The sequence below is a fragment of the Pseudonaja textilis genome, chromosome 8 (genome assembly GCF_049901715.1).
Source record: "Pseudonaja textilis isolate UNSWEBS1 chromosome 8, rPseTex1.2, whole genome shotgun sequence".
Taxonomy (NCBI): Eukaryota; Metazoa; Chordata; class Lepidosauria; order Squamata; family Elapidae; genus Pseudonaja; species Pseudonaja textilis.
Window position 1 is genome coordinate 22,394,281 of NC_141997.1, and position 144,179 is coordinate 22,538,459.

At 38.5% G+C, this 144,179-nt stretch overlaps 1 protein-coding gene and 1 long non-coding RNA gene across 7 annotated transcripts; one reads left to right on the forward strand and one right to left on the reverse strand.

Annotated features, from left to right (window-relative positions):
- Positions 1 to 3,813: 3,813 nt before the first annotated feature.
- LOC148125142 (uncharacterized) lies at positions 3,814 to 79,088 on the reverse strand. Of its 6 annotated transcripts, none has more exons than XR_015744498.1 (4): positions 70,039 to 70,097; positions 23,274 to 23,433; positions 22,521 to 22,601; positions 3,814 to 4,322 (listed from the first exon to the last, which is right to left on the reverse strand). It is a non-coding gene; the product is annotated as an uncharacterized LOC148125142 (long non-coding RNA). The 6 variants fall into 6 exon arrangements; XR_015744494.1 differs by having other exon boundaries at positions 70,013 to 70,097; XR_015744496.1 differs by lacking the exon at positions 70,039 to 70,097 and adding an exon at positions 69,609 to 69,679.
- A 2,491-nt stretch (positions 79,089 to 81,579) lies between these two features.
- On the forward strand, positions 81,580 to 88,150 carry POU3F3 (POU class 3 homeobox 3). Its single transcript, XM_087938500.1, has one exon. The coding sequence runs from the start codon at positions 82,835 to 82,837 to the stop codon at positions 84,167 to 84,169; it is 1,335 nt and encodes a 444-aa protein (XP_087794626.1). The 5' UTR covers positions 81,580 to 82,834; the 3' UTR covers positions 84,170 to 88,150.
- Positions 88,151 to 144,179: the final 56,029 nt, after the last annotated feature.

Here is a 144,179-nt window from a genome sequence, read left to right on the forward strand (position 1 = left end):
TTGGTAACCACAGTGTAAAGAAGATGTTGAGACTCCAGAAAGAGTGCAGAGAAGAGCAACAAAGATGATAAGGGGAATGGAAGCTAATTAGAATTCAGTAGCTTGCAGTTCCAGTTTTAGCAATAATTAAAAGCAACACAACAAATTTGTTGAAATATATATTCCAGTCTATTACTTTGAACATATTTTTTAAAATAATCCATTTCTATCTCTTAGTGGCATTAAACATTAAAAGACTGTGTTAAATGTACGTCAAAATTTCCAAATATATTTCAAAATCTCTTTCCTCCCTTCCTCTAAAGATATTTATTTCATTGCTTCAAAATGTCTGGAAATTGTACATCTCTAATTTATTTCCATCTTTAATTTCCTTTAAGTAAATTTTTTGTCATTTCTTGTCTTACTTTAAAAGATAACTACTAGCTTCATATCTGTACTTTGAAATAGCTTCATTTGGTTTTATCTTATGATCTTTCAATTCTTAGATAAAGGTCTTTTGGTCCCATTTTATAATTAAAAACATAAATAGCTTTAATGTTTTATTGTGAAAGAATAATGTTGCTTTTGTCTAACAAACCAGTGTAAGAACTTGGGGTATAAATTGACTACAAAGCAAAAGTACAGTTGTAAGAAGAGGAGATGGCTGTAATGACAAGCGTATTTTGCAAACTTGGGACAGATCTTTTGATAGATGGTAGAAAGACAGTGCTACAATACACTCAAGGAATGGTTGACACATCCAACAGGGAGTTGCAGCCAGCCATCTCAATTTGCATGACTAATCTTAACAAGCTTGGGGTTTTTTATTTCTAAATGTTACTTATATTTTTGTAGTGTGTTAGGGATCTCCTTGTGACAATATTTCTGCTTATCTATTACTATAATAGTGGGGAAAAGCACAATGTTTTTGAAATGTATGTGTGTGTCTGTTTCTGGGACTGGGACTATCGCCTTGCAAGTCTCAAGGGAGTTTCCAGCTGAACAGACCAAACCAAACACAGCAAGATAATATCTAACTATTTGGACATATCATGATCAATAACTAATGCTCTATGAAAAACACATATGCCCCAATATGATTTTGAAAGCTTGATGCTATGGAGTATTCCACATCTCAACAAATATTTCAGCAAAGAATACCTTTCCATACCTCAGTTAAATGTATATATGTTCTCTTCTTTTAGAGTGTTCCCTACCTCAGCAAAGAAGTGTCCCATAATATGACACAAATAACATAGCATACTACTCAGTGGGTGTGGAGGGCATTTCCATTTGTCCTCCAGCTATCGCTCTTTCAAATAAACCAAAAAGCAGGGCTTATATTGGAGGATCAAATTTAGCAAGATGAAGAAAGGGTATCAGGATGTGGAATGTATGTGGAGCCTTGGCCCACATATGAAACTAATTGGGCTTGCATTGTGATGCTCTGTCCATCATCTTACTAATTTGAACCCGCCCTCCCCTTCCATCCTGACAAGGCAGTCCTGTAGCTATTCAGATGTTGAGTCTGTCAAATTTAAAGACAATGACCAGGCCTGCTCTTTATGCAATCCTTACTGCTGAATGGCAAGGGTATTTTTAAAAAAAGAAAGGATAAAGATAATTAATGAATTTGCCATTTTATTAAAAGGTTAAAATTACAAATTATCCGACTGGTTGTTGCTTAAATCAAGTAATATATACTGAGCAATCCTAAATTAAGTCAAACATATTGCTGAATTACCCAACTTTGTTGTCAGATGGAAAGGCGGGTTATGATTATTTTGGTTTGTCACACAGTCAGCCAGATGTTCAGACTGGATTTGGCATTTTTGTCTACTGATCAAGTCCTTCCCAAGGACTGAAGATAGGTAGATATGGATGTTTGATGAGGTTAAAGATATTTACACAAGATATCTTCCAAATAAAGTTGTCTTTTGCAATTGACTGATGGTCATTTTTATCAATGCCATTGGTGTTCCAGTATTAGTACTATCTTTGCTTTCTCTTGGCATCGTCATTCTATTTCTGTTTGCAGGTCTTTGTATTGTTTTATCTTCTCCAGTTCTTTCTATTCTATTCTCCTGTTTCCAGATACTGCCAGTTCTGCCATACTGACTTTTTAAATTTTTCTTACCAACAGTTGTTATATCTGGGGTGCTATGTGGCAGGTGCTGTCAGTTTGAATTGAAGTACCAGACCATTTTAGCTTCTTACTTTTCTATTTATTATTATCGTTATTATGGTTTGTCATACAGTCAGCCAGATGTTTAGTCTGGATTTGGCATTTTTACCAATTTATTGAGTCCTTCCCAAGGTAACTGGGATAGCAGGTGTGGATGTTTTATGACGTTAAAGGTATTGTCGCAAAATATAAGCTGTTCCAAGTAAAGTTGCTAATTATTATTACCTTTTTTTTTCAGGGCGATCAAAGCAGAGGATCAATATTGTTAGAAGAAATAAGACATTGGATTTTCATTTCATTTTTCTGAAATGTATTTTTCTGTATTAGAAACTACATTGATATTCTAGGTTCAGCTGGGTTCAACAGTCCTTCAGGACTGTTAATTGTGTTGGGATATTTATACAAATTCCTAAGCACTCTGAATTAAAGGCATGTAAACTATCTATTTGCAGATATGGATCAAAATCATGTGTCAGGAAGCAAGTTTCATCTACTAGAGAGGAAACCACAATCTTGTTATATTTAGTAAACTCAGTATTTGGTAACATAAGGATTATTGGATGTAGTAAATTATACTGATTGCATGAAATTTAAATATTTGTTCTGACTTGTACTGTCACAAAGTGATTTATGAATGGATGACAGAATCACATCTTAAAACCTTACTATGTAATTTACTGCAGTAATGAAGAACTTCATTCATTAGTCACATATTTTATTCCAATTTTTAAATATTGCATGTTTTATTATTCTACCACTAGTTTGTTTTTGTTTTCTCCATTTTATTTCAATTGATTTATTAATTCATCTGTGTGCGTGCGTGCGTGTGTGTGTGTGTGTGTGTGTGTGTCTTCTCACATAACCAAGTAAAATACTGGTCAGTAATCTTATAAGAAATGTTTGTTGATTAAATATCCATTTCTGGTTTCTTGTGTAGATTATTGGCATGTTTCCACCAGTCATCACACACATCAAGATTTGGCAATGACATAATCACTCTAGTTCTCTACCCTGTTATCTTATCTACATTTGGAAGCAAATGAATTCCAGCTAGCCATCTTAGAGATTCCTCTGATATTTCACATCTCATCCGATCAGAGAAAATCAGCCATATATATCTATCTGTCTGGAAAAACAGGTAGGATACAGATTTTTAATCTCTTTTAAGAGTGTTTTTTTTATTAATAAACTAGTGGAGTTTCTTCTCAAACTGAAAAGAAACTCTACCAGTTTATTAGTACCAGTCTAGACTTAAATACATATAATGCAATTAAGAAAACGTAAAAAGTCAAACTATGTTAGGTTTTTTTGTGGAAATGTATTAGCTAGCCATGGCATCATGGTAACTGGAATTTTATTGCAACACTATAAAAATAGCATGTCAGTGTAGAGATATTTGGAACAGGGAAAGCTCTTCTGTTTTGATTGAAAATTATAATTATAAATTATCTTTCTATAAACACTGCATTTCACAAGTGTCATCACATTTTCCCATTGCTATTTTGCTCTAGCCCTAAGTATTGAATAACAACTTTTGCGTCCTTCAATACCCAATTTTTTTAAGCTACTGAAAAGCCAGTTTACTGTAGTTTTGTAGCTTCCTTCCTTTTTTCCCCTTTCTTATATTTTAACCATTGTGAGGGAGGATGTTTTGTTTTGCAGAGAGATTGTCATGTTGTTGCTGCTGCAAAACAATCTGTGTTGTCAAAAACAAGATAAAAAGAATTTCCGTATTTCTCAAGGAGAAGTTCAAAGGTTTGAAACCATTTCTTTTTTAAAATATGGTTGCTTTATTTTGACATGACTTATAGAGTTTGACATGCATTTGTACCCTCACTATTATGACAACTGTATTTAATGAGTTGAAAACACAGTAAAATATTCTACAAGCCAGTTCACCAATGCCAACTGAAGACAAAAGGGAAGACAACATGAAGTAGAGTGGGGGAAACCCCAAGCTGAATAGTTGATGTATCTGAAATATAATGAGAAACTGCTCTCTTCCATTGCACGTGGGCTCTTTCAAAGTACCATTTTGGTCACACAGGATCCAAGTCTTTTCTTGAGTCAAGGCTGAATGTGAGCTTATTAAACTATGTTTACTTAGCTTCATGTCATAATAATGAGTGACTTTTACAGATGGTTTATAGCAGTTCCCCTGGAATTAAAAAAGAAAAGGGAAAGAGAAATCAGACTCTGTCTTTTCTATTACACTAAACACCAAGACATTTTTGGATATTTATTTATTTATTTGATAGGTTGTTCATTAGATCGCAATCTCAGCTTGAGGCAATGTATGATTTTTATAGCCTTTTATCTCACAATAAGTTGGGAAGGCAGGGAAGTTCATCTTAGGAAATTCTGATCATCCCAAGAGATCACATAATGAAATGGGGTCATCCCTACCATGAAGCTTCAACCAAATTTTCTGGACTTGATGTTTTCCTCTAGTCCGCATAGTCTTTGCAAGATATAGTCCAGCAAATTCTGAAGTTGGGAGGAGTTTTCTTTAGCCAGTTCCCCATGGTAGTTTCATTTTTTTCATTCTCATGGTTAAGGATGCAGGGAATTAAAAAAAATCAAGATGGCAGCTGTACCCGCACAGTGAACCTGCACTAACCTTCCTTTTTGTGTTGCACCCACAAGTCACATTTATTTATTTATTAAATTTATATGTCCCCATATCTCACTCTGCAAAGTAACTTTTGAATACAGTTTATATTCAAAATAATAAATATAAAAACACTAAAAATATTCTCCTATAAAACTACAATTTTAAATTTCATTAACTTTTAACTTGTATTAATATTTAACTTTCATTATTTTTTAAATGGGAAGTTGGCATAGCAATGAGATTGATCTGCCCTATCCATGCCGTCAGAAGAGTGGTCATGCAGGTCCCATTCAACCAGGGTACTCTGGCTGGCAGGATCTACAAAAGGAGTGTCAAACTCAAAGCCCACAAGCCAGTTCCGGTCCACGATGTGGTGGATCTGGCCCATGGGGCTGCCCTGGACTACCCAATGTGAAGATGAAGGAGCAGGTCAATGTGGCTTTGGTCCAGTCTACCAAATGCAAAAAGAAAAGATCGGGCCAGCCAGGCTTCTACCCAATGTGAAGAGGAAAAGATCAGGCCAGCGTGGCTTTGGCCTGGTCTACCCAGTGCAAAGAGGAAAGATCAGGCAAGCGTGGCTTTGGCCTGGTCTACCCAATGCAATGAGGAAACATGCCAGCAGTTTGGGAGTGATGTCAAGGTGGCCAGGCCCACCCAGTTAGCCATACCCAGTCAGTCATTCCCACCTGGCTCCCCAAGGTCAACCAGAGCACTGATGTGGCCCTCAATGAAATTCAGTTTGACACCCCTGATCTAGAAGAATAACCTTCTCTACCATATATCCTACCCTTTGGAACATCTTGCCCCTGGAGTGAGGTTGGCTCTAGCTAACCTTCCACAAGAGCTTAAAGACCTGGCTCTGGCTATTGGCTTGGGGCTCTAATGGAGAGGCTTCACACTGGGGCTATTTGATAGATTAATAACAAATCTCACTTTCGCCCCTGCTTATCCTACTTCCTCCCCTCTCATCTTTTAGTTAGGATTGAATATTTGTATTTTTATAGTATTTTATTTGTATTGTGCATAGTTTTGTACAGTACCTTTTTAACATTGCAATCTAGAGGTAGAAAATGACCAAGCTGAACCCAAGGGAGGACTCAAATGCAGCATCAGTTTCAAGTACCTCCATGCCCACAAGAGATCCAAGTCCAACCCACTTTGAATTCCACTGACTCTTATCTACCACCGATTAACTTTGATTGTAAGTAATTCAGATTCTTGTAGAGAGCATAAGCTTGGAATAAACCTTCATATTCATTTGAACTGCCTGGATTTCCTGATTTTCCCATGCTTGACACCAGAATTGCCTTGTGTAAGATGGTCATCCAATAAATTTAATACGTAATACTAATAAATAATCATATTACAAAGTAAAGCATCATCCTCGTTTTCAACAATTTCCATATAGGCCTTGTCAAGTTTTATGGAAAGTATACATCATAGGAATCTGCCATCCAATATGTTGTTTGGAAGTGTGCTTTTCTACTTGGACAAACTTAAGGAAGAATGTAAGGCAGTGTTCCTTATGGTATGGTAGTCATTTTGTGAATGAGTTTCTAGCCATTTTATAAGATCATTCATGCATTATCAGAATGTCAAATGAGCTCCTCAGTCTCTCTTCCCATCACCGAGAGCAATGCTTCTCAATTTTTGCAACTTGAAAATGTGTGGACTTCAACTCCTAGAATTCCCCAGCCAGCTATGCCAGCTATACTGTCTGGGGAATTGTGGAAGTTGAAGTCCACATATCTTCAAGTTGCCAAGGTTGAGAAACACTGACCTAGAAAGACTGAAACTTTGTTGTTGTTACTTGTGAAGTCATGTCCAACCCATCATGACCACATGGCCAACATTCCTCCAGGCCTTCCAGTCCTCTACCATTTTCTGGAGTCCATTTAAGCTCATGCCTACTGCTTCAGTGACTCCATCCAGCCACCTCATTCTCTGTCATCCCCTTCTTCTATTGCCTTCAATCTTTCTCAGCATTAGGCTCTTCTCCAGTGAGTCCTTCCTTCTCATTAGGTGGCCAAAGTATTTGAGTTTCAACTTCAGGATCTGGCCTACAAGCAGATCTTCTTGTTCCATGTGTAGATCTTTGACCATTTCCAAGAGGTGGTATGAGTTTTGTACATGTGAAGCTACTGCTTCAGCATGGGGCTGTAGCTGCTTTGCTAGGTATTTGGCTAGGTTTTGTAGTGGTGCAATACAAGCAAATTGAAGGAGCCCCATGGGATCACCACTGTCACCCGTCATTGCAAACCTGTTCATGGAAGAATTCGAATCCAGAGCCCTAGCCAATGCCACCCACAAACCCAAACTTTGGTTAAAATACATCAATGACACATTTGTTATTTGGCCCCATGGAAAAGAAAACCTAAACAATTTCCTAATACACCTAAACAGGACACATCCCAAAATCAAATTCACCATGGAAATGGAAACAAACAAACAACTACCATTCCTAGATGTACTAATCTACAAAAAAACACATGGCACACTAGGACACACCATATACCAGAAGAAAACACACACCAACCGCTACCTCAACGCCCAATCCCACCACCACCCAGCACAGATAAATTCCGTGGTCAAAACACTAATTGCCAGAACCAAACGCCTGGCAGACAAGACACATATAAAGACTGAACTATGCACCCCGACTAAAGTACTGACAGCCAACAGCTTCGACAAAAGCAAAATCACAGGCTTGATCCACAAAAACACACTGAGACATAATGGAGACCTAGAAGATGAACAGACCTATGGAACAGCTGTCCTGCCCTACATAAGAGGTACTACAGACAAAATCAGTAAGATACTACACAGGCATCACATCAAGACTGCCTTCAAAACAGACAGAAAAATAGCAGCCATCCTAAGAAGCCCCGAAGACAAAATTTACCTGGAAAACCAAGGCATATACGAAGTCCCCTGTGCATCATGCCCTGCCACATATATTGGACAGACCAATAGAAGAATAAGTACCCACCTAGATGAACACAAAAATGCAGTAAAAAAGCTGGAACACACTTCCTCACTAGTCCAACACATGAAAGCAACAGGTCATAGCATCGACTTCAATGGCACCAAAACCCTAGCCACTATAGAAAACCCCAGCTATAGAATTATCAGAGAAGCCATAGAGATTGAAAAAAGACCTGAAAGCATGAATAGAAGAGATGACTCCACCAGACTGTCAATTATCTGGAAACCTGCACTCTCAAACAAAAAAATCTCCACACCACAAACCAGGCAAACACCTGGGCATAAACAGACTCCCCCTGATACCTCCAGCTCAAACACACCCCAACCAGGCACCCAAATGAAACCTAGCTTTCTAATAAATGATAGTCGTCCATTTACTCGGAGCCAAGCTGCACTAAAAGCCTCAAATACAGGAAACACAATGTTGCCAGCCAATCAAGACAAAAAAAGCCACAAAACAGACAGAAGATATTAGAAACACCAATCAAGCAGAACACAGCAAACTCCAAGACCAATAAACACAGACCAAGACTCCCAACCAATCAGGATGAAGAAAAAACCATTCTGGCACAACAGTAGGCTAGCACCAAATTTAAAACAGAAATGGCTGTGAAGCCTGACTCACAGACGAACACAATATAGAAGCCTGATGATGGCAGATGAGATTCTGCTGAAACGTTGCTACAACTTTAAAAGCACTCGGGTTTTCTCCCGCATAAAATTTTCCAATTTTGCATGGGAGAAAACCCGAATAACCAAAGATCCACATACAAATACCCATGAAAACCTCAGAAAACAAATATTTTTTATATATAGATATAGATATAGATATAGATATAGATATAGATATAGATATAGATATAGATATAGATATGGCATTCAGCTTTGTTCGGGTATTTTCCCACGTCATTGTAGTTGTGCTTTTACAACTACAATGATGTGGGAAAATACCCAAACAAAGCTGAATGCCACACATGTAAGTACCGCAAAAACTTAAGAAAACATACATATATATATATATATATATATATATATGTGTGTGTGTGTGTGTGTGTGTGTGTGTGTGTGTGTGTGTGTATATATATATATATATATATATATATATATATATATATATATATATATATATATATATATATATATAATGTATGTTAGGTATTGGGGAGTAACACAGCTGAGGAACAGTAATCCACTTTGCCACGCGAATCAGCTGAGAGGATACAGCGCTAAGGTGGGTGGGCGGGTCTACATGATCGTTGGAGCGAACCAGTTCACTGTCAGCTGATCATTGGAGCTAGGGGTTCACCCGAACCAGGAGAATCCCACCCCTGGTCTTGAATGAAAACAATGCACTTCAAAAAACAATGCACTTCTGTTGGGAATCAGAGGCCCATTCATTGGTTTTACCTGGAAGCTACCAATCCACACTGTTTGGTTGCTTTATTAGTCTTTATCCAGCCTGTCACAATGCTCTTATGTAAGACTAGCCCTGGAGAGAAATCCAGTTGTGACAAGAAAAAAAAACACACACCCAAGTGCCATTAGCATATTAGTGTCCTCTATTATTCAAACACCAATTAACATCACTCAGTGGCTTCAAATACATGCTAAAGAATGATTACGTGAAATATTTCAGAACTCTAAAGTCAGAAAGGGTAGATCTGAACTCAAATGCAATGGATCTAGGTAGTCTATATTATGTAACAACAGATAGCAATAGGACTTAGACTCGTATAGAGCTTCATAGCGCTTTACAATAATCTGGATCCTCATTTTACTGACCTCGGAAGGATAGAAGGCTGAGTCAACCTTGGGCTGGGTGAGAATCAATCTGTTAAACTGCAAGCAGCTGGCAGTCAGCAGTACTGCATGCTAACCACTGCACCACCCCAGCAAATGAAGCTGATTATCTACTATCCTGTCACAATGGAGAGACAGTTAATTCTATCTGCTTCTACAAGCTAGTCTACTTCAGGGACACTGATTTTGATGATGAATATTGTTTTTTATTGTTATTGGCTCTTAGTGAACACATAGAGAGCAAGGCAGGGTGCACAACTATTCTCATAATTCCTGGCCTGCATGGAAAATAACTTTTATTTAGGGGGTATGAATAGTTAATTAATCAATTCCTCTGAAGCATACAGGTTATGTAAGAGCTCATCAGTGCATTTTCATCAGCATTATAAATTCCATCTAAGTAGGCATGGGAAGCATATCCTCCTTTTTCTAAAATCAAAGCTACGCCTTCAGATGTTCTCTGGTGACTTCCAGTTTCTCATCCCTTTGTACAAGAGATCTAAGTCTATCATTCCCTCTCATGTCTCCATATGGTACAGTTTCCCAGAAATTTTTCCTTCGGTCATGAAATGACAGCAAAAATAGATTGTCACACTGGACAATTACAATTTACTCTGGGGGAGTCGAACTCCTCTGGGTGTTTTGAAGCCTTACTGTAAGTTATATTTACTTAATTTATGCCTCTACTGACAAATAATTAGGTCAGCAATTAATTTTAAAATGCAAATGGACTGCATTCTTTCATCTTTTGAGAAGCATGTACCCTTTGTCTTTCATTCATTCTTGCATTAAAGTCTTAATGGGTTTAGTTTAGTCAAGGAAGAAAATTATACTTTCTAAGGCTTTGTTTACTTGATTGAGTTGGACTTTTTAAAATTAAATATTGACAGCAAATGTTTGTTCAGATCATGTGAACAAGAATTTAATGAAATAAAAGAACATAATCCTGTGGTACTGTTAAATTTGATTTTTTTAAAGAAACATTTTTTGCTTATAATACATTTATTGACCTTGATTGTCCAGATACATGTACACAACACAGTCCTGACAGCAGAATGACAATTTTTGAACAGTTTTTCTGAAAATCAAATGAGAAATGTTCAGTATAAAAAAATCCCATTAGATAGAACTAATGCCTACCATCATTTTTGTGGCTTTATAATATCCCACACTCTAATGTGACAATGTAACACCCACACATATGGAATGGAATGTGATAAAATTAAATAGACGTGGAGTAAAATTATTTAAATTATTATGAAATCATTGTGGGGTATTCTCTTCCCTTCTACAGCAATAGCAATTGCTGGTTTGCAGAAGTGACAACTCTGCCTTGCTAGGACCCAGTTCAAGGCTTCAGATCAGCCCTAAAATTGGCCTTTTGAGTTGGCATAATGATGCTCTTACCAGCAACAGTTTCATCATTCCAGACTGGGAATTGGGTGACACATAAATTTAATAAATAATCTATTCACAACAATGTGAAGCCACAGCTATCAGTTCTTTATCTAGTGATGACCTTCATATGCATAAAGTTTTTTCCCAAGAACCTACTATTATTATAGTTCAGGGATCTCTCATGCTGGCTGGGGAATTCTGGGAGTTGAAGTCCATAAGTCTCAAGTTGCCAAGTTTGGACCTCTGTTATAGTTGTTCACATAGTCAGCCAGATGTTTATATTGGATTTGGCATTTTTATTCACGTATCAAGTCCTTCCCAAGGACCTGCGATAGGCAGATGTGGTTGTCTGATGGTATTAAAGATTTAGTTACAAGATGTAAGCTGTTCCAAGTAAAGCTGCCTTTTGCAATTGACTGGTGATGATTTGTCAATGCCAATGGTGTTCAATTGATACTCCAGGTGTTTTGGAATTGTATCCAAGGAGCTTATTACTTTTGGTACCATCTTTGCTTCTTGGGAAAGACTTGATAGGCGGCTAAAATGCCAGATTCAGTTGAAATATCAGGCTGACTATGCAACCAACCATGTAATTTGCAACTGTTCATTTAGGGAGAAAACTGGTGTTTGGCTGAAACTGACTCAAAGAAACATTAGGATCTGCAATCTCAGTAGCACAGTGCAAATCTGAAATGAAAAAGTCCCACTACCATTGGTAAAGTAAACCAAAATATTTCCATTCAGCCCTGGTAGTCAGGGGCTAAGCCTTGAATGAAACCTGAATAGAAAGTACAAATGCAGTAAATCTGTATTCAATGTAACACTGTACATGACTGGCTGGTTCCACACTATTGCTATCTCAGAAAATAGGGCCAACCATTCTGAGCTGAAAAAAATCTGGTGGATCATGACAGTGGGATAATACAGAGAGAGCCCTAACTCTCTGCTACCACCTTAGTGGCGTTCTAAATATTTGCTTCCCAGATCTTGTCTCCCTTTACCCAGGGGTGGGATTCAAATTTCTTAACAACTGGTTATGTGGTCTAATTTGTGGGTGTGGCTTGGTGGTCATGTGACTGGCTGGGCATGGCTTGTATGGAAATATTATAAATATTTATGTAAATATTCAATTTTTTATTTTAAAAAAGAGCAACTTTTACCCCAAATCAGGCAAAGCAGGCAGGCAGATTGAGTTGCTCACAGAATCACAGATTCATTCAGAGATCTATCTTTCTGCAGTTGGCTACCTGAGTCTGTCACATAAAATTTGCTTGCAAGCAAACACATAAAATTTGTTAGCAAGCAAACTCACAAAATTAACTCACAACACACCATGTATGTAAATATTGATTTTTTTTTATTTAAAAAAGAGTAACTTTTACCCCTTTCTCTGCTACCTACAGAAATGGCGAAATGGGAATAAAGTTGATTTCTTCCTTCTTTAAGTCAAAGCAGCATTCAAATATCCAGAATTGGATCAGCTGGGGACACCAAAGAAAGATATGTTCTCAAGTCCATCTACTTCTTGGGTCGTCTTTGGATTCATTTTATTTGCTTCAAGACACAGAAAGAAAGGAATACAAAGCTTACAAAAATATGCAAAAGGGGGAACCAACAGAAAAAAAGAAAATGTTGCATTATAGGTTTAGAAATGTCTTGGGGGGGAGGTTTAAGCACAGCCTTAAAGCTTGAGTCTACAGAATAATATTGATCCATCTTTCCATTCCAGCAGCAGTCAGTTCAAAAGCAGAGAGTGAACATATACAATATCTTAAAGCTAAGTTATAAGTTCAAGGTGGCATTTTCTTTTCACTGTCATAAGAATAACTTCTTTTGCTATGCCTGATAGATCCATAGTTCCTGATTCAATGGTAGATACCAATATTTTGGTACATAATTCAGGATTGTATTCACATAAACTATAGCCTTTTCCCAAATAACAGGGCCTTTGGCCAAATTTGAATCATCCCTGAATATAATTGCAGAAAATAGGCAGCTTGGAATGTGATAAAACAGGAAGTTTTGGAAGAGCACTTGGTTTTCCATTTAAGGTCCCAGAAGAAAAAGCTGATGACAACAAACAAACAGGGGAAACTGCAGCATCTTGGCTTCATATTTTTGCTTTGGAATTTCTCTGTAGGCTTTAGTAGTGAAGAGATCACAAAATGATTCCATAATTAAGCTTGCTTATTTGTTTGTTTGGTTATTTATTTATTATTTGCCTTCAAATAAGCATTAACTCCTGTTAACTGCCTTGGACTGTAGTTTTCTTGCAAAAAAAATTATAAGTTGTTTGCTATTGCCTGCTTCCTAAGGCTGAGAGAGTAACTGGCCCAAAGTCATAACGAGGGAATGAAACTCATCCCTTCTCCCAAAGCATAGTAAAAGTTTACAGTCCCAGAAACTTGAAGGGAGATGGCTTCATTCATTCATTTATTCATTCCCCACCCAGTTTACTCATAGCTCTCTAAGCTGACATTTGAAGTATCATGCTAATTGACCACTCATTGGTGTTTTTAAGAAAGTGCCAATGTCCATAGGCAATCTCACTCTACCTAGGCCCTTAGTCTACAAAAGTGTAGATTTATAGGGTAGGAATCAGGAAGCAACATTTGGGATGTACAAGCATTGCAAGCAAACAAGAGGGCTATCAATCAATTGCCAGACCCCCATGCTACACTAAGCAGTCCATTGAAGTGTGATTCCTGCCTGGAGCTTGGTTAGAGCTTGACCTGACTTTGGTAGGAACCAGAAGAACAACTACTCTGAGGTAGTGCAGGAGCTTTTGAAGGGATACAAAGATTGGGTACCACTTTACAAATTTTAAGAGTTTTATTTATTATTATTTTATTTATTTATTATAATAGCAACACCAATAACACTTAGACTTATATATAACTTCACAGTGCTTTACAGCCCTCTCTAAGTGGTTTACAATGGCAGCATATTGGCCTCAACAATCGGGGTCCCCATTTTATCCACCTCGGAAGGATGGAAGGCTGAGTCAACCTTGAGCCGGTGAGAATCCTAGCATTCTAACCACTACACCTCCACGACTTTTATAAGGACTAAGTTCTTATATGGATGTAGACACACAATCTTAGGTGGGTAGAGTTAACAGGACAATAAAGTATTTTGTACAGTTATCTGCTACATCATGATATATCCAGTCTTTGGAAAATAAAGAACCCTCATAGTCACCCAGACAACTTTGTGCCTGAGTTGTCTCTCAGTTTCTAGCACAGGTCCCTAACCATCAGTGGTGGGATTCAAAAAAATTTATGACCAATTCTGTGAGCATGGCCAGGTGGGCGTGGATAAGTAGGCATGGCCATGTGATTGGGTGGGCATAGCTTTTTTTTAGCAGCACCCCCCACCCCATTTTGGGGCCTACCTGGCCTCGGGGGAGCCTCTGGGCGGGCGTTTTTGCTCCCAGAAGGCTCTCCTGGGGCTCAGGAAGGAAAAAATGACAGCATAGAAGGGGCATGTAGCACCCTTCCACACTCTATTTTGAGGACCTCCTAGCCTCAGAGGAGCCTTGGGGAGGGGGCGTCTTTGCTCCCAGAAGGCTCCCCTGGGGCTCAGGAAGAAAAACAAATGGAGCATAGGAGGGGCACACAGCACCCCTCTACACTCCATTTTGAGGCCTTCCTGGCTTCAGAGGAGCCTCTGGGGGGCTGTTTTTGCTCCCAGGAAGCTTCCCTGGGGCCCAGGAAGGCAAAAAAGGGAGGGGGAGGGCCCTCTCCCTCCCTTTTTTGCCTTCCTGAGCCTCAGGGAAGCCTCCTGGGGGAAGCAGTAAGAAGCAAGGGGAGTCACGGCACAGCTGTTTGTACGAACCGCTGATTGTCAGGAAGTAAAAATACCTTAAGGAGTGACTGGGCAGGCGAGCATTGGGCAGATGCATCGGGCAGGCAGGGCAAGCAAGCAAGCAGCAACTGAGTGACTGGGTTGGAGCTGTGGCCAGCCAGAAGTTCAGCAACCCAAACCAAATCCTTGCTACCAGGTCGCATGAACCGGTGCGAACCGGCTGAATACCACCACTGCTAACCATGATATTAAATTGGCTGCATAGCACCATATGGACTTTTTTCATTTCCATTCCTTCTATTGCTTTTGAATATGATTTTATTGTTAAGAATCTTTTGAAAATGTATTTCACGAGGCTTACAGCAGAATCAAAATAAGGAGTAATGAACTAGATGTGACATTAATTGCATTACTGTAATTACTGTGCTTAGTTTTAAAAATGTTCCCATAACAGATAATGGGAGTTTTAGGCCAGGATCAGGATAGAGACCCTAGAAGCAGAGCTAACCCTTTCCTCTTGTGGTTTGATCTAATTAACAAAATTCCAACGCTGTTTCTCTTTGAAAGGAAAGTTTCTATTTGCACCCAAGGCTTTATAGTGAGATTTTGCTTTTGGTTTCACATTCAGAAGGCATGGTTTTTCTACTGCTAAAACCACAGAAAGTGGAAACTAGACCGAACTAGAATTCAGTCAGTTAAACCAACATGAAATATCTATAGATGGGAAGCAAGAGAGTGCAGTTTTTAACCACCGGGATGTCCTCAGAATTAAATCTCCAGAACCATAAAGCCTACAAACTTGAAATTTGGCATGTATATTCCTCTTGGCTTCTAGGTGCTCACCAAGAAAGGATTTTTTGAAATGAACATCAGAGTATTAGTATTTTGTATATTATTATTAACACACTCTGATGCTAAGGAGTTCTAGTCTCCCTCCCCACCTGAAAACAAATCTGTTCCAAATGCAAAACCCAAGCAGAGAAGAGGAATTTCAGTTTCAATTTTAGTTTCACCAGGCAGCTTTAGTAAAGAACAGCTGAGCTAAGTCATGCCCAGGCTCCTTTCTGTCTCCTTGCTCACACAGCAAATACTCTTTTAGTTTCCAAAGAGCCCTCAACTCTCTCACACACTGACAGGATACTAGCCAGATAAATACCGATGGAGGCTGGTAGGCAGAGGCAGAATTTTTTTTTCCTTATTTTCCTCCCCCAAAACTAAGCTCAACTACATAGTTTTATAGCAAAGCAGGTATCGAGCTAGTACAGTATATTTGAAAGATGTTTGGGTAGAGAAGGCTATTATATTAGATAACACAACATCTATTGTACTCTTGTTACTTTGTGTCACGTTTAAGTATTACTATTTATAATTGGAATAATGGTGAGGATAAATACTTGCTCCTTACTTTTCGTCTATCCATTTCAGACTTTTAACAATGAAATTAAGAAGCCAGCTAAAATCAATAAGAATGAATCTAATATATTTACAAAATGAAATCTTTGTGTGTTTCTCAGGTATATCTCTCCACTGTTGTTCAGTTTAATCAGATCAGGAATGAGTAGAATTGGTGGTTTCCTAAAGAAAATCTGGATAGATTTTCTAAAGACCATGATACTGTTGTTCTGAAAATACATTCATAGAAAGAGCTAACAAAGGGAGCAATAAATATTTTCTGTCACATGAATTATTCAAAACGGTGTCACTGAAAAGTCAGAGTTATGTTTTTAATTCTTTTTTTTTTCAAAACAGAACCACTTAGTGCTTTTGAAATCAAAACTTCATATATTCATTGCTGTTTTAAGCGGGTTCTGCCATGACCATTTTGACAGTCTGGGCTCTTTTCATATTTTTAGGGATATAATCGAATCAATTCAGTCAGGTTCCTAATATGTCTTCTATTTCTGTAAGGAAGAGACAGAGACCTAGCAAATTCAGGCCGAGTAGAGAGCTCATGATTTCCAACAGTAGTCCCAGACAGCATGCTCATGCTGTCCCTTATCTGCATTCTCATAATATGATATTTGATTCCACCACCCTCATTCTCTAGGCCAGCTGCTTTCTCTATAACTGTTCTGACCCAAACCCTTTTCCAATAAAACAAACACAAACCAAAAGGAACAGGAACCTTTTAATGATTCTTACGAATCCCCGGTTAAAAGGCTGCTGCAAACTAATTAAGTTTGATAAGCACGAGCCTTGCCAAAACTGTGCAAGGCTGACAAGAATAACAGATAAGGTTACTTAGAAATATTTTACAACACAAGAGTCTTCAAATACCAACTAAGATACTGCAATGTCCATGAGGCTCGAGTTTCAAAACGTCTTTGCTTCCTACAAAGAACATCTGATTCACAGCTGGCTTTTATCTTCTTGAAAGAAGGGCCTTGCAGCCTTACTCCCGAATCGCCCATGCTTCTACAGCTGCTCTTTCCTGCGAGCAGCCCTGTATGCACATGCATTTGGCACAGGGTCCTCGGGAACCTCCTCATCGCTGCTGCCAGCCCCCACAATCTCTGAGGCAGCAGTCCACTCCCTAATGGTCCTGGCCCCTCATCTGAGTCCTTGCTCTCCTCAGCCATCCACACCTGCTGCCAGCTAACCATAACAATAACCATGTCTATTGTTGGCACAGACAGTGCTATTGCAACTTGGGAACAAATCTCATCCAGTTTCCCACTAGGCAAAATCCAGGCTAAAAATCAGTCAAGCTGGAGAAGGATTACCCAGTATGGAACAATACTCTTGCATAAACTCTAGCATGTGTTTCTATGGCTTGCCGATGCTCAAAACGCAACTAGATTCTACCATAATTTTCTCCAAAGTGTCAAAATTTAGAGTACCACTTTGAGAATTCTTTTTTCTTGCCATGTTGGCTTGGACTTCTGGTTGATCCAAAACATCCAGAAGGTTGAAGAAAGGCCCTTCTAGTAAAAAGATCCTGGGATACCTTCAGTTGGAAAATGGAACGGAGGTGACCACAATGTAATGAATTGTACAAATCTCTGTGATGTCTCACCATGACATACATCATTATCTCAGGAAATGTTCTTCACAATACATAGATATGGGGAACACAAGTTGGTCACCATATCATCTATCAGGTTCATCTGCCTTCAACTTCAACTATATTGTTGGGATTATAATTTTCAACATGCCAAACAGATACTTAGTCCTTCATATATGGGATGGGCTTGGCTGAAAAAGCCCATTCTGCAGTGTATTAGATATGAACTAGTCTTCTACCTGAAAGATTGCCTCTCTGGGTTTTGCCACATAAGTCTCCACTAGGATCAATGCTATGAGGTAGCATTAGTTTAGCAGCTGTTTGATTCTTCAGTAATAGAAGCTTGTGCAGTTGCGGATTAGCTACTCAGTCTAGTGGCAATAGCTTTCCAATAGACATGTACGGAATCATTGATTAGTTTGTCCTCTCCTTGTTTGCATTGGAACGCTGTTCAATTTACACCAATTAAAGAATGCTTGGTTTGTGTATTGAAGAATAATTAAGGGACTGAATTCCCTATAGGCTGCTAAAATGACATCTGACTGGAATGGTGATTACAGCATGAAGGCAACATTAGTATTTAAATAGTTTGACTGCTATATAAAATCGTTACAGCAGCTCACCATGAAAAAGAGCATTAGTTAATTTTGCCTATAACTGAATTATTTCTATGTATTTCCCTAACCCATTTAAGCATATTTGACAAGGTTAATCTTAAAACAATTCCACAGTGATCAGTTTCAGATCCAGCTAAAAGCACCATTTTTAATAATTAGAAATATTTCACAGCCTATACACTATACCGCTGTGTTAAATCTAAATACAGAAAATGCCAAAGCACACTCAGATGTGTGTTTCCTACCAACTCATCATTATTTTTGAATATGAGTGACTATATATCATTATATAAAGTATCCCATGGCAATATAATAGGTGTTGGTTTTTATCTTGTAAGAAATAGTTCAAATCCATGCTGAGCTGAGACATTCATTGGATGGATAGTTATGTTGTGATAATGAAATGAATAATCTTTTCTTACTACGAGTACTATTAGGATAAGATTTCAAGAAAGAGTTCTGGTGGCTCCATCAGCAGAATGAGGAAGAAGGTCCAGATCAGGTCTATAATGCTTGTTCATATTTAAAATGAGAGTTGGGAGAGAAAGAAACAGAGGTTAAGTGTAGTTAAAAAAATATCAAACTAAACTACTGAATAAAAACATGGAGAAACACAAAAGATATGGATGTGACAAGTATGGAGCAGAAAAGATTCCAAATTTTATTTTTATTTTACTTGTAGGTCATTCCAGTTGTAAACAACTCTGAATGTCCTGCTTTTCATACCAGCACAAGCAAATGGGTGGTCAACCATATGACAAGCAACAATGCCTGAATGGTAGATCAAAGCTAATTTAGTGGATCACAAATTGTGTGGATCAGATCCAAATGTTTAAGAAACTGAAGGTTTTCCACCATTGCTTAGAACTGCTGCTCACAGAGATCAATCATACAAAGTGTCCCAAGAAACACACGGCAAGTGATTAGTACATTGGCAGCAAAACAGTTTGGCAGCCTGGTCTTATAAATTGGCTTTAGCTGTTGTAATGTAAACAGTAGTTCATCTTGCACCACTTTCTTGGCGCCAGCACTAATGAAATACCCCATTTTATTCAAATTCAGATTCCATTCCTAGTCTGGCCTGAAAAATTGAACATCACTTGTCTTATGGCAGAGCTTGAGGCTAGAAATTTCTACAATTTTGCACAAGATTAAATCTTTACCACACTGGTCCAATTATATGTGAATTGCTGCTGGTTGACATGTCTGGCCAAGTCCAAAGATGATACAATGAAATTCCAATTGAGTCCAATCCTTTATTTGCTGACCCCTAATGGACAGACTCAAGCTACAACTTTCTAACCTACTAGACCTATCCTGAGAGATTCTCGGGTGTGGCTACCCTGAACCACTTCCTCCCTCCCCCATCCAAGTTCAGAACTGCGTAATTTCTTATTTGGGGTCTCTTTTTGAAATATACTACCTCCTCCCTAGGAATCTTTGGTGGTCTTGCCGAGATTCCCTCCCACTCCCTCTCCAACTGCACATTCTATAACAAGTAGTTCCCCATCCTTAGGAAATCATTATTAATACTCAGCCATATTACAAGTCCTGGAGAACCAACATTCCTAGACTCTAAGAGATAGCATGACAATTAGTAAAGTGCTGTCATTCTTTGTAACTTAAAATCTTACTGACAGCACAATTCTTTTTGTTTTGTGGTTTTTAAGATTTAAAACACACTAAGATGCATGTTCACTCACTGCTTAATTTTTCATCTTTGCTACCTCCTTGCCTACACAAAATAACATGGTTATTCTATGTTTTGTTATTTCAGCCTATTATACTAATCATGGACCATTTCAAGACCTTATGGAAACATCTTCATTGAAATATTTCTAGGAATTCTTTGAAACATGCTCTTATTTCCAGTATACTCTTTAACTGATAGAAAGCTTTACTGTTATAAAACAGAATAAGCTTCAGTATAGGCCCCTAGAGGGCATTAAACCAAAGTCACAATTTTTCCCAAATGCTCTTACAGTCATATACCAACCATTGTATATAGCAGTAATTTATTTATTTTATCTTATTTATTTATTGGTTCTGAATGCTTCTTTTAAACTCCCTTTACTCATTTGGGCTCTTCACATCACAGTACCCATTTGTATTTTATCTGCTGACTTTCTCAAAGAAATGCAGCATCTTTCTGCTTTAATGTATTTTTTTTTAAATCTAGATTATAGCAGACACAAATAAAATTGTACCTTACTTCCAGGGGGAAAAAATTTAAATAATAAAAATACCCAAAGGGTTAGAGTAAAACTGATACAGGGGCACTGGTCAACTCACAAACTGGGAAGTGCTGTGTGAATACTCTATTTTAAAAAGAGAAAAATAACCCCCAATGGAAAAGTCACCACCCACACAAATAAAGCTGGACAAGCATTCATTTTTTAAAGTCATGCCAATTTGAAGGATGGCTTTGAAAAAGTCTTGGCTATTTCAGTACAGTTTAACATATAACAGCTTGCTGAAGATATGAATAGAAACCAAACAGTAACTCTATTTTTCACGCTTGTTTTCAGAGTTCCAACTGGCAGGAAGGGCTTAGTGTTTAATTCTTATACTTTATATGAAGTATGAGAGCTTTACACCTTAAAAAGAAATAGCTTTTCAACCTCTCGTCATTTCTTTTTATTACACATGTGCTCTTAAGTGGATAACAGATGGACACAACCTACATAATAATAAATATTCACACTCACAAGCTCCATTCTCAGATTATCTGTAAACTAATAGGGCAATAGAAGGGGCTATGTTTACCACCATTGTTAAAAGGGTGAAATTAAAGGTGCTCCTTAACCCCTTGAATTCCTCAAGACCAACTTTGTATAAAGTATAAAGTGACTGGACTTCCAGTGAGAAAATGCATGTGGGATACACTTGTCAGTCAGTACCAGAGTTCAAAGAAGTCTAGAAGATGGTCGTGACAATGTGTTCAAAGCCCTTTCTTTTTTCAAATGCGTCACACAATAAAACTTGGGCAGGACTACATTCACACAAGTTGTGGCCCTCACCCTGTCACTTTTTATATTTCTACAAATGTCCCTGCCTCACACTGTGCCTGTGTTAGTTAGATTTTGTCAGGATACAAACAGGAGAGACAATTTGATGTACTGGAACTAGGAGTTCCAATCCTGTTTTAGACATGAAAGCCAGCTGAGTGACTTTGAGCCAGTCACTGTCTCTTGGTTTACCTCATCTTGTAGGATTAATGTTGTGGGAAAAATAGAAAATTCCCTTTCATTGTACACATGTTGTATATTGACAATATACATTTGATTTGAAAGAGGAACTAATATTAGGTATGTTCACCATTTGAGTAATTTATAAAAATAATATTGGAATGTAAAAAGCTAAATAAATAATAAATTTAACAGATTTAACAGATAATCAGAGTGGGAAGGGATCTTGTAGGTCATCTAGTCCAACCCCCTGTCCAAGCAGGAGACCCTACACCATTTCTGACAAATGTCAGTCCAATCTCTTCTTGAAAGTCTCAAGTGATGGCGCTCCCACAACTTCCGAGGGCAAGCTGTTCCATTGGTTGATTGTTCTCACTGTCAGAAAGTTTCTCCTTATTTCCAGGTTAAATCTCTCCTTGTTCAGTTTCCATCCATTATTCCTTGTCTGGCCTACAGCCGCTTTAGAAAATAGCTTGACCCCCTCCTCCCTGTGGCAGCCCCTCAAATATTGGAAGACCGCTATCATGTCTCCCCTGGTCCTTCTCTTTACTAGACTAGCCAAGCCCAGTTCCTGCAACCATTCATTGTATGTTTTAGCCTCCAGTCCCCTAATCATCCTGGTTGCTCTTCTCTGTACTTTTTCTAGAGTCTCAACATCTTTTTATAATGTGGTGAACAAAACTGGATGCAGTACTCTAGGTGTGGTCTTACTAAGGCTTTATAGAGTGGTATTAGTACTAGGCGCTGAACACCAGCGCCTAGGTACATAGACAGAGCTCATATATTTTCATGTTAGTGACCTGACAAATCTAGTCAGGATACTATTGGAAAAACATAGATAAATATGCTTCTTGTAAAACTAGAATTGATCCATTTGTCCTTAGAATGAAATGTTCACCCAGCCAGAAGATAATTATTGTGATATAAGGAAGGCTTACCTTACCTTACCATGCTCAGTAATCCACATTTCCAGCAATGGATTCTAGTCTTTAGAGTGATCTCTTGATAGCTGTTTCCATAATAGCTGCACGTATAAACAGGTAACATTAAAAAGAGAAGAGCTTTAAATCAGGAAGCCAGAGTCATTCAACAGTGAGATGGTAGCATATAAATTTAACAAATAAATAAATTTAAAATTTAACAAATAAATAAATTTAAAAGAGCAACAGAGCCTTTCAACCACAGGGAACAGCTGGATATTCCAGAACTAAAGGGGGGGGGATCACAGTTACTAAAAGGCTTCACTTTTTTATCTACTTTACTCTGATTGGTTATGTTATATCCTTCATTAGGCTTGTTCACAATAATCAGTTGGATCTCTTAAATTTATAAATTATATTAGCACACTTTATGTATATATTGGTGTTTCTCAAATTTAGCAACTTTAAAGATGTGTGGAGTCAATTCTCAGACTTCTAAGAGTTGAAGTTCACAGGTCTTAAAGTTGTCAGGGTTGAGAAACATCCGTTTCTATATTATAGTTTATAAACTATATAATATACAATTATTGAACTGCATAATACAGCTGTAAAAAAAAGTTTAGTTATGAATTTAGATCCACGCATCCCCTTTCTGGCACCCTCTGCTTAATCCTGTGTCTATTTCTCTACCCATTTAAACACATGAACAGTGGAATGTCTGATCAGTTCCGCAGCACAATGAATTAGCTTTAACACAGGAAAGATTGTGCTTGTACCTCTTGGGACTGCAGGCACTTTTCTCAACAGAGGAATCCAAAAGTACTGAATACATTTCCAGCTCCGTGGCTCAGTTCAAACATATACAGTATTTTGCTTGGGAAATTCTTTCTTGAGTTTTCATACATGTTCTTCCTCTGATGGTTGCAGTCATACTGCCTGCCAAGGTATAAAGTTGAAAGTTGGCAAGCAATGTGGCTTTTCCCCTTTCCCCCACAAAATATCCCTCCCCAATCCATATGCCCATAAAATTACAATTCCCACAACACTTAGTTTGCTTTCCTTTTATCACAAATGCTCAAGGATAGAAGCTTAAGGAGTGTTATTCTCTCAGTTATCTTCTAACAGCTAAACAAACCAAAGATGAAAGACAAAATGATGAGTTATAAAATATATCTGAGAATGAATTGCCTTGATTCTTGTATTATTATTATTGTTATTATTATTATATCATCATCATTATGATCATCATCATTTCCTGAACGCTGGTGCAAGGTTTTTTTTTTTCCCTTTGGTAACATTGAGGCTTAAACAAAAATTGCCTGGCCATAGGTTTATAACATTTGCGATCTGATTCATTACTAGTTTTAAAAAGCAAAGATAAATGGGAAAGCCGGTCTCTTATTTTCTACCTGCCAGATATTTTTCATTTTATCTGCAGTACTGCCAAATACTAGCATCTAAGAAAATTCCCACATTCCATCATATGGAGCTAATAGTCTGAATGTCTTTCTTTATCAATATGTCATGCATGAATAACTTGGATGCTCTCCAGGCATATCAATTTTCAAACTTGGTTGCTTCTGATAAATGTCAGTGAAAAGTTCGGGACTATTTTGTTTAGGATTAAGACATTTAAAACTAAAATGCTGAAAAAATCCTATAATTATTAGAAATACACATACGGACTCCAAGGATGTTTGCAGTGGTGCTGGTGGGGGCATCATCACAGGGGTCAGAGTTTGGTTCATGTGGTTATGACCACTATATTGACTTCTTTACTCGCTCTCTGTGGACACCTTGGAACTCCAGTTATATTGGCAGCCGCCAAATTAGATACTTTCAAAGCAAATTAGACAAATGCATTGGGGACATATGTTAGTTCAGATGGCTGTACATTACAGGCTACATGACTAAATGATGCTTCTAGCTTCTTCTTGCCTACTGTAGGAGAAATTATCTTCCACAGATTTCCTTATGCCTTGTATGGGTTTATGGATCCAACTTTTCATAGGGACATCCATATTTGAGGTTATTGGTATCTTTGCCATTGGAAAAAAGCATGGTCATGCATGAGGTACTGTGAGCCAGGATATCTTCTTCAGTACCAGATTTTAGATAAATTCTACTGTGGAGCACACACATAGGCAAGTGAGAGTACATTATGTACTTCTCTCTTTATAAACCATTACTTTGTCTTTAAGCATTCCATGGTTCCTATACGTATCTCCCATTCTCCAATGTTCTACTTTCTAACAGCACATGGCATATCTCAGAATGCTTTTATTTTATTCTTATGCTGATCTTTCCTTACAAGAGTCGTTTACTTGATTTATATCCCATCTTTCTACTCAAACACTCAAGACAGCTGACGCAATCAACAAAATTCAGAGTACCCCAAAATCAAAATTCAAATACATCAATTTAACATCAACACCAACATTGCTTGGCAATTGAACTCCTTGTGAAAAAGTTGCATCTTAGTGAATGTTCTATAGGAAAAGCGAGTGTTGAGAGGACTGCTGTAACTCTCAAGGGAAGGCAGACCAAGAGAAGATCCTCTACCATATCCTAGACAGTTGAGGTTATGACACCAAGGGTACCTTCCAAAATGCTTCTTCTGCAACTCTGAATGTCTGAACAAGGAAAAAGGAGATCCTTAAGTAATTGTTTAGGGAAGCCTAATCTTTCAGTGATATTGTATCATTCCTGTGTCTTCCTCCGGTGAACAATCTAGCCACAGTATTTTGCATCAATTGGAACTTCTAGACATTTTTATTGTAATAAGATTTACACTGGAGTTACATGGCCAGTAAAATTAAAATATCAATAACAATCACTTGAATACCATTGGCAATTGACAAAATCATCATTGGTCAATTGCAAAAGGTAGCTTTATTGGAACAGTTTACATCCTTTGATGATTCCTTTAATACCATCAAAGTTTTATCTGCTTATCCCAGGTCCTTCAAAAGGTCTCAATAGTTGGATAAAAATGACAATTCTAGCCTAAAGATCTGATTGGCTATGTAACCAACAATAATAAAAAGCAAGGATCAGATAATGATCACATTAAAAGGTTGCAAGGTGAGATACTGATATAGCAGCCTGTGGTAGGTAATTTTATTTTTTCCAATCACACTGAAAGTGGATGGTCTGTGATGACCTCAAAGTCCTCAAATATATTTTAAAGGTTTCTACTGCCTGTTTTAGAGAATAAGTTTATTTAGAATGATATTATTCATATGACTGCAAGAGGCCTGCCTCAGACATCTCTTTTACATACACATGAATTATAAATTAAATTGGGTTTCTTTAGCACTAGAGTGCATACAATTGTCCCTCAAAATCATGCTACTGTCTCACTCACTTTTATTTATTGTTTTTAGTTTGAGAGCTTGTACTTGTGACAAGTGGGGAATAAAAGGTCCATAATGTCCCACAGGTTCCTAAAATGATCTATTCTCCTGCTTGATTACATGAGGCTTCACTGCTTGCATTACTGTCTCTGACCTGGGAAAACCAGGCTCTATGACAATTTGCCATGAGCAACTCGCCATAGCCAACTTTCCATGGCCAACTTTCCATGGCCATCTTGTTGCAGGACAAAAGTTACACTAATATCAAAGAAATAGTGGAATAGAATCATTAAAGAAAGGGGGCAAAATGGAGGGACAGAATGAAATGTTAATGGCAAAAATTAAAATAGTTTTAATTTCTGTTAAATAATCAAATTAAATAGTTAAACTGTCCTGCAGCAAGTTGTCCCATGGTGAGTTGGCCATGGCAAGTTGTTCTCTAGCAAGTTGGCTGTGGTCAGTTTTCCTGCAGCAAGTTGGTTGTGGCAAGTTGGTCTATTCCAGAAAACCAAATCCCTTAAAGGCTTCAAGAGTGGCACACACAAACTGGCACAGAGATGTTTCAGATCTTTGTTTCTAGAATGCCCGTGATGTACTTTGGCAGACCTTGATTTGTATTTGTCAATAGTGATGTTCCACCGAGCTGATACTGTAGCATCTGGTCTATTGGTGAGCATCTATTTACACGCTTCTAAAATTCACTCCAGATTGTGACTTCTGCTCAGGTTTGAATATCTAGACTTTACAGACCTTTGCTAATGTTTCTGGGTAGTTGCAATCTTTTCTTCCTAGATAGTCTTTCCTATTGTGTATAATCTGTAAGTTCTATAATTCACTGTTTCAATGCCGTATTTCTTGTTATAGCTTTCTCTTGACCAACTTCAAGATTTGTTTTAAAATTTCATTTTACCTTGATTCTTCAGAGAGCCCTTTTATCTTTACTTCACTAATTCCTACTTTTTAATGCTTAGATTTGATTCTGTAGCTTTTGCCTACTTATTGTACTAGTCAGTTACCTATTTTACCCTCAGGCAATCTTTGTAATATCTCTGATATTTCAGTCACTACTTTATTATTTTCATTCACTGAATATTCTGATCTTTACTTCTTTTATTTCTTCTACTTTCTTGTTGTTTGTCAGATGACAACTTTCGCTATTCTCTATGCTTACCCTCCTTGCCCCCACCTTTCCCTCAATGTTCATCTTCTGACTTCAACTCAACAGGGGCCAACTTCTGAACTTCTGTGGAATGGCAGTCATCACACTTGTCTCCCTTTTAACTCTGGGGCTTTTGTACATACATCCCTTTGCTGTTACTGGGTTTTTTTTCAGGGGTGGGATTCTACTGGTTCAGCCCAGTTCTATAGAACCGGTAGCTCTGAAGAGCAGCTGACACCGAACTGGTTCACTTCTGGTCTTCTGTTTGGCCCACCCACCCACCTGGGCTCTAGGCTATGCTTTATTCCCTGTTTTTTTTCCACGTCAGCTGCTTTGCACAGCACAACTGAGTGCCGAGCGACAGCAGGAGAAAGTAAATGCTTGCCAGAGCTGGTGATTTGTAAATACCATGCACATGCACAAAGCACACGCTTACCAAACTGGTTGTTATACTGGTAGGATCCCACCCATTTTTCTTCCAACACACATGCATGTGTGCCAAATGTGCACTGCGCACACATGCGCAGTTTTTACAAATCACAGCTTTGGCAAGCATTCATCTTTTCCTGCTGTCGCACGGCACTCCGCTGAGTGCCATGCAAAGCAGCTGAGGTGGAAAAAGCAGGGATTAAAGCACAGTCTAGGAGAGACTGGTAGATGGGTCCAGCATAATAGAACAAGTTTGGTATAAATTTGGTCTAGTAGTTAAGCCAATGTGATTTAGTGATTAAGGCACCAGGCTAAACATTGAGTTCTAGTCCCATCTTAACCATAAAAGCTAACTGGATTACCTTGGGCCAGTCACTCTCTTTCAGACCAACTCATTTCACAGGGTTGTTTGGGGGGGAATATAGGAGGAGGAAGGTGTGTTGGATATGTTCATTTGCCTTGAGTAAAATAATAGAAGTTAGTTATTAAATAAATAAGTATTGAAATAGAAAGAGAGTAGAAATAAATATGATCAAATAAAGCTAAAATTGAAACGTATACATAAAAATAATATGAATGAGTAGGTTAGAAGAGAAGATTTAAAATTAGGATAGGGAAGAGAACACAGTTGCTGCCAGATAAAAATGATTCTCCAGAACACAATACAGAAGGACAAAGTCAAGAGAAAATGTAGTGGCTGGAGCTAGTTGGAACTGAAATAGCAAATAAAGGTGTGGACTTCAAGGCAAAAACATCACAGCACTCAATAGAAAGTTAGTTTACAGAAAGTAGCTTTAAAAGAAGATAAATGCAAGTAAAGGTAAAGAAGCAAAAGACACCAATCAAATAAAAAGGCCTTTTCTCTTCACTTCATAAGCAAAGTTTATTTTCCTGGCTCACATTGTTTAAAAACACTACTGCTCCATGTGAATCACTATCCCTAGATCCTAACAGATTTGCCAGGTTTGTCTTTTGTTTTGTTTTTCTGATAATGTTCATGTAATTCTTAGTTTTGATTAGCCCACAGCAGTAATGGGCACTTCATTAAGATAGCTCTTAATGACCAAGGTCCCTGGTTTTTTTAAGGTTTAGTTGAACATTTATCTTAATGTGATTTATGCTAAGAATATCTCTGGTGGGTATGCTGGGTTTTGGCTTCTTGTTTTAACAATACTCCAAATTATCTTTTTAGTAGATGGTCAATGATTAGCTGCTTTCTGGGCAATGGATGATTAGCTGCTCAGTCATGATCTTGTGAGCAAGCAAGCTACCACAGCAGCCACTTATTAGTACATCTAAGACACATTCTCAACATTCCTTAGGTACCACCTATTAAAAATACAGTAGGTTGGAATATTTGTATTTCATAAACAATGTGTTCTCATTTATCCTTTCCTGTTACTCTAATATTGGTCAGCAATTTCTAATGAAGTGAACAGATGTTTTTGTTCTCCAGTACTTTTATTTAAATATGATATTAAATACAAGTAATCTATTATATTCAAGCTCAGCAGAATATAACATTTTTAAAACATTTTAATTTTTATTGGTAAAGTATAACAATTAGACAATATGATCTACAACTAAAAATATAACATTGCTAATATAATCATGAGTAATTAATTGAGTGACATTTGAAGAAATCATGTATACACATAAAATATTACTATAAAAGTAGATCAACTTTAACATATTATTAAATCTAGCTATATAAACTACTACACCATTTTCTCAGTTTTAATACAGTATATTATTGCCGTGCAATATATAATAAACTCTTAATATTCTATTATTCAAATGTGTTAGTATAATAATGTTACAGGCATTATGATTATTTAACCTTGTCTTAAATTGTAACTATAACATTAGGAATTAATTATAAAGGAACAACATACATCAAGATATTTGTTTTATAATAAGGGTTTCAATGTTAAATTGCCTTTACGTGTATATACAGGTCTGTATTTCTGTGCATGCTGATAAAGGAAAATAAATGAACAAAATAGAACAAGGATAAAACATTTTAACGTGTAATGTTGAAATGATTATTTGTCAATGTAAAAAAAGGCACGATAGAAAAAAAATAAAAGAAATATAGTTAAATAAGATTTCAGACTCAGATAAAAGTGTTATGAATTTAGAATCATAATAGCTCCTTCAACATTTGGCTCTTAGAGTGACCAAGCAGTAGTCTCTGGAAAGTTCACAATAGGCCCTAAGCTCTTTGGTTCTCATATATTGCCCTAATGCTCAAAGTAATCAAAACTGGAAGCCATTTGCAGTCTTATCTTACAGAAAGCCATGGTTGTTGTAAGAATTGGAAATGCTCGTTATGGCTTCTTTTTCCAGGAACCTTTGATTCAATATAAATCGCATTTAGCATCTAAAAGGTGCTCCAAATATGAAAATTGCCCTTGTGCATTTCATTTTCCAGCAGCTAAGATGAAGACTTTGGGACTTTAACTATATGTACTATTTTCCTTCTTCCCTCAAGTCCTTCATTTTATGTAATAAGCAACTTTCAAGAAAAGCCAAACGCTTGGCCTGAAGCATTATAATAATGTGATTAATCTAATAAAAGCTTTATACCATTGTGGTTTTTATTTACACCATGCTACATGCTTTGAACTTTCCTGAATGAATGCTTCTACCTTTCACTTTTATCTATTTTTAAAAGAAATTATGAAGATATAATGGTTGATGTTTTGTATTGCTCTTGAATACATACATATATTTCTTGTACTATGAATAACAAACTTATTTTCTTCTACTACTGTTTTATAACCCTGTACTTTACTGCTGAAGTGAAACTGTTTAAACAGATTGGTTGAAGATTTTAACTTTTGTATTTTAACCAGAGATTGTACAGAGATAGGGAACATTCTCATATGTACATATCTAATATTTTTTCTAATAGAAATAAAGAATGCAGAAATAGCTTTTGCTATAGTTAAACAAGCTACTACATCTTGTTTTTACATACAATAAATCATTGAATAGAGAAGTGTTGTCCATTTAGCACAATGTGTGTTAAACAATGAATTAATTTCACACATGCATAAAATGGTGTTCTGTTCTATAAAATAGGAAATCAATTTTATCTGCTTCCATTTTATTCATGCATAAACCAAGCTTTACTGTATTATTAGAATGGTTAACCTTATAGTTTTACAGCTTCCCAAAAGATTTTTCTGTCTTTTCTTCATGAAAAGAGGAGATTCTTCCATTTCCTAAGGTGAATGCCACACTTTTCTGGAAATACTGCACACTCGTGTCAGTAGCTCCAGTTTTTCACACTTTATTTCCTTCAAAAGTCTTGAGGGGAAGCACCATGCAGAGATTTATGGGGCTTGAGTTTTCAAATTACTGTATTGCTTCTTCCAAAGAAACTTCATGCTATAGAAAGGCCATGCACCAGTTCCTATGCCAGGAGCATTTGGTAAAGACATTCCTGGGTCATTCTCAATGATGAGGTTGAAAGAAAATTTCCATTTCAACTATATAGTATATAAACATGACGTCCATATGATCTGCACCGTGTTAAATGTGCTACTCTCTGCAATAAACTGCATCTGTAATTAATAATTTGCCTAGCCTAGAAGATGGGAACACTGATTAAATCAAGATTTTTCAAAGAAAGGGAAAGAGATTACTTCCCCCCATTTATATAGAAAATGCTCCTAAAATGTTCACTGATGCTTTGGGGACCCTCCATTCTCTATCATAAATTTTATTTATTTATTTATTTGGTTTGTCAATTGCTTACAAGATAATTGGTATAAGTAAAAACATAGCTATGAATACATGGATACATATAAGAAAAATAAATAAATAAATAAATAAATAAAAAAAGAAACAATAGGACAGGGATGGTAGGCATGTTGGTGCGCTTATGCAGGCCCCCTACAGACCTCTTAGGAAAGGGGTGAGGTCAATAATAGACAGTCTAAGGTTAAAGTTTGTGGGGTTTGGGGAAGAAACCAGAGTCAGGGAGAGTATTCCAGACATTGACCACCCTGTTGCTGAAGTCGTATTTCCTGCAATCAAGTTTGGTGCAATTAACCTTGAGTTTGTATCTATTGTTTGCTCTTGTATTGTTATGGTTGAAGCTGAAATATTATAGTATGAAGGGAGTTGGTCCTAGAACACTGCCTTGGGGGACACCACTGTTGACAGGTACAGAATTTGATAGGACGTTCCCAATTTTGACTATTTGATGTCTGTTTGACAGGAATGCTTCTATCCAGTTATGCAGGTGTCCAGAGATACCATAAGATTTTAGTTTTAGGAGTAGTTTGTTGTGTACCACTGAATCAAAGGCTTTACAGAAGTCTATGTAGATTGTGTCTATTGCTTTGCCCTGATCAAATTGTGTAGTCCATATGTTTTTGTAGTGTAAGAGTTTCAGATTACAGGAGTTTTTTTCTGAAACCAAATTGTTTATTAGAGAGTAAGTTTTCTGTTTCTAAGTGGAAGATGATGGATTGGTTAATAATTGATTCCATGACTTTACAGGTGACGCAGCATAAAGAGATTGGTCTGTAATTTTCAACTAGGTTGGGGTCTTCCTTTTTGAAGATGCGGATGACCGTGGCTTGTGACCATAGTTTTGAATTATATCTGAATATAGGAATATAGGAAAATATTTCAATATCCATATCCTAAAGACAGGTTGAGAACTTCATGCCCTTTTCCAACAACTATCTACTTTTGCCACACACTTTCATTTCTATATTGTGTTTAAGAATGTCTGGAATTGGTTTCCTGTATCTCTTTCTCATGATGGTAATGCCGCCCTTATACAGTCAGCCCATTGGAGTTGAGTGGCTAATAAACTTAAATAACCAGTAGTAACAAATTGGTATGTAACACAAATAAAATGGTTCTACGCAGTGGTGGACTGCAAATTTTTTAACAACTGGTTCTCTGGCTGGGTAGGCATGGCCAGTTTGTCATGTGACTGTGTGGGTGATATCACTCATCGCACTCAGCCCTGCCTCCTGGCCACTCACTTCAAAGGAACAGGTAGGATTCAGCCAGTTGGGGCTAATCCCACCACTGGCTGGCCCTGCCCTGCCCAGTTTTCGGCCTGCTTTTGGGTGTTTCAGGCCATTTGGGGGCCATTTTAAGGCCATTTCTTTTGCTGTTTTGGGAGCTGTTTTGGGGCCACTTTCAGGATGTTTTTGAGGGCATTTGGGGGGCTTTTACAGGCCATTTTGGGGCCAGAAATGTCCAAAAATGGATTGAAAACAGCCCCAAAACCAGGCCAAAAAACGGGCAGGGTGGGGCCAGCCAGTGTTAGGATTTATCTATTTGCTGAACTGTGCCTAATCTTAACTACTGGGTTGCCAGAACGGGTGTGAACTGGTAGCAATCCATCTCTGGCTTTACATATGCAGCCAACTTTTAAGCTCCTCCTTGTTCTCCACATAACCATCTTAGCCATCTTCAAGATACAATCACAATGTCCTGTTAATTCATTTGTTCAATTTATTGTGTGTGTTTGTATAATGACCTTTCAAGATATTTCACTATTACTATCCTTTATCAGGCTTGGAGAGTTGCCAGGCTGATATCTCTGATGCCACACTGTAGCAGACAACAATTGGCAAGAATGCAGGAACAGATCTTCAGCCAAATGAATTGTCTCCTGCAAAACCCCACTCCCCTTTTGCTTTTTCATTCCCTATGGGAGGGGCCATTCACCATCCACCTGTGACTTTACTCCCAAGTTGACCCTTGTTCCTTAGCTGTTCTCTGCTTCCAACGCAAAGCACTTGTCAGACTCAAGGACTGACCCGTGTTCCTCCCAACCTCTTCACTGTTTGAATCTGCTGCCAGCTCTGCTGGCTGCTGACGGGCCACAACATACACACACATATATGTACACACACACACACTTACACATACACACTGTTGGGACCTGCCAGCGGCCAGCGGAGCTGGTGGCAGACTTGGACAGTGAGGAGGTTGGGGAGGAACTTGGGCCAGTCCTGGAGTCTGGGGAAGGCTCTGATTGATGCTCTGTGTCAGAAGCAGAGATAGGGGCCAGGGCTGTCTGACATTTCCCAACTACCTTTAGAGTCCGAGATAAGTGTGGAAGAACAGCTGGGGCCTGTTCCAGATGCACATATGCACAGAGCTGTCAGGAGAGGAGAACAACTGAGGAACAGGGGCCGACTCAGGAAGAAAGGCACACAGGGATGCTGAATGGCCCCTTCCTAGGGAATAAATAGAAGCAAAAAAGTAGTGGTTGCAGGAGACACTAGTTCATATTTCTTTCAGAAGATTTGCTTTTCATGGTTCCTGCCTCAGAGACCACTTGCCAGGAATTAATTTACAACTTTGCGACTGGAAGCTCTCGGTTTAGCAATTATCCAAGGACTGATAAGGTCTGTTCTTGGAAGTATTGCAGGGACTTTTTGTGTGTGAATGCCATGAATTCACAGCAACTAAATAAAGAGGAGTTTTTCAGGACAAGGAGTCTGTTTCTTGGTTCTGCTAATATATCCCATGCTTCTCCGAAAACATGACCCACCCCAATAAGCCCAACCCTAACTTTTGGGGGGTGGGCCTAATATTACCCCTGCCCCGAAAATAAGCCTAGGTTGACGGGCATGGACAGCATGAGTGGCAGCAGGGGGGCAACTGTCTGGCTGCAGCTGCAGCCCACTGGCCCCTTGGAACAGCACAAATACCACTTTTGCCCTTCTTTCTGGGTGCAGCACTTCTGCTTGTTGGACCGCTTCCCTGATAGCCAGCAGCTCTGCAGTCAGCTGCTTGCTTTCTCCCTCTTTTTGGGAGGCTCACAGGAGGCTTTTTGGTGAACGGGAAGAAAATGAGAGGTGGTATTTCCTACCTGTCATCTATTCTTCAATCTCAGCACAGATTGAGGGAAGGATGGCAGGTAGGAAAATTCCCCCTCCTCCAGTTCACCAAAAAGCTTCTATTCTTCTGAAGGTTTGGAATGGAGGTGCCGGTGCATCCATGGCGCATCCTGCTCACAGAGTCTGGCCTGCTGCACCTCAAAAAAAGTAAGACCGCCTCGAAAATAAGCCCAAGTGCTTATTTCCCAGTCTAAAAGAAAATAAGACTTGGTTTTATTTTCTGAGAAACTTGTGTGTGTGTTTGTGTGTATGTATATGTGTGTGTGTGTATGCATGTTTGTTAAATTAATTTTTAAAAAACACACAGAACTCTGCTTTTTCAGTTGTAAAATGCTTTATGAATAATTCTGCTTTCCCCATCATTCAGTCACTATCAATATAGTGATCAAAATTTCTCACAAATACTGGTATTTTATTGCAAAAAAGGGGAAAAAAAGAAAAAAAAAGAAATCTCATTTTGTGTTAATTACTACAAATACAATTCATTATCATTTACATGTATGAAAGAAATCTTCGCAAATTTTACAAACATGGCTTTTTCTATAATGAAGAAAAATGTATTGTTACAGTATTAAAATACCTATCATTATTACAGTCAAGGGGGGAAAAGGATACCAGAAGACTGAGGAAATCTACTCTATACAATCATGTGTGTATTTTTTATAGATATCACAGCCAATTCCCAATAAGCCTCCCTAAAAGTGATTTTGGGAAAAACATATTATAATGTCCCCATTACATTCACTCTGATATAGATAACCATCTTTTGAACCTGACATTTATTTGTTTGTTTGTTTGCTGCCCATCTCGTTAACAAAATGACTGTAGTCCTTGTTAGAATGCTTAAAATAAATTAATAAATATGTTCTGAGGGAAGGGAAGGAATATTGTGTCATTTTACATCACTATTTTTTACACTAATTTCAAGTGTCTTAAACTCATGAAAGTAATGTTCTGCCCACTTGATCAATTTAAAGATACTCCTGCTGATACAAAGGAGAAGTTCAAAAAGATCATTAAACGTAACTAAGAGAGGGAGCAGGTCGCTATGGCTTTTCTTAATGAAAATTTGAAAAGAGCTCATGAAATTGATATTCTTCTAATCCGAGAGAATACTGAGTGAGGGACATTCAGATCCGAGTGATATCCAATTTAGCACTAAAAAAACTATTGTTTGTTGATGAGGATTTATTGCCTGAAGTAAACTGTTAGACTGCTGACTAGCAATATAATTACTTTTGCAGCTCACTATGGCAGCACTGGTTACATTTACTTAATAAATAAGACAATATGCTGTGTGGATATTTTATTAAGCCATAAAGCATCAAAAGAGAGAATTTTAATCATATGAATATCCTATACTGTTGCCCTGCCAGTGTACAAAAAGTAAAATATCAAAGGAAGAGATTCTTTAACACAGACATAATAGGCAAAATTATGTTAACAAAGCAGTTGCCAAAAAAATGAAAAACCACAACATACAAAAATGCTTTGTTTTTTCTAACTATTATACATACCAGGATATTTGAGGTTTTTAAAAAGATTGTGAAAGTGGAACTTTTAGAGATTAGTGGATCAAATACTACATTAGCTTGCTAAAGAACAGTAAGCTTATACTGTAGCTGCAAAATATTATGGCTGCAGATCACCATAATTTGTTGCAGCAGAAAAAAACAGACTACAGAGAATAAATTTAGGCTGGGGGTGAGGGGAATTGTTAGTTCACACTAGATGATAACTTAGTGTGGGATCGTGTGATGAAGAGGGGGATTCTGGACACATATCTTGCCTCACCAATCCCATTCCAGTATATTTGTTTACAGATACTAGTTAGCATTGCTGGGAAATGTCTTCAGTAAAGAATCTGGGCTAGATACCAGCATGTATAAAATAACTTACTCAGTAATGAAAATCTGCACCAGTGTTTCAGAGTAGAGTGTTTTGCTTCAGCTTATCAACCAATTAGACATTTCGAGATGATTAGCAATTTTATCTTTCTTTCTCAATTTTCCATTATTTTCTCTGGAAACTTTGGATGGAGCCTAAGAGCCCTTCGATGGATTAGAAGGAGAAAACTCTATTGTATTCAGATTACATTTGAGTCACATGAAATGTAATTGTTTTCTTGGTGCCATAAACTTGTTTGTCTTAGTTCTGCTCATTTTATTGAAGTGCAAATCCCAGCATTTCATTCGATAATCAAATACAACTGAAAGGTAGCACTATTAAAATATCAGATATGATATCACATGGTGCATTGTTTTATGATTTTGTGGCCTTAGCTGAAAAATACACAGATTGATCTTGCAGAGTTAAATCAGTGGTCTGTCAACATCACTCTCAATATTTGTTGCTTCAGAGAAACAGTATGAATAACAGCAAACTTAGAAAGTGATAATTTTTCAATGATCAGTTTTCTAGCAAAGAGAAAGCTAAGATGCATTTACCGAACCTTGCAAAATCCTTTATTTGTCTTATTCCTGTAGATACAAGGCATAAGTGGTCATGCTGTTCATAATTTTGAGGCATAAAAGAATGGTGTTCAGTAACTTGTTTAAGCAAATATTCCATCTTTAATTTTCCAGGTTACCTTAAGCATTCTAATCCTTATGCCCAGTGAATACAGTAAATCTCATAGAAACCATTTTCCAAATCTTATAAAATGAAATTTAAGGCTTAGAATATCTAATATCCTATGGACAAGAAATGGATTTTACTCCTGGAATGTGTGCAGAAACAACCATCCTTTATGTGTCACATTGTACAATTATTCTAACCACATCTAATCTTTTTATTGCTTATATTATATTGACTGAAAACCATTTTACTATTTAAAAATGCCTTTGCTTGAAATTGTTACAAACATCCAGCATTGTGGGAAACCAATAAACCTTTTTTCCAGATTACTGGTATTTGTCTTTTGATATCACTTAATTGAACCTTTTATAAATGTACTCTAGATTCCACTTCAAGTATTCCATTTTTCTGGACTAAGGCCAGAAAAACACAACTGATTGGCCATACTGCAACATGAGACCTTTTCATACAACAGCAAATCCCTATATGATTCATGAATTACCCACACAGAGAAGTAATCTATGCCCCCTCCCCCCAAAAACCTAAAGAACTAGTGATATTTTCCCAAAAGTCAATAAAGAGTTTCCAAATGAAAGGATGTTCAAACTGCTCATCTGTTTTTGCTTCTGAAGACTTGTTCCAATAAAAAGTGAACATTTAAAACTAACAAATGCCTTTTTCACATGCTTGTGTCTGATTTGGGTCCATAATAAAGTATCTTACCCATCTTTATGAGAAAACCTTGGCCAAAATTCCTGTGTACTTCTATTAAGTTTCCACACACTTTAGATAGAAAAATACATTGAAAACCATATTAGGAATTATAATGAAGATATTTGAAAATATTTCCAATAAATAGATAAAGCTAAGGATGTATTTCTTGCGGGTGAATGTATTTATTATTGTATTTTATTTAGTCATCTAATTAAGCACCCCTGTATTTGGTAACTGGAATTACTGGTGAAGAGAAACATTATTCCAAACTGCTTTGACTTTAAATGTACATTTCTACTCTGAAAATGGTTGCCTCAAAATTATATGAATGCATTTTAAATCATTTTCACCATACACTTTATAATACATACTCACCGTGACTGTGCTTAAAAGCAGAGTATAGTAGTTAGAGATTATACTCATCGATTTTGTTTCAACCAAACTTTCAAAAGATTTAGATATATGTGGGGATAAAGATGCATAAAAAAACTGAGTCCAAGAGGAAGTCACCTTTCTTGGCATCAGAGCTCAAGCATGTATTTTTTTAGTGGTTTGGCTTTATGCAGGGGAAGGCAAAGGAAGAAGTGAAATGCATTCTGCCTATGTGAAAAAATGTAATATGAATTGGATTCCTTTTCCTTAAATAAATTTTGTACTGAACTGTGACCGAAGAATAAAGTTTCTGCCAGGCTGGAGTACTGTGGTATAGGGCATGACAACATATTTAGACTGTATATTCCTTATACTTTTTTACAGAATAATTTAACAGTATACGTACATAAATTGTTTATGGACATTCTAGTGATAGCAAACACAGATTAGTTTAGATTATGAACTATTGCTTTATAAATCAGAAGGCACAGTGAAAATGCAGGATACATTTTGAACTTTATTCTTTAACCACTTTTTTTTCAAAGATATCTAGTATCTCAGATATTATTTTTAAAATATAACCAGTTATTCACATGTCCGTTCTCAAGAGAATTTTAGTGTGTTTTCAGAAATTTTAACTAAGATTATTAACACATATTGCTAACCTACTGCAACTGTATATTTTCTTTCTGAATTACTTTTAACTTTAGAGTTGTTTAAAAAAAGACACAGAATGGTTTAATTTAGTCAACCTGCCTACAAATTGTTGCATTAAGTAATAGTGTCTGTTTTTGTCACAAAAAGTATAGATGGCTAGTGCTAATAGAAATGACTTTCTCAATGAGACTACATCATGTTAAAGCGCTGAGGATATTAACAGGATTAATATTTACCTTATTAATGGTGTCTTCATTTAGTTGATGTCTAAGAATTCAATCCACATATTACTTTAACAAATAAATGCAACAACAATTTATACTTACATAAATGCTAATCATGTTTTGGGACTTAGTTTCTCAAACACATTTTAATAAATATAAATATTTTAAAAGTGATAATTGCCATCAGAATTTTATTTTTCTATGTATAGTATAAGAAATAGTATCATGTTAACTATTGATCAAGTTAGGAAATTTTTGATAAAAAGGGTAGTCTATCAAGTAACCAGTTATCTCTTGAACAACTTCTGCCTATTGAGAATTCTATGTCTAGTTGATTTGATTGGCAACAAATTGCAGATTTGTGCCATGTTCTTTTTTTATCTGTTTCTTTTTCTAAAAAGAGCTGAGAATGGGAAAAAGGCAAGGACAGCTAGACTAATGTAAATAGGTTTTTAAAGTTGAGTCCTTAAGGACTCTGGCAATGCGTTCTCCACCGTTTCAGACAATACATTCTAGCCACTACAGTCCTGGAGGAGGTGCTAAACCTATCTGCCATTTCCTTCAAAAACAAAACAAAAGGTAACAATCACAAAGAAAATAAGATGATTTGCTATTGTCTTCATGTTTTCCTTCCTGACTCAATTCAAGTAACCTAAAAGCACAAATAGAACTGTATAAATTCAGAATAAATGCAGATTTAATGCAGAGACAGAAGGCTATATGGGAAGTCACAAATTATCTTATATTGAAATGCTTAATATGGAATCTCTACTATGCTCATCATCTGAGCCATAGTTCAGCTCAACAGATACAAAGGTGAGCCCCCTGGACACAATTTATTAAAATTTGTATGAAGATTTAAGCAGTGCAGAGCTGAGGTTAGGACACTAAATAGGATGACTACAACAGATATGGCAGTTCTGTTCCTCTTGAATTCACTGGTTCTTCCTTCAACTATAAATGCCATTCGATTGCACTGGGCATCTTATATTTCTTCCCTCACCAAAACTGAAATAGGATTCAATTGCTATTTGAACTGACAGTTCTACAGAGTGAAATGGAGACATCATTGTTTTTCACTTTAGAAAGTCATGATCCCACTGCAATAGCTATACAGTACTATATTCCAAATGAGAAAGCAATGGCTTTTTTTTATTCCAAGTCTTCTTTTTCCTCATTCCCAAGAATATTGTGTGAAATATGACAAAGCTAAAACAATGGTTCGCAAATAAAGTTCACTTTTCTCATTTTTATGCTCTCACTCACACACATAGAAGCATAATTGCCATTAAAATCAGTGCTTATATCATCATAATCCTATCTTTCACTGTGTGCTGTTATGATTATTCATAAATCAAGCATATGTAAGGGGAACAGAAGCAGAAATAATCCTGCATTCTAATACAGTTACATAGTTAGAGTGTGTTGCAATTTAGAATTATAATTTATTATTTTGGTAAGCAGCAACAGCGCACATGGGTCTTACGATTCAGTTCCACTGAGCCAAGTTCAACTAATTAGATTTTGTGAACAACATAGTGTATTACAAAGCCAATAACTGACAGCTGTCAAGGTTCTCACTTTCAAGGTTTATTTTGCAACCTTGTTATGCACCACTTGTGCCCATCTTAATTAAGAATGTTAAATTGCATATATTGATACATATCGTGTTGCTGGCATTGCTTGAATTCCCATGGCGACGTATTGAGCAACTATGTTCTCTTAAGCTTCTTTACAGAAGAATGACTGGACTGCCCCCTTTTCTGTACACTTTTATTGACATTTGTCATATTCACACAGGGTTTGAAATATTTACATCATAATTCATTGCATTCAGTTCCCTCTCATGTTGCCTGAAGACCACAACTTTGGGACCAGCAGAAACTGCTGTGTAAAATCAAAGCTATTTTTCTCAAAATGTAAGGATGCTCCCTATCCTTTTAATTTAGTGCAATAGCACTAATCTAGCAATGAAGTTCCCATAAGACAGGCTATCAATGTTAATTTAATGAGTATCTAATCGGCATTATGCACAGCTGGGAATTAATACAGCTCTAGCTTTCATGCTTAAAGGCAGTGAGTGAATCATATTGTTTCATTGTGCAACTGGACAAATTGTGTGCATGTACATTCACATACTGTAGCAAGCTTGATTTCTTTTCTGTCACGTTTACTGTGAGTAGCTACAATCATTTCATCTCTATCTCTGCTTGCTTCTAACACATGATTTTGTCTACTATACAAGGTATTAAAAATGGTTCTTGACCTGAACTTTTTTAAACTTTTATTTAATTGTGGAATTCTTCAAATGCTTATGTGCAAAAATACCACCCTTGAAACACCTAAAAATAAAACACATTTAGGCTATTGAAATAGTCTAAAAATAAAACAGTGAAATATTATTTAATATCAAAATAAATGAGTACATTGCACTTATCAGATTAAGCTATAATCTTAGACACACTTATTACGGTGAAGACACTTTGAATACAGCAAAAGTTACTCTGCCTAGCATGCTTAAGAGTCTATTGCATAAATCTCGGAGGTTATGTAATTTGTCAGTGGTGTCATTGAGGAACACCAGGTGATAAATGGAACCATGAACACTAGTCATTTCCAAACACTAATACCCTCTCGTAATTTAGTGACCAGACCATGCTGTGAATGAAAATGATCCTTGTGGCTCACATAGGTATTTCCCTACAACTTTCCAAAATAATTTTGGGATGTTAAAATAAACAGAAATATATTTTAATCTGGTATCAAAAATATCGAAATATTGCCAGATGGAAATCCTAAATGTGAAGAAGGAAGACAAAAGTTAGGTAGGAGTTCAAACTCTTGGCTAAAATTCAGGATTGGCCAATTATTTCCTCTTAATTCTACATGCCAAAAAAACTCAGGACATAGCCAAGAATGATGCAGCTTTATGACAATGAAGAGACGACTCATCACACAAGTGTGCCTGTGAAAGGCCTTCTGGCTTCCGGCATCTAGCTTCACGCAAACATTTTTTGGCTACACTTAAGACAGATAGTTGGAATCAGCCCTAAGTTTCCCAGAAGGCACAGCTCTTTTTAAGAACGAATCATACATATAATAGTGCAATTTAAGAATAAATTATCCAATTCCAGTTAGACTGAAACTATATTTTCCTCATTCTTAATGTTTTAATATTGCTTAAGTAGAAATCAAATTTAATCTTCATATGGACAGATAATAATTATTACTAATTCCACTGCAAGCACCCTTAGTTTTTTCTGTTTCTATTTTTGATTCTCATAAAGCACATTAGCACAGGGAATCTAAATGTTTAACAAGATTTAAGGTTTAGCTTATATATTCTCCACAAGTATGTAAACCAAACTTTGGATGATATATGTCATTGATATTCATTCCAAAATGTATTTATTCATATTTATGTAAGTGTGTGTGTGTGTGTGTGTGTGTGTGTGTGTATCCCACCTTTATTATTTTTATAAATAATTCAAGAGAGCAAATATGGTATTCCTTCCTCCTCCTATTTTCCTCACAACTGCCCTGCAAAGTGAGTTGGGCTGAGAGAGAATACTTTACTCCTGCAGTCTGTTTCCACATGTTGCTTTTGCCATGTGACTTGTTAAGCACTGTTACCACTAAATGCAATGAGGATTTCTGTATCTGATTATTTCTGCTTACAAAAAATATACCTTGTTAGGCTTCAGGCTACAAATATAAGGACAGACAGAGGATAAAGAATTACAATTTATCATCCTCCATTCTATAATTATAGTTTTAGGCTGCATTCATATACAGAAGCTATATACAGGCAACCAGTAGATGGTAGGAAAAATACAGGTAATCCTTGACTTATCCCCACAATTGGAACTGTAACTTTTGTGGCTAAGCAATTTATCCTTTTGCTAAGGTTTTTAAGTAAATCACCATGGTTAAGTAAATCTCATAACAATTAGGTGTTGGTATAACTACCTGAGAACGCCCTATCTATGCTGCTAGAGACCCCAGGAAGGGTTAGACTCATCTAACAGATGACCCCTCCAGAGTGCTGGAGAAAGCCACCGCTTGAAGGAACGCCGGGTCTGAGGAGAAAGCTGTACTCTGATCGATTTGTGGCTGGTTCCTGCCTGTTGAAAAGGGAGCAGGAACCATTGAAGAGATCGGGAGTGAAGCCATGCCCACGGGACAATCCCGATGCATGATATCATCTTCCCCAGTAGTGTGGACAACTGCAACAGGGGAACAGTGTGTTAAAAAAAAAAGAGAGAGAAAGTATATATAAGAAAAAAGAAAAAAGAACTAAAGGGAGCCTCTATCCTAAAATGTTACAAAATCGAAAAAGAGAGGAAAAAATAGATGTAAATAAGAAAGGAGCCAGTCCAGTTAGCAAATGTTAAATCGCGATAGAAGTCCAGTAATAAAAAGAAAAAGAAAAAAGAACCAAGCCTTACTTTGATGCTTCCATTTAAAAACCGCTGCTTATTCAGTTCTGTCAAAACTTTTACAGATTTTTTCTTTTCCTTAGGGTGTCCTTTTAAGTCTTAGAATAATGATAGAAAAAAAGTTCTCACCAAACCGACACACTTTCTCTTTCCAGTCTCTTCCGTTCCGGAGCTGTCCCAACTTCAGCAGTTTGAATGGCTGCCTCTCTGCTGCCGGCAAGAAGGGCTTCTCCTGGATCAACCAGGGACTTTGCAGTATCCCTGGGATCTACAGGATACGCCCTTCACTATCACCATCTCTTCGGGATGGTTTAGGTCCATTTGGACCGTCCAGAGGCAAAGATATTGGCTGCAATCTCAGACCTCCGCTATTGCATGCCGTATCGTTGCGATGTCAGCTCCGCCCTCCTCAGGGGAACAGTGTGTTGATGTTGAACCTGATGGATGATGTCAGTAAGGCTTTTCCCTCAGGCTGGAGATAGAAAGACTTAGCACAGGGATGTGTCGATGACCACTCCCAAGTGAAGTATTCTGGTTGTGGGAGATAGGTGGCTCTTTTTGGTGTTGATGAAAAAGCCATAGTTCTGGAGACAGCACAGTGTAGCTTTTAAGTCTCAATGGGCAGATTGGATGGACAATGACTGTATTAAGATGTCATCCAGGTAGCATTGGATTCTCACTGGAACTGACTGGAGTGAAGCCACCAATGCTGCTAGGACCTTTGTGTTGGCGCCAACAAGAGCCTGAAGGAAAGGGCCCGATATTGGAAGTGGAAGTTCTGGTAACAGAAATGGAGAAACTGGCGATGATGAAGCCAGGTGGGAATATGGAGGTAAGCCTCCGTGAGGCCAATGGAGGAGAGGAGGTCACCCTCCCAAACGCTCTCTAGAATAGAATGCAGGGTCTGCATCTTGAAACGCCTGTATGGGATAAACTCATTCAAAAATTTTAGATCAAGAATGGCACTCCACCCCTCCGAGATCTTAGGGACCACGAAAAAACAAGAATAAAAACCACATCCCCATTGATGTTTGGGGACTGGATGAATAGCCCTTATGTCCACTAGGTGTTGTATGACCGAATTCATAAGAGCTCTCTTTGAACTGTCCCATGAGACTGGACAGAATACAAAATTTTCAGGGGGTGGTGAGAGAAATTCCAGTTGTAAACCAGCAATGTATCTAATGACTGGAACTGTCCAGGTGTTAATTGCTTTGATGGCATTTCCTTCGCTGATTTTGAACTTTTAGATCTTATTTACTCTTATTCACTCCTAACTTTCTTCTTGACTTCATTACACTTGATGTCAGCTTGAAGGATGCCCAGATATTTGTAGTGATTGTCTTCATCCAGCTTCCTGATGTTGCTTCCGTAGGTCACTTTATTTCTTTCAGTTTTCACAATTTTTCCCCTGTTGATGGTGAGGGTGGAACATTTCTCCATTCCAAATTTCATTATAATATTTCAGCTGCATATACAATCAGTGCTGAGCAGCAATTCTATTATGTTTCGTTGCACAGTCAGCCAGATGTTGATGGGGTTAAAGGTATCATTTCAGGATGTAAGCTGTTCCAAGTAAAGCTGTTTTTTGCAATTGACTGATTGTGATTTTGTCAATGGCATTCAAGTGGTGCGCCAGATGTTTTCAGATCATATCCAAGGCACTTATTACTACTATCTTTACTTTCTTTGCCACAGTCATTCTATAATACTTCTATTTGCAGATTATTGTATTTTGTTATTTTGTCCAGTTCTTTCTCTTCTTCTCTTCTGTTGTCTCCAGGTACTTCAACATCCTCTGTCCAGTTGTCTTTCTTATTGGCAATTGTTAAGTCAGGGATGTTATATTGCAGATACTTGTGTATTTGAATTTTAAAGTCCCAGAGCACTTTCTATTGCTTTGTCTATTTTGTGGTCGTACTAGTTCTTCCTTGAGGGCAAATGGCATTTCTTCCATTGCATCATTGTTGCTACTTTGTCATGTTGCTGTTTGTAGTCAGCCTGTGCAATATTATTATTATTATTATTATTATTATTATTATTATTATTATTATTATTATTATTATTATTATTTTGCAAAAGCACCCAAATTTGTTTTCAGGTGTCAATGTGAGGTGAATAGCCCAAAGGAAGCAAAAGGAACTCTATGTTATTTGCATCCACTGAAATGCAAATAGCTACATACAAGAGGCAGTGGAACAATACCATATCTGGTCTTCAAGAACAATAATTTGGAAGAAGTCAACCTGGCAATGCTGGCATACACACAAAGCACAACAAACACACTTTACATCTAACTGCAAATGTATTTTACTGAAGTACATGAAGCTTGATATGAAGCGTAACAAAAGAATAATCCTGTTAGATACAGTGCAAGTCTATGGGTACAATTTACTGAGTTGTAGTTTGCAATACCTTGTGGGATTCAGGGAATATTTTCCCCCCAAAGGAGTACATTACACCAGTCCCAAACAGACTCTAACAAAAATTGATTGTAGGTGATTTCTAAATGTTTTTCTACACTATTAATTGAATTTTCTGGTAATCACTCTGGTAATAGTGGATCAAGAAATAATGTCATTAATGGCATATTAATGATAACATGAAAGAGTATAGTATCTATGGACAAATTGACATTGTTATATGTTATACTGTTCATTCATATTACATTGTACACTGGTCAAAAAAAATAAAGGGAACACTTAAACAACACAATGTAACTTCAAGTCAATCACACTTCTGTGAAATCAAACTGTCCACTTAGGTAGCAACACTGATTGACAATCAATTGTGCAAACGGAATAGACAATAGGTGGAAAGCAAAGGCAGTTAGCAAGACATCCCCGATAAAGGAGTGGTTCTGCAGGTGGTGAGCACAGACCACTTCTCAGTTCCTATGCTTTGTGGCTGATGGTTTGGTCACTTTTGAATGCTGGCGGTGCTTTCACTCTAGTGGTAGCATGAGACGGAGTCTGCAACCCACACAAGTTGCTCAGGTAGTGCAGCTCATCCAGGATGGCACGTCAATGTGAGCTGTGGCAAGAAGATTTGCTGTGTCTGTCAGCTTGGTGTCCAGAGCATGGAGGCGCTACCAGGAGACAGGCCAGTACATCAGGAGACATGGAGGAGGCCATAGGAGGGCAACAACCCAGCATCAGGACTGTTACCTCCGCCTTTGTGCAAGGGGGGGCAGGAGCACTGCCAGAGCCCTGCAAAATGACCTCCAGTGGGCCAAAATGTGCATGTGGCTGCTCAAACTGTCAGAAACAGACTCCATGAAGGTGGTATGAGGGCCCGACGTCCACAGGTGGGGGTTGTGCTTACAGCCCAACACTGTGCAGGACGTTTGGCATTTGCCAGAGAACACCAAGATTGGCAAATTCACCACTAGCGTCCTGTGTTCTTCACAGATGAAAGCAGGTTCACACTGAGCACATGTGACAGATGTGACACTGCCTGGAGATGCTGTGGAGAACGTTCTGCTGCCTGCAACATCCTCCAGCATGACCGTTTTGGCAGTGGGTCAGCAATGGTGTGGGGTGGCATTTCTTTAGGGGGCCGCACAGCCCTCCATGTGCTCGCCAGAGGTAGCCTGACTGCCATTAGGTACCGAGATGAGATCCTCAGACCCCTTGTGAGACCATGCACTTGTGTGGTTGGCCCTGGGTTCCTCCTAATGCACAATGCTAGACCTCATGTGGCTGGAGTGTGTCAGCAGTTCCTGCAAGACAAAGGCATTGATGCTATGGACTGGCCCGCCCGTTCATCAGATCTGAATCCAATTGAGCACATCTGGGACATCATGTCTCGCTCCATCCACCAATGCCATGTTGCACCACAGACTGTCCAGGAGTTGGGGGATCCTTTAGTCCAGGTGTGGGAGGAGATCCCTCAGGAGACCATCCACCACCTCATCAGGAGCATGCCGAGGCATTGTAGGGAGGTCATACAGGCACATGGAGGCCACACATACTACTGAGCCTCATTTTGACTTGTTTTAAGGACATTACATCAAAGTTGGATCACCCTGTAGTGTTTCCCATCAGGCTCATTCTATTTATTTACTTACTTATTTGTTTATCATATATCTGCACTACTGATCCCAGTGACTCTGGGCAGTGTATGATAAAAACATAAAAAGTGATATAAAAGCATAAATAAAAAAAAACAAAGATGAAAACAGAATTAAGAACCAAGTTAAAATATTACAAATTTAAAAGGCAGGGGGAGTTATCCTCATATCCCCACCACCCTAGGATCTGATATCACTCTCTTACTCCTATGTCAATTGGCAGAGTCAGATCAGAAGGCCAAATAGGAGCTGGCCTTACCTCTGAGGGTAAGTTGTTACAAAGGATGGGGGCAGCAACAGAGACGGCTTCTACCAATCAAACTTTTTAATTGAGAGGATCTGAAACATACCCTCCTGCCTGACCAAGAGGTACTGGTCAGTGTCATTGGGATGAGATGGTTCTTCAGATATCACTGGTCCCAAGCCATGAAGTGTTTTAAACCTGATAACAAAGATCTTGAATTGGACCTGGAAACAATGTGGCACCTAGTACAGCCTGGGTAGCAGAGAAAGTTACAACCTGAGAGATGCTTAAAACTACTCAGTGCCACATTCTACACCAGCTATAGCTTCTGAATACTCTTCAAGAGTAGCCCGATATAGAGCGCATTGCATTAGTCCATTAGTGATTGAAAGAAAGGGTACTATTGCAGCGAAGGCTGAAACTATACATAACCTGAACTTGAGCAAAGGCAGTGTCCTGGGATCATGTGATCACCTTCTGAGATCTTCTGACAATCAAAGTCAATGGAGAAACCAGACTCACTTAACAACCACAATGACTTATTTAACAACTGTGGCAAGAAAGGTCATTAAATGGGGCAAAGCTCACTTAAAATGCCTCACTTAGCAACAGAAATTTGAATTGGTTGTAAGTGGAAGACTACCAGTACTTACTGATACATGTTTGGATATTTACAGATTGTTATAATATGAAGGTTAATTCAACTCATTTATCTGCAATATAATACAACTCCTGCAAATAAAGCTGTCTTAGCGCACTGAAGAGCTTTCTGTTAAAGAAAATAATGCAAAATAATGCTTTAAAAGCAAGAGCCAAGGAAACTGTTGTTGTATAACTTAGGAATGCTGGACTTTGCAGTTCTAATGTCTGCAAGACATTTTTTTTTATTTTTTTTTTATGGTATAGCCTGCAAGAAAATTGTACTTAATTAACAGCTTTGAATAAAAATCTGATTATTATTGGCGAAACTATCAATTTTGCAGTTCAAATGTCAATCTGAAATTGATTTTATTTCCAGTGAAGCCTCATTACCATGTTTATCAAGGGACGCCTTTTCCACTATATTTTCCTTAACCATTTAAAGGTGAGAAGAATGTTCATCTACGAAAACTATAACATCCTGAAGTGAAGCTGTATTTCTGTTTAGAAAGCAATAGCTAACTGAGGGAGACATTCAAATGCAATCAAAGGGGATCTCAGCTTCACTGAGTTCTCACATGACAGCTTGGATCGTTTCAGATCTCTTCCAGCAGAGACAAAATAGCATCAAAAGCAGGAAGCATTTTCCCACCCGCTTCTTTCCAAGGATGAAAACACAACATCATTAGTCAAATTTACCCTGAACCTCTGCCTCCTCATGTTGATTTGCACTCAGGTTGAGTAAACATATCTTTCCATCATGGTAAATAATGTAAAAAGCTTATCAGTAACTTAATTGCTCAATGAATGACGCAGTATAAAATATAACAACGTTTTTTTACTGTACTACTTTTTTAAAGTAGTAAATAGCATTTTTTAAAAAGCTCTCATTATATCTTCAAAGAAAATATATTTTTTCCTGAATTTTAGTTATGAAGAACCTAGTCTAGGTTTTTCTTTTAACTTCTAAAAAGCTACCAAAACAAAAATATGTAATGGTTCCACAAAAAGAAAAGAAACTATAAACTTGTTTTTTTTCTTCTATGCTAATATTTTATATAACATTTAGCCTGACAAACAATAGCCTTAGAAAAGCCAACCATAGAAATTAGAGACAGTAAACTAAAGAACATTTATTCATCTCTCCTATGGGAGAATTTGTTTCAGGTTTATACTGACCACCAAAGTTTGCAAGTATTACAACAGGCTTACAGAAAACTTTCCTCTTTTCTTGAACATTGATCCTTATCTTTATTAGTGAAAAACAGGACTGTGTGTTAGCAATTCTTTGTTTTATGCGCTATTGGGGGGAAACGGTAGCAGATATTTGTAAATAGACAAAGAAATCATAATCAATAGTGTGCAAAATATTTTAAATTCTATTCCTGAAATGTCCAATTTAGAAAGGCATCTGATGAGTATAAATATCCGAGACCTTGAAGTATTTCAGCTACTCTGAAAGCATGTGATTAGACTAACTACACTAACTAGTGGTCTTACAATTCTAAAAATTTATGGATAAAAGTATTTGTCTTTAAATTCTGTGTATGGACAACAGTATTTTTAAAAAAGATTGGTAAATTATATGTCATTGACAGAACAGATGCTAGCAAGGTAGATTTGCAGAGTATTGGTTATCATTATGGTTCTTTGACAAGTTTATAGTCTGACACTGGCATTATCAAAATAGTTGTGACCTATTTTATCTTTTCACAAAAGCTAAAATAAAATATTAGACAAATTGGAATTTCAGTTAAACCCCATATTTCACTTTTTCTTTTATTTATTTACAAAGGAACTATTACAATCCGCCCCCGCAAAATAGAACATTAATACAAAAGCAAGTTTGAAAGTATATAGAAAAATAAGTTACAAAATAATGATTATTGCTTTTTTAAGCAATGAAATAAGAGTAAACATTCAATAAATCTCCAATACACCAGTATGAGATTATTTTCATAGAGTACTATGCAACTTTGTATGTCCAATTTCTAGTCAAAACCAGAGGTGGTATTCAGCAGGTTCTGACCAGTTCTGAAGAACTGGTAGTGGAAATTTTCAGTAATTCGGAGATCCGGTAAATACCACCTCTGGTTGGCCCCACCCCCATCTATTCTCTGCCTCCCAAGTACCAGCTGATTGACTGGGTCTTCTTTTGTTGCCCTGCACAGGAGAACAGAGTTGGAAAGCAGGTTAGTAGGGAGGTGAGGGAATGGGGATTTTGCAGTATCCTTCCCCTGGAGAGGGATGGGAATGAAGATTTTACAGTATCCTTCCCCTGCCATGTCCACCAAGCCATGCCCACAGAACCGGTAGTAAAAAAAAAAATCCCACCACTGGTCAAAACATCTCCATAGTAAACTTTTAAAACATTGGTTAAATGCAATTAGAATCAATAAAAGAACGAGAATGTGTAACTAGTGAACCCTAAATTAAGACAACATGTAGATAACATAGACTGTTAGTAATGAACTTTAAAAGTTGAAGTTGATATGGCACAATTCCATATGTAGAAACAGAGCCTAAAACAGATCCTTTGCATAGTTTTCTTTTTGTTTGATGCTACCGTGTTTCTCCAACAATACGGCCCCCACCAATAGGAAGACCCAGCATGTTTTCTAGGCATAAAATGAAATTAAGACCCTCCCCCCAAATTTAGGCCTATTTTAAAACATGCGAAATTGGGGGGGAAGGTGGGGGGAACTTGCCATTAGGAGTGCCCCACGGGAACCTACGCTTCACCATCAGCTGCTCCTAACAGCCAATCATGGTGGAGCACAGAGGGCTCCCTTACCCGGGTCAGCAGGTGGGCGGTGTCGGCGTGGATGTCCAGCAGCATTTCAGCTGCTTCTCAGGCCTCCGTAGCTTCCACAGTTCTCACCGGTGCTGGTGCCTCTCTCGCCAGCGCTGTGTACAACAACAGCATCTGAGTCGCTCCCACTTTTCCACCGTCCCCGTAACAACAGGAAAAAAAATTTTTTTGAGGTACCTGGGAACGCCGTGTGCTGCGTTTTGGTTTAATCCCGAGCAGCTGCGTGAGCATGAGAAGAGCCGAGCGAGCATCTCTGCTGCTGCTACCCTTGGTGCTCCAGCCTCAGGCTCTGCAAGTTTGCAAAAGTCCCAGTGCGCAGCCCGTTCCTGCATTCCAAGAGCCCAGGCCGAGCTGCAGCTATCCCTCTCTCGCTAGCGCCATCTCCAATAACAGTGGCAGCAGCAGCGGGAACCATGGAAGTTATAGAGGCAGCTCCCCCACTCAAGAAGTGGCTGAAATGCTTCCATGGTTCCCGCCGCTGCTGCCACTGTTATTGGACATGGCTCTGGCCATCGATACCATGTGATTCATTTAAGAACCATGTTGATTAGCTTGACAACCATGGTAAAATGGCTTTAAAATTGGGTCTGGTTATGTGATGATTCATTTTATAACCACACCAAATTACCACAGAAATTCCAGTCTCAAATGTAAGTCATAAATCAAGGATTACCTGTAATTAAAAGATAAGAAAAAAGGGAGAAAGATCTAAAGGATAGTTCCTACAATAAAAAGAAAAGCAATCAGACTGTTCAAGGGGCTTCGTGCTATTTTAACTAAAACAACAATACCTGATGACTCCAAATCATTCACTTATAAAAGTAAAAGGGGATTGCAATTAGGTAGCTGGAGCAATGGACATTAAAATGGCAAATTCAATTCAGTCATGGAGTAAATTAAAGCATATTAGAACAATATATGCTAGTAGTGTTTCAGTTGTTTGTGAATAACAAGAAAAAATATTGGGTGATTGTAGTTCATGGCTTGATTATTTTTTTAAAAAGTCAAGTTTTTATGTAGCTACCAAGTAGGCGGCAAACTCCACATTGGGAATCATTAGGAGCCAAAAATTGCATTCCCAATATTTTAAAGCTTTATACATATCAATGGTTTGACCTCAATTGAATTACAAGAAACTTTCCGTCAGTGTCTCATAAAAAATAATAATAATTGGGAAAGGTACATTAAAGCAATCCAAATGATCATGATGGTAGCAAACCTTCCAAAAGTATTTAAATGTTTGAAACTTTTTAATTTAAAAAAATAGTGAGGAAGAAAAAACATGACAAGAGTTTATAAATTTATACAAGGTAGGGAAAATGTGGGGCAGGAGAATTTTTCCTGTTATTTGGTAGGCTAAGGAAAACTAATGAGTTATGCTGGAATATGAACATTCAAGACAATAGAAAGTGAAATGTTATGGCACTGGTACCATAAAATGTAGAAATCAATGACAGCTAATGTGGATTGCTTTAAAAAGCCTCCCTTCCTATTAATATTCAGAAAGATGTTTGAAGCACCAATCTTCCAAAGAACTTGCAGGAATAATAAATGTAATGCTGTGGTTGAATCAGTCTATAGTTGGTTATATGGGATTGTTTTTTTACTGTAGCGGGTTTTTTCGTGATTAATTTGTTTTTTAAATTATTTTGCTTATAATGAGTTTCTTTGTACTGCAGTGGGATGCAACCCACATAACCTTGTGGACATATACAATCTGAGTAAGTAAATAAAAATAAACAAAAATGGGATTAGATAAATTCCTGGAGGAAATAGCTATTATTTATAATGGTGTACATGGTGTTCATATTCCAAAGGCGATAGCTGCATTCATACCGTTTGTAGGCTTCCCATAAAAATCAAATTGCCACAGCGGGAATAAAAAATGTATTCAAAAGGATGGGGTCTAATCCAGAAGATTCTTCCATTATCAATTTTGTTTAAATAAATCCTATTATCTTTTTCTGTTTCCTGCAACCTAGCCTGCACTTGAGTGGCCTAGTTAAAACATAGTCATTTACATCTGTTTCTTATCTGATTTTTGTAAGATGGCTTCTTCCAGGAAATATTGATCTTAGTGGCTTCAGCAAGAGATTTATTATTTCTCCTGTCACCAATGGAATGCATAAATTAAATGTTCATGATCAGATGACTAGCTAATGACTCTAACCTTTGGGCAGAGTTACAGAGCTATAAAGGCCTGCCAATGGAATTGGTAGGCTCAACCTGAAATTCTCTTGTTCAAAGATACAGATTACTATCCAGACATATTATTCACCTCCATAATATATCTATTTGAGCAACATATACACAGTCCCAACTATTTTTTTCTATGTCCACTCTAAATCTAGATGTACGCATATGCATTTAACAAAGAGACGCTCTTTGTGTGCCATGCTGTATGTGTATGAATTGGATGTGTATCTTTTGTAAGCTTCTAATGGAAGCATTGAACATAAAATGAAAAGTCTTTGGCAACTATTCCCTGGAGATGAAGCACAGAAATAAATTATTAAAAATCTATCCAATGCTTTAGGCTGATTTTTGCTTTCATTATTTCAATGCCCAGAGGATGGGTGGTTTTTTTTTAAAGTATATGGACTAGATCTCATTAGATATTAAATCAGATTTATTTGGGTATCTACGGAGCCAAATAAATTTTACTATATTATTCTTAATTTAGATGTGGGGCAACAAAATACATTTTAAATGCGATTTTATTTTGTATTTACAGTTAAAATATGTTTTCCCCAAGAACTTGATATTTTAGGAAAGTGTTGAGATTGAAGCTGTATTTCAAAACTAAATGTTATTTCAAACATAATTAAATACATAATATAATTGTGTTCATCCTGCCCTGCTGCTAAATTTAAATGTATCACAATTCTTATTTGTGTTAATTTTTTCAGTGAAAAAGTAATGCAAATATTATCATATGTAACAAATATTGCAAAAAAATGACTTAGCCCATACCCAATTTTAAAATTGTAATCCATTCCAAGTATATCAATAGATGTTCCTCATACCTAAAAAATTAAATGTTGCACTAAATCCTTTTTCCATTCTTCTGACAGGATGGTCCATCCTTTTGTAAAAACCATGAAGCTAAATGTGTTCTACCCTCTACACAAATAATTACATCCAATACAAGGACTCTACAATATCTTAGTCTTTTTTTAATTTAAAAAAACCCTTTATCATGTTCACCCACAAAGTCTCCTGGATTTAAGCTAAGATAAAGATTAAATATGGGCTTGGAAAATCAAAGCTTTCATTATTCCTTGAAATTCATGGAAGACTATTCAGATATTTATGTCTGAACTTCAACTTCCTAAGAATTCACAGATGCATCATCCACAGTTAGAACAGTAAAGGCATACAATTAAACTCCTTTATAAATGGTTGTAAGAGCAATAACCATTTACCATTTACACTTATCCCTGGTAATGGCATTTATCTGTTTCATCAAATAAATGCCAAAGCTCCACAACATATTACCATCTAGGTAGTTTGGCACTGACCTAAACATTCTTGAAAATCTGCTTCTAGAGAGGCACTTGAAATAATTCTTATGAGCAGAAACAGGCAGGAAACAATTGTGGATAGAATTTAAGCTTTTGCCAAAACCCTATAAACTGAACATTGTATTTACCCTCCCTAAAACAGAATTTGCCAATTGGAAAGGATTCCACAAATCATTATTCCAGCCAATCTAATCCTCATATATCTTATATGTCATATTATTTTATCAAGATTGTTTGTCCCGACTTTCTAAGTTAACTTTTTTTTTAATCCTAAAGTTACACTTAAATCATCTTTATATACTAAAAGCATTGAGAGCAAACAGAAATAGTTGAAGAAGCACGTAAAGTCTAGAATGAGAAATTAGAAATGCTGCATCTAGTTACATTATTGTTCCTAATAAATGAGTATTAGCAAGATGACTCAAAGCCTATAAATTCAACACTTACTCAGAAAAACCCTCAAAACACATTATAAGAAAATGCTTTATCCTATCTGAAATGTTTCATATAAATATGTCTTTAGCAATTTAAACCTAATTATTTTTGTCCTGCTCCCCATAGTGACTTACCTCTTCTTATAGAATCACATAATCATAGTCTTCACTTATTATTTGTGTGCCTGTGTGTATTTGCAAATATGTCATTTTGTCTCATTTTTCCCATTACTATTCCTCAAAGCACTTCATAGGATTACCTTTAATAGAAATTGATCAATAAATAATCCATTTCAAGTTAAAAGAAGGCTCCAAAAAGAATTATGAACAACAAACATATAAGGCAAAACAACTTAGCTCTAATCCTGTTTTTAACGATTACACTGTAGCTGAAAAACCAATAAAAATAGATAACATAGCCTTTAGAGGGGTAAAAGATGTTTTTAAATTGAAGAACCAACGTCCCCCCCAAAAATGTGCTGCAATCTGCATGATTGAGATAGAAAGGAAACAATAGTGGACCCGGGAAATTTAGTTCATATTAAAAGATACAAAAACATTAAAATATCCAGGCTTCATTGTGACAGAAACACCATGACCACTCTGAAATGAGGGGTGGGGGGGTAGGGGGGAAATCACTCTGCCTCTATTTTCCTAAGTTTTTGGATTGGTTAAAGAAAAAGAAAGTGACACTAGTTCTCTTCAAAACAAATCAGTCTAGTGTAGGTGCAGTAGATTCCCATCCCATTCATTGCGTAACTTCTCCATAGATAAAATAAAAATTGGAGAACAGCAATAATAGTGTGTGAAGTTGAATTTCATACTTTCTGAGAAAGTGATCTTTTGAAAATCTCCATATCCATTTTCATTTTTCAAAGTTAGAAAAGGCTTGGGAGAAAAGATGGGAGGGAAGTAAGAAAGTAGCTAGATAAAGATGCAATATGTTATGAAGAAAAGTGTGATGAAAAGAATCTAAAGTGCTTAGATTACAAGTACCCATTTTTTAAAATAAAAAAAATACTTTTCTTACAATTAACATTGATTTTCTTCACTCAAACTACTCCACATTTGTTACACCAACTGGAAGAATTCTGCCTGTTTAAACAGCAAAGCAATGAATCATGTTTTCTCCTCAATTTGCTTATTTTAGTGTTTTAGAGAAAAGTAGCTGATATCACAACACCATAAATTATCAGAGGTATCCCATTTTGTATTTTTCAAAAATTATTTTTTTAATTTTGTGTTAGCAGGTTTCTTAGGTATATAGACTTATCTAATTACTGCTAAATAAGTCTGTATCTAGAGTTAATAGTTTTCACATAAATCAATCCTATAAAGTCTTCCAACCTAATGCTTTGGTTTCTTCCGTATATACAGGTATAAATTTACTGTTATTTCAGAACATTCATCAGAAGCCTAGAATTACTTTTTAGCTCCACTAAGCATTCAAGAGCTTTGAAAAGAACTCATCTGGGGAGAAAATAAATCCATAAATGTTGGCACTTTGTTATTTCCTAAAAAGTTACGCGTGCACAACATATGACAAGAGTACGACATATGTACGGACATATTTGAACTGACATGATAGACAATAGTAGTTGCAGCCTGTCATGTCATCCATCTGCATATTAAACAGTCCCCAAGTACACATTGACACAGAAGACCTTAATAGCTTGGAAGCCGTAACAATATATTGAGTTAATAATTGGCATGTTAAAGAGCATCTCCCACTCTCTATCAGTCTTTTAGCTAATTTGCTTATCTATTGTCTTGTCTATCTAACTATGGATAATTTAGGTAACTTAGAATTGTTGGTTTCCCTTTCAACATTTCCAAAGTGCAGTTTCTGTTTTCATGAAATATTTCTTTATAAATCAGATCCAAAGAGAATGTGTTTTTTTTTAAGTTTGGATCCAACCTAAGTCACCTACCATTCCTAGTTAATAGCAGATTTGAGATTTATAACTTCACTACTTTCCTCATGGTTGGCCTAATCTAAAGCCTTCTGAAATCTGTAAGAAATATTGTTCAGAAAAAGTTGGTATGCGACAGTGGCTAAAAAGATGGATTATAAGTAGAGTAATATTATCAAATCCCCAATTCAACTATGAACTTTTTGGTTGTATCATGAAAGCCATTTTTACTGAAAAAAAACTTAACCTACATTATTTGTTAATTATCATAATCATATAATACAGTTAAGCCATAATTAAATGTATATCCCTATACATACATTTTATCTTTATCATCATTATATATATTTTAATTTTTGCACTTCTATCCAAAGAGTGTTCAAAAGTTTACACAAACTAGGCTGTTTTAAATAAATTTTAAATACATACAAAATTACTAGCATAATTTTAAAAGTAAAATATATTAAATAAGTAGTGTACATACACACAAATTTCCAGTTTCACCAATAAACCTATACAATACAGTACAGAAACTCCAAAGTTCACTATGGTATATAATCATTTTTCATAGTATACTCCAGGTGCATTTTCAGGTTTATAGTCATTTTTTTCTCAATTAAAAATAATAATCCCAGATATATTGTATACAATGTTGAGCAGTTATATGCCTTCTTCACATTCTGTTTTTCCTGATACGTACATTTTTATACAAAGAATTAAATCTATTTAATTCTTTGCCTTTAAAAAAACCCCTCTTAAACTTGTAGGCTAAGACAATTGAAAGTAAAATCATCCACCTTCCCCCCCTCAAAAAAAGAAAGAAAAATTTCATCTGTCTCTTTTTTCCTTGTCTAAAGTTGCCCACTCTAACTTCCATAATGTAATTTCACATATTTTGACTCAATTACATTTATCTCATAACATCTATGCCAAATCTTAGTATTCCTTACTCCATTGCACTTCTCTCCCTTAACAGTTTAACACCATAAAGATTTGCTGCCTCAAACTAAATCTCTACTAATCCAGCTTCCTTTTCCCGTAACAGCTATGATAAATTCACCAATCAGATGTGAGTGCAATAGCTTGCATTTGACACTGCAGAACAACACTATTCAGAATTAGCTTCCTGATGCAACCCTTATGACTGTATCTTCCATTAGTCTGATTTCCTTTACTTAACAGCAGAGATGCTAGAAGTTGTGGGCTACTATATCCAAAAGAAATCATATAAAACTTCTTGTTGAATTAAAACTTCTGGAATTGATGTGTTAATGCCTCATCTGAAATCAAAATATGAATGTCCAGGATTACCCTACAAAATTCCCAGTCTATATAGATACTACATATTTACACATACAGAATGCATACTGTTTGTGTACGTGTACATACATACAATAGTCTGTACACATACTATACTGATAATAAGCTGTTTTGCAAGGGCAGAGTAGCACAGGAGCAAGAAATTGTCTAGCTTCTGAACTAGAGACTCATTGTAGTTCTTGGTCTCATATTTAAAATTATCTTCAGGAATTCAGCCTCCTCTGCTAAGGCACGGATTTCACAACATGGAATGTGAAAGTGAAATAGGCACAACCGGACATATTTTGGCAGCTATATCTTCTTTGCAGAGATATAAAATTACAATTAATTCAAGAAAATATATATTTAATATCTATTGAACATCTATGTACATTATTAGGAAGGATGTTCATATCATCCAAGGATGAGAGGTGATGCTCAAAATATGGTAATGAATTTTAGTGGACAAATTCACTCATGAATATATTTTGTTCTGGACAATTCATTGGGTTTTGTAAAGTTTTAAAAATATATGCAAGTGGTAAATGAATAGGAAGTCAACAAAATAGTTATGGAATGCTTTCATAACAGATAAAATGTTATAGTACAAAGATGGATTGACCTCTATTATTTGTCAATTATGCAACTATCTGAATAATTTTCCTCTTTCTATACTTGAATAATAATTTACCAAAAAGCATTTCATTAGAATTGAGAATTAGTCAGATATTTAGAATGTCTACATCATGTTATATGTTTAATTTACCTATTTTCAAGTAAGTGAAATGATTTAGATATTGATAATTTAACTATATAATATTGCATGTATATGTGAAATTAACTTTGAATATCTTTGTGGGATTTTAAGAATCCCCCTTTTCGTACTAGACCTGGTGATTGTAAAGCTCTTTATCTCATGCCAAAACAAAACCACCTAAAATATCATCATTGGCTATTATATCATAAGCCCCACAAGCTACTGAAGAGCAGAGGTTTTATCTTTCCTCCTTAGCAACTTAATTTAAGTTTTAAAGTGGCTCAGATGTTACGATTCTAAATGTTACTAGTTCATAAGATGTTTACTTGGTCTTTGCCAAATAGAAATTAATATGAAAACAGTGAGAAAGCAAGCTCAGTGAAGGTACAGATATATTATAAACACACACACACATATATATATATACACACACACACATGCACACATACACATGGGGGAGTGGGGATGTATCCAATCCACTTTAAGTTTTATTAGGCTGAACTTCCTTATCTGTTTGCTGGGACCTGCACTATCTGCTAAATATACCAATCAAAAGATGCAACTTTTCTTAAATCAAAAGCTGTAGGTCCTTCATTCTCTAAATCAAGCTCTTTCATTGTCATGTGCACTTTAAACAACCAGGAGTTTAAGTCAGCTGCAAAGTAAAGCATCAAATGATGGGGAGGGGTCTGTTTTCAAAATAAAAAGAGTTTGGTTCAATAAATGGGGAAATAAGCATAATTCTGGAGATAAGACATTAGGCAACTTGTGACCAAGAACTTGTTTAGTCTTCAAAAGAACTCTGTAGAAAGTCCTATCAGAAATTCTGGCTACTCTACTTCCTGAATAGGCTATGCAAGCTTGATGGATTAGTACCTTGATTTTGTAGTGGTTTGTAGAAATGAATAGAACTTCTAGAAGGAAGGAAGACTATGGCCTAGACTGGAGTTTAGCGTTAGATCCTCTCCCAGTTAAAAATCTATCTGTCTCACAAAGCTCTTATTCTTATGAGAACACAGAAATGACCTTAACAGTTTTTTAAAATTAAAATATCACATCCACTGTTTTGTTTTTAATTTGTCCCATGCCATTTCTCCTACTAACTGAAAATTTGTATTAAAAAATAAAAGTCTAATTTCAAATATTAATCAGTTATTCAATAAATTTCTACCATCCAAATTAAAGGAAGACTATAATTAATGACATTTTTTACTGATGTTCTTAAGATTGCCTATGGCAGACATCAAAAGTCAACTTTTCCAGCCTTTAATGTGGGAATCGATTTAGGAAATGCAATGATAAAAAGCAGAAATATCAACAAATATTAAACAGTTTCTAAGAATAAAGACAAATAGTTTCGGTGATGATTTCAATGCAAGCAGTATCTGTTTATCATTATATCCTAATGCTATATGCATTGCTTTCAAATGCTTTCATTTTTTTCACAAGCATTAAACTATTATTAGAGAAAACATGCATGCAGACCATTTTCAAAGTATAGGATCTTATTTCATGCAAAGAAAACATACTTTGCAATGTAACAGTTTCAGAAAATATTGTTATGGGCAAATACTGTAAAAAATGGTACATATTTTGCATACTAGCTTGAATCCACACAGAAGAGCTATAAGCTTTAAGAATAATTGCAATAGTCTTCACTGAAAATACCTACTAGAAAATCAGAGAAAATACAGGATGGATAGTTGTAAAGAATGTGGTTTAATTTTCCTTATTATAGGAAGCTAATATATTCTATTTACTACCTCTCTTTTCTGAAAGGTAAAGAGTTCATTTTGTACACATATATCCATCCATGCACCATTCATATTTCAACCGCCCATTTTGTACTAATAATCATGGTGATTGGATATCCACTGCTTCAGTGGATGAAAATGGCTTCTTTGGTGTTACAGTGTAAAACTTACATTTTTAACTAGGTTAATAAGGGCCAGGAGACAGTTTCAACAGCAGGTTATTTGCCTTCAATAAATTGATTCCTTCTTCCTTTACACACTCTGTGCATTGGGCAAGTGTAATTGAAGCAGACCCGGCTGGCTGACATCTGTTTTGTTACAAAATATGCATCTGCCAAGTAGCTGGACAGCAACAGCCATTTGGTATTCACTGAAAGTACTTGCAGAACAATAATGACAATAATTGCTTCTGATTCTTATGTTTACAACATTGCCAAAGAACCATTAGGACTTTATTTATAGATAATGCTTATTAATCACATGGATTTGAATTTTCAAATGTATTAGATTAATATTCTTTTGTAGACTCGCTCTGAACTAATACTGTGATAAGCACAGTAAAACTTGTTTGAAAAAGATTAATATACAATTTATAAACTGCAGGTGATACATGCTGTATACAGGTTATGTCTCAAAATGGTGTTTCAGATCTTCTGCATAAGAGTTGCTTGTGCCTCTAAAAAAGGTTTACAGTAGTGGATAAAGTATATCCAGACTGCTGCCAGAATCACACAATATGGATTATGTCAGGTAATTCTACTGTTGTTTAAGTCACAGTAGGTTCCTATTTTTTTAAATTAATCATCACCTTTAAAAATCTGGATGATCTAAATTCTAGACATCTAAAAGTCCATCTTCTGCCATATCAGCCTACCCACGCCCATCAAGATCAACAATGGGTGTTTTATGTCCCACTATTATTGGGAACAGTACTTCAAATGATAATAAACACCCAAATCTTGTTTTAGCCATGCTATGGTTACCCTTCTGACTTTCAAACATTTTAAGTGATATGAAGAAGCCCACTCTTTTGTGCTCTGAAATCTGAGCATTATTTAAAGATATATTTCTTGTCAGAGGTGCAAGTTTATTCTTCTTTAGAAAATCTATGTGTTTTCTTTAGACTGGATTTTGATCTGGAGCAACTTTCTCCTACATTGTACCTTTTATTTTGATTTGTTTGTCTTTGCTTCATTTATGCATATGTATATTGCATATTATTTATTATTTATTTGTTTGCCACCCATCTGGCCATGAGTAGCAAAATAATATCCAGTATGTCTAATTTACATTCTATTGATGTCCAGGGTTTAACGTTGAATAAGTATGAAACCTCTGTATATTATTTCTACTATAAATCTTGGTTTGCCTTCTATTTTCAGGTTGGAAAGCCTTAACTGGAAAAAATACAGAAAACCTACTAACGCTAACATTAATTAATAAGTGCCATACTTCCTATCAAAATAAATGTGTATTTGTCATATTTGAAGTTTGCTGCTTGTATAACAATTGCAGTGCTCTTGATAAAACAACAAAATAAAGTACTATTCTTCACTTCATATTATATATATATTTTTCTAGATCACATTGATACATGTGTTTTTAAAGTATCACATTTAAAGTGTCTCTTAATATATACAAATAGGCCTACTGTGTTACATGGGACTTATTCACATCTGTGATGATCACTCTGTTCAGTGGGGATTTTTTTACCAGGCACATCTATGCTTGGGAGAAAGAATTAACCATCACTATGTCTTTCTTCAACATAAACACACCCAGTTTCTTTTTCTGAAAACAGCAGGCAAATTAGTATATTTGTAGCTATTATACTAAATATATTTTGTTATTATTCTAAGAACAACTTAATCTGTCTAGATTTTTCATAATCATATTATCACATTTTATTTTAAATAATGTCTCTTGGGAATTCTTCAGAAGTTTTGAAACATAAAAGCCTTCAATAATAATGGCTTTTAGGGTTTTGATGTTTAAATTCTAAACATCATTATGGTATGTTAGTTGTTTTCCATATGCACAATATTAGATTTGAAAATGAAATCCAGAGTAGGTAGGTCAAGATTCCTCAACCTTGATTTCTCTTCTGTAAAATGGGCATAACGAGGTTTTTTTTCACAAGTAAACTGTTGGAAAGAAAGAAATAATAGCTGAAAGGTTCTTAATGTCAAAAACTCAATTGCTAAACTGAGAGAAAAGGAGTAAATAGGAATAATGTAACTGTATGAAGTATTAGCAGCTTAAATTTAAATTTATCATCAAACTTTAACAGGATGAGATGAAAAGATGAAAAGACCAAAGCTGCTACAGAACTTTTGATAAGAAAATCTTCATTTAAACAAACAATATATAAAATGCATAATGACTTAATTGCTCTTCAAGAATAAAACAAGGAAATACCAACTTTAAAATTTATTTTTGTTTTATTTTTTTATCTCATTTTTTGATGTATAGTAACATATTTAGCAAAAATTTAGAGAAAAAATATTTCTAAATGTAATTCAATTTGTCTATACTGAGAGCTTCATTAGTAACATTGCACCTCGATAATTAGTCATTTTTCTCTTTTTTAATATATTTTTTCAGAATAAAAAACCACTGAATATTTTTCGCTCCTTTTTTTAACTGCATGAAGTTTTCATGATTAATGATATATTAATATGCTTATTAATAAGATCTACAGCAAATTTTACTTATAGCCTAATAGATTTATTTGAATTATTAGTGTATTAGTTAAACAAAACTCACTTTCAAGAAACACAGTTCTATGCATATTTGCATGAAAACAACCACTACTTAAAGGGACTAACTCCCAGGCATTGATGCAATCATAATTTTAGGGGATAAAGCTAATTAAGGCTACAATTCTACACCCATTTACCTGGGAGTAAATCTTATTAAAATGAATGGGAGTTCATTGTAATATTTTTTAGAGTTATGCTGCTGGTGGTTAATAAAATTTAGTTTCGATTATCAATATATTAAAACAATGTAGTTTTCATAAACTCCAAAGATCTGTAGCATATTGTGTCTCAAATAATAAAAGATGTCAAACTACTTTCAGAAAAAAATTGGAATATCTATAAGAAAAATTTAATTGGGGCAGAACTCATAGATCCATGTAGTTCAGGGGTATCCAACCCTGGCAACTTTAAGACCTGTGGACTTCAACTCCCAGAATTCCCCAGACAGCCATGCAGCCTTAAAGTTGCCAAGATTGGATACCCCTGATCTAGTGAAATATAATATTTACCACAGTATTTAGCAATAAGAATTTCTAGGCAGAACATAATGGCAAGTTCTACGTGTTGTTTGCTTCCCTCACATAAAGACATAGCGCCTTTAGACATGGAGGTTTATTTACCTGTATCAGCTGTTATCCACTTACAAAACTATTACCTATGGCACGTGGTATGACAAATTGTTATTCAAAGAAAATTATCAACCCCACTGGGGAAACAGAAGGCCACAGGTTTGCCCAAAGTATTGCTGATCTCACCATTGTCATGGAAACATCCGTTTTTTCTCTCACAGCAATAAAGAATAAATAATAAGCTACTGTTGTTTTGTCTTGTAAACAATATATATATATAGATGACTAGAATACAAAACTTAAAATTGCAGAAAAATAATGTGGAAAATATGTTTACTTTCATATCTTGCTTATTTTGTTTTGTTTATTTTATATGTAATTGGCTTAACAAAATTCTATAAAAGTGTGGAGTAGTATTTTTTATTTAAAAAAGGTTTTGTATTTGTTTGTTACCTGCTCTTTTGTGGCTTATTTTATCAAAGTCAACTATTTAAAAAAACAATTCTACCATTAAGAGAAGCAATTTTTGTTGGTATCTTCAACCTATAGTACAATCCTAAGCACATCTGAAATATTCTTATCAAATTTGGTGGAGCTTGTTTCTCATTAACTGAAAAGAAGACTGAATCTAAGTTTCAGTTTAAATATATTATTAAATAAATCCTTTCCAACATGAAAACACCCAGAATCTTAGGGTGGTGGCATATATATATAGCTGTCATTTCAAATCACAGCCAATGGTCTTCCATTTCCTTTCTTCTGGTTACCACTTTTATTTAGATTTAACATGTGTGTGTGTTTTGAAAAGTACCTTGAGCTGATAGTGTTAAACAGACCATTTTTAAGGTAACTCTTCCCAATGAAAATGAAACTAAACTTGTAACAAATGTAGATTTATTACTGACAACATAAGATTTAACCTTGTGATTAAGACACATGCTCAGTATTTGATAGGGTGGCCTTAACTTGACTCATTCATTATTTATATACATGTATATTTTAATTTTGATTATTGGCCTAACCAAAATGGTACTCCTAAACGCATTTTCTCAAATATAATTTTTATGGACATCCAGATAGAATTGTATAAAACGTCTACTTTTGTAGCTGCTTTACTGTCTTAAACAACACTTATTGAGGATCTCCACTGAGATAATTAAAAGAGCAAATCCTCTGTGCTATTTCAGAAGTAAATCCTATTGAGTAAATAGGCAATGGGACTTCCTTTAAAATAGGTGCATCAGGCTGCAGCCTAAAATATACTTCCAATTAAATATTTTCTCGAACAAAATAAAAGTTCAGACTAGCTATGTTAGCTTTGTACTATAACTTAAGATATGTAATATTAGGTTACAAAAGCCACATTTCAGCCTATTTATTTTTTGAAAATGTTAAACTGCACTGGTGAAACCTACAAAGTAATATGCGCATATGAAATTTCTGTGATAGTTTACTATTAATAAAAGGATTCTAGAAACATTGTTTCTGTTAAGCTTGTATTATTCAATGTAATCTTTGCATGTTATATATATAATCTCACTATCTAACCCCAAATCCCAAATGGGATAAGACAATATTTTTTTAAAAAAACTGAATAGTGGTAATATAATCAGAAATATAAATCACAATTAGAGCATACATTAAATATTTATACAAAATTCAATATGAATGTCTTTTTGTGTAAGACTTGTTTAAAAATATTAAGCTCTAAAGCTTCAAGTATGGTGTTCCATAGAGTTGGTCCATAAGGACAGAACAGATCAAGGGGTTATCTAGTTTAGTGCTTTGTCCCCACTATGGTCAGTCATACACCTATGGAAATCCACAAGCAGGGCATGACATGAGGGTGTCAACACAGTGCCCTCACTAATTACCAGTGCAGATTTATGGATCTTCAAGAAATTATCTGAATCCTCCAAGAGGCACATATGGAAGAAAGGAGTCCTACGGGATACAGGTTCCAAACCACTGTAGATTAAAATCGGTACCTTCAAATGCAGCTGAAACTTGATGTGTATCTGTGCGTCTGTTTTGGAAACTAGCACCAAATAGAATTGATTTCAGATAAATAATTCCTAACTTGGTACTTTATATTTTTAACCTCTGTAAAAACAAGATTAAATTCAAGTTACTGATTTTTTTTTTCAAGACGATGTTTTTCTAAAAAAATTTAAGCAAGCATTAAGGTATATTTTCTGCTGTCAGAAAAATTGTACATTTCAAGTGATATCAAACAGCTTCATTTAATTGTATTTATATTTATCCAGAAGCTAATTTGTTAATATTTTATTTTTTTAATTAATGGATTAAATTATTTATTTATTCCTTAGTGGCTTTTTTCTTTTATACATTACATATAATGCTACAGGTTTAAAAACTTTTTAGGATTTAAGAAAAAAAATCAAATTCAACTGAAAAATATTCTTGTTTGCAAACAGGTGTAAAAAGTGATAGATGTTGTTTTGTCTCTCACAATATATAGATATCTATTCATAGTACATAGATGAATGATATTGCAAACTGCTTGGTTTTTGTTATAGTTCAGTTCCATATCGCTATTTCATAAATTTTGCACGAATATTCTTCAGTAAGATAAAAAGAATATGCTTATACTATACATGCATCCATGCAAAAAGTCAAAGATTTTTTCAGACTTTTTGAGTTTTTGTATGGATGCATAATGTAATTGTATGGATGCATTAACAAGTCTGCGCAGGAAAAAATACTTTAATAATGTGAAAAGAAACTTTCTAATATTCTAATCCACAACTTTCTGAAGTCAAATCTCATTCAAATTAATAGATTTAAATTAGTTTAAATACACTTAACTCTTTTACAGCGCTGTGAAACAAATTATTATAGTTTGATACAAACACCCCGAAGAATTAAGTCAAAACCAAAACCAAAAGGTTTTAAAGGAGCACATATTTCATACATTCTATTTGGTTCTTCATTATTTTTGCATATAAAAGCTGCATACTTTGTTAAACCTTTGTGCTTCTCATTTCCATTTTCTTTTGTTAAGCAAGTACCAGTAACATAACTACATGAAATGGATTGGTTTATAAATAAACAAATTATATATGCATGTATGCATGTATGTACATTTTGCAGCATGTTCATTAAAAAAAGAAAATTTAAAATACAGGATGTTTATTTTTAAATGAATGTGTTCAGTTCTATAAACAGTTTTGGATTGTCATTGGTTCAAAATAAGCTCCTGATTATATTACATTGAAGATTTTTCTTACAGCATCGAACCAAAAGTTTTTCTTATTACTGAAAAAGTTAACATGCTGCTTTGAGTTGCCAAATTCAGAGGAAGCTGGGCATCCTGGTCTGATAAATACACACAGAGGAATTAGATTAAAACCTACTTTTCTAGAGCAAAGAAGGACAACAAAGTGCTAAATGAAATATGATCAAAGGACCCAATACTGTTTCTCCACCCACTGAAAAAAATGGCAATATTCTGATCACTAGCATGTGCTTGATCCTTTTATTATTTGCGAGGATATGTTAAACTCATTATAAATATTTTAAACCACAGCTCTCTATTTTAATTTTGTTGTTAAAAACATTATTTAAAAAAACCACAAAAATTTTATTTCTGTATAGATTGTTGTAATATTTGATTGCTCAGAAAAAAATATTCTATTTTATTCAGGCCAAATCCTAATGATTAACTATTTTGTACCCAAGATACTAATATTAATTTATATACTATAATATATTATTGATATGCAACAAATAAAATAGGTTTACTGAAGTTATGTTTAATGCATTTATTTCTTATTTATATGTAGGGGCTTACAAGATGATAATATTTGCTACTTATGAAAGCATAAGAACTGCAAAAAAAGCATTTAGCTTGATAAATACATATCCAAAATTCTTCTTATAAAAATAAGCATAAACACCATCTAATCATTTTCAGTGGACTTAAGCACACTGAATTGTGTGCTGAAATATAACCAATATTACACATTCTCTTGTCAGTATGTTTCAGAAATTTGGATTTTTTTAAAAAATGTGATATTAATACATCATTTTGTTAAAAGCAGTAAAAACGTATTTCAAATCGAAGTGATGGGTTCAAACTGTGAAGGTAACATTTTATCTCTATTTAAAAATTATGCAAAAAGTTGAATTCTATTAGTGGAATCCAAATCAAATATTTATACCTAATTAAATAATTATTGTGAAAAATGAAGTTCAGGTTAATTTTATTTTAAAAAAATAACATTTACCCATTTCCCATGTTTTAATAACTTTCACATGTCAAACACTTCATATTTTAAAAGAATATTTTTCCTTATTAATACAACTGTTATGTCCATTTCATATCACTATGATTCAAACAAATGGAATTGCACTAAATCACTTGTGCTAAAATCTTGCACAATGTAGATTGACATTCCAATTTATACTGTCATGTGTTTTATTTTTTCCTATCTAAAGTAAGTAAATAATTTTTAGGATGTTATACATATTTAGCTGCAGAAAGGGAGGTTGGAAATACATTTTTAAAACTCTTTGGTTAACTTAACAGCTCAATATGATTAGTTTATTCATTTGCTTATAAATGCTAATTATTACTCTAACTTGCAATCTAGTAAATAAATAAATGGTGCGCTGCATTTATTTCCTCCAATAATAACTATAAAATTGTAGCTTTTGATTCAAACACAGCACTGAAAAAATGTGTAAGATCTTTCATACATAACTTGGACAATATAATTTTTCTTCATGCCTGAAGGTAAGCAATGTCAAGCTAAATGATAAAGAAATAGATTAACAGATATGAAATATGTTACCAAATACATTGTTGCAAACAGATAATTATAAAGGAATAACTTCTCTGAAAGTATTGAAAGATGTCAGCCAGGGGAAAAAAAGGTCCAGTAACTTTGTGATAGTAGCATACCATAATGATTATTCACAAACCTAAACATTTCAGGCAGCAAAAACATATACTCAGATACTGAATTTCAATTAAACAATAGAAAAATTACATACATATGCGTGCTTTGCATAATCGCAACAAATTACAACGTTTTTGGTAAGAGTTCAATAAACATGATATTTTTTATATAGCCTGTATTTGGCCAGCCTACAAACTTCTTACCTATCAAACTGAAATCAGTCAGAAATAATAACCACCACAAGCACAACTGTAGCGTACCAACACACACAAAAAATAATGTCTTCCTTTCCCTTTTTACAGTTACTAAATTTTCACCAAGACAGAATATTATTCATCAGGTGAAGAAGGAGGGTTGTTTGAGGGAGGGGGGGGGAAACTTACTAGGAAGTGAAGGTTTTCTTCCGCAATCATACCAACCTTAATCTAAGGGCTCCTGGGTTAACTGATCAGCCCTGTCAAGAAGGAGACAAGTGAAGAAGCAAGTTTTTTTCTCCCTCTGGTATTTTTGGTCCTCGCGGCAAGGAAGGGGCGGCGGGGGGAAGGCGGATGGAAAGAAGAGAGAAATAAAAGAGTGCAATCAAACTAAGGTACCCAGTCAAGGAAGAGCAGAGGGGGCACAGCGTTCAAAAACGCGGCGCTCCGCCAGTGCCGGTGCCGCCGCCACCACACACCAAACGCATCGCCACAGAGCAGCGGGGCGGGAGCGCGCGCGCGTGCACACACCGCTTCCCCCCACCACCACACACACACACACTCCTCCGCGCGCATCTCTCTGCTAGCTCAATAGATCAATAGAAAACTAACGATCCCGTCAGCCCGGGTCACTACTGCGAGTCTGCGAGCGGAGGTCGCCAGGTCTGGGTGCCCGCGGTGGGCTAGCCATATACCAGCCGGCCGGCCGGCCGTCCAAGAGAGCGGCGGGACAGCTTCCGCGGCAGCTAGGTCTCTCGGAACGGGGTGTCAAGGCGAGGCGGGGCAAGAGCGAACGGGGTTACCCAGCTCGGCGGCGTCAGCCACGCACCCGAGGCTGTCCTTTCGTTACCGAAGGCGGGAAAGACGGGACGGCGGGAGGAACAGCCGCTGCAGGGGCGCGCGCGCGCGCGAGAATTGTTATGCGAGACTCATTAATGCAGCCTCTCCCTCCTTCTTTCCTCCTCCTCCGTTGCCCCCCCGTTCTCCGCAGAGCTGTTTCCAGTCTGGAAATAGAGGCTCCCCTGTCCACCATCTCCCACCCACCCCAACTGGAAGCGAGGAGCCGGCTGACCGGCCTCAGCCCCGTCCGATATAAACCGCGCTGACGGGAGACAGGCCGGGGCGGACCGCGGGAAAGGTGGCAGCGCGGGCACGCGCGCGTGGCGGACGGTCCAGGCGGCGAACTGAACTCGGGAAAGTGAAGCAGCCCCAAACGGAGAGAACGGCTCGGGTCGGCCAATGGGTCGCGCCGTTTCGGGCGGGCGGCAGTTGCGCAAGCGAGGCGGGGAGCTCCTTTTCCGCGCCTTCCGGCGCTTAAGGAGAGGCAACCTGTCAGCCCCCGCGGCGGGACGCACCTTCCCGTCGAGCCGTCTCGCCCGCCGGGCTGCTGCGAGGCGGATCTCACCTGCCCGCCTTCTTCTCTCCACCCATTCCCACCCCACCCCCCCCCCCCGCGCGCACCCCTCTCCCGGCTTCTTTAGATTAAAAGTCTCCCGCTAGGGTCAAGCTGCCGGCCGCAAAGCGTGAAAGGCGCATCTGGTGCTCTCTTTTGCCTTCCGACGTCCAAGGAGGCGGAGCAGATTCCCCAGAGAAGGAAATCTTTCGGAGGCCGACGAAGAAAGCCGAGGCGACGTGCAAGGACGATGCACGCACCCACGAATGACTTCGCCCCTTCCCCACTCTCCAATTTCCAGCTTGGAAAAGTTCCTAGGATCGCGGCGCGTCTCTTTTCTCTCACCGTTCAGCTCTCCTTCCTCGGGGGTTCGCAGAGGACTAGCCTCTTGAGCCCGACTCCGCACTTTCACACCCAAAGGCCTCCTTTTTCACCTACTGTATTTCGTTTTTGTTTTTTTGTTTTAACTGCAAGCCTAGAGACTCTCTTTCCTTTCTACTGCTGTCGACATCTGAGGCTGGTTTATTTCCAGGGGCAAATCGCTACTTCTTCAGAGCGCTTGTTATTTCGGGCCACCTTATAAACCAATGGCTCAAAAACAAGGATTTAGATTATTTGCTATGGCTGTGTCACCACTGGGAGAGGGGCACAGAAATGAGAGGCGCCTTGCCAGGTACGGCATCAATCTGGCCTCTGAACAAGGTGCAAAGTTCCCCACAAGCGGCTGTTTAGAAGGGGTCGCAGATGATCTTTAAAGATTTGGGGGCCTTATATAATAAAATGCAAGGGGAGCAGATTATTCTAAGCGTTCGGGCTTGTCGCCGATCCAATTTTATCTGGATTTACTCTAATTTGTGCTGCACAGCCCTGGGGAAATACTGCCTTGATTAATGTAATCCTGGGTTGGGATCCACCACAAAGGCCTTTCTCCCAGGAGAACCTTCCTGTTTGTCAAACAAACATTTAAAAAAGAAAAAGAAAACCAGAAAGTATTGCAATCTGCACTCACCTTTAGAAGCGGGGTGGGGGTGGGGGTGGAATGAACTCACCAAACGTGAGAGGAACATTTAAAAAAAAAAAAACTATATTGGCCTCGCGGGTTTGCGTGCACGCCTATCAGCGCGCCCAGGTGGCAACCCCGAGAATTGTGGCCCCCTCCTCGTGAGCATCTGTCTGGAGCCCTTCGTTCACTCGCTGGCGCATGCGCGTGCACGTTCCCTCCCTTAGCTCCTTCGACGTTTTTTTCTGCTTTCGTGCACCTATCGTACCTGGCTTCCCCCGCTCCACCTCACTCGACATACAGTAGCTGCCTGGAAGGGGAGTCTTATAATTTAGAAACCAGGCCCGACCCTTATTTTAGCGCTCTATACTTAACACCAGTTAAGCAGGGGAGGAAACGACAGAACACACCTACACAACGACAGAAACTGAGGTCCCCGGTCCCCATTGCAAAGGCATAGAAGATCTAGAATCGCCTTAGAAATACAACACGCCATTCCTAAAAGCCTCGCCAACTTCCGCAGCCAGCCTAGGCAACTTTCGACAACCATGCAACACAAATATCGTCGTCCAAAGACCGGCTTAAATATTAAATCGGCCTAATTCCCACAAAGGTGCTATAACCTTGTCATTTTTATAAAGCACCCTTTTGGGAGGAAAAAAAAAGACCGCTACTTTTGCAAAACTTGCTACAGGATAAAACGCCCATCACAGACGACCAGTCTCACTTGGCCCTGAACCGCCTGTTCCGAGCGCCTCCCTCCAAAAGATAGCCCTACCAGGGCTAGCTGGATGGGCGGTTTAATTACCTCTAAGGCGAAGCCTGGGGGAAACCTTCACATAGAATAGCTTATCTCAGGTAGCAGAACTGCCACCATGTTCTTCGGAACATTTTCAATTTCAAAAACGAAGTTTAAAGGCCAAATCTGCACCAGGGCCATCAGATTTGGCCCAAGACTCCTCCGCAAAAACTCAATGCCTCGGCTTTCTTGGGTCTCTTTCTCTCCCTAGCCAGGTCAGACCCTTCTCGCACTTTAGGAGTTCCAGACCCTACACGGCCTCGAACTGGCCTCGAACTTTTCTGTGGAGTGTGAAGCAAGGAAAATTCACAGGCAATTTACCTTTGTAGCGAAGATGTACCTCCACCTCCATCCATATTAATATCACCTTGGGTTCATTTACAATAATAATCCCAACAGTAGTATTAATAATATGAAAAGTAATCCCTATCCCTCTGAAAAGGATATATTCCCTTTCCGAATTAAAAATCGGATTGGTCTATCATTCCTGTGCTGGAAATTAAGAAAGACAACTGGAAGATTAGGATGCCCTTCCTTCCTTCCTATATACAATGTTTTCCAGGTGGTTAAACTCGAGACAGAAGGGATACACAGGGTGGGGAAAGGAGGAACCACCTTTCATCACACTTGTTACAGGCATCCTAACTTGAGTTTACGGGAAATGCCACGTCAGTCCTGCCATTTTCCGAATCTTCTCGGAAATAAGCGCTTATATAATAATACGCATCGTCCGTCCCCATTAACAAATTACCTAAAACGAAGTAGTGGCAGTGATGATGTGGAAACACCCACACAGAGAGAGGAGGTTGAGAGAGAGAGAGACAGAGAGAGACAGAGAGAGAGTATGAAACAATGGATAACTTGGACAGCGAGAGAACGTGAAGTGGGAGACACAAACACGCGCGCGCATGCACGCACGCACAAACCAAGCACAACCACAGCAGCGGATAAATTGCAAGTCCTCCCTTCCCTGAAGGCCAGCAGGCGGTCTCTCTGTGTGTGTGTGTGTGTGTGTGTCTCTGTGTGTGTCTGTGTGTCTGTGTCTGTGTGCTGGTTTGAAATTCCAAAAAGAGCAGCCTTTTAGCTTGACCTGCAATCTGCACCGAGCTCTTCAGACAATAGACAAGTTCAAATGTCAAATTAAGAAGGGGGTGCGGGGAAACGAACAATGTAAAGCAGAGCTGCCTAAGTATTTGGCGCCTTCTCCTTTGGGTTCTGCAATAAGATACGTAAGGTACATAAATGTGGATCTGGATATATGCGTGGGTTTTATATGTTTAAACCCACGGATGCGCACGCCGCTGAAATCCAGATGAAAGACCCCCGAGCGATCAAGCAGGCAGCTCACAATGGGATCCTGCCTATAATAATAGCAGGGCTGCTCTTGGGTCTCCTGCTCCTCACCACCCCCACCTCGCCGCTCCCGCCCCCGCCCCCCACCCCCGCCCCTATCACACCGAGTCCATCTTCAGGCCTCTCTGGCCATTGTGTTTAGGGTGGGCACCGGGGTGCTCCCTAACTCGAGAAAGCGCCCGGATTGTTCAGGGGCAGAGAGCGATTCCTTTCCGGGTCGGCCAGAACAAGGGGCGCCTCCTTTCAACTGGCTTTAAAAGCCTGCGGGAGAAGGGTGACATTGTTCGGTCCAGTCGGCTGCTAACTTTCCGTCTCACTCGGCCGGTTTTAAGGGACGCCTCTCCCCCATCCGCGGCTCTGAACAATCGGAGGGCGCGCAGGCACTCCCCGCAAAGGTGCCCTTTCTTCTCCCCTTAAGCCCGGCTGAGGCCTGCTCCGTTCCTGCCTGCCTGCCTGCCTTCTAATTTATTACACAATCCGAGAGGCTTTTGTTAGGCTGGTAACAATAAACAAAGCCCAGCCTGGGGCCTTCACAATGAAACCCATGGATAAAAAGAGCAGGCCTGCCCCACTGTTGTTTTCTTACGGTGCCTGACACTCTTTCATATATTCTGCCTGGCCTTCCACCCCACCCCACCCCAACTCTCTCTCTCTCTCTTTTTTTTTTAAAAAAAATTACGCTGCTCTAGCCCTCCTTGGCGTGGCAAGGAGTCCAGGGGCTGATCCTGATATATTTTAAGATCCGTCTGGAAAGTTCAACTGGAGACAAACTCAGCTGCTCTTTATGCACCCTTCCTCAAACTACTGGCAAAAAAAAGAAAAAAGAAAGTCATTCTTTTGAAAATTAATGGAATCTTACTTGTGTATTGTGCCTTTTAATGCAACTGAAGGTTATTAATTATGAAAATTGCTAATTAAGAATTTGGCTGATCATGGATCCATATTACTACACAGCTAAACATTCTGGCATGTAAGTAAGTTACTGTACTATTAAATGCAACCGAAAGATGCAAGAAATCCCTAATAATAATCCCTCAATAATACTGATTTCTGCTACAAAGGCACCTATCCATAACTAATTAATAAATATTCCCTTTATACTAATTTTTTAATACTAAAATCTTAGTATTATGCCAACTGAAGTCACTGTGCGTGAGCCATATACATTTATTTAATAAATAATAAAACCAAACAAAAAAACCTACAGGATGGTGAAATTTTTCTAGGTAACTGTGTGAAAGTATCTCTCTGTGTGTAGAAACTCAGGTGGTACACATAAGTATATAAATGTGTCCGAGAAAGAGGGATATATTGAAAGAATATAGCCTTGTCAATTAACTTGTTGCTAGTTTTTGCATTGTGTGTTATTTGTTTTATTTGTTTTTTGTAGTCTTTGATCCAATCAAGGAAAATGCTGAAAAGTTGCATTTTTGAATGACACACACACAGACACACAAATGATACACATTTAAGATATAAATGAAAGTTTCACTGAATGGCAGTGGAGAGGGAAAAGAGGAAAAGGCAAATCAAGATCAAAGTTGGAACATAGGAGAAGAGAGGTTAAGATAGCAAACATTTTTAAAAATGCTACTTGGATCCACGAACAGATGCCCTAGCACTTGCAAACTGTGGAATTAACAATCGTCAATGAAATATGATAAAGCAGTGGTGGTAATGCTCTCTGAAGAAAATTGTGCTCTAGAAAAATAATAGTCTTGAATATTGTAAAAGTGTTAGCAGGCAGATGCCTCAATATGGAAACTTCGATTTGTGTAACTAATCCAAGGAATTGTTAACAAGTCAGTCCAAAAATCCTTAAATTTGATTTGGTATGTTTAACCATGGGAAGAGAGGTTGGGGGCTGAGGAAAGATCTTGAACTTGTTATTGAAGAAAGGAGAACAAAACCTTAAGTTTATTTCATTATTCTTCAATCATGTCTGCAGGGATAAGAGTAGGAAGGAGGGAAGGAAAGACTTCCAACTTCTGTTATGTCCACCTTGATTGCTATGTTCTGAGAAACGATTGATTATAGCTTCCTTGTCCAACTTGGTTCCCCCTCCAGTTATTCTGGACCACAACTCAGCCGTGCTCTTGGGTTGTGATGTTAGGGATGCTGAGAGCTGCAATTAAACACATTTGGGGTGTACCAGATTCAAGAAGACAGAATGCAAGATTCCAGAACAAAAATGTGGTAGATAGAGAGGATGGATAGAGTAGAGTAGACATGCAGAAGGATTAGTATGACAGTTTAACAATAGCATCACATATTTACTATCTATCATCTATCTATCTATCTGTCTAAGCAAGTGTCATACTCTGTGATCCTTGAAGAATTGTAGATATCCTTAATTAGTATTAGAAAGTTGTTTTAGCTCAGTGAAAGTCAGATAAGAATGGAAAAGTAACAGCCAATAGTCACCAACCATTCAAACCACACAGATCATTTTCAAACGATCCTTTCCATGTTAGGAAGACTTAGTGAGAATTTCAATCAGAATTAACAGCCAGGCAACACACTCCTAAGTGTAGTCTGCTATAGATTCAAATATATAGGATGAAAATATCTGTGTGACTTGAGATCCTGTTCTAGATAGGGATAGTTTATTAATTAATTATCTCTAGGGAGAAGTTAAAATCACTTCTCTCACTTCAAACACATCTGTATTACATTTTCTTCTATTGTGTTTGCTCCTTTAGCAATCGTTACTTTCTTATTATTAGGGACAAGAATGAGTAAAATAAAAAACACCCGCTTCACTGAGATTAGGTTATAAAGAAATATTCCATCCTGTGAGAACAAATTAAGCTTGTTATTTGGGTTCTCAAATAGGCCCCAGAATTTCAATTCCTGGTGCAAGAAATCGCTTTATGGCACATTGCCCATTCTTTCTCATCTTCTTTACTATTTTATTTATTATATTTTTATCCTGCCTGCATTATTTGTATAAATAATAACTCAAGGGAGCAAACTTCTCCTATTTCCCCACAACAACACTGTGAGATGACTTGAGAGTAACTAGCCCAAAGTTACCCAGCTGGCTTTAATGCTTAAGGCAGGAGTAGAACTTGCAGCCCACTGGTTTTTAGCTTGCCTCCTTAACTACTAACTACTAGACCAAACTGGCTATCTGAATGTTTTGGGGTTGGTGTGTCTTTTTAATGAAATGGAAATAACTTAAGAGTGGCTATTCAGAGTTCTTAGCAGTTGAGCAGTCACAGTGACAAGGTTCCATTACTGGTGCATTCTTTGTTACCTCTTTCTTATGGTTCTGACTGCTCTATCTAAAAATAGTAGGTTGGTGTTTTTAAGGGTGAGAAGGGCACTATTTCCTAGCCACATACTTCCTCTTCTCCTCCCTCCTGCTCACAAGGCAAAGACATAGAAAAATATGCTTTTATGAAATATAGATAGATGGCAGATAGAAAGAGAAAATAAGCCCCTCCTTTTCTTTTTTCTAACAACTTTTGGAAGAAAGCAACCGATGCTCAGTAAAAAGTACTTTGAATCCCCCCGCCGGTCGCCATCACAGCGAGCCCCCTGCCGGCCAAGACAGAGTTTCCTCGAAAACTTTAAAAAGTTTTATTTTTGTTCAATATACCGTATGGTGAAAAAAAAAAACTAACAACCCATAAAATTCCCTTATAAGCTAGCACTGTAAAAAGCCCACAACAAAAATAAAGTAAGTTTTAGTGAAGCTAGAAAAGCTCTGGTTTTGGCTTCGTTCCTCTTTGGCTGGAGCATGGCCTTTTATCTAAAGCCCAGTGCACAAACATATAGCTTAATGTGACTAGTGTTCTTCCTTTATTTCTTTCTCTATGGCAACCAATATGTTCCGCTCAGAAATGTTCCCCCATCAAGGAAACAAATGATCTGGAGGGAGCAGCTTTATACGGCATCTGTTCCAATGGAACACACAGAGTTAACCCCAGTCAAAAGGGAAGCAGAGCGCGTCCACGAGTGAAGGGAGACCGGCCATTCTCCTCCACCCCCATCTGAAACCGACACCTCCCTACCAGCCATCCCTAGATCTTATATCGGGATTTGCTGTGTTCGGGTGGCGGTCCTTTTGTTTTTTACAACTCAGAATATCCGCATGTGTGAGTGAGTTGGGGGCTTTCTAAGGCAAAGAGGTTGGAACACTAACAGGAACAATACATAAATAAAAAAAAATGGGGGTATGTGAGAATATCAGAGAAGAAACCATCGGAATGGGGAGGGGGGCGCCCACCGCGTTAGGAATTTAAAGAGCCGGCTCAAGTTTTCTTCGGGTCTGCCCCGATCGCCTCCAATCGCTTCGCCTTCCGACCTGGCTGGGCTTTCTAATTACTCCCGTTAGGTTACCCTTCCGATCTGCGCCTCCGAAGGAAGAGGGCTTTCCAAGTCCTTCCGTGAAATCCGGGCTCTAAAAGGAAGGGCGCCAAGGAGGATTTGGGGGGGGGGCGGGGGGCGGGAGGGGGAGTCTGCTTGCCTCGGAGAAAGAGAGGGTGAGCTGGAGTGAAGTCGGCTGCTTCTGCTTCAGTCCCAGCCTCCTCCGAGGATAAAATGAAGGGATGTCCTGGTTAGTTTTGATTGATTATACTCTTTCTGATGGACTTTCACTACAGAGCTCTGGATGTTGTGCTTAACCGTCTGTTCCCTAGTTACAGCATTAACCCTCTGCGCGCATCACTGCCGGCCTTCCCCGCTGCCGGGTTGCTACCCCTCTGGGTCAGCCCGCGTCCCTTAGAAAGCGTACAGTTAGTGTTTTTAAAGGCACCCCCATCTCTCTGGTGGGGGGAGGTGGGAAAACGGCACCGGTCTCCGGCCGCTTCTTCGCCAAACGCGAAACCTTCTCTTTCCTAGCGATGGTCTTTCTTTCTTCGCCCCCTTCATCCAAGTGCTACACCAGTGGCCTCCAAAGTGTACAAGCACCACAAGCACTTAGAAATTGTTTTCTTTCTTAGGTTAATCTTTCACTAAGGTGCTTGAGAAAGGGGGGGGGGGTTCCTCCCATGCATCCACACTGCTCCAGGACGCATGGGAGGGGGGGGGGGGGGGGAGAGAAGAAAAAGTAAGAACAAGAAAGGGAGAGAAATATAAATGCACTTACCAATAGGCGCTCCAGCATGTACAGAATTTGTATTTTAAGTGCTTTGCCATTAAGGAGGAAAATTCACATTCTCGACTGCAGCGCAACGATCCAGGGAAAGATTTTTCTTTGCACTGACTCCACTAAGCCCAGCTCTCCACTAGTCTATTATTTTCACTAAAATATATGAAAATTTATGCAAATGAAAATCAGCACTAACTGTTCTCCTCTTGTTATACTTTGGATTTTTTTTCCCAGACAAAGCAATCACACTCTACAGGAAAGCGGGGTGGGGAGTGAGTAGTTGGGGAGATCTGAAGGATTAAGTTTTCTTTTATACATAAAATAAATGTTAAAAAAAAATAAAACGTCAAACTCAGTTAGCAACCTTCTTTGTTTGGTGAGTGTAGGCTGGGTTCCGTGAGAATATTTTTTTAAAATTATTATTATTATTATGGTTATTATTATTATTATTGCATCTGCAGAGGCGCTATCATGTTTCATCAGGCCACCTGAGACGGCTTTTGAAAGCATGTACTGTGAAATTCATAGCAGTAATTTAGACAAAATCCTCACTGTATATTAATGAAAGACGGCCCCATGGCACCGCCGCTATCCTCCCCATTCAGTGTAAACAAAACCACGAGACTCACTCGGTTTTTGAGCCTGATCCAAGCAAAATCGGCTGGAAAAGAAAACATGGGGTTCTGGCACCGACTATTGACTCGGCTGCACCTGGAGATCTTACACGGATTCAGTGGAATCGTGTCTGCCATCCTTCCTCTCTCTAGCTCGGCCGGGAAGAGGAAAACCTCGGGAAAGACTCGGGCCATTAAAAGAAAAAGGGGAAAAAAAAGGAACTCGGGCTATTTCGCCTTTCCCGAGCTGAGAGGCTGTAGGTATATAATTCACACTACTGTCTCCCATCCCTTCGCCGCCACCCCCCTCCCTGAAGCCAACCTAAAACGGCGTGTCGTTTTTAACTGTACAAAGCAGGAGCTGGAGCGAGTGCTGCCGGCCTCGGGTTCTTCGCCCCACCGGGCCAGTCCCACATACCTGCCTTTTTTCCAGGATGTGGTGGGGTGGGGGTGGGGGTGGGGTCAATTGGCATCCCCCTTCGTTGGACTTTCCTTTGGCAAGCCTAGGAATTGGAGGGAAGACCGCGCGCGGTGAAGGGGTCGTGTTGCCCTTTTCAACGTAAACGCGCTGGGTTTATTTTATTTTATTTTTTTACCGAAAGAGGGACCGGGCAGAGGAAGGTGACAAGAGCACCCACACACCCCCCACACTCCTCCAGACCCCAATCCACACTGAACGCCCGAAAAGTGTGTGTGTGTGCGTTTTTTCCCCCTCCCCAGAATCCCCAGGCAAGTCCGCGTCCTCTCGCTTGGCTCGTCACTTTCTCTGCCCCGTTGTTCACTGAGGACGCCGCGACGCCTTTCGCACCACGGCTCGTCCGCCCGCCTCCCTCCCTTTCTCTCCCCGGCTCCCTCGCTCGCTCTCCCGCCCACCTTAACTCTTTCAGCTGGAGGAGCAGCCATCCAAGGAGCCGGGTCTACCTCCTGCAAAATACCCTCGGAAAAAGGGGTGAGTTTGAAAAAAAAAAAAGGCGAAGGCCGCTAGAAGGAACTAAGAGCCCTTTGAGGGGAGGGGGGGGTTAGTGTGGAGGTCGGGGAGTCGGAAAGGCAAGTCCTGGCCTATTTTAGAAAGCGACGGGAAAGTGCCGCGAGGGCGCGTCGGCCCCGGGTTTTTGCCTCAGCACGTGCTGAAAGAAGAGCCTTTCTTCCCCCTGGTAAGTTCTCCTCCGAGGGCCCGGTGGGTCGCGGGCACGGGCTCCTCCAAGAGGGAGAGGGAGCCCGGGTATTGTACTTCCCACACGACGCGCAGCCACCGGGACAGCCTCAGACAAAGGAACCCGGAGGCCGGTTGCCTGCAAGGATGGGCCAAAAGCTCACGGACCTCGCCTCGGCTTGCCCTTGGGAAAGTGGGAGGCCGCATCGGAATGAGGGGGAGCCCCTTCTTTAGGCACCCGACGAAGCCCAGAGAAGAGCGAACTTTGAACAGATGCCGGGAGACTACAAGCCTGCCTTCCTTGTGCCGACGGTTCCGTGCGAATGGGGGCAACCTCCCCGACATACGGATTAAGCGCCCATCAGAGGAATTTTATGCACGCAAGTAAAATATTATATCGTGGATTTTCTTTTTCCTAGCACCACCAACAGCAAAAAAAAAAAAAAAAACCCACCCTCATCCCCGCTCCTCTTTATCCTCCTCCTCCCTTCCTTTCGTTGGCTCAAAGACACCCCCCCAGCGCGCGCGCGCGCGCCGCCTCCCGCCTTTCTTTCGCCTCCCTCTCAGAGCCGGGAAAACTCCGATTTATTCGCCGGGCTCCAAGAGTTAAGATGTTGTGGGTCCTCGGAAGGAGGAGGGAAGCGAGGAGGAGGAGAAGGAGGAGGGAGGCAAGCGCCAGAGAGAAGAAACCAAGGGAGGGGGGACTTGAAGGGGGGGAGGGAGGGAGGGGAGGGCAGGTTTCCAGCCTCCACGACACTTTGCCTAAATTAAAAAGCAACCAATCGGAACGGCCGGAAGGGGGGGCCTCGCGTCCTGAGCCAGTCATTCCGGGCCTGTCAATCACTCAGCGGGTAGCCAATCCGCGGGGTCCCTCGCGCTCGACTTCCTTGTATTTGGGAAAGTGTGGTGGTGGTGCGCGCGCTCTCGGCTGAGGGTAAACATTCGGCAGTCCCTGCTCTGCGAGGGAGGGACGGAGAGAGAACTGTCAGAGGGAGAGAAAGAGAAATAGAGGAGGGGGAGGAGAGCAGGCGGCGGCGGCGGCAGCACACAAGCAGCGGCAACGAGGGAAGAGCGTTACTGAGCTGAGCTGAGCTGCTGTCGTCCGGCACCGCCGGAGCACTGACGCTTCGCGAACCTGGCAGCCAACTGGAGTTAGTGGCTTAAGGATACCATATATGCGCGCACGGCACCGCATATCTCTTCTCGCCCAGGCGATTCCAAGCCTTTCCCTCGGAGCAGCTGGACCGCCGCTTTGCCTTGCTCCCTCCCGTCCAGCCCAGTCCTGCCCCGATTGAAGAGGGATCAGAAACTGTAAACTTTCTGCGTTGGTTTGTTTTGCTTGGAGGAAAAGGAAGAAAGAACGCCTTGCCCGCGATTCCTTTCCCCATGTGAAAAGAAGAAGAAAGAGGCATCCCGAAGGAGGGAAGGCAGAAAAGGCAAGGGAAAATGTCTTCTCCAGACTCTCGCAAAAAGGTTGCCAAAGGACTCCTGTTTCCAAGGGATCCGGGCGCTTCAACCGGACGCCAACTTTGAGCAATGCAGTCTCCTCAGCTTCGCCTCCGCCGCCAGCCACGCCAGAAGTTTTCTTAGGACACAAACAAAACTTGTGTGTTGGGGGAAAGGAAGGCAAGCGGGACCATCGAGGAGCCGAGGCGCGCCGGCGGAAAGAGAGAGAGAGAGAGAGAGAGACCGGGTGCGCGTGACGGGCGAAAGAAAGGAGCCCACCCGCCTTTATTTACCGCCGCACAAAGCCTTACAAGAGGGAAAACTGGGGGAAAGACAAAAAAAAAACTTTCCTGGCGGGGTGGGGGGCAAACAACCAACAACAACAACCTAGAAACTGCGAGAGAACTATGCTCCTGAGAGAGGAAAGGAAAGCCAAAGGGGGAGCTATTGTCGGGTGACCCCCTCTCCCCTAGTTTTTGCTCTCCCCCCCCTCTCTCTTTCTCCCTGCCCCCCCCCACCCCACCCCCGCTACAATATACTGGCTGCTGCTGGCAGGTAAATAGCAAGAACTGTTCGGAGAGAGCCGAGGAAGCGCTGGGGTCGGGCTGCCTTTTCTGAAGAAGGAACCGCGAGCCCGGGAAGGTGCGCACGGCGCGGATCTCGCCTCGGTGCCGGCCGGGCGCGCGGGCCGGCGAGGATTCTCCTCCCACGCTCCTTGGCTGCGGAGGCTGGAGTGCGAAGTGGAGGGGGGGGAAGAAGAGCAGCAGCGATGGCTACGGCGGCGTCTAACCCCTACCTGCCAAGCAACAGCATCCTGTCGGCGGGTTCCATCGTCCACTCGGACTCCGGCGGGGGGATGCAGCCAGGCAGCGTGGCCGTTACTTCGGTGTCCGGCGGGGGCTACCGGACCGACCCTTCTTCCGTGAAGATGGTCCAGAGTGACTTCATGCAGGGCGCCATGGCGGCCAGCAACGGCGGCCATATGCTGAGCCACGCGCACCAGTGGGTGACAGCCCTGCCCCACGCCGCCGCCGCCGCTGCTGCTGCCGCCGCCGCCGCCGCCGTGGAGGCCGGCTCGCCCTGGTCCAGCAGCCCGGTGGGCATGACGGGCAGCCCCCAGCAGCAGCAAGCGCAGCAGCAGCAACAGCAGCCCGACGTGAAGGGTGGCGGCGGCGGCGGCGGCGGCGGGCGGGACGACCTGCACTCGAGCGCGGCGCTGCACCACAGGCCCCCGCCTCCGCACCTGGGACCCCCGCACCAGAGCCACTGGGGGTCCACCACGGCGGCCCACTTGCCTTCCATGGCCAGCCAGCAGCAGCAGCAGTCGCTCATCTATTCGCAACCCGGCGGCTTCACGGTCAACGGCATGCTGAGCCCCCCGCCCGGCAGCCAGAGCCTGGTGCACCCGGGCTTGGTGAGGGGCGACACGCCAGAGTTGGGCGACCACCCGGGCCATCACCACCACCACCACCACCATCCGCACCCGCACCACGGCGGCGGCGGCGGCGGCGGCCTGAACAGCCACGACCCGCACTCCGACGAGGACACGCCGACCTCGGACGACCTGGAGCAGTTCGCCAAGCAGTTCAAGCAGCGCCGGATCAAGCTGGGTTTCACGCAGGCCGACGTGGGCTTGGCGCTGGGCACCCTGTACGGCAACGTCTTCTCGCAGACCACCATCTGCCGCTTCGAGGCCCTCCAGCTCAGCTTCAAGAACATGTGCAAACTCAAGCCCTTGTTAAATAAGTGGCTGGAGGAAGCCGACTCGTCCACGGGCAGCCCGACCAGCATCGACAAGATCGCCGCGCAGGGCAGGAAGAGGAAGAAGCGGACCTCCATCGAGGTGAGTGTCAAGGGGGCTTTGGAGAGCCACTTTCTGAAATGCCCCAAGCCCTCCGCCCAGGAGATTACGAACCTAGCGGACAGCCTGCAGCTGGAGAAGGAAGTGGTCAGGGTTTGGTTTTGCAATCGAAGGCAGAAAGAGAAGCGGATGACCCCCCCTGGGATCCAGCAGCAGACGCCCGACGATGTCTACTCCCAGGTCGGCAACGTCAGCTCCGACACGCCGCCCCCGCACCACGGACTTCAGGCGAGCGTGCAGTGAAAAAGACAGACAGAGAGACAGACAGAGTCGTCGTCACAAACGCGAGAGGAGTTATTAGAGAGAGAGAGAGAGAGAGAGAGAGGAGGGGGCGAGGGGAGAAGAGAGGAGACCGAGAGGGAGGGAGGCAGGCAAGCACAGCGCTGGTGGGCAGTCCGGGTGGGGGAGGGGAGGGAGAAGGAGAAGGGAGGCAAACAGGAAAACAAAAACACGAGCTGACACCTGCAGCCCACGTTTGTGTTCGGTCCCCCGACCCCATCATTTTTACCCGTCTCTGTATCAGAAACATTCGGAGAAGTCCAGCCCAGCCATGGGAATTCCATCTCAGCATGGGGAAAACAGCGTGATGGAAACCCAGACAGACCAAAAAATGATACTTTCCTTTTTCTTTTTCTTTCCTTTTGGGTAGCAAGACAAAATCTAAATTAAGTCCTGTCGTTGCCTTCAGGCAGCGATAAAACAAGCACCACTACCTATTTTTATTCTCTCCCCCTTACCTTACTCTCCTCTTTCCTCATATCCTAGCCTCACCCACCTGCCACAGCACTCACCATTCTTTTTCAGAGGACAGTCCTGTGAGATTCCCTGAAACTTTTCTCTCCAGCTCAAACACGTGCACCTATAAACACAGACAGGCATTTTAAACAGACACACACACACACACACACACACACACACACTCTAAAGGGAGAAAAAGAACTGCAGCAGGAAAAAAAAAACCAGTAACAAATATTAGCTGCTTTCCAGAACTTAGTTATTCTTGGACAAATTACATTAATTTTTGGTGCAGGGTAGGAATCCACTTGAAAAGGGTAATATTCTGCAAAATTGGGGGTGGAAAGGTGACAGTCTCTTTAGATGGGGAAAAAATGCATCATCGGGGTTTTTTTTTTAAAAAAAAGCAGAATAGGAAAGCAAATTTATACACAATGAAAAAGAGAAAGGAGGGAGGAGAAAGAAAGAAAGAAAGAAAGAAGGCAAGTGGAAAGCTGACCCTGAGAAGAAAAAAAGGGGGGGGGAGGGATCCTACTGCCTGGAGGGGGTGGAGGGGGGAAGGCAAGGCAAGGTTGTTGGCCCTTAAAGTTGGAGCTCCATAGAAGGATTTTGCATGAATTAAGAAAAACAGCGAAGTAAAAGGAATGATTCAGGGGCTGTCAAAATTATGCTTCTGATGGCTGCCAATCACCCTGGAAGATTAATTTTTTAAAATCTCACTGATTTTTTTTTATTAATTTTTTTTTATTTTTGGACTAATTCAGATAAAGGGATTTAAAAAGCAACTGGGCATCTGCAACTGCACTTATCTGAACTTCTCTCCTAAATCCGTTGCCAACGTGCTTGAATGGGTGCTGTGGAAGTGATTCTATAATACTGCCATTTCCTCGCAGTGTTTTTGGTAGGTTTTAATAAACAGACTTTTCAACAAACAAAAAAGAAAAAAGACGGCAATAGAGAAATGTTTAGATCCATTGTTGATCTAAAAAAATTTGCTTTATATTTTCATTAAATGACTTCTTTTAATATTTTATTCAGAATACCTATGAACTACTGCAAAACGGTAATTTATTTTTTCCCCCAGATCTTGTATTACGTGTTTTTTTCAAACGAGCACAAATTTAAAAAAATAAAATGGAAAAAAAATATGGACAGCTATTAGGTAATAAGGGTATCTTTTGATGTGATAATTTGATTGTAATTTAATTTGAGTAGTGATTCCGTAAGAGCTGATTGAGAAAATAAATTTGTTAGAATGAAATAGTCTTTTGTCTGATACATTAAAAAAATGTGTCCAGTAAGTTGTCTTAAGAAAATACTGAAAACCTTTTAAATGACGGAATCAAAAATAGAACCAAACTGTTTTCTGTAGCTTTTGATGGTATTTTGACAGAGGAGAAAGAGAACCTTTCTTTACCAGTACTGGTGAAATTAGCCATTTAGAAGTAGTTCCACTCCTAATAAATTGGTAGATAGTTATACAGTATTTCTAGATCAATGCATCGAGAGTGTGTATTGGATTGATATAGCAAGACTTTAGAACAGAAAGCCATTGTTTAATTCCTTTTTTAAGGAATAAATTTAGCACAGTAATCCCAGGTGATAAGCTATCTATATAACGCCCCACTTCTCCGTTTGCAATATGTTTGCAATATAATCCGTAAAGTGCGGTTTCCCCCGCCCCCCCGCCAGAAAATATATTATTTCAATACATTGTGAGGTGTATAACTTTTTATTTAATTTATCGCCATCATAATTTAACAAATGTTACTTCTGAATATATGCATATGAATAGGGAGAAAGAAAGAAAAAATCACCCAGAGCTTTAATTAGAGTTCTGATAGATTGTAATTGTTGTACTGCTCTAGAGAAATATCTGGGAGGTGACATGGTGCAGATACATTAGAAGTAGTGCTCCCTTCTTCCACATTTTGCATTAGTCTTATTATTATAATAAATGTGAATTTTGGTGATACTAAGGATATTGGTAGATGTACCACTAACATGCTGGTTATTCTGTTTGATACTATTATACAAGAAAGGCAAAGAAGCTAGGACAGGTTTGAAGTTTGAATCCCATGTTTGCAATAATGTAAATGTGTGTTCTGCATCCCGCCCCACCAAACAGAAGCAGAAATCTAGAAGTAATGATCACCCTAAGGTTTTAACAGACTTCTTAGCTTTCTTTAACTTGATAAATGTTTGAAACAAATAACCAATGTTATTTCTTTCCAGTAACTTTTGAGACCAATACCCTGAAAGGCATTGTTTTAACTTCAGATTAAACTGGTAAATACGGCATCACATGCTTATTGACTTTGGCAACATCCTAAAAAGGATGGAAGAGACCTTGGTAAAACTAGTGTAGGGTTTATGTTATTTTAATTTTCGGAGTCCCCAGTTACAGTTTTACAACTCAAAAGACAAATGAAGCTATTGACTGCGTGCAACAGAAGCAACAAAATAAAATTTCCAGTGTTGAGGCCATAAACTTGATTTTATGTGATTGATATAGTGGCAACTACATGAGATAAAATTCTACATTCAAAGCAGAAAAAGAATGGAAAGGGATGATGGTTTTGCCAGAAAATAAGTCTGCATATAACTTGTTTTAGTTATTTGCTTATTGCATTTTGATGAAAGCCTGTTAAGGAAGGTTTTAGGTCAGTCACTTCTTGAAAGCAAATATTTGCAAAATATGTGTCGATATACACACAATCTACCAAGGTGCCTGCCTATTTTCTTTCCTTCCTTCCTTCCCTCCCTCCTTCCTTCCTTCCTTCCTTTGTAGGACTGGAGTTTCAGAATTACAAGGCCCTCCAGCACTAAGAGGAAGCGTTAAGGAGAACATATGTTGTTATATAATGAAAATGATGGAACTGCTTTATCTCATCGGATCTCTTAATGTTTCAAAGCACTGTATTAACTGACCAGTTCTGTTTTCCTGATTGGTAATTCAAACTGCAACTCTTTAAAGGCACAACTGGAAAAAAAAGTTTCATTAAGCCTAATGGGAGATTTACTTCTGAGGAAATGTTTAAGGTCACAGTTAGGCTCTTTTCGTATATTCCATTCTATCAAAATATTTTACAAAATATTTTTCAAATTATTTTGTAATTTGATATGAAATCAATCCGAGTGATTCCAAGGTTTACATTCCTTTTCTGTAAGCTTTTCTATTCTCCCACCCTGAGTTTCTAGTTGACCTCATTATGTTCAGTCCAAATCTCTAACCAATATAAAATGTCCAAATCACCTCACTGATCACTGTTTTCGACAGGCAATTTTGCAGAATATAAACAGGAACTTTCGGCTTGTATTTAAATCACAGAAGATTTTTTTAAGCGATACTTTATCTTTTAATGTAGTCAATGGCATTTGCATATTGCAATGGTCAAAACTTGTTTTATATGAAGGGTTTTCAATTGAATCTTTGGAGAACAATCAATTCTAACAAGAAATGCAGTATATATTATTGATAATTTTATCAATAAGTGTCATATTTTCCATAATTTAACAGTTACATTTGTTTTTAAAAGATTATATATTTGTAAAATATTTATCCTGTCGAAAGCAACAATATATCATTGTATTACTATTTATTCATTTATTTTTGTAATAAAATATCAACATCTTCAAGCTAAAAGCAAAATGACATTTCTATATCTTTATAGAGATATATTATACATTTTATATACCTGCTAAGATGTAGACATATTTCAATAAGTAAGGATGGAACATACATCTTTGACTGGCAGCCCTGAACTGGTGGCTCCTTGACCACCCCATAGCTTAATGTTTGCATGCAGTTCCAAAGTGGTGAATCACATTGTAGGATGGGTGCTATACATGTTGGTCAGGATTTCAGGCTTGTATTGTATTAGATTAAATGTCATACTTCCCAGTCTCAGGCTATTTTCAAGAGAGAGAGAAAAAGATAGAAAGATAAATGTAAAGAGGAGAGGGGCCCTAAAGAGAGGTACAGACACAGAGAAATATTTGTCTTTTTAATGCCAGTTTCAGTGTATTGTTCAAAGATCGGAAAGAATGAGAAAAGACTTGCTAGTTTTGATGTCTGAGCGGTGGGTGATGTGGTGAGGACTCTAGAGGCAGATGGCAATTGTCTGGCCACTTCCTACTAGCTGGATGCAGAGCAACATTAAACATTAGGCTGGTGGATACTGCATGCCAATCATTGTGCGTCTGAGAGAGAGAAAGAAACAGAGTAAGGATGGAATAGATCTCCAAGGGGACATCTGTAGTTTTCCAAAGTCCAAGCACAACTTCCTGAAAATCTTAAGCAGTTTGTATTGGACACCACTGCTGTGGATTTATGGAAAGTTTAAGAAGAAGAGAATGAAACTAAGCATGCAACTCTATACATGTCTGCTCAGAAGATAGCAGCCCCATTTAGTATTCCCAGGTAAGCAGGCACAGGCAGAACAGCACAGCCTGTCATCACTTGGCCTCAGGCTCCACTGATGCAGATGGTTGGCCTTGTTTCTCCAGAGAGCAAAATCTGCTGGTACTTTGACTGCTCTGCGGCCTCTGCCTTTACCTTACTTGCTGGTCATTCGAGTGACGTCACTGGCTTTCTAATGCTATATCCAGTGAAGGGCTTGAAAGGGAGGGAGAGATGGTGCAAACCCTTTACAGGAAATAAGGGTGGCTGAATTTTGCTGGTAAACCTGTGCGGCAAGAAGGATAACAGCCAAAAGGAAATTGGGCATGCACTACAGCTTCTTTTAATCTTTAGCCTGTGGTCTTGGTCTCTCTGAGAAAGCTATTAAAGATACATAACAAGGAACACAACACGATCCCAAAATAAATAGGAAGTTTGTAGGATTTACTTCTAAGTAGAAAATAGCTTTAAATGTGCCAACCATTTTTCAAAATTGGATTCAATTAGAAGTTAAGATGAAGCTGTTGTATTTACGAGCAATTCAGGCTTACTAAAATCAAAAGTCAAACTTGCCTTTCTTCACCCTGGCAACCCTGTTTTAAGACCTTAATACCACAGCAAGCAAGATGCAAAAAAGACAAAAATGAGAATGCACTTACTTGGAAAGAAGCCTTATTAGACCCAATGGAGCTCACATCTGAGAAGATAAGTAAGGGGTAGTTCTGTTAGGCTGGATGGAGATATTGACTTTTCCTAGAGGTGGTATGCTTCCATCTCTTTGGTACTCATGACATGATCAGGTCAGTGCTAGGTTGTTTATATCATTTAGAATGAGTTTGGACTGATTTAGAAGATCTTTACCAATGTACAATTACTGATTGGTGCTCTTTCTGGAGCAACTGGTCCAAGATAAATGGGCTTTGGAATTGATTGCCCCTTTCACTATCTTTCCCCTTCACTTTTCTTACTGTCTGGTTCCCTCCCCCTTTCTTCTTTGCACACTGTTCACAGGATGTAGTTGGTGTGGTCAAGAAATTTGATAAGCTCTTCTGAAAGATCTTTGCAAGAGAAAAGGGAAGGAAATAATACCCATAGTGTGGGTGACTATGATTGGGGAGATTAATGGAAGAGCTTTAAGATGCAGTGGACCTTCACATGCATTGAGCAAGAAGAGGAGGAAAGGAGGAAGGAAGAAGATAAGGACTCCAGAGATTGATGGTTAGATGGATGGAGGATGGATGGATAGAGGAAACAGGTTTCCTGATGGAAATGCAACCCAAACTCAAAAAGGAGCATGCAACTTGCTTGGGATCTAGATTTCTGTACGGAGAATAATTCTCCTTGGCCGAATTTCTTGTCCTTCCTCATAGGGCTGTTGAACTGAGGTGCTGAAGAGCACAATTTTTGCTAAAAGTGTTATTAAATAATATGTTATTATTATTTCCCTGCTGTTACTTAGCCAGCCAGAATTGCCAGCTGTTGCACATCCTACAAGTTCTCTTCCTCATGGTGACCATTTAAGTCAGACATGCAGGTTCCTTTCTTAAAGATTTAAATTTCGCGGATGAATTACCATAAACGGGTTGCTTAGCAACTGAACTGAAGCCCAGCTAAGAACACACAAGCTGCTTCTTCCTTTCCTTTCCTTTCCTTTCTTCCTCTTCTTCCTTCCTTTTCTCTTTCTATCTCTTTGGCATTCTCATTAATGAAAGAACCATTCAAACACAGCAACCTGTCTTTGGATCATCACAACTTCTGCCAATGCCATCAGAGAGTACAGGCTTACATTTAATTACAGATCAGAACAGTTTGAATGGGATTTTTTTTTCTAATCTATTTCCCCAAACTCTGCATCTTCAGAGGGAAGGGATACTTGTGTTTAAGGCTGTGACTTTAAAAATATAGTGAAGAAAGTAGTTTACAGTTCCTTTAAACTACTTTTACAGTAGTTTTACAGTTTATCATGCAGTCTACTTTCTTGAGAAAAAATGAAAATGAATTCCCCCACTTCCTCTTAGGAGTAAGCCCAACTGAATTCAGTGGGATTTTTTTTCAAGAAAGAAGACTGCATGATAAACTGTAAAACTACTGTAAAAGTAGTTTAAAGGAACTGTAAACTACTTTTTTCACTATATTTTTCACTGAATATTACAAATAAGTACAGTTTTTATTCTTATTTTCACCTTGTAATATCTGTAGTATCAGAAATCAGAATATTTAAAGAGAGAATAGTTGAAGACATATAATACAGTACAATAACTGAATCTGGCCAACTAGATGGAGTATTTTTAACACTAATATTTGTGTTATGTCCCCTTATCCATCCATATTAGCATGTACAGATTTGTTCCATTTTTCACTTTGAGATATAAAATATATGTTGCAGAGGCTAAATAGAAACTAGACTCATTCTTTTGCAAACTCAAATACTTCTACAGGAAATTAACCCGTATCTACTCTGTTTGTTCGTTTGTGTGTGTGTGTTTGTTTGTGTGATTGAAATTTTCAACTTAATTTATAGCCCTAACATTCGTCCATCTAACCATGCCTAACCATGCTTAGCTGCAAAGCCACACCAAGGTCAACTGAATTCACACACCTGGAAAAAGCCAGTGATAAACCAGTTCCATACTGTTGCCACATGGAAGTGTCCATGAAATCATCAGGACTCAGTGGAGATTTTATCTTTACCTACTTCAATTTCATCTTTAACCTTCTCATAGCATGGGTGACTACTAAAAGATTATTTTGCTAATATAGCTTAAAGGGGGAGAAATAGCAATAGATCCCAATTAGACGCTTTCTGGAACTGATTCTTTATAAGATAAAAGTTGAATATTAAGAATCTGTTGATTGCTTTTATATATTGGAATATATAAATGTAAGTGTGCATTGGAAGGGAATCACATGGAAAAAGAAGCGTGTTCTAAACAATATTCCAAATAATGTTTTCTCATACAGGAAAAAAGGGAGAAATCCTCTGTTTTCATTTTGTATTAAACCGTCTTTTGGAGACAATGAATGGCCAGTGAAGGCATGCCCTAGAGTCAGAAATGGCAGTTTGAAAGTTCATAAGCTAATACATATGAACCTCACAGAAGGACCTTAAATTATCAGAAGGTTAGAGTTTTTTAGCAGCTTACAGGGTTCTTTTGTAAGGTATCTATATAGAAATCCCACTGAATTCAAGATCATTAGGGACAACCGGTCACTAAGGATTTATAACATCACCTGACCATCCTTCAGGTGATATTATAAATCTTCTCTCTGCATTAAGGTAATGTGAATCTACAATGATTGGACGGCAGACCTAAAAGTATAGGAGCTATTTTCGGATACATGAAAAAGTTGAGTTAACAAGTCAGTTTTGGAAAATTAATCGCTGTCAATTCCACTCTGTCAATAAAGAAGTCTATGGAATGACCCGTCGGGTTGCCCTGCGCCGCTTTCCGGAATTGCGGGCCAACCCCAGGGTTTTGGGGCACCGCGGAGGGAGGGGGAGAGATTAAGGTTCCGCACACGAAGTGGCCCACTCGGTCTCCGGACTTCAGGATCACCTGTCGAGCCTGAGAAAAGCCTCCAATTCCCTTCTCTTGGTTTTAGACTATTTTTTCTCACTAAAAGGAAGGTTGCTCGCAACACAACAGCGACAACTTCGGATCCCCAACTGCTTCCTCTCAAGGCAAACGGTCGCTATATTTGCTTCTCCCTGCCTGGCTTCTGTGTGAAGCGAATTTCTCTTTCTTTCTTTCTTTCTTTCTTTCTTTCTTTCTTTCTTTCTTTCTTTCTTTCTTTCTTTCTTTCTTTCTTTCTTTCTTTCGTCCTTCCCTCCCCTTCTTTTTCACACCCAGGAAAGACAAGATTTAAGGCTTTACATGACTGTGCAGAGAAAGGCCGTCTGCAAGCCAGCCCTGCTTTCTTTCGCACGGGGGTAACTCATGCCTCGGCCTACCCTTTCCAACTGGAACGGTTTCTTTGAAGCCCGGAGCAGAGGAGAAGGAAGGGAACCGCAAAGCTGCTGTGTTTACGTGCTCCAAATCGCCATTCAAACAACTGGAGGCTCTTGGGCAGAGACCACGTTGTGCGTACAATAGCCTTTCTGTTATGCCGGCGCGAGAGCTGGCGGCTACCTCCGCTGCCGCCAGCGGTTCCCCAGACCTCCTCCTCCTCCTCTCTCCAGACCTGGCGTCGAACAGGGAGGGTTGACTCTGAAGCTCCGCGCTTTATCCTGAGCTGGAGAGACCGCGGAGACGGAAAGGCATCCTTTACGAATCGCTCCCCTGCCTCCCGCCCATCTAGCCGAGCGCCGTTCTCTGTAGACCCTCTATGTCAGGAAAGTTACCCCAGAATAAGCAAACAAATATCGTTTGAAGCGCCTCTCTTCTGAATCAAAGGCAGGAGAGCCAGCTCTTCTGCGCACCTATGGTAGTTGAAGAGGATCGGAGATGCGCAAGGCCGCTGCTCCTGCGCCATTTGCCCGCATTTCGGCGAGTTTGGGCTGGAGTCGGTGACCAAAACTTTAAAGAAAAGGACGGTGGCCTCCCCGGAAGGCCTTGGCATTGTTAAAGGGCCTGCCTTCAAACTCAATATTGCCATTTTCAGGATCAAGCTAGCTTCAAAACGAGATTTAAGATCAGAGAACGCGGGTGTGTTTAAGAAAACGTTGCAAGACTTTCTACTTTCTTCCCCATAGGTCCTTTAAAGAGGCACAAAATAAAAGCTGGCGCTCAAGCCAAGAAGTTGCCACATAACCAGTAAGAACTGCAACGGAGGGAAGGCAAAGGCTGTGTTGGCTGCCTCTTCTTCCATTGTTTTAAACTAGTAGGAGACCGTGGATTTTTCTCCGTGGACCCGAGTTAAGCTACAGGCACTCTTCCAAGTCTCTAACTAGACTACCCGTCCCCCATGGCACCAGCATGTTCCTGAGCTGCCTACCAGACCCTGTTCTCAGTTTGTGCTTGTTATCTAGAGCCACGTGCACTGTTGTGTTTGAAGGCAATTCATGCGTGTTTATTACCCTGGTGATTTTTTTAAAAAAACTTTTCCTATTGGTCAGAGAAAAATATTTCTCTGGCAGAAGATGGAAAAGGGAGGGTGCAAATACAGGGTTGGCAGAGGAAAGAGGAAGGCATTCAGTAAACATACCATCTTCTAAACCTTTTTGTCATAATAGCAACGAACTAGAAATAGGTGCCCTTGAACTCAATGGACCTTACTTGGCATAATAGATAGGCCTAAGATGGTCCTTTTACATCACAACCTTATGTATAAGATTCCAGTGGGCTTCTCTGAGTGGATATGTACAACGTGTAGGACCTGGTCAAAGGGTTATTTTAATAACATTCAAGATAGTTATGATCCGAACACATACTTCTATATAATCACACAAAAATGTCTTTGACTCCTTCATTGGCTCGAAATATTAAACTAGATGAGAAATGCAATTTTAAAGAACACAGAAATGTATCCCTATAATGAAAGGGTAGTCCTCCACCCATTTAGGGAGAGGCCATTGGGGTATAAATTACTTCATGGGTGGCAGTACTTGGTTCCTCTTTTCCAAACTATCAGTTTTAGCTGAAAGTACAGTACTTCTTATAGTTTGGTATCCTACCTTTCCATATTTGGATGTTTCATCACAGAATGATAAATCCAATTCCTGCCCAGTGGTCCCCGGCATAAAGTAAAGGTTGTAGAAGTGGTAAGAGATACTCTTGCCCAAAAACTTGTTGAAGAGCTAACTCTCTTTTGTCTCAACCCCATTGCTTAGAATTCTTAGGAAAAGGGAACAACAGTAGCCCTTGTAAGTGCGCCTTTGAATCTGTTGAAGAATAGGGTTTTGTTGGACTCAATCTTCTCCAGAACAGGTGTCCAAGGTGGTCACCTGTGAATACCCAGCCCCATTTTGGTCTGGCCTTTGGATGGGATCACCATAGTCCAGGGGCTAGTGTTCAGGATAGAAATATTATATCCAATCTTTATTGTTTTTACAAATAACTCAAGGTGTGGAACATATCCAACATATTCTCCTCCTCCTATTTGCTCCACAATAACCTTGTGAGGTGAGTAGGACTGAGAGAGAGAGAGAGTGACCAGCCCAAAGTTATCCAACTGGCTTTCATGGCTAAGGTGAGACTTGAACTCAAGGTCTTCCGCTTTCTAGCTTGGTGCCTTAAAACCACTTGAACGGCCTCTGGTTTTTATCTCCCTAACTCATGCCTGCTGTTAATATTCTTATATCTGAGAAAAGGATACTAATCCTTCCTACTTTTCTTTTTCAACTGGGAACTGCACATTTTTTAAAAAAAAACGGATCAAAAGACTTTCTGCTCCATTTCACTTTGTTGTTTGCCTCCTCTCTAGTCTTCTTCCCACTGTTGTCACTTTTTCTTTTTTTGGAGTACAAAAGGATATCAAAAGGTGCTGGACTAGGGAAAGAAAAAGAAGATGCAGCTCCTGTGAATATATTCCTCCATCGTTCCAACGATTCTGACTACAAGCAATAGAATTATAGGTTTTTGTGTAGTGGACCATCCTAAGGGTAGATTAGATAAGATGGCTGTTATTCTTAGATTTCACTCCTTCATTCCAGCTTTAGAACATCCATGTGCAATTGAACTGAGGTACAAGTCAGTCCTTGAGTTTCCATGGCTGTAGGTGGACATGAACCTATGCTTCTGAGGTCTAGTCAAACACCTTAACCACTATATTAAAAAAAAGCGGCTTGTTTTGGGCTGACCAACAAGAGGCACACATTTGTGGTGGCAGGAAACTCAGAAAAGCACCCTGGATAGGTTGGTATGGTGTGTGTCTCCATTTGGCAGATTTTAGAGTCACCCCCTCACATTTTTTCTCCTATGGGCTCAGTCAATGGATTTCCATATTATAATTTCTCTTTTTTAAAAAACTTCTTTTAAAGTAGCTGCCGGAAAGGAGAAAAATAGTGTGACTGGCCAATTTATTTACTTCCGAAAACAAAAAGGCCACAGTACATTGCAGCTACTTGAGCCCAGAGCCATTTGATCAGCAACTGTTTCAGGGAGCCTCCAAGGAGGCCAAGCATGCACCAAATAGGATTGGAGAAGGAAAAATGCTGCCCAGCCCTGAAGAAAATGCAGAGATTTCTCTCCCCCCATAAATAAATAAATAAATGGCTCCCTCCCTGCCTTCCACCCCAATACCTCCTTTTGAGCCCTTTCACCTAGCTATCCTTGTGAACCGGCTGAACGCCTCAGAGAATAGCTCCATCCAGCTCTATTTAAATCAAGCCGCTCTTCGCCTCTGACTTCAATAGGAGATGGATTATCTCCCTATTATACCTCCCAGGCCAACGGCTAAAGGAAGTATAGGCAGAGGGGCGGTCCTGGGCTCCCCTTTGTCAATGTCTTTGCCCCACAGTTCTCTTTGCCTCCAAGTTTCCTATCCTTGGGAGGTGGGGTTTTTTTTTTCCCCCCTTCCCTTGTTCTTCTTTCCTACATTTTTCTTCTTCAGCTGACTGGCAGTTTCAGCCTCTTAAGTTTTTGTGATCTCTCTGATGATTCCTAAGCTTGAACAATTGAACACATTTTTCTCCCACCTGATTTTTTTTCCCCCTTTCTTAAAAAATAAACCCCTTTAGGTTTGTTTGCTGTTTAAACACGCACAGCACAGAAGAACATTTCTTAGGAAGTATCCCCACTCAGCTCCTGGAGGGAATTCTCTTTGAAATAAGCTCTACCACCCCCTTCAACTCCCCAGTTCCCAGCACGGGTCAGTCTGATACTGCTCACTTTTCATCTATCTTTCACCCAGTGGTTACAGTCTACTGAAAAAAGGATATTAAAAGGTCTCTCTGCCAAATTTGTATCCTTACACAGCCAAATCACAAAGGTAATGATTACTGGTTTGTCTATGGAGTCCCGGAAACACATTTATTTGGTGTGGATCAGATTAGGATCAGGCAGTGATCCTGAAGGGGTGCCTTGAACTGAATGGCTATTTTCCCCAGAGGGAAAACCCTAGATTACTAAACAAGGATTTACTGAATTATCCCTGTTCCCACAATACCTTGAGTTTATGAACTAGTTAACCATGTTTGACCTATTGTAACTTTTTGTAGAATTGTGTGTGGGATTGCAGTGAAAACCTGTGCTCCAATGGACTTTGAAAAGGGAATTATCCCTGCTTAAAGTTTAAGGATTGATCTTCAACTATTAAAAGGACAGGATTGCGTGCAAGGGATGGTTGGGCAGACCTTATCAAGCTGAGACAAACACTTCTGTTCTTAATGAACCAACAGAAGTCATGGCTGTCATGCAAAGATAAAAGCCCACTCTTTTTATGCTAAATATGGTTATGACTTTTAAAATATATTTTGAAATACATTGCAGCCTTATAATGTGGAAAGTGGCTAACTGTCTCCATCAAATATGATTTTAATAATTCCGCTGTAGCACAAAATGGGTCCCTCCCATTCTCTTACTTCTAAAGCTTTCTGTATATAATCTTTTTCTGGTTCTCTCTGATAATGCAAAATGATACAGTCTGAAAATAATCTCCTTCAACAATTTCTTCCTACCACACTCCACTCCAGAAATGTTATCCAGAAGAAAATGTTGTTTAGACAAATATCTTTCTCTTGCTGTATTACTGGCTGTATGGTTGCCTTGGATCAATATTTTCCTCCAAGCTTGTGGTGCCTACAACAGCCTTGCCAACGGAGATGTTTTCCAGATGTGTCAGATTGCAATTCCTCTAATCCACAACTAGGATGGTCATGCTGGAGAACAGTGATGGAAATTGTAATCCAAGATTGTTAGAGGTTGACGCAGAAGATACATCCACATACTCATCTTTCCTTAAAGTACAAAAGTGCAAGGGACTCATGTAATTTGGACAGGCCACAATTTATATTTGTAAATATCAGATAGTATGAGATACGAGCACATTCTGGGCTACTTGGAAAGGGAAGGGAGCATCATTGAAAGAGACTACTTGCCTGCTACATTTGTGATCCTTGGAGTAAGGCTAAAATCAGCATCCTACTTGAAAGCAAACCGTTGATTATCCAGCATTTGTTCAAAGTTCAAAAGAAGTGGGTAAGGTGGCTCACACTTTTTGTTCAGTGGTACTAAGTGCAATGTATTCCATCACACTTGCGGGAATATTGTTTTGGGTTTAATATTCTTCTCACAGTCCAATGGGTTCTATGTTCTATGAGTAGTCCAGTTATGGCACATAAAATGGGCAGCCTTACAAGTCTCAATTTGCTATTAACTCATTTGAATTCCTTTCTACTCCCTTCAGGATTCCTGAAGCGATACATATGCCACTGTGCATGTATTTGGACACGCTGATTAAAGCGGGCCTAACTTCCAAATGATGGACACATGACTGCTTGCTGCAAACTATTTTGAAGCAAGGGCAGTGACTGCAGAATGTTGAAGTCCCAAGGACCTCTGCAGCTGAAGTCCAGGAGTGTGTGTGTGTGTGTGTGTGTGTGTGTGTGTGCAGAATGCATAACAAATGGTGAGCAGCAAGCAAACCTAGTGTGTTTTAATGCTTAATCCCAAGAAAAGACGAGCTGTCCAAAGGGAACCCCAGGTAGGCCATTAAGTCTTAGGGTTAATATAATTCATCTGCACGACTGGTGACTGGTGGGAACCAATTAGAAAATGGAGGGAGGCACGCTGGCCCCTACTCATTCCATTCCAGGCTTTAGGATTCCTTACCTCTAGTAAGATGGACTGGTGGCTGATTGGTGTGTGGAAAGAAAAGTTGAAGAAGAGAGTATTTTCCATTCAGAGTGGACCATGGAGAGTCAGAACGGAGTCTCTGGTGCCCTCTGTTCCTGCTGAGGCCTTTGACGTAGAGTTGGATGGCAGAGTTCATCTTTCCGTAAATCTAGAATCACTAAACTCTCCCACCACCATCCCCTTTTGCTCCAGTTCCACTGAAATCTTTTCAAAAGGTGGGTCCTTCTGCTCCGCCTCACCAAGCGAAGGGGCATCTCCAAGGCATACTACACAGTCACAACCCCCATCCTGCTGTCCCTCCAGGCCACCCCAGCTTTCTCTCTGACTGCAGGACACACAAGGAGATTCTGGAGCTGCAATTTCCAGGCTGCAATAGCCAACTGCCTGATTTCCATTTCTCTTTTTGTCTCTTTACCCACCCCAATCTCTGTCTTTAGCTCAAGTAAAAGACTATGGATTGGTTACCTGTCTGGCCCCGAAGTTATTCAACTCCCTCTCTTCCACCCTCTGGCTCACATTCTCACTATGGCCAACATTTCCCCAAGGGGTAGCAATTCTGCTGGGAAAGGGGAAAGCCCCAAGCTGCAGATCATAGACTTTTTTTTTTTTTTACCTGTGGGCCTTCCTGCTTCTGACCTGACCCCAAAAGGACTGGCAAGGGAAGAAGGCAGTCTCCTTTAGGATTACTTTTTCTACCAGGTCTAGCTGTCATTTCTATCTGTAGCATAAGGTGCTTTATTATTCATGCTATCTCCCACATCAGGATGCTAGTGATCCAGAGCTTTAAGGGTGAAAAGTGGAAGCGCGCTCTCTCTCTCTCTCCACCCCCTCCCTCCCCATGGAGATAACTGAATACCTCCTTGTTATAAAGGAGCTGAATGGCACCTAACTGATCCTTGCCCAATCAGGTACCCCCTAGATAATTTGAACTATATCTCCCAACATTCACAACTGGGTTGACCTACATCCTGGCACTGTATCAATCTGTAACACTGAAAACCCAGCGTGTTGGGAGCAAACAGGAGATTATCTAATATCAGCAGCAGCCAAGAAAGAAAATAAATGGCATCTTGTGAACATTGGTTAAAAGGTGCTCATAAAACTACAAAGTGAGGAGAGTGAAAAGACAATACTGATACCAAGAATTCCTCCTCTCTCTAAATCCCAAATGTTTACTTACCATTTCTGGATTCTGGGCACTCAAGCCCTCTCTCTTATGTTTCTAAACTAGTGTCTCACAAACTTGGAAGAACTGTATTTTCCTGGGAAGCTCCCTCATTTTCATAAAATTCGGGAGTGACTTCTTAACTGAATTCACCTGCTCAGGATGGGGTGGGGTCTTCGGTTTCTTTTCAAACACTCTTTGGCCTTTCCAACTTTTTTCGGATCCGGATGCAACCAGACTGTAAGCCTGGATGGGATCATTATTAGTAGCATTAGTCTGAAGTAGTAGCATTAGTATTCTATTGCACCTTTCTGGTCCGAAAATTTCAAGGTTGGAAATTTATAAGAAAACATCCTTGACCTAGCTTTTAATACATATACATTTTCTCCCTCCCGCTCTGCCTCCATCTGTCTTGCCCGCACCCACGCACGACTTTCTTCCAAGTTCCTACAGCAGTTTCGGGAATAGTAGCGGACCGAGCCTTTCCGGATACCCCTGCGCACTGCAAAGTTTCATTCAGATAACAGACCAGCAAGGAGTTCTTTGGGCCTACTGCCCGCTCCTAAATTTTCCAGTAAATACATCATATTAGTGTCGTCCGGACCTCCACCCCCCCCCACCCCCACCCCACTTCGCACTCGGGTCGGCTTTTCGGCCGAGCTTCTCACTCGGCTTCTGCTCTTTGGAATGCCGGCCAGCCCGTGTGGCTCCCAGTCAAAGATTAAGCATTGGTAAATGGAAGGAAGGCGGGATGTGAGCTCTGCCAGGCCACGGGAAGGCAAGGGTCGAAAAGGTTCCAAGAAGCCACCGAGGGCTACTAACTTTTCCCCGGAAGACAAATGTATGGCTTGTCAAGGCACTGCGGACAAAACGTTGGGTTAGAACTTCGAGACCGTGAGAGACGCGCTTGCAAAAAATTCAATCCCGGCCTCATTTGACATAAACCGCCCGAACCTCCCCGTTCTTGGGATCCTGCCCAGCCCGATTTTTAACCCCACACCATGGGGTTTATGGACAAAGTCAGCCTTACTTTGTCCAAGGAGCAAGCTACTTTCTTAAAAAAAAGAAAAACAGCCAAGCAGCACCAAGCGACGAACAAAGAGGGTCTTCGTGAGAGTACAAGGAGTGGGGGCACGTGGGCTCCCCAAAAGGCAGAACCACCGTCGGTCGAAAAATTAATGAGAGCGGGTGCAGAAAAGATTCCAGCCGGGAGGCTATGGGTTTTTAGTCACTCTGGGCCTAACGCTCTAGGAATGACCTTTATTCACAATATATATATATATATATATTAAGTGGGGGGAGACTTGACTGAAATCTACCGTTTGCTCCCGTGTAAAACTTAGTGTTGAAGGAATAAGGGTCTCAATAAACAGAGCTTACCTCCAAGCAACCACGTTTCTAGTCCTGAAGGTACTTTCTGCAAGAGAAAACGTTGAAATATTAATTTCAACCACATTTTTGCATTGATATACATTTCTGTCAAGCACACAGGCAGTCACATCTAAACCCAGGGACAGAATCTAAAAATCTCAGGAAGACTTTCTAGATAGAAAGTTTGCACAGGAAAAGAACCCTTTTTTCTCTCTCTCTTTCTGTTTACTCAAACTGGGCGCTCTTCAGCTAAGTTGCGCTATGTACAACAACACTATAAAGTACTTACACTTTGGTTGGAAAGACACCCTAGCTCTCCCCCCCCCGCCCTTCTCACACCCCTGATCCTCCAGGAAAATAAATACATAAATAAAATAAAAAAGGATCTTCCCTGGACACATGGTTATCCAGAAAGGGTATTCAGTACAGTCTGCTTAAATCAGAAAGGATTCAGGAGCCGGGTAGGTATCAGAAGTCAGGCCTTAAGGCATTATTCCTGCAAAGTTTAATCCAGACGGGAAACACACAAGCCAGCCCGTGGAAGTTCTCCAGATGGTTTTATCAACGGGAAAAGTCCTGCCAGGCCGCGTTCTCCCTCCCCGCCCTTGAAAGTTTCCTTTCGAAATGATAGCGGCTTCTAGGCTGAGAACCATTTCTCCCCGTTTAAAGATCTCCCTTCTTTTTTGTTTGGGACTTTTGACGATTGGCCGTAAAGTCTGGGGCGCCATCTAATGGCAGCAGCGAGCCCTTCTGCTCCGTGTAGGGCTCCGTTCGTGCAAAAGTGCCCGCCTGTTCGCTTTCCCGGGCGGGCCTCTTTCCCTGATCCTGCCTAAATCGGTTGCTTGCCCCGGTCCGGCCCGGCTGGTTATCGCAATCGCCGAAGTCAGCATTTGTGGGTCTGTTCTCTGGAGGGTGGCTGCCGAATAAAACGCTCATTCCAGAGAAAGGAGGATGGATTGCATTTTGCTTTGAAGAATTTGGAAAGTATCCGAGATTTCCCGCCTGCTCTGCTTCAAAACAGCAGAATGGCGGGCAGGCAGAAGTTCAGCCAGAAGCCTACTAAGCCAAAGGTGGAGCGCAAAAGAAAAAGGTTTCTGCCTTTTCCACTCCTTGGCCAAGCTCAGGAGGAGCACCAGCCAGGTACCCCCTTCTCTTCCAGCAAGCAGGGCGGTGGGACAGAGTGATTATAGGGTGCTCGACTCAAGACTCTAGAACTAGCTTTTAATGTTGGCTTGCTTCAATCGTTCTCGGTTTATCCAAATCGAGGTGATGGCTTGAAGTATGATGAAGCCTTGACCCACCATGCATGCAAAAAAAAAAAAAAAGTGGGGGGGACTTTGATTTTGCCTCATGGCTGCCATCATGATTAACTCTCACACAAATCCCCAGGATCCTTCTGCAAGCCTGGACTGATGATTTAAAAAAGGAGAGAACCGGATCTCAAAGTCTAGATCAACTTCAGTTATGCACATATCTGCCTTTTTATTTTATTTTGAATTATTCAACAGATACCATAACCCTAACCACAACAGGAAGATATTGTGATACCTCAGGGTTCAGCATGTTTTAGGTGGATTTTTTTTAAAATAAGGCTTAATTGACTACTAGGCCCAAGTGTCTGATGCTAAAGATGATAGTTTATGGAGGAGGCAGACTTGGATGTAATTGGCTGAGTACATACCTGTGAAAATTTAGTAAAACTCTAGTAGCCTTCTGAGAGTAACTGACACTCTTAAAAGATTTAAGCCTTTTAAATAAAATTTGTTAATATAAAAAAGTGCTCTCTGTCTCTATGCCTCATTTTTGACTTTCTCAGATTAATACAACTGTCCTACAAATGCTACCTATTCAATATTCAAAATTCTACCCTGGTCCTAGGGATTTTCCCTTTTTGTAACATCTCAAGATACAACTGTGATCTGTTAAACTGAAAAGAAAAATATCAGGCTGGTTTTTACTTTATTGGAAAAAAAGTACTGTACATAGTTTGTTTTTATTTATATAATTTTCTCAAATTCAGTTTTTTTTTTTTAAAAAGAACCCTGCCTCCTTAAAATAACAGATGTTTCTCATATGGAAAATGTCCCAGTTTCAACATCTAACATTTTCCAGGACAAAATTTTGGTTATGGTGATGCAACAATCTCTTTGCCTATAGCCTTTAGAGGAAAATTACTAGTCAGAAAAGATAATGCTGAACTAAAAGGACGCCTTTCTGTGATTTTATTATAATGATCAGCATAGATTACCTGATAAAAGCCTCTAACAACAAGACAGTGCACACAGTTCTACTTTTTTCTGAAGAATATGCTTATTACAATGGCCACTCCAATTGCTAGCTAAGAATAAAAGTATGTGTCTGCCTAAATTGAGTAATTGCAATTATCAGTAACAGTATAAAACATGATGTAATATGTTTAAATATTTTAAATGCAAAAAGAAAACTTTGAAAATGAGCAAAATAAAAACAACCCCAATGCCTTAAAGTAACAAAATTTCCCATTTCACAGCAATAAAATGGTTTCACAGCAAAATATTCTGAATATATATTAATTAAAATCCAATTAATACTAGCAAGTGCAAGTGGATAGACATTTTTTGGAATGGAGTTTCATAAAATAGGGACCACCACTGAGAAGGCATTGTTAGTAATGTCTGCTAAAGCAATTAATCTTAAAGTCAGGTCATTGTTCACACGGCTCAACAATTGTAGAAACTAAATCTGAGGATTTAGTTAATTAAAACTCAGGAAGGCTTAATCTGTATTTAATGTCAAAGCCTAATCTAAGAATACTAGGGTTGTGATCTAAAGAAGGAACATATGAGGTAATGGACCTTACTTCATGAAGCTTATGCCATAATAATTTTGATGCTATTTAACTTGTAGTTACATCTTTGAAGTTTTATCTTCATTTAATTAAGATCTGGTTGTTTTTAGAAAAGTTAAACAATACAATATTTTATTACCTGTTTGTAAAGCTGGCTATTTATCAAAATAATATTAAACTCATGTAAGAAACATTATTGAATTGTTTGATCACTATTGACATATTGCTAACATCTTTATATATGATGTCATTAGTGATACTTTATAAGTGAGTAGTGTCAAAGCTCAGTAATGTATATTGCAGGAACCAGTCTGATAGAAACAGATGTTTGTTATTCTAAGTACCAATAACTATGGCAAGTTATTGGCAAGGTATTTAGAGGTCCACCCATAAACTTTCCAACCATTTACAGTATTTATCTGTCTATCTTCACATATATGTCTAAAAACATACACACTTTTTGATAATATATCCTAAGTGGCCACCTCTCAAAACAGTACATTCTGGGCAATATTACCACACAGAGAAGGGTTAGTGTAATATGAAGGTTTATAATGAGGATGGGCTGAGAGCCACACCTGGCATGGGACTAGCATTACAAAAGGAGACACAGCTAGATAAACAACTGGGGGAAGAAGGAAAAACTTTTGATTAAATTTATATTAATTATGTTGGTTAATATGATTAGTTCTTGTGTCCAGTACTGAATAGTTTCCCTTATTTGCCAAATTAGCAGTAAAAGCATTGACTGACAGTACTTTTTAATCTCTTTCTAAGTCCAGCAAGTAGTGGAAAGTAGGATGATAAAAGTAGAGAAAGAATAGTGACAGGAGCCCTCAGGAGTTATAGTTGAAGAGATCAGAAACCAAATTTCCCCAGGATGGAGATCAGAAACCAAAATTTCCCAGGAGAATTTCCTCTCTACTCGCTGTGCTCTTCTATACCTATTCCCCCCCATTTGAAGAAAAGAAAGACAAATCTTAATGCTCACTTCTATGCTCTATAGACAGCTCATGTGAAAGAAATACAGGATTCTTCCTCTTGATTTTATTGCTTACCACATTCCATCTGGACATGTAGGTTACAAGACTCCAGCAAACTCTGTGAAAGGTTAGAAAAGCAATCAGATACAAAAGAGGATCTGCTTCTTTATATTTCAGCAACATTTAATAAAATGGTGGAATAACAAGAAACAAATATGTCCCTTCATTGTTGTTAGGGATACACCCTAGCAAGATCTGCAGGGCAGTCAGGCAGGCAGGCAAAATATGTGAGATAAGTGTTTTTGTAGCTTACACTCAGTAAACCAGATACACAGTGCCTATTAAATAGTTTTATTCCAGCAAGAGTTAAAGCATAGTCAAAACAGTCCATTCACTTAGTTCAGTCCGTCCAGGGATTATTCAGTTGCAAATTCCAGTGTCGAAAAAGAGAGGTCAGTACACTTACAAATATCAGTCCGGTGATATATCTCCTTGCAGTAGAGATATATGAAGAACTCAAAAACTCCTCTCTTCTTATCAGCAACTCTTCAGTAGGGGAAAGACGCAGCTAACAAACCATCAATCCAGTAAATTGTCAGTAATTGCCAGCAAACCGTCAGCGTCTCGTCAGCAATCAATCAGGTTGTCTTGCTCCCTCTTATGGTGGTTTCACACCACACCCAAATTACATGCTTTACAGTTTTAAAGTGACACACACTCAAACTAACAATGATAGTTTATATATATTATTTTACCCAAACTACGTTAGGTGACCTATGTTATACCTAACAATTGTATCTCTTTTAAGGAATTGTTCCCTTACAACTTTATAATGTTGGGTAAGTTCCTACACCACCTTTCTTTTTCTAGGCAGCCATACCAACCATCTTAACTTCTCAGAAAGCCAGAGTCCATCTGTGGCAATAAAGCAATTGGGCAACCATCTGCAGCAGTCCTCAACCTTAGCAATTTTAAAATGTCAATTCCCATAATTCCCCAGCTGGTATGAATTCCAATGCCCGAAGTTGATGTCCACATATCTTCCATCTTAAGTTTCCAAGGATGAGAAACATCAGACTCATTCAAAGGTGCATTCTGCAGAAGAGCATCTCAAAAGAAAAAAAAATGAGGAAACTTGTTGTTCGTTGCCCTTGGCCTGCAAATGGCCTTATTATGCCATTAACTGCTCAGCATGCCCAATGCTCCACCATATTCCCTTCACTTTCTGGACATAAGAATGCTGTTCATAGCTCTTATCCTGAGGTGCAGTACTCTAGAATACTAATGCTGTTTATTGTACTTAATATCTGTATTATGGATATATAATAAATAGAGACTATGTGGTGTGTTGAAGTAGATGCTGGCTGATTATATACTAGATAAGGCAATGTGTCTGACTCCCAGATATTTGGCAAAAGATTCAGCAGAAAAGTGTCCCTTAATTCACAGCAAGTAACTTTCATTTTATTAGATTGTTCCAATACAGCAATCATCCCAATGTATGCCTCACAGGGTAGATAAAAAATGATTTAAAAAAAATCAGATTTTTAAAAATTTAAATCATTTTGGTTTTTTAAATCAAATTTATTTTAATAAAATGCTTTTGGAATAAATATCTAAAGATAGTTTTCTATTTAAGATATATCAATAATTTAGTTTATTCAGCATGAAATAGAGCTTCATTATGTAGCATGAGGATGTATATTCTACAATACTTACATTTTTGGTAAACTCATTCAATGAATTCAAGCTCTGCAAGCTAAATAGGAAACCTTCATTTTGTTTGCAAATTATAATTTCAAAGATATTATAAAGACACCAGCAAGAATCAGTCCTTACATTTAAAGAACACCTGTCATTTCAGATTCATCATAGCAGCACCTGTTAGTGGGCATCCACTCACCTGTTGTCTGCCACGTCCCTCACCTTGTTGCGTCACTTAAAGTGCCTTAAAGTGAATGGGACTGTTGGTGAGTCAGCGGGTCAGAGGAGGAGCCGCTGTGGGATAGAGATGACAGTTGCTTTTTAAAAATTATGATTTAAATCGAGTTGATTTAAATCAAGACTTTTTACTAGTTGATTTAAATCAAATCCACTCTGATGCCTCATATGTCCATAATTTTATAACTGAATCCACAATGAAGCTGTTGTGGACTTGACAGCCTCTTGAAAAATAAAATAGACCTCATAAGTTTGAAATTTTCCCATGAGTTTTATTGAGTCAAATACATTGAACAAGTGAAAGCTTCCACATTCTCTGATAAGGGAATCTCTTTGAGGTACATGAGATTTGCTGTCAGGAAATTGAGTTTAGGATTGTTTGGACTGTTTACATTTCTTGTGATTATTAATTCTGGAGACATTTTTGGAAATTTTTTGACCAATTTCAGGTGCTAAATGGGTAAAAATACATTTTGGTCAACTTTTTGGTCCAAGCAAAATTTGATTGTGGGCTCTATAATTATAAGAGATATTCTGTACCATTACTAATGTAATCTTATATAAATATGGCATATTATTAGAATATCTGCTGGTGAAATATTTAGTGACTTATTTAGGTTAAATAAAGCAAAATTTGGTGTGTAGACTTGCTTCAAAAAGTGATGCAAATGTCACATTTTGTATTGAAGGTGTTCACTGTCAAAACATCTGTGTATTTCATTTGGGATGTTTCTGGCACAAAATCATTCTTCTTTAAAAAATAAACTCTCATTCCAATTGAGTTGGAATTCTGGTGACTTCATTATCATATCCATTACTTTCTTCTGGGACAAAAATGTTTTGCTTTTCTACCAAAGCAATTCATTAGATTTCTGAAAGATTTGTTCTCATATTATGGAACAAAGTGCTGACTATTAAGAATGCCAGAAGCTTCATTGCTGTGCATTTATTTCCAGGATTCAAAACTTTCAGGGGGAAAAAATTAATACCCAGAGCAGAGACTCATCTTGGTTGTTTTATATCTTCTGCCTGACCAAGCAAAGAATGGCCATAATGCCTTCTTGATGAACAAAGCTATGATCTTCACATAAGAGAATATTTTTATCGAAATCACACATATTTATGCATCGTTACTCAAAATATCTTAAATACAAATTGAAAATCACAAAATGCAAATTCCCTCCCTCCCTTGTTACAGCAGGTTATATAAATGGGAATAGTGCATATTGCCATTTCTGGAAATGAAACCATTTTTATTAAGAGACCAATGCAAAGTCTTAAGAAGTCAAACTTAGCTACACTCCTTTCAGATTTTTCAGCATATGCTTTTCCCCCCTGAAGGCCATCAATTCCTAAACTTTTTATCATGGGAGGTAGAAACTTTAATGCTTTCAATATTCCACCATGGTAGCAGTATGGTTTGAATCAGATACACAGCACAATGAGGAGTTTGAGAAGGAAAGAACAACCTTATGGTTTTATTTGTATAGGTATGAGGAGGAAATCTGCTAGTGAGACATTTTAAAAAGCTTGTTTGCCCTTAGAGCCAAAGGACAGCATGTGCGATGTGGACAGAGAGGCATAGCTGCAACAACATTTTTGACTCAATTGCAACTTGGCATTAACACTCTCTGGCAGATTCCCTCACCCTAATTGATTTGCACAATGTTAAAGCCCAAGTTAGTGTACTATTAGCAGTATCTTGCAAAGCTAGATATAAATGGTTTTATATATAAAACTTCCCAATTCAACTTAAGGTAATTTCTATTTATTGTAAAAGCACCTTCCCAACTTGCATTTTTGGGAAGGATTTTCACATGAAGCTCTGGAGAATTAGTGCCCATAAGAAAACAGAGAGAAAATAGCATCTGATAGTAGAGATTCAAATATTACTTTTATTATTATTCAGAAATATTATTTTAAGTTCAAGAGACTTTTTGCTCAGTGTGCTATTCATTGTTGATAGGCAATTTCAAGATCCTACTCTCCCTACTTATAGTTCTTATAGAACCGAATAGAGTAGAGTAGAGGACAGTAGAGTAGAATAGAATAGAATTCTTTATTGGCCAAGTGTGATTGGACACACAAGGAATTTGTCTTGGTGCAAATGTTCTCAGTGTACATAAAAGAATCATAAGGTACAACACTTAGTTATACAGTACAATAAGCAATCAAAACATACTAGGAAACAGTCAATAAAAATTGTTAGGATACAAGCAACAAAGTTACAGTCATATAGTCATAAGTGGGAGGAGATGGATGAAAGGAAGGATGGGAGAATTACTAGTAATGCAGACTTGCTATTTATACAAACTTAAATAGTTTGACAGTGTTGAGGGAATTATTTGTTTAGCAGAGTGATGGCGTTCAGAAAAAAACTTTTCTTGTGTCTAGTAGTTCCGGTGTGCATTGCTCTATAGTGTCATTTTGAGGATAAGAGTTGAAACAGTTTATGTCCAGGATGCATTGGCAGTTCTTTTAGAACATACCATCAAATGGATGGAGGACCGTTCTTTGCAAAATAGGACATATGGCTTGCCTGCACTGGAAACATCTCCCTAACTGATTATCTTTCTGTAGAGAAGAAATGATTATGAAAAAATAATGGGTTGTTCATTGACAAAAGCAATTCTGGAATCAAGGACTTCAGGAGGACATCAGAAGGAACGGTATGTATATAGAGATCCTCAATTATCCATGTCATGGTTGTCCCCAAGTTTTTTTTCTTTTTTCTTTTTAAAAAGTTTTTATTTTTTAACAACATAAACAAACACAAACATCAACACAAAACATAAAACCATCTTTCCATTGTATAATGTGTAGGTTGGTACATATCTCTTGTGCATGGTTGTTGTTTTTTTCAAATGGCAATTGGACTTCATTGTTTTAAGAGTGTTCAGCTCTGGCTACACCACAGGGCCAGTCGTTCAACCTCTCGTCTATATGCAGTCTCATCAACATCTTGAATGAGACCTATGATTGTTGTATCATCTTCAAATTTCAGTACCTTAACAGAGGGATCCTTACAGATGCAGTCATTGGTATAGAGAGAAAAAAGTAATGGAGAGAACACACAGCCCTGAGGGGTTCAGGTTTGGGATGTGATTTTCCCTAACTTCACCTGTTGCTTTCTATCTGTCAAAAAGCTTATAATCTACCTAAAGGTACAGCACAACTAGCTGAATCATTTTAGAGGGAATTTCTGGAATGATGGCATTGAATGCTGAGCTGAAGTCCACAAAAAGGACTTCATAGGTCCACAGAGTCCACAAAAAGGACTACATAGGTCCCTGGGGATTCAAGATGCTTAAGATGCCATGTTGACAGCATCATCTGCCAATCTATTTGCCCAGTAGGCAAACTCAAGGGGTTTAACAGCGGATACAGGATGATTTTCAGGTGGGCCAGCATTAACCTTTCCAAAGTCTTCATAACTACAGGTGTCAGAGCATCCAGTCTATAGTCATTCAGCTCCTTGATGGAGGGTTTCATGGGAATAGGGTGATAGTAGAGTGTTTGAAGCAAGAAAGAACACACAACACATCTCTAGTGATTTATTAAAAATGCGGGTACACTTGGGGATCAGTTGATCAGCACTATGAAATATGAAGTAGTTGGTCTTGCCAAGTTTTGAAAGTGGTTTCTCCTTGCCTGTTTCCTGGGAATTAGAGTCTCTGGCTCAAGGTCACCCAGCTGGTTTCATGGCCATTTTGGCTTAAACTACATCAGCAACTTTAAGAAAGGTTCTGAGGCTTTCCTTCTGGTTTGGGGAAAACATCTGGTTGCCTACCTCTGATTAAAACCATTGTTCTATATGCCAGTGGACATATAAAAAAATAACATATAGACAAACACAACCATCAAGTTGCTCCCTTCTGGGATAAGCAATGTTATACTGAGCAAAAAAGCAGTAAGAATTAGTAGGACAAAGAAATTAAAAATGTGACAGAAAAGAAAAGATAACTAAAACAAATTTACCCATACTTTTGAATCTCTTGTTGCAGCCCTCCTGGTTATATTCAGACTCCATAAGCTGCCTCTTGTTTTTAAAACTTCTTCTATCTAATGTCATCATAAGTATTATTTATACATTTAGCCATAAGTACATTAAACAATTGAGGGGACATCAGGCTTTCTAGTCATATTCCTTTCTGTGTTGAGCCATTCACTAAACATTCAATTCCTTTTTCTCCATACTTTATTTCCATTCTACCAGCTCATCATGTTCAACAACAAACTTTGGCAACTTCCATACTTGTGCAAAACATCCACAATTCCAACTTTTATCATATGCTTTATCATATGTTTTCACTAAATCAGCAAACATTCAGTAAACTTTCTCACATTCATACATGTCTCAGTTACCTTCTGAATAGCAGTTTGCTGATTGACACATTTCCAGTCTGGCTAAAAGCCATACTGTACGTTCCAGGTTTTCTCATCGTCACCTCTTATATCCTTTTGATTGGAATTCTGCCAAATACCTTCCCAGACACACTAATCCCCTTACAGTTTTTACATTCACTTTTTCTACCTGTCTATTTGTACAGGAGGACAATAATGATGTTCTTCCAATTGTCAGCATTCTCTCTCTGTCTCACACATACACAGACAGAAAAAAACAAGATGTGCAGCCTTTCTATGCACAAACCACATCCATATTTTATCGTTCCTCAATTTGCACTTGCAGCTTTACCATTTTTCAACTTTCTCACAGCATTTATGACTTCCATCTCCTTACTTTTTCTTGGACATTAACTTTATAGCATACAGTAGCTATCTGCTCTTCAGCAAATTGCTATCTGTAATAGTATGGGAACAGAGGAATGTGAGAATGACCTTGGGAGATAGGGAGAAGAGACACAGCTGAGGGAGTGGTCAGATAAAAGGTAATTTAGCCCACAGCAGGAATGTGGGAGGGGCAAGTTGCTCAGGAGGGACCTATTTCTTGGGCTGTAAAAAGGACGGGGAGGGAGAAATATACTTTCAGACTTGCAAGCTTCTGTTAATACAAAAAGAAAAGATAAAAGTTTCTTCTGCCGGGTGTGTCTGACTCTAGGAAGCGTTGCTCATTTCCAATTCACAGCTGAAGATGATGTGAATGAGGTAAGAAGAGAAAGTTTGTTGCAAAAAATAAACACAGGTTTAAAGTGTATGTATAATAAAGGAGATCCAAAAAGAGGAAAGAATGATTAAGATAGAAAACTTACAATAAAGTAGAATTAGTTCATCTGGCTGTGCTTCCTGTCTGGTCTACCTCACAAGGCTGACACTATCTTTGCTATAAAAAATCTCTAAAATACGTATTCTTTTCCTCACTTTAGTTTTATGTTAGGTAATTTTATCATTTATAATTTTAATTCTGTTCACTCTGCTGTTAGCTCATTGATTAGTACTCTTCATGCATTTAATACAGGCACTCCTCGACTTATGACCACAATTGAGCCCAAAATTTCTGTTGTTAAGTGAGACATTTGTAAAGTGAGTTTTGTCCCATTTTACAACTTTTCTTGCCACAGTTGCTAAGTGAATCACTGCAGTTGATAAGTTAGTAAGCTGGTTGTTAAGTGACTCTGGCTTCTCCATTGACTTTGCTGGTCAAAAAGTCACAAAAGGTGATCACATGGCCTTGGGACACTGAAATTGTCATAAATATGAATTATAACATATGCTTTATCCCTTTTTTTTGCAACAAACATCCAAATTTTGATCACATGATCAAAGGAATGCTGCAAAGGTCATAACTTTGAAAAGTGCTCATAAGTCATTTTTTTCAGTGCCGTTATAACTGAATGGTCATTAAACAAACAGTTGTAAGTTGAGGACTATCTGTAAAGCAATCTTCAAAATTTCCATTAAAATCATTCTGTATTTTCTCAGCTTTTTCTATCTTAATCATTCCTTCTTCTTTTTGAATGTCCTTTATTCTATGTATTCTTTTCTATTTATCAATACATTAAACATAATAAAATATGTTTTACCTTCATTTTTTACAGCAAACATTCTCTTGTAAAATCTTTTCCTTGCCTCATTTGTATTGTCTTTCAGTTCGTCATTATACCATATCCATTTTTTCGTACTTATGATGCACTCTGTCATATAAATCTTTTTATTCTAGGCTAACCAGTTTCCTTAGATCCATTTTCCATTCATTCTGCAGAAAAAAAATTACTTGGTAATACTTTTTCATACAGGACTAATTTTAAGAGCCACGGTGGCTCAGTGGTTAGAATGCAGTACTGCAGGCTAATTCTGCTGATTTCCAACAGCCAGCAGTTTGGAAACTTGATTCTCACCGTCTCAGGGTTGACTCAACCTTCCAATCTTCCGAGGTTGAGGACCCAGATTGTGGGGGAAATATGTTGACTCTGTAAACCACTTAGAGATGGCTATAAAGCACCGTAAAGTGATATATATATATCTAAGTGCTATTGCTATTTTTTCTTCATGCAGTTCTACTTTCAACTTTCCATATCTTTTTCCCAAAGTCACTCTTGATATTACAGAAAACATTGTTCCAATTACTCTTGTATTCTTCACTAATTCTCTCAAGATTTTGTCATAAACAATTGAATAAATCATGCTTTATACTTACACTTATCCCTATGCTATAGGTATTTATGCTTAAACACAAACAAACATTTTTCTAAGGTGCTAGGTCAGGTGTCAGCAACCTGCGGCTCTGGAGCCACATGCGGCCCTTTGCTGTGTGTCTCTCTTGGGTGATCCCACCACTGGCTGGCCCCACCCCTCGCCCTCCCCTCCCAGTCATTCCTCGCCTGGCCTGAGAAGGTAAAACAAAAAACAAATGGGAGGGAGGGAGAGAGGGAAAGATCCATTTCCCACAGAAAACACCGGGAGCCACAAAAGCTGGGTAGGCATGGCGGGGGGGGATGTCATATGACTGTGTGGGAGTGACATTGAGTTAGCCATGCCCACCTAGGTTTGTGGCTCCCGGTGTTTTCTCTGGGAAACAGGCCCAAATGGCTCTTTGAGTGTTTAAAGTTGCAGACTCCTGTGCTAGGTGCAGTTGCCATTCTCATGCATTTTAGGATTTCTGAATAGCCCAATCACTTTTGCAGTATACAGCCCACTAATTCGTTAATATTGCCTGGCAGAATAATGCTTCCCTTGGATTGTATTGGTTGTATTCCTTCAGCATGTTGCCCCGTGTTTCTCATTCACTGAAGGGTAACATGTGACTATTAGCCTATGGAATCCTATTTTTATACATACTCATAAAAACCAAGATGACACTACAGGCAATCCTCAACTCATAACCATTCATTTAGTAACTATTCAAAGTTATGGCAGCACTGAAAAAAAGTGACTTATATCCAAGTCCTCACACTTACAACCTTGGCAGAATCTCCTTGGCCACATGATTAAAATGTGGGTGTTTGGCAATCAGCAGATATTTACAGCATCCCAAGGTCATGTGATTGCCATTTGCGACTTTCTCAGCTGGTTTCCGACAAAGTCAATGGAGGAAGCTGGATTTACTTAATAACCATGTGATTCACTTATTGAATGAGGTGGTTTGTATAACCACTGCAGCAAAAAGAGGGATTGTAAAATGAGGCATGGCTCAAGGACAACTATCTCACTTAGCAATGGACAGTGCAGTCCCAATTGCTGTCTTGAGGACCAGCTGTAATTCATATTTCCTGAATGATCAGCCTTTACAATTGTAATTAAACTTACATTGTCGCTTCCCTACAAACATGCCTTCAAATTTATTCTATCAGATCAGACCATGTTTTGATTTGGATTTGTTATATTGCTAGATTCACAGATATCGCAAAATTAGTTTTCTTTCTTTCCTGTCATTAATTAATTCATATTCTTTACAATTTTCTTCTGTTCTATGCTGAGTTCTAATCTTTCATTTGCTGAAATTATCACCAGATATATATTGACTGCCATTGTCCACTAAGGCTTTAGTCGATGAAGTTTACATATAATGCATTTTAGGGAGTTGTAGTTATAGTCCTACCATATGTGTCAATCCTTACAAGGAGACCATCAATCTGAGCACATTTTAACCAGTATGCCCTAAACTGAACTAAAGCTAAATTTTACTTCAGCTACGATCACACCTTTGTATCATATCTACTTACTATCAAGACAGGGCCTTAAAAGCCAACATACTGTTCCCACAGCCTCCCAACTATAATATTTATACAGTTTACTGACTGCAGGATAAGTGCAGTCTTCCCTATCGAGAATAGAATAGAAACAGATAAAAGAAACAGATTTCCACATTGTTGCCCTTACATAAAGTTATGTAAACTTCTACACTTTAAAACAGCACTATTATATTCCAACAACCCTGATGTTTTCCCTTGAACATAAGCTAGATTAATTAAAAATAATAATTAAATTAATTCACAGGCCGAATTTAATCAAACCACAGGACTTGTCTTCTCGGTGAGAAATCAATTCCAAGATTTTTTTTTTTTTGGTTCCTTCCTTTAAAAAAATTAAAATATGTGAATATTTATTATGGAACACCGTATATACTATGTTTTATATAGTGAAGCATCCTGAGGAAATTTACAATTAAAAACCATAAAAATATATGCTAAAACAATGCTTAAAAGACTAATATAAAAACATTTCAATGAGCCTTCCATTTAAAAGATAAGGGAAAGAAGAAAACAATGCTACAGAACTCCATCTCTTCTGCGAAACGATATCCCTTTCTCAACTGCACACGAACACTACACCACATGACTCTCACCACATTAAAAGGCTGGTTTAGAACATAAAAATATAAAATTTCTAAACAACCCAAAGATCCCTTGTAAATTTCAGTGGCTTTCCCTTATTCTTTCCCACTCAACTTCACTTTCCAATTAAATCTTAAGTCCCCACAGGAGGAGCAAATAAAGAATAAATAATCTAATAATAAGAGAATGGTGGAGATGAGAAGATGCCAAAGAGAAATGACATTGACGTCATTGCAGCAGCCCTGCTGTTTCTACAGTATGAATCTGGTTTGTAAAGCTGGCAATGGGCAAAGGGGAAGGGCAAGGATGCTACCACATCTGGAGTACAAAAATCCATAGAATCAGATGATAGGGAAAAGATGTAGAAAAATCTAGCTGTTTGCTGCCATCTAGAGGTTGACCATCTAGATTTTTGTAGTTCAAATATGGTATCCCTAGAGAACACTGGAGAGACAGAAGATACACTGCTATTTGGCACAGAGTTCCTAAAAATACTACAGATGACTGTCAATATAGGGGGCTGGGAAACAGGTTCTTTTCATTCTTCCTTTTTTACTTGCATATTTTACTTGTGTATTGGATATAAATAAATTGCAGAAATATATGAAAAAAGAAATGTTAGCCAGGATGGCAGTTCACCCAGACAATGACTTTGATGGCAACAAAAAATTGTTACCATCACCAGCTCTAAATACTATTCTTTTGATAGAGGCAAAATTTAATTTGACATTTTGCCCTACTATCCAGGCATATATTTGGTTTTTCTGCGTAGACTGTTGGTTGCAGTGCAATTTTCCATTGCTTAAAACATTCTTTCAAATGCTCCTGGGCTGAATAAAATACTTTAATGCATAGAGAAATTCTATCCATCCATAAAGTTTTTCCTGATTCTGCAGGATAAAGAAATTGGCATAAGGAACCTATCCTTTGGATTGCTATATATTTTAAATTTTATATATATATATATATATATATATATATATATATATATATATATATATATATATATATATATATATATTTGTATGTATACGTATATATGTATATATGTATGTGTATGTGTATATGTATGTGTGTGTGTGTGTGTGTGTGTATAGATATTGATATTTGTTTTCTCAAGTTTTCATGGGTACTTACATGTATGGCATTCAGCTTTGTTCGGGTATTTTCCCACTTCATTGTAGTTGTGCTTTTAAGTTGTAGCAACGTTTCGGCAGAATCTCATCAGCCATCATCAGGCTTCTGTATTGTGTTCATCTTCATTGTGTTCACAGATGAACACTATACAGAAGCCTGATGATGGCAGATCAGATTCTGCCGAAACGTTGCTACAACTTAAAAGCACAACTACAATGACGTGGGAAAATACCCGAACAAAGCTGAATGCCATAGATAGATAGATAGATAGATAGATAGATAGATAGATAGATAGATAGATAGATAGATAGATAGATAGATAATGGGGCATGCCGAGGCAGCAATAGACAATGGCGATCCCTGCAGCCTAAAACAACTGATCATCAGGAGGCCGATCCAACCGACAATCAGCTGATTGTGCTAAATCAGGCTGTGCTGAAGCTGACCAGGCTGTTTGCTGTTTGCTGCAAGGAGGAAAATTGATGGGAGGCAGAGGCCAAAGGGTGGGGCTGGCAGGTGGGTGGAACTTCAGCAACATTTGCTGTATAAGATGCACAGACATTTCCACCCACTTTTTTGGGTGGGGAACAGTGGTGGGATTCAATTTTTTTTTCACTACCAGTTCTGTGGACATGGCTTAGTGGGTGTGGCAGGGGAAGGCTACTGTAAAATCTCCAGTCAGAGGTGGTATTTACTGGTTCTCCGAACTATTCAAAATTTCTGCTACCAGTTCTCCAGACGTGGTTAGATCCTGCTGAATACCACCACTAGTGGGGGAGTGCATCTTATACACTGAAAAATACGATATGTCTATTTATCTATTGAGAGAGTTAGTGGAGGAGAGCAAGAAAATAGAAATTAAGAAAAATCTTATTTTAGGCTTTCATTCTGTACAGTGAATATATATACCTTACTATTCTCTCTCTTTCTCTCTCTCAAAGAGAGGGGGGAAAGGGAGAACATATCAAGTTATATACAGTATGGCATATGTACTGCGCAGAATGAAAACCTAAAGAAGGATTTTTCTTGCTTTCCTCACCCAACATTTTGTTATAATGTAAAAAAAGGATGGAAAAGACGGTGCACAATAAGAGGAATCATTGATTCAAAGAAGTTTTCTAAATATAGGTTAATGCAATGGCAATTGTATATGCCCTTTTAGGGATAAGTAATCCTACTGAACCCAATGAACTAATTCTTGAGTTGGCATGTGGAATTGCTTGGTAAAGCGTATCTCCACCCATATGCTTCCTTCAAATCTTCCTTGTTAAAACCATTTCTGTGCAGTGGAGGTATTCTAAAGCAACTATAGTTGATTTCCTTAATCCTTATTTTCCCCCTTTCCTCCACCCTCTCGTTCTTTTAAATTTCTGTAGAATTATTCCACTGAATATTTCAGCTAGTGATGACAACTCTGCAACTCTGAAAAATCCTCATGAAAATTCACATTTAATTTAAATATTCTTAACTTATTTCTGTCAGGAGATAATTCTAAATGCATTTTGATAACGTATGATGAGCCAGGAGTGCATTGGAACATTTAGAAAGTCTGCAAACTATAGGGTTCTGTTCCAGACATCATTTGGGATGCATGGATCTGGTCCCTCTGTATCAGTATTCATAAAGATTTAATTCCTCCAACATCTCTGAGCATAATTAGATATGTGGCACCCAAGCATATTAAATGGCACCTAACAAAATGTTACTTTCATTTGCAAATGTATTCTCTTCCCCTCGTTCCCCATACAGTAAGAATTTTTGGTTGGGTTGAAGATAACAGATTGATGACATGTGGTTGTGAATGGCATATCTCTCCATTCCTGATAGTCCCTCGCTGTGCAACTAACACAGCAAAGTACAGAAGAGAGTTTCTTCTAGAAACTTGACCTCTAAAGTAGCTTTTTTCATTATCGACTTGCTCGTGTCCGCCAGGATTAAAATGAGAGTCATGATGGTCCTTTTTTTAGCTTCTTTCACCTCTGCTGTTTCAGCTTCCCTATCCTATGCTTTGTTGCTGTCATCTGTCTACTTAACTTGTAAAATGCTAAACAAGTTCTGATATTTACCTGTTTATGATTAAATTGCAGAACGATCAGCTTCGTTCTATTCTAAATTAAGGTCTACATTAAATGTCATAGCATTTATCTGTCATAAAATGAGACACCGAGGACCCTAATTTCCTAGGTATTCAATCACTGCCCTACACCATTTCAGAAGCAGCTTGGGAACCAGCTGGCCCACAGTTCACAGCTCTGTGACAGCCCTGAGATGGAATCATAAAAGTCAATTAATCATTAAAAGCTGTTACAAGCGCATATCGAACTGGTCTGGCACAAAATGTTAATCAGCCCCCTATCAATATAATAAATGTGTGCAAATTGGAAGGATCAATACCCTTTAAGGCCCTAATGAATCAATTCAAGGGCTCTGGGCTGCTCCTTAGGGTCTTGGGAGCATGGCTGCCATGTGGCTGCTACATCTCCAGGCATGCTGCCAACCGAGGTCATCTATCCCAACAGGCGGTTCACTTCAGCAGCAGTTACCACGGTGACAGCATGTCACTGTTGCCCTAGTGTCCTTCTAGGGAAGGTGGAAACCAATGCATCACTGCCTTTGATGGATTTGTCAATAACACTTAGCAGGGGAGGGGGACTGCTCCCATAACATTGGCAGGGCTGCAATCTCCGAGCAGTGAGTTGGGGGTGATTTAATTGTGTGAAGGAAGGTGTGCCTTTGCATACAGGCAGTGACTAAACAGCAGCCATAGGAAGCTTTGGCTGCTCATGGAAGGGCTGTTCTCGCAAAGCTTGGGAAATAACAAGACCGGCAGCAGAAGGGTCTGTTCTAGTGGAACATTAACCAAGTGGCAGCCCCTGTCAGGACTAACCTGGAAAATCTAGGATTAGGAATTTATTATCTACACCATTGCAATAAATCACTTATGAACAGTACTCAGATTGGGGATTAATCCTCCCGCTTCCAAGAACCTTGCTTGCTTCTTCTATCAGCCAGGAGAGGGACCTGTAAAATAAATGCCCTAAGTAGAATAATTTTCTTTTTCTCTTTGTCCAAATACTTAGCAGTTTGGTTCCTTCTCACACACTGCACACTGCACCACTCCATTTACATGAGGATCATACAAAAATAATCCGTAAAAATGTAAACATTGAAGATAATGGATTATCCAGCTCTGGATAATTCAGTGAATCTGAATACAGGTGAAAGCAGGAGTAGTATTTAGAAGGGAACTCATTTGTGTAGTTGAACAGGTTTGAGCCTGCTTTGGGACAGATTGCTATTCCTCCGAAGGACCAAGTGGACTTTCTTCAAGAAGATATTCTCTCTGGAAGTACAAGTGGCCATGAAGGTGGCCTTCATAACTGGAGCAACTCTTTTTCAACAAAACGGATTTTCAGCTATCACTCCAGCTAAGTTATTTGCAATGGGATTACTGAAAGGAAGTCCCTTTAAAATCCATGGGGAACTTTGGTTACCCCAAAGCCAAACCAGAGATTTTGAACGTTCTAAAAATCATCCAAGCAAGAAACCAAAATATTTTCTGTCAGATTGTTCTCTTTAAAGTCCACTACATAACACTTCACAAATTCACTGAAATTTAAGGTCTTATTAAAGCAGGTAAGATTTGGTTAAATTATTTTATATTTCTTAGGCATACACCTTTGGATATATCTTTGCCTCTTTTTTCCTAGTTTCTTCTTTATCAAATACACTCTTTTGTATATCTGGATACTTAGGTGAAATATTTTTACAAAGAGGATTTCTTAAAAGTTTTCACGTTACTTTTTCTGCATTTTCACATATATTTTTTTACAATAAAGTGGTTGCTCTACCTTCCTTCCCTCTCCCCCACCTCCCCTGTTTTCCCAGAGTTATGCTTAGGTGAGAGTCTTAACATTTCCCACTTGAAGATTTCACTTGAATAAAAGCAGTCTCGAATACATTTTTCTTTTTAAGGTGGAGAGAAAACTCTAGGATAGAAGTCTATGGAGATTCTCAGTCATCCAGGTCACGGTTGTCATGCCAAAGGTGCTTTTTCAGGAAGCAACTGGACTTTTGGTTGTTGTTGTTTTTTCTTTGCAGACATTTCACTTCTCATCCAAGCAGCTTTGCCAGTTCTGATGGATTTATATTCCTTGCCGATAGCTGGTCATTTGCATCTTAGGATAGAAGGAATTTGCTAGTAGGGAAAGTCATCCCCACTCCAATTAGTTCAGTGAAATATTTCCCAAATACTTACACCATGAAATAACTGGTTTATTTAAAAAAAACCACTGAAAGAATATGCGTGCATACACACACATACACGCACACACCTATCCATAACTTTGGATCATGTTTTCAGATACATTTCCTTATCCAATCTTGCCACCATCAATCATGCTTATGTGATCCCCATTGACTGCAAGCTTCCCAGGTACTCACACTGACTTCCGGGGAGTTATCAGAGAGTACTGAAAATGATTTTGCTTGCATACCTTGGCAGCATGGCAGTGGTGATGAAAAGTGCTGAAAGGGCAAGAATTTTCAAACATTTCATTCCCACTAGAGCAATGGGTTCTGGCATTCTGTAAATTAATCCATTAATCCATACCTTGGTTGATAAAGTTTGGCCCTATGATGTGCTGTTTTGCCCAATTAAACATTACAGACACAATAATTTTAATAGTGTATGTATGTATGTATGTATGTATGTATGTGTATATATATATATATATATATATATATATATATATATATATATATATATATATATATATATATATATATATATGTACAGTATACACACACACAGAGAGAGAATAATAGCGCTATACATATATTTAAAACACTGAATACAACTGGAAATTTGTTTTAGTTTGCATCTCATTTACAAACTAGCAGTATGATGTAATGGTTGCAGCCTATCACTAAATTCCCCTTTTACAGAAAGGCAAGATAGTGAGGCCAAAATACAAGTAAAATGGTTAACAAACTAAATGTAAGCCAGAAAAACAAAATTATTCCTTTGTAATCAGTTTGCTACCCATCTCTTGCTCTCTATCACTGTCTGTCCTCTGTGTGTGTGTGTGTCTCTCTCTCCCCACCTCCTATACACACACATTCATAATATAATTGAAGTAGCATAACTGAGTGACAGAGGTTAGGAAGAAAAAGCACGCCTTAGAAAAAGGAAAACCAACTTTCCCCAGGCACTGCCAGTTCAAAATCCCTTGAGCAAATGGAAAAAATTGCATCACAGTTTTATGGGAGTATTACAGTAAACCCACGAGCTTCAATATGTATGGACCTCAACACTTTCAGTGTGATTAAACAAAACATAACTGTGGGTAACATGGCACCTTAACTCTAAACATTTTTACAGGGATAGCTTGTATCCACAGCTGTGCAAATCAATCAGAGACAAATAATCTATTGGCATCTAAGCAATAGCTGGGCTAAAGTGGGAGTGGATCTCTATTCAGTGAACAAATGAAGAAGAGTATTTCAAAAAACAGCAATGCTTTGCAGCTCCTTAATTGGTCTGGCATCTTGCTCAGCTCCTTCAGCTATGTATGTGAGCAAATCCCAGCCTTCTCGTTGTTATTAATTGTATTGCTTTTTAAATATAATGTCACATCATTGCCAGCTAAGCTAATGAAACACTCCCATATTACTACAATTGAAAGAAAGAAAATGTGCTTTTCTTTTTTCCTCCTATGATATGTTCTTCCAAACCTGTCTGCTAAAGACATTCTGTTAAGACCTTTTCAGAGAGTAATACAAAGAGCATTTCAGGCAGTCCAACATTTCTATTACACGATTATTAAAATGCCCAGGAGGACCAAACAATATGGTATGAATTCAGCTATTGCCAAAGAAAATGCATAATTCTTGCCTTTGATTTCAGGTTAATATCAATGCCCAATTACATAATTGGGCTTTCAGACATAGCCTCGTATACCAGTTCCTATAAGAGCAGGCACTCAACTCTGTTTGAGAATGGCACTCTCTAGTTATAATGAGAATCTGAATTATTTATCTCTGTTTAGTCTACAGAAGGTCACTTGACCCAGTCCCTTGTCTTGTTCCATGGTTCATCTAGGCATGGCAGAAGAACTCTTTTCACTGCAAATACAACCACTGAGCTGTTTCCAAAACCAGAGCTCTGGCACTGCATCGCCCATCAACATCAAGCTCTGCAACCTCTTTGATCAATGGCAATAAAACTTAAAGCTGAAATAGGCAGATACAGATGTCTGAAATACTGCCACCAATAGGACTGTGCAAATAAACTTCAAAACTGCCCAATGATGGTTAGTGCAAACACACCACCCTCCAAAAGCATTTGCCTCTTTATATGGAAAATGAAGTGTTAGAGATCTATCTTGTAATAAGAGCAAAGCAAGAAAGCACCTCAAAGTGTGAGGCAAGTTGAATTCTGACACAAGATGTAGTGATACTGACCTACTTTGGTACATTAGCTCCATATCTCTCTCCTAGATGCCTCCTCACCCATAGTTTGAAAAACAGTTTGTTTGCAGCACATGGAATATCACAATATGAGTTAGAAAGAGCAAGACAAGCACTAATAAAATATCACCTGATGGAACAATGTGACCAGGGAAATATATACATCCTAAAGGCTGGATGACTTATGCCACCATCTGAAAATGTTTTGGTTTATCTAGGCTTGCATGAGTCAGCTTTCCCTTGGATGAATTTCAGCTCTTTCTTCTTTTCTCTTGTTTTTATAGGAAAGAGACTATAAATACTCCTACATTTGCCCAATTTCTTATACAATATCCTTGAGTGAGCTGATAACTTGTAAATCTTTTCCATCTTATTTATATCTCTTATCTCCACCTAAGACCCCATGGGTTGCTCTACCATCTACGGGTATTGAAATGTTGCCTCTTGGGGAATTCTGTTTTTTGTGTTAAGTCTCACCTTAAATTTTGCCCGCATGTTCTCCCTGCCCTTTGTCATCTGATCATGAATGCCTTATTCATCTGCATATGTTTGGGAGATTTTCTTTAAGGCCACGTGGTTTGGATTATTTAGACAGTAAACTTGGTTCATTTCTGCACAGGGAGAATTCATCTCTTTGATGAGCCAAGGATTTGTCGCCTATCTGCCAGATTGCTTGTTCATGTTCATATTTTATCGAAGGGCAAACATGGGAAGAAATAGGAGGTGACATACTGGATATATACTTTGCATGAATACCTAATCTGGTTTGCGTGGTTTAGAAAGTTGTGTGAATTCAGCCAATTCTGGTTTATTTACTAAACCCCAGGTAAACAAACTACATTAATGCAGTATATAAACCAGCTCCTAGGAAATTCTACTGATAATTGGTCTTTTCCTCTATATAAAACCTAGGGATTTGGGAAGTCTTCCTTTCCAAGTTTAAAGCCTGAAAATTGAGTAGTGGCAACAATAAGTATACAGGAAATGATGCAATTCTTTACTGGCCTCATTCCCCAAAAGAACTTTTGAAGCCAAGCCCTTTCCTGTCAGAAAAGATAATGTATAAAGAAAACACTGGCTCAACTATATTTAGTTATTATATTATAACCTCTCTGAAAATCCATCCAATCCGGACCTGAATGTCTTTGAACATTACTTAAAACATTTAGTAGCCAGAGAAAAATAAGGCTTTTAAAATCATAACTGTGATTCCATAACTGTGATTCGGTGGGTTAGGATTTTTGTTTTTTGAAGTCTTTCCTCTTTTATTTTTTTATTTTTTATTTTATTTTTATTTTATTAGTCTTTCCCTCTTTATCTCTGTATGCAGTCTGAGTCTTTAGTGACAAGGCAAATTAGAATTCTATATCTAATAATAACTGACCTCAAGCTTCAAGAATCTTTTTGCATTTATCAAAATTGGTAAAAATTTACTTTCACTTATTTAAAGCCACCTATATCTGAGCTGGATAGGAAAGTGCAGCCTCAGCATTCAATTTAACGAAACCTCATTTAAAACACTGAAACTTGGTTAACAATCTGAGTGATTTCAGGCACATCTGGGAATATCAAAACACAATTACCTTCAAGCAAAATCCTCATGGTTTTAATTAAGCATTCTCATCCTACCAATATTCCCCATGAAACTACAATGCACTGAAAGAAATGGAAACTGCCGCTTCTTTTACAGTTAAGTCACATAGGTCGGTATTCTGTCTAAGCCATGATGTACTGAGGTTATTTCTAAGCCACTTGAGCTTGTAAACAACAATTTATGGCTGAAATGAGGAAGGGCCAATTGTGGCTTGCACAAAAATACACTTAAAAAAAACCAGGACAGTGTGATATGTGAATCCACTCTACTTAGATGTATACAGGGCAGTGGTGGGATTCAATTATTTTTACTACCGGTTCTGTGGGCATGGCTTGGTGGGTGTGGTAGGGAAGGATTCTGTAAAATCTCCAGTCAGAGGTGGTATTTGCCGGTTCTCTGGACTACCCAAAATTTCCGCTACCGGTTCTCCAGACCTGGTCAGAACCTGCTAAATACCACCTCTGATACAGGGATATAGCCTCTTTTGGAAAGACAGACTTCAATCCTATGAATAACTTATTTGGAATCAATTGATATGAATATGCTTGGGAAATACTGCCAAAGACAACCACCGTGGTATACTGCTTAAGTTTGGATTGTTATTATTGGGGAAATAGAAGGAGCAAGCAGCATGTATCCCACCCAGAACTCCTTTGTGAAATGTGGAATATAATTTTAATAAACAAAACAAGACGGGTTAAGGTCATTCTATTCTACAATATATTTAAATAAATATAATCCTGCATTGGGTTAGCTCTATTGATGTAGAAAGCATAACAAAGAAAGAAAAATCACAAAATTAAAAAATGCATCTGAAAAAAGTCTTTACAAAGATGAAGAAAATTTATATTAATTAAAATAATAATAGCAAATACCGAGTGTTATAAAAATAGGATTTCCTTCAGCATGTGCAGCAGGTGATTTATTGTATCTACCCAAATGACTTTTAGAATTTCAACTCTGCAATTTTGGGGAACCCAATGGTATCTTTAGAAGCCCCAATGGTGTCACAATTATTGCAAGTATGCAATAGAATCTTAATGAAAGTGTCACCAATACATACTTGAATCCTGTTATCTAATACAAGTATGAAAGTTGTGCCATTCACATGATCACCTTGTGAGGCATGTTTCATCATCTCTTTTACCTTCACCCTTTACACAGATACCTATCTGAAGTTCACTTCTGAAAAAGCATGTAAGTTGTTTATAAGTTTATGCTGCAATTCTATTTTTCAGGAATTAAGCCTAATTAGGGATAAGCACTTAAAAATGAGCCTGTATTGCACTTTGGAGGTTTATATCTCATAGTTTTTCACTAGGCTTTGATAACTCAAACAATTAACCTCTCCCATATCTTACAATAGAACATGTTCAAATTCATTTTTCTCTTGTTTACCTTAATCAAATCAACCTGTGGTAGACTTAACTTTAAATGATGATGATGATGATGATGATGATGATGATGATGATGTTAAAAAGCCTGGTGACATCTTATCTCATCACCAGTCCTGTATTTCATTACAATTAGTCTTTATTTCAGCACAATTCTTTCTTTCTTAAGAAAGAATGAAGATATATTGATAGTAAATAAATCATATTTTTAAAATGGAAACAAATTGGTGCATGTGAGGATGTGCATTTTGTCTAGTTGAGGCACAGAGAGAAAGATAGATAATTCAAATCTTAATTGATATTTTTATTAATGAACTGACTCCAAATTTTAGTCATATTTAGAGTAGATTCACAATTAACTGATTCTATGGATTTTGATAGATCTGCTTTAAAATATGCCTGTGAGTTCCTAAAAATGGAAGCCAGAGGAAAAGAGGTAAGGTAAGTAATAATAAAATGTTTTAGATAAAATTCCCTCTTGAAGCTGTATTATCAGTACATTTTAGGACAATAATTTTAAAAATATGTGTCCATGGTTTATATGATATATCACATCTCACATCACATCTTACATTGTGTTATTATGTTATGAAGGCTGAAGTTCTCCCTTAGGAACAGATTCTATTGAGACAATGAGATTTACATCCATGTATAATTGATGGCAGGAGTACACAGGAAATCTGCATAGAAAACTACCATCATAAATTTTGGATTATAGTAGGCTGTGAAGATAACGGTAACTGGGACAGCTCAAGAATACATAATACAGTGAAATAAAAAAAAGAAAAGTAGTTTTGCTGGCTGTAAGAAAAAAGGATCACAAATCTATACCAGGATTTTTTTATTAGCCAACTCCAAGTTCGCAAAAGAGTGCAAGCTTTTGGTATCTTTGGACCATACAGTCTGATGAACTGATATGAAGAAAAAAATCAAAATTTTGCACAGGCTGTGCTGGGAAAATCCGGAGCAGCTACAATAAAAGTATTCTCCTAATTTGGATAATAGGGTATATTCTAGGAGAACACGTATATTTTAAAATCAAAGTTTTGCTCTGAATTTTCCAGCTATAATATGAGCCAGGTGTCCTTCAGGCTATGCAGCTGAATGACAGATTTACACAGCAGCCGATAGATCCTGGTCCAGCCTTCTTCCTTTCTCTCGGTCTTCAAAGGGGCTGCCGCTGCCTTCTGTCTTTGTTTTGTATCTTTAAAAATTCCACATGGGCAGTGACCTACATCTTTGAGTTAATAATATAATTATTTCATTAATATAAATGGAATTTAAAAGAAGATATTTTTAAAGTATAAAGACATCTGAAGGTAGATGAAGAGGAGATTCTTAGGTAACATCAGGACACGATCAATCAGCACCATGGACAGCCAGTTTCTAGTTCAAATTTGCAAATGCTATTTTGCTAAATTACCTAAATTCACTCCTCTATTGTAACATAAGACTTGGTCCTAGAAGAGGAGGCTGTTTGGACAGAGTAATATGACATTTCTAAGCCAGGCATTGCTGATCTAGGAATATTATGTGACTCTTCTGCTACAGATTCAGGTAAAATTTAATATGAACCCAGTAGGTCAAAACATAACAAAGAATTGAATGAACTTCCATGGAAAATCTGAGCTGCTCAGATTTAATAATCTTATTTGATTAACCTGTAACTGAGCTGCTAAATTTAGCAGTAAAATGAGGTATCTTTATATGAGAAAAGGAATTGAGGACTCTTTGTAGTGTATTATTGAAGTTATGGTTGGCCTCAACTCAGGTAAAAAGCAGGGGTGGGATTCAACCGGTGTTACTACCGATTTGGTGGTTACGTTTCAAATTTAGTCATAAAATGATTTTACATGCTGCATGCGCGTGTAGAAAAACCTTAAGCTGGGCCACCTGGACAGCTGAAAAGCATTGCACGCAGGTGTACAGTGTTTGAAAAGCCTCTTTTTTCCTGTTTTTTCAACCTCAGCTGTGCCACGTAATGCAACTGAGGTTGAAAAAGCAGGAAATAAAGGACAGGAAAGAGCCGGGTGGGCGGATGGGCCAAACAGCAGCAAACACAGAACCAGTTCAGTGTCTGCTGCTCTTCAGAGCTACCGGTTCTTTAGAACCGGGCAGAACCTGTAGCATCCCACCCCTGGTACAAAGCACTTCATGATAACAGTTGGTGGGATGGGTAAAGGCACAGAAATCAATAGGAATTTCTGCCAAGCACTTTTAATTAAGACTGCAAAATTTTAATCAGCATAACAAAATGCCTCATGGCTAAGATTCTGAAGATGGGAAGGTAGCAATTGCTGGCTGAAGTTCTAAAATAAGAATACAATTACGAATCTGTTTAGAGTCATGTGCAAATTAACTGCTATTTCAAGTCCATCCTGAATGTGTTTCTACTTCCTGTCTTTGTGCAATGTCCTAATCAAAGATACTTTAGCAAACTCAGATGATGAGGGTATGCAGCAAAACAGGCCTATTGAAAAAAAAAGAGTGAATTATTTGCATGTTTGGAAGGAACTTAAGCTTGCCAAAGTAACAAATAACCAGAATAGAACTGTGTTTTTCAAACTTGGCAACTTTAGAATGTCTGGACTTCAGTTCAACTGAATTCTAGTACTTGAAGTTCAAACATCTTAAAATAGCCAATTTAAAATACTTTAGAGTTGAAGAACTGTTTTCCAAATAGACTAATGGGGACAGAGTGCAACAGAACGTTACAGAATTCATTTTCCCAGAATGGACATAGGGAAATGAATAAAATAAGGAAAGAAGTTGAAATAACCTGAAAGACCTCCTGGCTGGATAGCCCTCTGAATCACTTTGCACTGCAAAATTTTGTGGATGTTCTCATTGCCCAACATCTAGTCTGACAGGTAAAATATTTCCTGAATTTTGTTTACTCCCAATGTGCAACTTTGCTGTATGGCAAAGTTCAACTTCTCTCTCATTTGCCATACGATAGTGTCAAGTTCAGTTTTATTCTACGCTGCTCACAAAGCATACTGATTCCTTCTGTCTGTAAAATAAAGTTCAGGTTAGGTTACTTTGTTTTCCTAATAGTAATTATGCCACCCAGACCCAGGTTAAAAGAGTAGTAGTGGAAATGGATTTGAACAAGTTCCTTATTCCATTAACTTATTCCGTGTCTTTCATTTTTTACTTTTTGAGCTCCTTACTGTGAACAACTTGTTATGAGAGAGAGAGAGAGAGAGAGAGAGAGAGAATGTTTCCCATATCTCTTTTTACCTGTTTTGACCTACCATTTATAAATTTTACTAGTGAAGTGTTTGTCACATATCTGTACAATTATTCTAAAATGTAAGATTCTAAATATATTTAATCCTTCTTCTAACTAGATCAAAATAGAATATATTATTAAAATAATATAAAGAAACTGGAATGTGGATACCTTCATACTTTATTGACGGTGTGTGTACAAGCTACTAATACATCACAGACCAGAGACAAAGTTTAGAAATGGTTGTGTTCAGAACTTAGGAAATGAAGCAACTGAAATATTTTCTTTTCACTCCTCTAATTTGTAAGGATCTCTCTAGTTTGTAGACTGCTATGGTTTTGTATACCATCTGCAACCACTTTGAGATCTTACACAGGATATTTATTAAGGTGCAAGTCATTCCTTCAGTTCAGATTGAGCTAAGAAAACAATACATAAGTGTAATGTTTTCAAAACCAGTCCTTGACATGAAATTAGCTGCCTGATCTTTCAAAATCAACCCATTGTATATATGTTTCTTTTTCTTGGACTGAATCATCTCAGGGAAGAGGATTTTTGCCATTTCACTTGTAGATATAGAGATATGAGTGTGCGAAACAAAGTGGAACAATGCAGGGTGGGTGGGTGTTGGAGAAGTGACCACTATGTGGCAGTACCAAATAAGAGCTACAAGAGATATATTCTCCATCCCTGTCCATCTCTGGTTCTGTTTGCTACAGTCTTTGGTTAACGCTTCCTGTATCACAACCATCCCTTGATAGAAAAAAAAAAATCTTCCCTGTTATAACTTAGCCCAAGTTTATACAGTGTCCTATCATGTGATCCCATTCCATTAAGAAGTAGCGAGTTTGTTTTATCTGGTTTCACTCCTTAATAAAACCTCAAAAATGTGACATCCTCAACAATATGTCGCAAAGAAACAGTGATGAAAATGTCAAAATTCTAATTGAATGGGGAAAATAACATCTAGTGAACCTTAAAACTTATATTCAAAGAAAAATAGAAAAGATGTCCCAGCATCCTTGCAGCAAAACCTAAACTGCTCATGAGAATCTTTGGAGCATTTCAGATTTTTCTCCCATATCAAATCATAATCTGTCCAGCTGCAGCACAGAATCAATATTTCCCTATAAGATGTGGAAAAGTACCAAAACATGTTATGTATAACTTGATACACCATATTCAAGATAAGCAAGAAAAACAAGTGTCCATTTAGCATTGAAAAATGTTATTAATTTTGCCCTTTGCAATCAACGTCATTGACATGCAAAGTGAATGTGTTGTGGGGGGAGGGGGGAACATTTATCTTTTTTCAGATTTCTCATTTTAGACTTTCATGAGTCTGCTGCCTGAGTGTGTGGAAAATCAAAATGAGATGGACAGCAAGATAGTTTGGTTAAAAAGATCCCCTGACTTACATAAAAAATTATTTGTCTCACTAAAGTTGTCTTTTATCATCACAGTGACAATAATGCCTGCTCATCTCCCTAGTTTTATACAAGTGATTGGCTTTTAATTCATTCACAAGATGATATCTTTAGGAGAAGGCAGGTCTGCCTTTCTCCCCCAAAACAAAACAATGCAGATTTCATATTGCTTTAGAATTCCAAATGTGATCACATTAAAATAGCTGCAGAGATGATGATTTGGAGCTAAATTCACTGGAGAGGGGGGAGAAGTAATTAATCGGTGCAATGCACAAAAGATCTTTTTTTTAAAAAAAAAAACCCGCACAGCTTGAATTATAAGTGATTGTTCTCAAATCCTTGCCCATCAAAAGTTCTATATTTTGGAGCTGTCTAGCAGTTCCAGATGAGTTGCGGCTCCAGTTCCTAGACTTCACAGCTGAAGTGGTCATGAGAAGTGATGGGAATGCACTGCATTACAGGAAGACTTTGTATTAAGTCATTAATCCCCTTTATTATTCTAGTTATACTGTCATGAAAGGTACTGTCCATTTCTTTCAAAATAACTCATGTCTTGTCAACTAGGTATGCCTGTAGCATTAGCATATGATGTAAGAGGAGAAAAAAAACATTTTTCTGAAAGCCTTTACAGTTTACCAAACAAGATTCTCTGTAGGAATCTAGTACAGAGAATAATATGGTTTAAGAGATTCTTATTCTGGGGTTAGCATGGCTAATATTTCCAATTTGGGCAAGATTAATCTCTTTTCCATCCCATAGTCCCTAACATAATTTAGGCATTGACAGAATCCCAGTTGTTGCTCATTATCCCATTCTAACTTGCTGTAACTGGCTTTTCTGCTTGCCAGAATGTGGTGTGAGGAGCAAACATAGACATACCCATGCGGGGCTCATGTCTTTTTGGAAGGTGAGCTGTGTAGAATATATATTTAGGCAGAGCTTCTAGTCTCTCTCACATCAGTTCTCCAAAATAAAAAAAGAAGGCAAAATTGATGTGTGGGTCACAAAGCATAAAGAAGGTATAGCAAAATCTGAGGTATTATTGGTTGATGGTAGAGGACAAGGGTCTTTCATAAATCATAGTGTTTTATTGTTCAAAATTATGTTCAGACATTTGTAAGTGTGTGTGCTTTTAAATCAGTGTTGACTTTTGGTGATTGCCTGGACCAGACCCTGCAGTTTTCTTGGCAAGATTTTTGCTTTCTAGGATTGAAAGAGAGTGACTGGTCACCTAATTTGCTTTGTGACTAAGGTGGGATTACAACTCATGATCTGTTGGTGTGATGGTATGTGGGAATGAGAAATTGGATCCAGAGATGCTGCTTAGGGAATAGTTAAACAAGAGATAACATAGTCTTCAGTTGGATGTCAACACAGACATCCAACTAAAGGCTATGCTATCTCTTATTTATATGGAGATTCTCAGTCATCCAGATCATAGTTGTCCCAAAGGTGCTTTTTCAAGAGGCAAGGCTAGCCTCTTGCAAAAGCACCTTTAGGTCTTCAGTTAGATAGTGTGAGGGGAGGGCAAACTGCTCAGAAGAGACCCTTTCTAATTTTTTGAGGGTAAAGGAGATGGTGAGAGAATTATGCTTTCAGACTTTCAAGATTCCGTTAATGTATTCTTACCACAAAGTAAAATTAGCCCCTCTACTCATATTTCCTGTCTGGTTTACATGATAAGGTTTCTAGGCTGATGCTTTAAGTATTATACCAAACTGGGCCTCCGTGTTCCAGATAAGGGCATTCCTTATTGAAAACAGTACAGGTAACCCTCAACTTATGACCACAGTTGAGTCCATTTCTGTTGTTAAGTGAGACATTTGTTAAGTAAGTTTTGCCCCATTTTACAACCTTTTTGTCTCAGTTGTTAAGTGAATCACTGCAGTGAATAGAATAGAATAGAATAGAATAGAATAGAATAGAATAGAATACTTTATTGGCCAAGTATGACTGGACGCACAAGGAATTTGTCTTGGTGTAAATACTCTCAGTATACATAAAGAAAAGATACATTCATTAAGAATCAAGAATCATAACGTACAACACTTAATGATAGTCATAGGGTACAATAAACAATTAAATTATACTAGGAAACAGTCAGTATAAATCGTAAGCATACAAGTGACAAAATTACAGTCCTACAATCACAAGTGAGAGGGGATGGGTGGTAAGAAGTGATGAGAAGATTAACAGTAATAGTAGTGTACACTTTGTAAATAGTTGAACAGTATTGAGGGAATTATTTGTTTAGCAGAGTGATGGCTTTTGGGAAAAAACTGTTCTTGTATCTAGTTGTTCTGATGTGCAGTGCTCTATAGCGTCATTTTGAGGAAAGGAGTTGAAACAGATTATGTCCGGGATGTGAAGGGTCTGTAAATATTCTCACTCTTTTTGACTCGTGCAGTATACAGGTCCTCAATTGAAGGCAGGTGGGTAGTAATTGTTTTTTTCTGCAGTCCTAATTATCCTTTGAAGTCTATGTCTGTCCTGTTGGGTTGCAGAATCAAACCAGACAGTTATAGAGGTGCAGATGACAGACTCAATAATTCCTCTGTAGAACTGTATCAGCAGCTCCTTGGACAGTTTGAGCTTTCTGAGTTGGCGCAGAAAGAACATTCTTTGTTGTGCTTTTTTGATGACGTTTTTGATGTTAGGTGTCCATTTTAGGTCATGTGATATAGTAGAACCTAGAAATTTGAAAGTCTCTACTGTTGATACTGGGCTGTCTAGTATTGTAAGAGGTGGTAGTATGGGAGGGTTTCTTCTAAAGTCTACCACCATTTCTATGGTTTTGAGTGTGTTCAGTTCCAGATTGTTCCGGTCACACCATGAGGCAAGTTGTATAAACTACTGTCTGTATGCAGATTCATCAGTTAATAAGTTAGTAACCCGTTTGTTAAGTGAATCTAGCTTTCCCATTGACTTTACTTGTCAGAAGATCACAAAAAATGATCACATGACCTTGGGACACAACAACAGTCATAAACATGAACCAGTTGCCAAGCAGCTGAATTTTGATTACATTATCATAGGGATGCTGCAAAAGTTGTAATTGTGAAAAATGGTCATGTCTTTTTCTTTCCAATGCCATTGTAACTTTGAAGGTCACTGAATGAATTGTTGTAAGCTGAGGATTACCTGTACAGTATTTGTTTTGGGGAAACTGGCATTAATTTTTTTTGGCCTACTCAGAACAGAGATTTTCCAAAAATCTTCATGTGCCCTTTGTCACTTCAAACATTGTGAAACTACATTTTAATTGGAGCAGGAGAATGATCAAGCCATCTAGAAAAAATAATGGTGTAAATAACTCTAGCATTGATCAGCTCATGATCTATCAACATATGATCTGCTTTCAATCTACAGTTTAAAAGTAGATTATAACAATTTATATGAAACTAAAATTAAGATACTGATATTGAAGAAAAGAATTAATTTTAATTAAATTTCCTATGCTCCTTCATATTATACCCCAGTAGTAGTAGACTATGTAAATCTTAGTTTTCCTTGTTTCAATGAGCAATAATAGATTCTGCTTTTTGCAATCATAGTGCTTCCATGACCATTTATCAAGATTCCCTAAGGCTCAGACAATAGTTTTTGTGGGCTTGAAATGCTACCAGGCAAGAAAAAGAACAGGGAAATCACCTTCCCCCCACTTCCTTCTGCCAACAGTTCTCTAGAGTCCGCTTGTTAGATTGGATCCAGATTTAGTCAGTTTTAGAGCTGAACTCATTGAAATCAGAGGGCCTTAACTGTACTCATCACTAAATTAAGATTCATTTACTTATATTCCTTACTGTACCGCTTGTTAATATATACCAATATTATCATTGTTGTAACATAGTTTGGGTTGGGAATGATGAGCTTCAAAAATCATGGCTTGTTTAATGCTAGCGAACCCATGGCAAAGTATGTCTAGCTGTAGTCAGGGAACCTCTATTTCATTATTTTAATGCTTTCTACAGAATTACGGATTCCTCATATTCTATGCTGTCCTTGATGACCCCACATTGTAATCTGACTTCAGTATATCATATATCTTGAATTCTGTCTTCATAGGAACGTCACTCATGTTTACAGCTCTGTATGGCATCTTTAAGCATTCAATTGCGTTTTGTCAGACAAATATGAATAATCTGACATCTTTCTTGTGCAACAGTGGAGCTGAGCCAGTTCCTATTAAACTCAATGAAATAAGTACGGTGAGGAAGAATGACAAGGAATTCGCTACTGTATGTAACAGACAAATGACAGAACTGTGTTGACTCTGTAGTCTGGACCAGACTTTCAGCTGATGTAAAAATATACCATCAGTAACCTTTTTGACCCCTCCTAATTAGCAGTAGCTCCCTGCACCTAAAGCTCTTAACTTCTCCATCATTTCCAATGAGAACCACATGCTTCAAAACAAAAGATATCCCTACACATCAAATTAAATTATTTTTTGTCCTCCTTTTTTTTTTAAATCTTATGAATACATTTAACTTGAAAGGGTGGGCCAGGAAGAAACAAGGCTCCTTTATTATACTTTCATGGTTATGTGGATAGGACTTTAAATTACACAACATGTTAAGTGTAATTTTTGCTCTCAGGTACCATTTTAATTATTCCAAGGAACTTTTCAACACAGCACATTGGCTATGAAGGAACTCTAGGGAGAAAAACCACCTAGGAACAGGTCCTTGCATACCTGCTTTTTTTTTTACTACTTGATCATAAACATTAATAAATAAATACCCATGGTTATGTCTTGCAACATAGTTAACAAGAGCATTACAGTACCTCATGGACTACAGAAAGATTATTTTCTAGCGCTAAATAAAGTACCCCTCTGCTCTCACATTAGATCTCCAATATTTGGTGATTCACTATGAGATGTGACTGAAAGTTTGTGAAATCACATACAAGAATGCTGATGAAATTGGTAAAGTCTTAAAAATGTCCTGCAAGTTATCTTTCGAACCTCCCTCTGGTGCTTGGACCCACTGTGTGCAAGATCAAAGAAGGCTGCCAGCTCCAGAAATATGTAACCCTCTGTAGAGAAATAATATCCAATGATTATGCTGTAGATGTAAATTATCTTTATTTAAAACAGAACCTTTCTTTTGCCAGCATCTTAACAGCATTCACAACCACACTTAGCAGTCTCTAAAAATCAGTATCTTATTTTTGAGAAGAACAAAAGAAATGAGTGACAATTTGGAGCTGAAAAGTTTAAGACATATTTCCCCTGTCTGTTATTTGCTTTCTAGAATGCAGAATAGTTTAACATATTTTTGAGACCCATGGAAACATACAGATATCTGGGTGTCATGTAGTTTCTAACCCTAACCCTAATAACTGAAAATGTACCAGTCAAGCTTTTGGTTAATTCAGCTTAAAATGTAACTTCCAATTGATGGAACTGGAAATTCATTTTGACATGGATTTGGAAACAATGCTCTGTTTTAAATGTTCTCAAAAATGATTTATTTTATTTATTTATTTTTATTTGTCAATTGCTTACAAGATAATAGGTATAAGTAAAAACATAGTTATGAATACATGGATACATATAAGAAAAATAATATATATATATAAAAGAAACAATAGGACAGGGACAGTAGGCATGTTGATAGCTAATCTCATCAGAGATTGAAATAAGTTTGAAATTTACACATTTCTCAGCCACAGTATGTGACAGTGGTAGGAGAAACTTAATTTATTTTCTAAGAGCTCCATCCTGGCTCTCTATATGTTGACATAATGTTCTGCAGAAATCTGCCTTGCAATTTCTCAAAAGTTGAATTCCCTGTGGAAGAGATTTCATTTTTTTTCGTTCTCTTTTGCTATCAGAATAATCAAGAACTTATTTTGACTTTCTTTATTGCTGAATATGACAGAGCAAGGTGCTTCTGGTTGCTCGCTATATATACATCCCTCATACTGAGTTTTCCCAAGGTGCCTGTATTTTATACAACTAAAAAAGAAAGAAAGAAACCCCAATAGGATTCCCCCTCTGATGCTTTCCCTTGGAATATAAAATACACATGGAGACCAGGAAAACTGTGGACAGCAGAGATTATTATACAATAAAAGACATGTTATTTACATACACCCCTTGGCCACTTCATAATTAAATAAATGCAGGAAAACCACATGCCACCCATGAGAATTTCTTTGAAAATTTCTAAAGCAAATTCTTATAAAACAAATTAAATGCAAATTAGTGGGAGAACATGGAACTTTTATACACAGCACTAAACTGGCACATATGATGATACTTCCACAGGCATAGTCATGATTGTGTTGATCCTATTAATTATACTGTGGTTTTACTGAGCCAGTCCCTTTCTTTAGCATCAGCTGAAATGGAGAGTCAGCTCAAAAACTGAGCACTTTCCAAATGGGATATTGGGTGAAGAGATACCTGCCTAATCTTACAGAAGCAAAATTATTAAATTTGTGTATACTTGTAGTGATGAAGAGTGTAAGTCACTTCTTTACATATTTTTCTTCTTTCTTTTCCTTCCTTCCTTCATTTCTTTTCTCTTGCTCTAAGTTTAGTTTGTATTAATTTTTAGTATTGTAATTAAAATTCTTAATAAAATTATATTTGTGAGAAAACTGAACTGTTCTCCCTCTCTTATACAAACAGGACCTAAGCACAAGAAAAGGTCTTGAATTGATATATATGGTAGAAAGAAAAGGCTAGGCAACATATTTGTAAGAAATGATCTCTTAATTGAATCAACTGGGAAGTTGTTTCTCAGCCATCTGGCCAGAAGATCATTTGAATCAGGATTTTTCAAACTTGGCAACTTTGAGAGATATCGACTTCAATTCCCAGAATTTCCCAGCCAGAAATCCAGATTTCTTTAAAGTTGCCAAGTTTGAGAAACCGTGATTTAAAGCAAAAACCAAGAATTTTCACTATAGATTGGGTTTAACTATAAGAAAGTGCTGAAATAGCAGGAATGCTATCCTGGATATATATTTTTGACTGATGACAATGTACTATGTGCAGAAACTAACATCAAAGAGCTGAAATCAATAATTCTGACCTTCAGTTCAGTAGTGGGATTAAAAATTTTTTACTACCGGTTCTGTGGGCGTGGCTTGGTGGCATGGCAGGGGAAGGATACTGTAAAATTTCCAGTCAGAGGTGTTATTGGCTGGTTCTCCAAAGTACTCAAAATTTCCACTACCAGTTCTCCAGAACTGGTCAGAACCTGCTGAATACCAACTCTGCTTCAGTTGTATCACCGATGGATTCCAAACCACTTTATAACATTGCCATTGCAATTTTTTGTTATAGATTATGAAGAAATCACAAAAGTGCTTTGTTGGAAGATTGTCCTAAACCATCTATAACATAACACTATGCCCTGACCTCATTCTTCTTGTTTTTCACAAAATAATAAATGGATAGAATGGAAAAATCCCATTTGCCCATCCTATTAGTGTGCCAAAACAATTATCAGAATTTGCTTTATGCTCACAAGTGACACATAAAAGTTACCTAAATAGTATAAATATTTCTGTTTATTCTGGCCATCTGGTTATGTAAATATTGGCTCCCCCTCCAAGATTTTCAAATAAACTTAGCTGTACTGTATTTGAATTTTGTATTCTCTTATTTATTCAGTACTCCATTCCAAAATATCTAACTGGGATCTCAAATTGCTCTCTTATTGTTCAAGAGTTTTACATTCATAAGCATTGCACTAGGAATAGGTGTTGTTTTTTCAATAGATATTGTTTTTGTAGAGATTTACCTTTGTCTATGTGACTTTAGTTTATAAGGCCAAGAATCTATTTCATAGGTTCATTTGTGCATATCATTTGGCATAAGTGTCAGGTCCATGATTTTACATGGCTGCCCGAGAAGTATAGTTAGATCAACCTGAACTAAGAACAAACACCAGAATCATGAATAAAAAATGCAGTCAAAACTGGTCCAGAAAACAAAACCAAGGGTTCCTGTCACCATAACCAGTTCAGAGCAGATAAATAATCTGAAATGAGTGGGGCCTGCTGTCCACATGTGCAAGACATACATTCACATGAGGGCCAATGTAACATAGATAGTCGAAATATGTTGAATACCTATATGTCCAATAAGGGATAAAGCAATCTTCACCATCTGATTTCCAGTAGCACATACTAATTTTATTAATAAAGTCATATTGAGGAACTGACATTAATATATTAATTATAATATTTAATACATAAATGATAAATAATGACTGGATGATAAATGAACAAGGTGAGTTCCTGTGAAAAAGACAAATAAAAGAGTTGTAAATATTTGCGAGGGGTAGGAACGTTTTTTATGTTCCAACACTTTCTCCTCTGGCACACCTATCCCACTATGCTATACCAAAGAAACAGATCATTTTCATGTGAAAGACAGGTTGAGTCAAGAATCAAAATAATTTGGATGAGCATTATTCATAAATCGTTCCATGCACCATTATAAGATTTAATTCTGAGCACTCAAGAAAAGAGTGTGAAGTTGTCTATACAGTAGGATCATTAACACTGTTATTTGACATTTGTTCAACCATTTTAGTGATCCTGATGTTTGTTTGCTGCACATTTACCTTTCGGTCTTTAATAGATGTTCAGTGATCAAGTATAAGCATGTAACCCAGAAAAATTAAATCATTAGGAAACCTTCAGTCAATGGAGTTCACTACCAGTATCGGACTATAAAAGACAATCCATAGCCACCTGAACAAAACTTCACAGAACAGGACAGAAGACACTTGGAACTTCATGAATGAAAGAAATCCAAGAGCCACATTGGGGCAGACGAAGCACTGTGATACTTAATAATTTCCTGTTAAGACAGTAGTGTATTTATTTTATTTTTAAAAAATTTTTTAAAGTGTTTATGAGACCAACCATCTTATCTTACTGTCTGGCAGTGCAAAAAAAGATAAGATAAAATGATATAGAATAAAAATAATGCAAAACAACACAACCAAAGTTCCAAGTAAAATTCTACCATAATAAATTATAAAATGCATACTAGACTCAACTAACACCCAGGTGTTCTGACCCACGCCCTTAGCTATGATAAGCACAAGCCTTGCCAAACTGTGCAAGACTTGCCAAAAGATAACAGACAAGAAATAATTTACAATACAAAAATCTTCAAATACAAACTCAGGATACAGTAAGGTCCACGAGGCTGGAGTTTCAAAACGTCTTTGCCTTCTGCAAAGTACGTTCATTTCACAGCTGGCTTTTATCTTCTTGAAGGAGGGACCATTACTTTGCAGCCTGTCTCCCGAGTTGCCCGTGCTGTTGTAAGTGCTTTTTCCTACAAGCAATCCTGTGCACACACACACTTGGCACAGGCTCCTCAGGAACCTCCTCATCACTGCTGCCAGGCCCCACAATCTCTGAAGCCAGCAGTCCACTTGCTAATGGTCCTGGCCCCTCATCTGAGTCCTCGCTCTCTCCAGCCGTCCGCACCTGCTGCCGGCTAACCACAGCACCAGGCCCCAATGCTTGAGGGAAAAGCCAGATCTTCAAGGCCTTCTAGAAGGTCAGCAAGATCAGAACCGTTTAAATGTCAGGGAAAAGACTATTTCATAAGACTTGTGCCACAACAGAAAAACCACAATTCCTAGGACCAACTCTATAAATGATAAACAGCATCTTGAATTGTACCTGGAACTCCTCATATACAGCATATGAAATAGTATCATTAGATTATCATACCATGATACCCCTAAAATTGTATACCCTGCTGCATTCTGGACCAGATACAGATTTCAAATGCTCTTCAAGGTAGCTCTAGGTAGAGTCCATTTTGTCAGAGTATATTCAGGAACTGGAAAAGAGCTTAGTGTCAAAGTCAGTCAGGCATGGCAACAGGCCAGCCAATGGGAGCTGAATTGGAAAGTGAAACTAGAAGTAGCCTAGGTTTGGCTCTAGTCTCTGCTCTCACCTCTAAACTGAAACTAGTCTTGCTTGCCTGCTGAACTAAAGTGTAACTGATATCTCCTCTGAGCTGCTGCTGCTTGTGTTTTTGCTTATGTTATGTTGAAATAATCTACAAATGGTATTGTAAACTTTACTGATATTATTCTGTTTATAAAGAAGTTAATGATCCTGATGAATCAGTCATCTGTGTGTTTTCTGGACTTGAATTTATGCTACAAACTCTTAACACATTGTAAAAGTCCAAACAGGAAGTGATTAAGACTTAATGCAGGAATGGGCACAAACAACACAAAAGATAGATTTGTACAAAGACTCTCTTAGCTACAGTTCCAACTTGCTCCTTTAGAAGGAACCGTGAGTCCAAGAGAATCCTCCAGATGTGCGCAAACACTCGGGGGGAGTGTTATCCCATTCATAGTCAAAGGTGGAACTTCTCCAAATCTGGGAGGCCCTATATCCCATAGGAGTTGTGCCATGTTTTAGTTGACTAGACCCAGGATGTGATGGACTGGCTGATGAGACTCTTCACCCCACTGATAACTATCTATAGCAATTGATTTAAGATCTGTGGAAAATGACCAAGTAAGTTATTTTTCACTGTTTATGATGCTTTTTGTCCTTGAAAAAGATGAGCCGAGAAACTCTAAAATTCATGCATTTGGGATCCAACCAATTTTGCCTTCGTATTCTTAAACACAATTGATTCCAGTTTTATAAGTCTTATGAAACATTAATTCATTATCTGTTTAAAAAAACAACAACAAAACAAATGAAACAAACCTTCAATAAGTGACACTTTGGATCTTATTAAAATGTTCAGTTAATTTAACAATTCACTTCAGGCATTTTGCAAGCTGTGAAAACAGAAGTGTTTTAAAGATAACAAATGCTGTATGATTGTTAATGAAGTCGATATGCATATGTGCTTCTGACGTGAGTAGGGCTTGTATATATAAGGTTGCACTTATATATGATCTTGGTAAATTGATTTCCCACTATCAAATAAAGGAATAATAGGCTCCCCTCTCCTTCCATTATGTTTTATACAGGTTTGGGAGTTTATCACCAGCTGTTACAAATCCTGCTTTGAAGACTTTTGCAGAAAGAGTATTGAAATAGCATCATTAATAAAATCAGTTCCAAAGCAGATTTGCTATGATGAAGTCCTTCTCAGTACCTTAGTTTGTGTTCTATTCCAGAATCTTGTTAGCTCTGGGATGTAGGTGCAAAAATGCTAAGGAAACATGAGCACACATTGAGACGATTATAGATAATGCTTATTAAATAAGCCTCTGAGGATGTTTTTCTTGGGTTGCTCCCAAGCATTCTGCAGGAGTCATGTTCCATGTTTGAGGTCCCATGTTTCTTCCTCTCAAACTATGAGCAGCTGTAGCACATGACCTACTTCTGTAGATCTCTGTAATGATTTCCTTCCTTCAGTGGCTTCGGGAGTCTCTTTTTGCCCTACAAAAAAAGGGACAAATATTTTAATCCAAGCAAAATGCTAACACAGGTTTTGTTGGTTTCAGGGAAGAAACCCAATCCAGCTACATCACTAAATGTAGGCCTCAAATTGGAACCATCTGGACTCCTGAAACGCCATGAGTTCTTAAGGGAAAGCATGGAGGGTTGTTTTGTTGGGGTTTTTTTTGCCTTGGGCTGAAATTCATACACCTGCAAAAAAAGAGGGGAGGGTGTGTGTGGAGAAGGGAGGCTTTAATGGCAGACAAACTGGACTAATGCAGGAACTCCACCTTTCTCACACACATTAAAAAAAGCAACAGTGGCTACAAGTGTGGAGGCTGAACGGATCCATTTCATAAATTTGATGCCTGACTGTAGATGGAAACTGTTGAATGAAGGTCATCCCCAACACAACAGTAAATTGAGCCCACAGCTGGGTGGGTAGAAAAAGGAAAGGCAGGCTTACATATGAACACCCACGACTTCGACAGGAAAATATGGTCAAAAGGAGATGCCCCCTTTTCCCTCTCAGCAAAGATTCTCTTGTGCCTTTAAAGGCTTTTGCAGATAGCTGCCTGTTGATAGCTTATGTTTCGTTTGCCTTCCCCAAATTAAGGAACAACAGCAGGTCTTATCCAGGCTGGGGCTTGTTTCTCATGCAGATCTCTGGTCTAGATATTGAATTAGAATTGGGATGTGGCGCATCACTCCTTGTGACACTTTATTCATTAAGAAATCCATCAATGCCCACGTGCTTGGAACTTTGGATTTTATGGGTCCCACATGCTATCTTGTTTTGGCTCTGGTTCCTTTTTTTACCTGCCAAAAAGTTTTTGTTCTCCAGTGAGTTATTTTGGCTGTCTTATGCTTTTTCCTGCATACTTAGTGTATTTCAGCCGTCTCAATCCCAACAAGGTTACCTTTGAATGCATTCTACAAGATTTATCTCTGCAATATTCATAGAAGTGACTTGTTGATTAATAAAAAGTTTGCAGAACCTGCGGTGTGTGAATTTATCTGCCGTCAGGCAAAACTATTTTGGATATGAGATTTTATCACCAGTGGCAGATAAAAATCTTTGTTACAGTTCTAGAGGTTGACCTGCTCAATTCAACATACTCTTTATCTAAGACAAACCGGCAGACAGTTTGTTGTAGTGATTCTACTCCTGCTTTATTCCTGGGTTCTAGTCCTCCCTTAGGTATAAATCTGAATGGGTGACCTTGGGTTAGTCATTCTTTCCCAGTCCTAGGAAGGAGGCAATGGCAAACCACTTCTGGAAATATCTTGTAAGGCAGTCACCAGGATTCAATACTTAAGTCAGGGGTGTCCAACTGTGGCAACTTTAAGACTTGTGGACTTCAACTCCCAGAATTCCTCAGCCAGCAAAGCTTTGCTGGCTGAGGAATTCTGGGAGTTGAAGTCCACAAGTCTTAAAGTTGCCAAGCTTTGCTGGCTGAGGAATTCTGGGAGTTGAAGTCCACAAGTCTTAAAGTTGCCACGGTTGGACACCCCTGACTTAACTCAAAGACACACACACACACACACACACACACACACACCGGGCCGGGGAGAGATCCTAACGGTCCTTCCCACCCTAAGACAACTTTTCTGGATAGCAGAGAGTTTTTTTACCACCTGACTGCATTCCAGATATCTGAACTTTATTTCCTGGAGTTCTTCAGGCTAACAAGAG

Bases quoted from the DNA above. Each gene is read 5' to 3' on its own strand.
- POU3F3 (XM_087938500.1), top strand. From the start codon at position 82,835: ATGGCTACGGCGGCGTCTAACCCCTACCTGCCAAGCAACAGCATCCTG.